The sequence below is a fragment of the Carcharodon carcharias genome, chromosome 1, assembly GCF_017639515.1.
Source record: "Carcharodon carcharias isolate sCarCar2 chromosome 1, sCarCar2.pri, whole genome shotgun sequence".
NCBI classification, from domain to species: domain Eukaryota; kingdom Metazoa; phylum Chordata; class Chondrichthyes; order Lamniformes; family Lamnidae; genus Carcharodon; species Carcharodon carcharias.
Genome location: NC_054467.1, coordinates 1,898,783 through 2,042,961, shown reverse-complemented (window position 1 = coordinate 2,042,961; position 144,179 = coordinate 1,898,783). Strand labels below are relative to the sequence as shown.

Sequence of the window (144,179 nt, the reverse complement as noted above, 5' to 3'; positions counted from 1 at the left end):
TGGTTGGTCCAGTTCAGTTTCTGATCAATAGTAACCTCCAGGATGTTGATCATGAGGGATTCAGTGATGATGTCTTTGAACATCAAGGGATGATGGTTGGATTGTCTCTTGTTGCTTAGACCCCTACAATAGAAGTTTACCCTTTCTTTTAAGCAGATTCAATGCAGCTTCCTCCTCGAATTCTGCCACATCTTTCAGATAAGACCTGAAACTGAGACCACATCTCTCATCTCAGGTGGCATAAACGATCCCATGGTCATTATTCTGAAGAGCAGGGGAGTTACTCCCCCCCACCCCCATCCATAGTTTCACCACTCCCTATCTCTGTAACCTCCTCCAGCCTCACAACCCTCCAAGATTACTGCACTCCTCTAATTCTGGCCTCTTGCCAGATCCCCAATTTTCACTCCACTATTGGCGGCTATGCCAGTGCCCTAAGCTCTCAAATTCCCTCTGTAAGCTCCTCCATCTCTCTCTCTCCTCCTTTCAGAGGGTCCCCAATACCTACCTCTTTGACCATAATGTCTTTATGTGGCTCGGCCCCAATTTCTGATTTATAGCACTCTTGTGAAGCACTTTGCGGCATTTACTATGTTAAAGTTGCTATATAAATACTTGTTGTCGTTGTTGTCCTGAGGACAATATTTATCCCTCAACCAACATCACAAAAACAGATTATTTGACCATTTATCACACTGCTGTTTGTGGGATCTTGCTGTGCGCAAATTGGCTTCTGCATTTCCTACATTACAACAGTGACTACACATCAAAAGAAGTACTCCATTTGCTGTGTAGCACTTTGGGATGTCCTGAGATTGTGAAAAGTGCTACAATCAGTTTCTGATCAATAGTAACCTCTATTATGGAGAAATTTTTCCACATGATCTGTTGATTAATTCCATTTCTTTCTCAGTAACTACACTTTACAAATTGAAGATGAATGGAACTATCTTGTAACCTTTATTTTTCTTTTTGTTTTCTGTAGGTTTGCAGCCAGTGTTCATGTTTTTACTTCCAAAGCATAAAGATTTGGGATTTTAGCCAGCAATACTTTTCAATCTGCGTCATTTAATTAAAGCTTCAGAAGATTATGATCACAGTAACACTTAGCGTGAAGATACAAAATGATAATCAACCATAGGCCTGAACTATAAGAGGTATAATTTATTAGGATACTGTTCCATTATAGATATCATTGGCTTATTCTACAACATACTTCGCAGACAACAAAACAGCCACCCTGGGTAATAAATGAGCTTGCAGCGTTTTACCAGCTCACGTTCAAATCATCAGCCTGGTCGAATAAGGATTGACATCAGCAGAAAAAACCAACAGAAATATTGTTAATATTTCTTTCTTCCACAAGACAACCAGTCTCTGGAAATGGTGATCTTATCAATTCAGAATTTAAGATTTGTAAACTCTGCAACTCCCAAGGATAGACATTGCACTGAAGTTTTATTTTAATTTCTTCACTGAACAGCTGTTAATCGTGCTTCTTGCTGATCACATGGGTTTTTTAAATGATTATTTTTTAGTGGCGATCTTTGTCTTTTCATTATTCTGACTTTGTGAAACATTCATAATGAATAAATACATTGGTTGGAAGTATTTCTCTAGCAGTAAGTATGAAATCCAAATTTTGAAAGCGAAATCTGTACAAATGGTCAGGAGGGAAGTGACACTTTCTCAAACCCTATAACGGGTTAAATTGCCAGGAAATGTCTACCACTACCAGATTGCACATGGAAACGTCATGAGTTACCGGGGGAACAATAAAGTGACTAAATTAAATGCAAAATGAACAACAGTGAAGTAAAATGGGGATACAATGCAACTAGTGTGTCGGGGCTAGTACCCTGGCCTCTGAGTCAGTAGGTTCCAGAGACTTAAATATATAAGCCAGGCTGGTCAGTACTGAGGAAGCACCGCACTGTCAGAGGGTCAATATTGAGGGAGCACTGCTCTGTCCTCTTTAGTGCCCTGAGGCTGATATTTATCTCTCAAACAGAATCACTAAAACAGATAATCTGGACATTTATCACATTGCTGTTTGTAAAGTATTTTGGGAGTTCCCGAGTTTTTGAAAGGTGCTATAAAAATGCAAATCTTTCTTTATAATTGAGTTCATTATGCTGTTGATCTCCTTAGTTTGTTCGATTCTGTATAATCCAATGTCATAAATACCATTAGCAGATTGCACATGGAAATGTTTGTTGTAATATTGGAAATAAGATAGCCAATTTTGGTACAACAAACTCCAGTAAACAGCAATGTAACAGTGATTAGATAATCTGTCTTCGTGATGTTATTTGAGGGATAAATATTGGCGAGGACACTGGGGAGAATTACAAACATACGAAATAGGAGCAGAAGTAGGCCATTCAGCCACTTAATGGCTGTGGGGTGGGTCAGTGTGGAGTGCGGGGTTGTGCCATCCGCCCCCACCCTCTCCCGTTTTATTCAGCCTCAGATAGTCAGGCAGTGAAGGATAGAACTGGAGGCAATCTTAACACACTTTTAATCTTTTATTTACAGAGACATTACAAACATGCATCTCCAAACCCAACAGCCATAGTTTGTCTTTTCCCACATCATCTTTTGAGTAAACCAAAGAGAACCAATTAAAGGACAAATTAAAGGGGTCAGTCCCTTAAAGGGGCACTGCAACTGTAAACAAAATCGCAAAAGAAACTTACAAGCTTTAAATCAAAATGTGGTTCTGGGGGTGGGGGGGGGGCGGCGGGCATCTGTACCCATACATAGGCGCACAAGTGAATCCCCAGTTAATGCCTATTCCCCTGAGTCTAATTAAACACCCAACACGTGCCTTAGATACTGGCAGGAACTACACTTCAAAAGTAATTCAGTGATGTGAAGCATTTTGCAATGATCAAGTGCAATTTAATCCATAGAATCATACAGAATGAAGCCATTCAACCATCGTCCCTGTGCTAGCTCTTTGGTGGAGCTAATCAATTGAATCATCCAAGACCATTTCTTAAAACTGAAAAATGGCGATCATTTTCTCAGCAGTGTCGACTGATTGTTTCTTTGAGTTTCTGCAGCTTATTTTTGGTTTCCTCTGTCTTGCATTTCCTGATTCTGTCTTGTAGAAGCTCCTGTAGCTCTTTACACCATTGTGACATCCATGTGAAGGTCTGGTTTTGGAGAAATTTGTTAAAGATTTTAATGAGAAAATGGACTAGCTTCTCATTGTCACACAGTTGGCATCTCTGAAGAACCCAGTCACACCAACCCTTCCACTGGCCATGGTCATTGCTGAACCCTGTGATGAGAAAACCAGAATTGGAAGGTTTCAGGCTCTGTGACAGTTTCACCAAATCCTCCTCTTGAAGGCAATGTCCAACTAACCTGCAAAATATTAGTCACAACATTGACAAAGTTGGAAAGGTCAGAACTAGTTCTGCAGAACATGCACTTTCATCATTTGGACTCCATTGACAGAATTCTCTCATACAACCAGTAATCATACAGCACAGGAGGCCATTCAACCCCTAGTTTCTATGCTGGCTCTTTAAAAGAGCTATTATTCATGAAGGGTGCTCTTTCCCTAAAAATCTGCAATTTTTTTCCCTTCAAGTATTTATCCAATTCCTTTTTGAAAGTTCCTATTGAATCTGCTTCCTCCTCCCTTTCAAGCAGCACCTTCCAGATCGCAACAACTCATTGTGTAAAAAACATTCTCATCTCCAATCTGGCTCTTTTTCCAATTCTCTCCAATCTGTGCCCCTCTGGTTACCGATCCTCCTGGCAATGGAAACAGTTCCTCCCCATTTTCTCTATCCAAACCTTTTTTGAACACCTCAAGTAAATCTCCTTAGAAAGTTCAGAGAAAATGGTTCCAGCTTCTCTCGTCTCTCTGTATAACTGAAGATCCTCTTCCTCCTCTTGGCCAGATGCCAAATCCTGACTCAGTTATGAATAGATGTCAGAGGCACTCTGTTAAACCAAGGCCCCAACCGCCTGTTCAGCTGGATGGATGGGTCGGAGAGTGGGAATGCAGAATAGGATTCTCAGCAATTTTACTACTAAAAACAATTTGGACAAGAAAAGACCTGATACAGCTTCCAGGGAAATCACTACCAACCCTGTTCTTGCACCTGTGATTAAAAGTTCTAGGAAGAATGGTATCAATTTATGAGAAACTTCTGGGCATTTAGCTCAAGGTTCTGACCAGGCAGGGTTACTGACAGATGCACCCACACAAGGGAGGTTCATGCGAGGGGGTGTAGTTGAGGTGTTTTCCACTGCTGCTACATACAATAAAATGATTATCGCTTAGACACATTTAATATTTCACCAGAAATCACTGAAGCTTTCCTCTGGTGTTCACATCAAATATCCAACACGACAGGTCAGGATTTTTTCTACGCATTCAAATGTTGCCTATCAAAACGTTTCTCCTGGTATCTCGTGTCTTCTGTCCTGTATTCTAAACTGTGTTTAAACTTTGTTGTTCTGAGCAGCTAACCAGTGGGAGTGGGAAAGCAGTCAACATGAATACCCCCAACCATTCACCATGGCACAAAGTACCACATTCTCACCACTCCCTGGGTAAAGAAGTTTCTCCTGAATTCCGAATTGGATTTGTTAGTGACTATAACACATTTATGGCCCCTAGTTCTGGTCTCCTCCACAAGTCTTCTACATGTTTACCTGCTCAAATCCCTTCATAACTTCAAAGACCTCTATCAGATAACCCCTCAGCTTTCTCTTTTCTAAAGAGTCCCAGCCTGCTCAATCTTTCCCAGCAGTTGTATATATTATATACAAATACAAAGAATATTTGACACTTAAACATTTACAAATATTCACAAAGCTAATACAATGATATTTTACATCAGCACAGTTATATTCCTACTACTTACACCACTTTCTTTAATGTTGTATTAGTGGAAGGGATTGCAGTAAATCCAGATATTCCATCATAATCAGCATTATTGCCTTCAACCCTGAAAAAGGATCCATGAGTTTGTCATTCGAAAACTGGCCAGACAGACATAGCAACCCGATCGACGGAGCAACCTGACAGACAGAAAATCCAGACACAGACAGGACAACCAGACAGACAGGAAGCCAGGCGGACAGGCAGAACATCCAGACACAGACAGAACAACCAGATGAGGCAACCAGACAGACGGACAGGAAGCCAAATGGAGAGATGGACAGGAAGCCAAATGGACAGACAGACAATCAAACAGACAGGGAAGTAGGCAGGTGGACAACCAGACAGACAGAGAACAAAACAGCCAGACAATTAGACAGATAGATAGACAATCAGACAGACAGACAGATAAATAGCCCAATGTCTATCAAGGTACCACAGTTCCTGAAGTGTTTTGTTGTCCTTTAGTGCATCACAAAGCTCCCTCAGCTCATTGTTCCCAATGTCTGTCCAGCCCAGGCTGTTTGAGAAAAGGAGTATTTGAGTTAAGCACTTACCAACATTACACATTTACCTCATTGGTCTTCCTAGGAGTCTGTGCAGTTTGCCACTCAAGTGTTGTCAATGCATTCAAACCACACAAAGCACTGCTGTTAGTGAGTTCATTCACTTTTAACAAGATTAAACACCAATAGTCATGGCCTTGATGTTCTATTGCATTTTGTTCAATATTCCCTCAAATCTGTTCCCAGTTTACTAGGTGGTGCTATTTTAATCAGACGTATTACCAGATAGGCAACTCATTCAGAAAAAGTAAAGGGAGGAATATTTCCACATGCATCACTGATCACTAAAACAATTCCCAAACAGAGATAAATAATGAATTAATATAGTGATATCCCAGGGTGTGAGTCAGAGACGGGGGGGGGTTATAGGAACATTTTGTTCCAATGGGGAAAAATAGTTTGAAGGGATAACAGTTTATATCCACAGTGGTGATGTTGGGTCTTAAGTTTCACAGTATAAAGGATCACCCAATGTATTACTCAATTAGAACAGAACTGGAAATAGTCCGTTGTACAGACATTTAAATATTAATAGTTATCCATAACCAATAGTGAGAACCATATATATATAACTATATATGAACCATATATAACCAAACTGTAATAACCAAAGTTCCAAACATTAATAAGAATTCTCCAAATGAATCTTCTGAAAGCCCTAACCACAGTGTAGCCATAATTCCAATGCTGCCATTCCACTGATGACCCTCACCACTATCAATATTGGGATCACAGGCACAATGAGATGGGGGATGATCATGGATCCTTCAGTATTCCCACCCTGACCAAACCTTAGAGAGGCAGAGGCTCCCGAGGGCTGGTCTGGGTCCCAGGGCTATTGACAATATAAACGTATCAGAGACGATTTCCAGTATGTTCAATGAAAAGTTTGGTTGCATTACCCCAGCAGCTTCAGTTTGTAGTCTGGAGATTTCAGCAGCTCACACAGGAATTTAATTGCTTCAAAATCCAATTTATTTTCTCCACACCTAGTAAGTTAAAAATAGAAGTGAGAGGTTTTTGATGCCTTACCATGTCTGTTTGGTTTTACATTTTAAAAATCCTCAACCAGTGAAAGCTCCGTATCCACAAGTGTCACTTCCATTACTCTAACAATTTGTCCTGTCGATTGGTTTGGTTTGAGGACCACAATCTCTAGAGTCAGTCATTATGAAATGCTCTGCACCCATTGACAGCGCTACTATTAAAATCGAGGAGCAAATAACCAAACAAATGACCCTTGGAATCATAGAATCCTACAGCCCAGCAGGCCACCATTTGGCCCATCGGTCCTGTGCCAGCTCTCTGAATGACCTAGCCAATTAGTCACACTCCCTCCTGAGCTTTCCCCATAGATCTGCCAATTTTTTACTTTTTAAGTATTTATCCAATTCCCTTCTGAAAGTTACTATTGAATCTGTTTCCACCACCCTTTCAGGCAGCACATGCCCGATCAGAATTTCTCACTGTGTAAAACCAAATGTCTTCAATGACTAGACCAGTAACTAGCAATAAACTAAATCAAATGGTTCTTTTATTTCTGATCTACTTAAGCAGCCATGTTTTCTTAGCACAGGAAATGATATAACACCCAAAAAGATTAAGTACTTTATAAAAAACTCTCTGCCCATCAAACTGTGAGAGAAATCAGTTCCCTCTCAGAGGCTGACGATGCTGCAGGCTCCTGGAGTTGAGATTGACTCTTTATCTGAACTATGCTTTGTTCCCCAGACTTTTTCTCCCAGAATTTTTCAGGCTTTGTCACATGTAATGAGAATATGAGTGGAAGGTGTCAGCCTTGGATTAGGAGGTCACTCTCCCGCCTAGGGGTCAGCAAGTTCTAGGCACAGGTCCCAATCCAGACACCTGAGCACAAAATCCTCAGTGACACAGCCAATGCAATACTGAAGGAGTGCTGCACTGTCAGAGGGTCAGTACTGAAGGAGTGCTGCACTGTCAGAGGGTCAGTACTGAGGGAGTGCTGCACTGTCGGAGGGTCAGTACTGAGGGAGCGCTACACTGTCAGAGGGTCAGTACTGAGGGAGCGCTGCACTGTCAGAGGGTCAGTACTGAGGGAGCGCTGCACTGTCAGAGGGTCAGTACTGAGGGAATGCTGCACTGTCAGAGGGTCAGTACTGAGGGAGCACTGCACTGTCAGAGGGTCAGTACTGAGGGAGCGCTGCACTGTCAGAGGGTCAGTACTGAGGGAGCGCTGCACTGTCAGAGGGTCAGTACTGAGGGAGCGCTGCACTGTCAGAGGGTCAGTACTGAGGGAGTGCTGCACTGTCAGAGGATCGGTACTGAGGGAGTGCTGCACTGTCCGAGGGTCAGTACTGAGGGAATGCTGCACTGTCAGAGGGTAAGTACTGAGGGAATGCTGCACTGTCAGAGGGTCAGTACTGAGGGAGCACTGCACTGTCAGAGGGTCAGTACTGAGGGTCTTCCGCACTATCAAAGGGTCAGTTCTGCGGCAGCACCACACTGACTGAAGGTCAGTGCTGAGGGAGCACTGCACTGTCTGAGGGTCAGTATTGAGGGAGTGCTGCACTGTCAGAGGGTCGGTACTGAGGGAGTGCTGCACTGTCAGAGGGTCGGTACTGAGGGAGTGCTGCACTATCAGAGGGTCGGTACTGAGGGAGTGCTGCACTGTCAGAGGGTCGGTACTGAGGGAGTGCTGCACTGTCAGAGGGTCAATACTGAGGGAATGCTGCACTGTCAGAGGGTCAGTACTGAGGGAATGCTGCACTGTCAGAGGGTCAGTACTGAGGGAATGCTGCACTGTCAGAGGGTCAGTACTGAGGGAATGCTGCACTGTCAGAGGGTCAGTACTGGGGGAGCACTGCACTGTCAGAGGGTCAGTGCTGAGGGAGCACTGCACTGTCTGAGGGTCAGTATTGAGGGAGTGCTGCACTGTCAGAGGGTTGGTACTGAGGGAGTGCTGCACTGTCAGAGGGTCGGTACTGAGGGAGTGCTGCACTGTCAGAGAGTCAATACTGAGGGAATGCTGCACTGTCAGAGGGTCAGTACTGAGGGAATGCTGCACTGTCAGAGGGTCAGTACTGAGGGAATGTTGCACTGTCAGAGGGTCAGTACTGAGGGAGTGCTGCACTGTCAGAGGGTCGGTACTGAGGGAATGCTGCACTGTCAGAGGGTGTACTGAGGGAACGCTGCACTGTCCGAGGGTCAGTACTGAGGGAACACTGCACTGTCAGAGGGTCAGTACTGAGGGAATGCTGCACTGTCAGAGGGTCAGTACTGGGGGAGTGCTGCACTGTCAGAGCGTTAGTACTGGGGGAGTGCTGCACTGTCAGAGGGTCAGTACTGAGGGAATGCTGCACTGTCAGAGGGTCAGTACTGAGGGAATGCTGCACTGTCAGAGGGTCAGTACTGAGGGAGTGCTGCACTGTCAGAGGGTCAGTACTGAGGGAGTGCTGCACTGTCAGAGGGTCAGTACTGAGGGAGTGCTGCACTGTCAGAGGGTCAGTACTGAGGGAGTGCTGCACTGTCAGAGGGTCAGTACTGAGGGAGTGTTGCATTGTTGGAGGATCAGTACTGAGGGAGTGCTGCACTGTCAGGAGGGTCAGTATTGAGAGAGTGCTGAACTGTTGGAGAGTCAGTACTGAGGGAGCGCCGCACTGTCAGAGGGTCAGTATTGAGGGAGCACTGCACTGTCGTAGTAGAGAAATAAAATACCAGGGAGAATGACAATGAATGAAAATCAGTAACATACCCAGAGGGAATGGAAGGGAAAAAGCATGAGAGTGAAATATAAACTTGGAGAAATGGGTGAAAGGAATAAGAAATATCCATTAGTTAAAGGAATAACAGGAATAACTGTGCCACAGTAACAGAGTGTGACTGGGAGTTTGGTGCAGTGATGAACTAAGTCCATTTTGGGTGATGTGTATAACAGATGGACAATGTGATACCATCCATTTCACCACACTGCCCAAAGCAAATTTCCACCCCATGATTATAAATCACATCATGGTAAATTATGAAATCTAATACCAGCTCGTTAATTTGCATGAGAAACGAGACCCTAAAAGCTGCTGTTCTACTGTATAAACTCAGTCCCCGAAACATGCTACATCACTGAATCTTTACACTCTGAGGGTAATTAGTGAGGAATAAACATGGCCTTGTCCATATCACCCACACCTCAAGAAAGATATAAGAGGTGCTTACCACAATCTCTCACATTGGTGTAAATATGGCTGCAGGTTCTTCAGTGCTGCACTATTTATGTTGGTTGCTGTGAGATCTAATTCTTCCAGATCTCCAATCTTCATGTCTAGAAAGTACTTCAGCACACTGAAATCCATTGGGCAAAGCAGATTGTCCCCAACATGAATGCGTAGGTTTTTGGGTTTTACTCTTTCTGCTAATGAGTCATTTTGCTGTTCAAACAGACAATGGAGAAGGTTCAAGATACTTGTACCATTTTCACAATTCTCTTTGATCCCTTCCAACAACCAGTAACAGTAGGACTTGGATTTCATGGCTTTGTCCAATTTCATGTGCTTAGAGAGCAGGGCCTGGTTCCTGTCAGACAGCAAACCCGATAGGAACCGCTGGAATATATCCAAGAAACCTGAGGACATCTTATATTCATTCATCGTGTCCTCGTTCATCAGGTCTGGGAAAGGCTCAGGTTCCAGCACGTAATGCAAAGCTGCAAAAAACTCCTGGATGGTGAAGTGTGTGAAGGAAAAGACACTCACCACACATTCTGGCTCCTGGACAGTGGTTTTGTCCAGAAAACTATCCACAAAAGTGTTGAGTTCAATGTGATGGGCCTCCAAATCGTGTTGGTAGAACAGGGTGTCGTGCTGAAGTAGTTTGCTGTAGGCTAAGGTGGTCAGGTTTCGCAGAGTTTGTGTGAGTTGCTGCTCTCCTGATGACTGGGCTCGGGAGTGGTGTTTCAGCAGCACGCTGAGGTAGCGGCTGTAAATATCTGCCATTGTTTTGGCCTGCTTCTGACCCTCCCCTTCCTTCTCTTTCAAAACGCTGCAGACAATATAACAAAAGGCGGGCACAAAGCACAGGGTGAAGAGGAAATCGTTTCCTTTCACTTGCTGAAACATTCGACAGCCCAGTTCTCCATCGCGGTAATATCTCAGGAAGAAATTTCTGATTTCCCTTTCAGAAAACCCAGTGATGATGACAAATCGGTCGACGGTTTCCACTGGGATGTGGTGAATGGCTGTGGGCCGGCTGGTTAGAAGGACCGAAGCCCCAATGAGGAGTTCCCCTCGGAGGAGACTGTGGATGATATCCACCAAATTCCCCTCCTCGTCGGGGTCAGTGATGTAACAATCCCCGTCCAAACAACTACCAGACTTAAACTCGTCAAAACCATCCAGAATTATCAGCAACTTCTCTGCAGTTTGGAAAATAGAATCCAGCGCTTTCGACAAGTGACCATTTTTCTTCAAAATCAGATTCCTGAAACTCATCGGTTTATTAATTAAATTAAGATCCCTGAAGGTGAACTGTAGAATAAACTCAAAGTTATCAAAACACTGATTATTTGCCCAATCATAAACAAGTTTCTGCAGCAGGACGGTTTTCCCTATTCCCGCCACTCCGGACACCAGGGTAATTTTGGGAGCTTGTTTATCATTGACTTGCAGAAATAACTGGCCTGGTTGGATGTCCATCTGCTGGCTGCTCCTGTCCTGTAAGTGAATTCGATGCTGCCCGAACGACAGCAACTCGTGCCTTTTGAATTCGAGGCTGTGATGTCCTTTCACCAGCAGCAAGTTGGTGAACTGGTCGGAAAGGTGAATTTTCTCTCCGGGCCGTGTGTTGTAATACATCATCACCTCGTTCCTCCGGCCAAGGACTTGTTTGTGTTTCTTTATCAAAGTCGAGTGTTCTACAGAGACACAAAGCTACATTTCAAACATTGAAGTCATGTAGTGTTTAAGGGCAAGCTAGAATAGAAGAATCTACTGCTGAAGAGGGGTGTGAGGAGGCTCATTTGGAGAATAAACATCATCATGGACCTGTTGGGCTGAATGGTCTGTTTCTGTGCTGGAAACTCTCTGTAATAATCACTGTAGAATCGGGTTACGATGATGGCTTTGGCCAATCAGTATAACCAAGTGATGGACTGCTCATTCGCTCTAGTGTCCAGCACTAACCAGCATGTCTTTATTTAAACAGCTCTGTTATCAGCTGCTTACTCTTCCCTCTCCAGCTTTCACCTTCAAATCAGGATTTCCAGAGCAGTCTTGATATTCCATGTATTCTCACTGGAGGCTGACATGCAACTTAAACAGCTGATTAGCCAACTACAAAATTGTACAAACCTCAACTTAATAAACATTCTAGAGAATTTTCCTGGGGGCTAATATTTATCCCTCGACCAACATCATTAAAACTGATGATCTAGTAGGTGCCTCATTGCAGTTTGTGGGAGCTTTCTGTGCACAAATTGGCTGTCATGTTTCCTCCATTACAACAGTGACTACACAAAAAGTACTTTGTTGGCTGTAAAGCACTTTGGAATGTCCTGAAGCCATGAAAGGTGCTACAGAAATGTGAGTCTTTCAGATTGATTTGATTTATATTCTACCCATCAGTTGCTCAAATACCCAACAATACTGCTGACTATTATTGTTGGTCATAATGAAAGATTTGTATCTATATAATGCCTTTCACAACCTCAGGACACTGCAAAGCATTTCTGTTTTAATGTCGTCCAAGCCCATTTCTCTGATCCACACTTTCATCCTGAGAATGTCAGCTCCTACAAATTATTCCTTATCTTGACAGTCGCATTGACAGTCAGCCCAGAGAAAATCTCACTTGAATGTATTTGAGGATGTGTTCACACTATAATTCTGACATTGTTATCAATCAGTTTTGTCTAGCGCGAGTTACATGGTAAATACAGCCTTAGGCCAGTCAAGGCCAGCATGACACTATTTCACTCCAGAGTGATGTTTGGACTTTCACACCAATTTACACAAGTTTGGTATCTCAGTCTGGCTAAAACTGTTTCACACTCACACTCAGCTGGAGCATGAAGGCAGCCAAAACTGGAACTAAATATCCCAAGCTGAGCTCACAATTCCTTTGTACATTTACATCAGCCTTTATAGTAAAAGGTCAGGGTCTTAATCAATGGGCAGCCTACTTACCCTTGGACACAGTCTCCTTTTCAGACACATCTTTGCTTTTGTCAAAGAGTGAACAGAATTGATCAGCCACCACTTCCCCACGACAATCAATAATATCCAGCAGAGCTCGAACTTTCCTCCTGGGTCCAGGGTTGTACTTCACATCTTCATAATCATCCTCTGAAATGATCTGAATTTGCAAAGCATGATCTAGAATCCAGTTGATTCTGTCTCCAAGTTCATCAACGAGCTTCACTCGGTTCCTCCGGAGCAGCTGAAGTGATGAGATCCTGCAAACACAGAAGAAAACTTTTCTCACCAACTAAATGGCAGCGAATTTTATTCTGGAGTTTTACTGCCATTGCGATCCAAGTGTAAAACTTTATTCAGCACTAATATTGTTAGCTACTGACACACGCTGGATTATCAAAACAGGAGGAGACCATTCAGCCCCTCCAGCCTGTCCTACCATCCTATAAGATCTTGGTGGATCTATCAGTTAAAAGGGAAACCAACTTAGCATCAACCATGGTATCAAAATATTAAGCATAATCTCCTGGTTTTAGAATATTCTCAGGTATCAGAACAATGGCCAGGTCTGACCTCGATGGTACCTTTCAGCTGCCAACCTGTGCACTCTGACTGTGTCTCACGCTGGCTCACCAGCCAACAGGCGAGAGCCCCGACACCACAACAAGATTCCACCCATTGTGTCAGATTCCCACATTTCAACGGGTGGGAAAATCGCAGGGAAATGCACGAACAAATTTGCAACATAAACACTTGGTGGGTGCTCTGGAAATCCACTTTAATATCATATGGTCATGAGATTGCAAATATGATAAAGGACCTTTCGGTGTCTGTTTTTACAAAACCAAACGCCATGGGTTACCTTACAGTTCCCCGATTAATGGCTTTCCTGCAATGTCAGCTGGAAACTGCATTTCCAACCCTGCTATTGTCTTCCTCAGCCCTGAACACTCTACAGCAGTTATTCTAACTTTCACTGATGATGCAGAATATCAGTAGGGATCTTCCCCAATATTCCTTCCCAATTCTTACATTGTTGAGGTTATATTCATCCTTCTAACTTCACCCATTATTAAGCATTTGATAAGGTGCCACATCAAAGGTTATTGTGGAAGATAAAAGCTCGGTGTGTAGGCAGCAACATATTAGCAAGGATAGAAAATTGGATGGCTGAGTCATAGAGGTCTACAGCACAGAAAAAGGCCCTTCGGCCCATCGAGTCTGTGTCAGTCAAACAAGTACCTTATTATTCTAATCCCATTTTCCAGCACTAGACCCATAGCCTTGTATGCCAAGGCATCACAAGTGCACATCCAAATACTTCTTAAATGTTATGAAGGTTTCTGCCTCTACCACCGTTTCAGGCAGTGAGTTCCAGATTCCTACCACCCTTTGGGTGAAAAATTTCTTCCTCACATCCCCTCTACACCTCCTGCCCATTACCTTAAATCTATGCCTCCTGGTTATTGATCCCTCCACTAAAGAGAAACATTCCTTCCTGTCTATCCTATCTATGCCCTTCATAGTTTTATACATCTCAATCATGTCCCCCCTCAATCTTCTCTGCTCCCGGGAAAATAACCCCAGTCTATCCAATCTCTCCTCATAATTAAAACTCTCCACCCAGGCAACATCCTGGTAGATCTCCTTTGCACTCTCTCTAGTGCAATCACATACTTCCTATAATGCGGATTACAGAACTGCATGCAATACTCTAGCTGTGGCCTAACCAATGTTTTATGTAGTTCCAGCATAACCTCCCTGCTCTTATATTCTATGCCTCGGCTGGCAGAAAACATAAATGGATCTTTGATTAGCAGGATGTAACGAGTGGAGTCCCACAGGGGTCTGTACTGGGGCCTCAACTTTTTACAATTTACATCAATGACTTAGATGAGGGGAGTGAAGCATGGTAGCTAAATTTGCAGATGACACAAAGATAGGTAGGAAAGTATGTTGTGTAGAGGACATAAGGAAGTTGCAGATAGGCTGACTCAGTGGGCAAAAATCTGACAGGTGGCGTATAATGTGACAAAATGTGAAGTTGTTCACTTTGGCAGGAAGAATAAAAAAGCAGAGAATTACTTAAGTGGAGAATGGCTGCAGAATTCCAAGCTACAGAGGAATCTAGGTGTTCTAGTGCATGAGTCACCAAAAGTTAGTATGCAGGTACAGCAAGTAATTAAGAAGGCTAAAGGAATGCTATCCTTTATTACGAGAGGAATTGAACATAAAAGTAAGGATGTTATGCTTCAGTTATACAGGGCGTTGATGAGACCACTTCTCAAATAATGTGTGCAGTTTTGGTCTCCTTATTTAAGGAAGGATATAAATGTATTGGAGACGGTTCAGAGGAGGTTTACTAGATTGATACCTGGAATGAGTGGGTTGTCTTATGAGGAAAGGTTGGACAGGCTGGGCTTGTCTCCACTGGAGTTTAGAAGAGTGAGGGGTGACTTGATTGAAGTATACAAGATCCTGAACACTCTTGACAAGGTGAATGTGGAAAGGATGTTTCCTCTTGTGGGTGAGTCTAGAACAAGGGGGCACTGTTTTAAAATTAGGGGTCACCCTTTTAGGACAGAGATGAGGAGAATTTTTTTCTCTCAGAGAGTTGTTTGACTTTGGAATTCTCTGCCTCAGAAGGTGGTGGAGGTGGGGTCATTGAATAGATAGTAGATAGATTCTTGTTAGGCAAGAGAATCAAAGGTTATTGGGGTAGATGGGAATGTGGAAATTGAAACACAAACAGATCAACAATGGTCTTATTGAATGGCACCAGGCTTGAAGGGCCAAATGGCCTGCTTCTTCTCCTAGTTCGTATTTTTGTATGTTCGTTCTAGCTGAAAAGCTTTCACAAGCCAACACCATAGCAAAGTGGAGGAGACAGGCGCACATCACATGGGATGTAAATTTAAGTATGGGTCAAACCCAATTTAGAAACTGCACTTTGGAGACCTCCCTGCTATTGATAGAGATTCCCACCAAACCACACACCTGATATTTTGAGGCAAAGTACAAAAGCAAAGGACTTATGATAAATTAGTTAACCCACAGTTGGAGCAGTCAGTGCAGGTTTGATAATCCTATGATAGAAATTACATTAAAGAAAGACCTGTATTTTCACAACCTCAATCTCAAAGTCTTTACAGCCAGTAGGAGCAGTCAGTGTTGTCATGTAGGCAACATGGCTGTCAATTTACACACAGCAAGATCCCACAAACAGCAATGTGACAATGACCAGCTGATCTCTTTTGGAATTTATATTCTTAGTTAGAAGGTTGTGGGACTTGAATTCAAAGAAGTGAGTATGCTCTGACTGAGAACTTAAAAAGATAAAGCTATAGAGGGAACAGAATAGCAAGAATAATGATGATGGTATAAAGTAACGAGGAGAAACTACATTAATATTTATCTCAGTCGCACTGCAGAAGTAAGAACAAAGTTGCTGGGAGAGAAATTCTCTCAAACTCTCGCAAACCACAGGTTAGTGAGAAAAACACCCTTAAAGTACGGTTCCTTTGGGCAAAAAACTTTTAAACTTAAGTTTAAAAGAGTATGAATTAACTTATACAATCTCGTAAACAATCTTAGTTCTTTTAAAAAAAAACAAATGTTACTTTTGCCTTTTGAGAATTTGTCTAACAATGAACTTGTCCAATCTCACCAACCTCCAGCCCCCAGTTCCCACTCTCCCAGTGCCCGAGCCCGGGACCCTCTCTCCTGCCCGGCGCACTCACCTCTCTCCTCCCGGGACAGCCGCCTCCAGCCGGCTTTCTCCTGCCACTTCCCGTCCCGGGCTCCCCATGCCCGGGCTCCAGTCGCACTCAGTCCGGCCCGGGTGAGATGATGTATTTCTGAGCGTGTTCTCAGCTGCGGTCTTGCTGCCCTTTCCCTCTCTCCATCCCTGCGGCTTCACCAAACTCTCATCATCCGCAAACTTCAGACCACCAGAGAGCAGTGGACCTCTCTCAGAGGAGACTGCACATTGCAGGGTGTCTCTCTCTCTCTCTCTGACCCTTAAGGACCCGCGACTCCCCTGGACAGCTGCCCACACACTCGCTGCTTAACATTTCCCTTCAGAGTCTCTCAGTTCACTGATCTGTCCAGTTTGATTGCTTCCTGTTCCTGGTGTCAGCGTCAGAAAGCCCTGCATTCAACTCCCACGCCAAAGACTTCAAAACAAGTTCCAGACTGACACTCTCAGCCTGTTACTGAGGGAGAGCTGCACTGCCAGAGGGTCAGTACTGAGGGAGTGCTGCACTGTCAGAGGGTCAGTACTGAGGGAGTGCTGCACTGTCAGAGGGTCAGTACTGAGGGAGTGCTGCACTGTCAGAGGGTCAGTACTGAGGGAGTGCTGCACTGTCAGAGGGTCAGTACTGAGGGAGTGCTGCACTGTTAGAGGGTCAGTACTGAGGGAGTGCTGCACTGTCAGAGGGTCAGTACTGAGGGAGTGCTGCACTGTCAGAGGGTCAGTACTGAGGTAGTGCTGCACTGTCAGAGGGTCAGTACTGAGGGGGGTGCTGCGCTGTCAGAGGGTCAGTACTAAGGGAGTGCTGCACTGTCAGAGGGCCAGTGCTGAGGGAGAGCTGCACTGTCAGAGGGTCAGTACTGAGGGAGTGCTGCACTGTCGGAGGTTCTGTCTTTCATGTGATACTTTAAACCCAGGCCCTGTCTGCCATTTCAGGTGAACGTTAAAAAATCCCATGGCCACTATTTCGAAGGAAAGCAGGTGAGTTCTTCCTTGTGTCCTAACCAGTTTAAACAGTTTTTACAAAAAGCTCTGGGGAAGAGTCATATCAGAGTCGAAATGTTAACTCTGTTTCTCTCTCCACAGATGCTGCCTGACCTGCTGAGCTTTTCCAGCATTTTCTGATTTTATTTTAATTTAGCTTTCACAAAAGCATGACTGAAAAGCCTTTATTGCTTGGATAAATAAATGCAGATGAATGTTTAATAATTTTATATTTATATTATTTCCTTTGTGACGGTGACACTAATGCTCAGACATTTTTGGGTGAGTTACATTTTTTGAGTGTAAATGCTTTAACAGTCTCTAGTTTTGGATTGACACTGCTTCTGAAACATTTAGCAATGCTTCCCCTGTCTATTTAGATAATGTTTACACTCGTATCACAGGAAAGGGCAGGTAATATCTGACACAATTGGGTTTATGTTTGACATGCTGTGAAATCCCTTGTTGTAGTGCAGGGGGGGAGTTTGCAGTTTCAATCCAAACAGCTGGAACGAGGATGGGAGAGTCCCTGAGTGACTGGAGCAAAGAATAAAAACCCAAGACAAGATTTAAATAGAAGAACTCGTTGTCTGTGACTTTCCTAATTTAACTTTTCCTTTTTTAAATCTTTCAATGACAAATGCTCCAATCACACAAAACCACCTAACCCAGTTTCACCACTCAATACTCACATTATTGAGAAATAAAGTCTGCCTCACTCACACACTCTCACCCACTACTGATACACAAACTCACTCACTACTGATACACACACTCTCACTCACCACTGATACACTCACTCACTACTGATACACAGACTCACTCACTACTGATTCACACACTCACACTCTCTCACTCACCACTGATACACACACTGTCGCTCACTACTGATACACACACTCACTCACTACTGATACACACTCACACTCACTACTGATACACACACTCACACCCACTCACTACTGAGACACATACTCTCACTACTGATACACACACTCTCACTCACCACTGATACACACACTCTCACTCATTACTGATACACACACTCTCGCTCACTACTGATACTCACTCTCACTACTGATACACTCTCATTCACTACTGATACACAAACTCACTCACTACTGATAGACACACACACTCACTACTGATACACACACTCACTCAATACTGAGACACACACTCACTCACTACTGATACACACACTCACTCACCACTGATACACACACACTCACTCAGTACTGATACATATGCTCGCTTACTACTGATACACACTTACACACTCTCACTCACTACTGATACCCATCCTCACTCACTACTGATACACACACGCACTCACAATCTCACTACTGAGACATACTCATATACTCTCACTCATTACTGAGACACACTCACTCACTACTGATACACACACTCTCACTTACTACTGATACACACACTCACTCACTACTAATACACACACACACACTCACTCACTACTGAGACACACACTCGCTAGCTACTGATACACACACTCTCACTTACCACTGATACACACACTCTCACTACTGATACACACTCTCACTACTGATACACACTCTCACTACTGATACACATTCTCACTCACTACTGATACACACTCTCACTCACTACTGATACACTCTCACTCACTACTGATACACAAACTCACTCACTACTGATAGACACACGCACTCACTACTGATACACACACTCACTCACTACTGAGACACACACTCTCACTCACCACTGATACACACAATCTCACTCAACACTGATACACATGCTCACTTACTACTGAGACACACAGTCACAAACTCTCACTCACTACTGATACACACACTCACAAACTCTCACTTACCACTGATACACACACTCACAAATTCTCACTTACTACTGATACACACACACACTCTCACTCACTACTGATACACACACACACTCTCACTCACTACTGATACACACACACACACACACATACACAAACTCTCATTCACTACTGAGACAAACACTCATACACACTACTGAGACACACTCACTCACTACTGATACACACTCACACATACAGTCACAAACACACACCCACACATATTCAAACACTACTGATATGAACACATTCACTAATAATGTGAACACCGAGTTAAAGGTTATGGTAGAAAGTTAAGGAAACGCCTTCCTAAGCCATGCGTGCATCTGACACTGTATCAATTTTTAAAATTACTTTAATTATGTAAACCAAACCTTCTTTCCAAGCTTATCTGGTCACATAGAAACTGGAGTTCTGCTGCTCCCTAAGTCCTCTCTGAGTGAGAATAAAGATGGAGGTATTGAACGATGAGAGAGTACTGACTATGCAGTATCTGCCAACACCAAATCATCCTCTATCACTTCCTTTTCAAGATCCTGCAAGGCTAAATTGGGAGATTACAGACACCCTGAGACAATCCTGCTGAATCAGAATCTTGTCTGGGTCATTAGGATGTCTAGTAACCTGTATGAGGGCAAGTGAGCATGAATTGACCCTCTATTTAACATCTTCAATGTATTTAACATTGCCAACAGTGACAAAGATTCCACTCTTTCACCACCTTCCTATAACAGTATCTCTCAGGAGTGAGTTATAGTTGCTTTCACATCTACCATCAGTGTAAAATAGGAACAGAGGAGCAGGAATAGGCCATTCAGCCCTTCGAACCTGCTCCACCATTCAATATGATCCTGCTGATCATTCACTTCAATGCCTTTTTCCCAGATTATTCCCATATCCCTTTATTTTGAAATTGTGTCCCCTGGTTCTAGACTCCCCAGTCAGGGGAAACATTTTACCTGCATCTACCCTGTCTATTCCTTTAAGTATTTTGTAGGTTTCAATGAGATCACCTCTCATTCTTTGAAACTCAAGAGGATACAGGCCCAGTTTCCCCAATCTCTCTTCATAAGACAATCCCACCATCCCTGGAACAAGTCTGGTGAACCTTTGCTGCACTCCCTCTATGGTAAGGGGACCAAAACTACACACAGTACTCCAGGTGTGGTCTAACCAAGCTTCTATACAATTGAAGCAAGACTTCACTACTCCTGTACTCAAATCCTCTTGTGATAAAGACTAACATTCCTTTAGCCTTCCTAATGGCTTGCTGCACCTGCATGTTAGCCTTCAGTAACTTACGGGCAAGGACACCCAGGTCCCTTTGTACATCTACACTTTCTAACCTCTTACCATTTAGGAAATACTCTGCACATCTGTTCCTTCTACCAAAGTGGATAACGTCACATTTTTCTACATTATATTCCATCTTCCATATTCTTGCTCACTCACTAAGTCTGTCCAAATCCTCCCATAGCCGCTTTACATCTTCCTCACAACACATTCCTGCCTAGCTTTGTATCATCCGCAAACTTGGAAATATTACATTTGGTCCCCACATCCAAATCATTGATATATATTGTGAGCAGCTGGGGCCCAGAAACTGACCCTTGGGGTATCCCACTAGTCACAGCCTGCCAACGCGAGAATGACCCGTTTATTCCTACTGTCTGTTAGCCAATTCTTAATCTATGCCAGTATATTGCTTCTTATCCCATGTGATTTTATTTTGCTAATCAACCTCTTGTGGGGAACTTTATCAAAAGCCTTCTGAAAATCCACCAACTCTCCTTTATCAAAGTTATTAGTAACATCCTCAAAAAACTCCAAGTTTGTCAAACATGATTTTCTATTTGCAAACTATGCTGACTATGTCCAGCCAGATCATTATTATCCAAGTATCTATTTGTCACATCCTTTGTAATTGATTCCAGCACTTTCCCTACTACTGATGTAAGGCTAAGAGGTCTGTAGTTCCCTGTTTTCTCTCTCCCTCCCTTCTTAAATAATGGGGTGACATTTGCTACCTTCCAATCATCAGGAACCATTCCAGAATCTATCAAGTTTTGGAAAATGATCACCAATGCATCCACTATCTCTATAGCTACCTCTTTTAACACTCTGGGATGCAGAATATCAGGTCCTGGGGACTTATCAACTTTCAGTCCTATTAATGTCTCCAGTACAGTCTTCTTACTGATACTAATTTCCTTCAATTCCTCATTCTCCCTAGTCCCTTGGATTTCTAATTCTAGGAGATTTCCTGTATCTTCCTCATTGAAGAGACTCACAAAGGCCAGGATTTTTAGGATGGAAGGGCTTCCCTTCCTGTTTTCTGAAGAGTTGGTGGGCAACACATCCCTGCCAACAATGCCAGCCCTGCAGCCATTTCACGCTCCAACAAGCATTAAATGGCTGGAGGCGGGATTCCCACCCCCTCAATCGGGACGAAGTCGCACCTCAGAGAGCTGCCAGCCAGCTGGCCAATCAGATTGGCTGTGCAGTGCCAGAAGCTGCAGTGGGCAGGGCTGGAACTGCAAGCAGTCCTGGGATTTCAATAACAGGGAAGTTTTGTGGTGGTCTCAGGGTCGGGGGGAGAGGGGGCTGGGCAGGGAAGGATTGGGATGTCGGTGGAGAGGCTGGGTGGGGAGGGAGGCCCTGTGGTTGCCGGACATCTAAGGGGCTGTTAATGAAGACCCCCGTCCATTCCACTCAAAGCCTGAATCTGATTTATTTTCAGGCTTCCCCCATATCCCGGAAATCCTTTTGCCAACCTGAAAATTGAGACTGGGTGGGAAACAGCCCTTAAATGGTTAATAATTGGCCACTTACGGCCTCAACTGGGGCAAGGGCAGGCAGGGCAGCCAAGGCCTCGCACAGCCCAGCGTAACACTGCAGAGAGGTTTGGTCAGCAGAAACCCAGCAGGAAACTCCTCCATCTCTCCACCTACAAACCTGCCAGCGAGGGGAGCATAAAATTCTGCCCAAAGTAATCATTTAGCTTCTTTGCCATTTCTCTCTTCCCCCATTATAAATTCTCCCGACTCTGCCTGTAATGGACCCACATTTGTCTTAGCCAAACGTTTCCTTTTTACATACCTGTAGAAGCTTTTACAGTCCGTTTTTATGTTTTTTGCTAGTTTACATTCATATTCTATTCTCCCTTTCTTTCTCAGTTTCTTGGTCCTCCTTTGCTGTATTCTAAAAACCTCCCAATCCTCAGGTTTACTACTATCTCTGGTTACTTTATAGGCCTTTTCTTTTAATCTTATACAATCCTTAACTTCCTTTGTTAGCCAGGGTTGACTGACTTTTCTTTTTGGGATTTTGTACCTTAAAGGAATGTATAATTGCTGTAAACCATGTAATAATTCTTTAAAGACTATTCATTGCCTATTTGCAGTCATACCTTGTAATGTATTTTCCCAATCCACCTCAGCCAATTTGCCCCTCATACCTTCATAATTTTCTTGGTTCAAATTTAACACCAAATAGTAATGGTAATGTGGGGGATGGTATTAATCAGGAGATGAGAGAAGCATGTAGCATGGGCAATACAGTAATCATGGGTGACTTCAATCTGCATATAGACTGGGTAAACCAATTGCGAATTAATGCTGTGGAAGATGAGTTTCTGGAGTGTGTTAGGGATGGTTTTCTAGAGCAGTATGTTGAGGAATCAAAACAGATTCCACATTTTGTTCTTCTGATCTGAGATCTTCCCTTACTAATGTACCGATTCCATCCCTTATTCTCAGTTCAACTCCTCCTCCTTTTCCTTCTTGTTTGTCCTTCCCAAATGTCGAATATCCTTGAATATTCAGCTCTCAGTCTTGGTCACCATTTGGCCTTGTTTCCGTGATGGTAATTATACCATACCCATTTACCTCTATTTGTGCCTTTAAACTATCTCCCTTGCTGTGAACACTGTGTGCATTCAGGTAGAGTGCCCTGAACTTTGCCTTTTTGACATTATTTCACATTCTAAACCTAGTTGATGCTCGCCTTTGTTTCACCTGCCTTCTAATTTCACTCGCTACTTTTCTACTTCCTGGTGCCAACTTTACTTCCTTCCAATTTGGGCCACCCCTCAGGTTCCCATCCCCCTGACAAGCTAGTTCAAACCCACCTCAACAGTACAAGCAAATCTCCCTGTGAGGATATTAGACCTGGTCTTGTTAAGGTGTAACACGTCCATCCATCTTGTACAGGTCCCACTTGCTCCAGTGCCTCAGGAACCTGATGCCCTCCCTCCTACATCAATTCTCCAGCCAAATGAAAAGATGGTAAATTTCATTCTTAATGGCAAGACCCAGCCAATTTTGGACTCCAAGCTAATCATCAATCAGGCTTATCTCGCTGTACAGGACATTTAATTAAATAATTATAATATAATTAAATATAATATAATTAAATGAAGGAGAGGAACTTGTCTCATTAACTCAAAAAGACCGAGCACAAGGTCTTGGTTCCACTGCAATGGAAACAGGTGGTGGGTAAGTGCTGCTCCAATCTTAGTGTTTGCTCAAGATCAGGACTGGGAGGTACAGCACACCCTGCCTGCCCCACAGCCCAATATCTTCCAAAATTGACTGGAAATTGCCCAGGTCACAGGTTTCCCAGGCCTGTCTCTCAGAATGCAAGATCCGTTTCCCCAGCTGTGCTGCTGCTCTTCATCATCTTCATCCACTTTCAATATGCTCCTCTTCCAGTGGGCAGATTATACATTGAGGTACAAACAGGTGGAGCTGCAAGACTGAAACAAGAAAGAGTTGAACTTTTTTTTATTTGTTCATGGGATGGATGGGGGTGGTGACTGTTCCATGAAATTCTAAGTAAAACAGTCCACCACATCTATATTTTTAAAATCCCAACAGGTAGTGCCGGGGAACTCATTTGGTTGTGTTTAGCAGCGTTGTGTGTTTATCAAACAAAGCCAATTACCACAGATCTTCCCATCGACTGTAACACACGGGGGTTTTCTCCTCTCCTGATAGAAGTCAGGAGTTGACCTATACCCTTGAGTGATAATTGAACAGAGATCTGGTGCCTTTCACAAACTCTGGCAGCTACGAATGATGTCTCATTAACATTTTCTCCCTGTGCACTATTGATTTCTTCAGATGCTTTGGTGGGTGCTTTGCACTTTACCGAAGCTAAGAAGATGTATCATTTCATCATTTTACAGATGTGAGCAACAAGTTGCTGCTTGAGGGACTTTCCCGGCACTTTCTTTTAACCACTAAAACTTTTGATAAAGCTTTTAAACCCAGTTCAGCTTGTGTAATGCCTATGATTTACTGAGCGTCATTCCTCTGCAGTATTAATGAAGACTCAGACCTCCAGTGAACCTCACATCATTCACTGTTCTGAGCTGCTAATTGGATCTTTCTCTCCCTTTATCTTCCTGCAATTTTTGATGTCCCTGATCTGCCACTTAATGTTTACACAAAGACTCACAGGCAACAACCACTCTCCCGAGACCCAATAATACTGGAATGTGAGGAAAGCATAGGCAAAGGGCTATTCATTTTAAGTAGGTAACAGAGACTTGAACATTACATAGTACCATGTAAATACTGTGCTACATAGATAAGGACCGTGATACATGTACAAAGTTAATACGATACACAAAGTGATGCCTAATGATACATCGCATTCCTCTTGAAGGGACTCCAGCATTCGGAGCCTGTCTCTCAGTATCATTATATTGTCTCTATAGTGTCAATGCACAATGTTTGCTGAGGCACATGGTCATCAACATCATTCAGAAGGCGATCAGACTCCCGAGCTAATTGAAGTCAAAGTATAAGAGCTTCTTTCATGCGCAGTCTCACATCATCTGGGCTTCAAAAATTGTGTTTAGTAAATGCAACCCAATGCACAACCTTAAAAAGGGTCTTTAACAATATAACAAATCACCTGGACTCTTCCTAATCATATCCCTCAAGAGCTTCAGCTGTGACTCAGTTGGTCACATTCGCCTCTGGGACAGAAGGTTGTAGGTTCATGACCCGCTCTATAGATTTGAGCACAAAATCTAAGTGGCACTCGTAGGGAAATAGAGAAGATTTTCAATTAAATAGTGGGGACAAGGGATTAAATTTGGGAAGATGTGCTAAATCAAAGAGCAGAGACAATGCAAGAGAGAAAGGTACTAATAGGGGAAATGATAAACAGACCATGAAAGGAAGGGATGGAGATACAAATCTAAGAGTAAATCAGCAGATAAGGCAAGAGGGTTACAAAAATAATAGAAGAACAAAACTAAAGGCTCTGTATCTAAATGCACTTGGCATTCAAAACAAAAAAAGATGAACTCATAGCTCAACTAGAAATAAATAAGTACAATCTGATAGCCATTACAGAGACATGGTTAGAGGATGACATAGGTTGGGACCTGAATATTGAAGGATATATGACATTTGGGAAGGACAGGAAGCTAGGAAAATGTGGAGGGGTGCCTCTGTTAATTAATGATGGTATTAGCACAATAGGATGACCTAAGTTCAGAAAACTGGGATGTAGAAGTGGTTTGGGTGGAGATGAGAAATGATAAAGGCAAGAAGTCATTTATGGAAGTGGTGTACTGGCTCCCTAACAGTAACCACATGGTAAGACGGAGTATAAAGGAAGAAATAATGGGAGCTTGTCAGAAAGCTATGTCAATAATCATGGGGTATTTTAATCTACACGTAGACTGGAAAAATCAGATGGGCAAAGGCAGCTTGGATGAGGAGTTCATAGAATGTTTCCGGGATAGTTTCTTAGAACAGCACATTCTGGAGCCAACCAGAGAGCAGGATATACTAGACCTGTTATTGTGCAACAAGACAGGAATAATTAATGACCTCATAGTGAAGGTGCCCCTAAGTACCAGTGATCATTATATGATTGAATTTTACACTCAGTTTGAGGGAGAGAAGAGTGGGTGTTATGGCACAGCAGATGGTAAATGCCAAGCTGCTCAAATCACAGGGGGAATCTTGAAACAGCTGCCACAACTGTTTTGCAATTTGTATTTTATTTCAAGATGCCTGTAGTAAATTCAATAGTAAATAAGTCCACTAAGATGCAGAGGTTTTTTATAAAACTAAGTTAAACAATTGTTAATAAAAGAAAAGATTTTAAGCACATACATGGGTCTATAAATTACTACTATAATAACTCCTAAATCCCCTAATTACATCCAAGTAAGAATGGAAATATATTGTTGTTCCTTCACTGTCGTTGGATCAAAATCTTGGAACAGCACTGTGGGTGTACCTACACCACATGGACTGCAGCGGTTCAAGAAGGCAGCTCACCACCACCTTCTCAAGGGCAACTAGGGATGGGCAATAAATGCTGGCCCAGCCAGCAAAGTCCACATCCCATGAATGGGAAAAAATATGAATTAGGAGTAGGGGTAGGCCACTCAGCCCCTCAAGCCTGCTCCGCCATCCAATAAGATCATATGTGTGTATGTAAGAGCAGACTCACTGCAATTGTGTAACCACATTCTCACATCTCAGGATACGGCTCACTAAGAGGGAGCACAAATACAAACTGTATTCATGTGTTGTAGGTCAGACCCAATTCTCCAACCAGGTCACTGGGGAAGAAGTAATTATTTCTTCTTTTCACACAAAAAGGGTGTTCATGACTCTTTCACAGCTGATGACACAGGCACCAAAATCAGTCCAGTTACATAATGGTTAAGCCACATGTGTAGTGTTGTGTACATATCTAGGTGGACTGTGAAAGAAAGGACATTAGGGCCATGTGAAGATTATAATAAATCTTTGGAGAGGGTATGGAGTGGATTTACTAGAATGGGACCAGAGATGTGGGAATTCAGTTAATATGAAGGTACTGGAAAAGCTGGGATTGTTCTCCTTAGAGCAGAGAAGGTTAAGAGGAAATTTAATAGAGATGTTCAAAATTATGAGAAGATTTTGACAGGCTAAATAAGTAGAAAGCCTTTCCAGTGTCAGAAGGGTTAATGACAAGGGAACACAAATGTAAGGTAATTGGTAAAAGAACGGGAGGGGTAATAAGGAGAATTTCTTCGTGCAGTGAGCTGTTGTCATCTGGAACACACTGCCTGAAAGGGCGGTGGAAGCAGATTCAATAATAGCTTTCAAAGAGGAATTAGATAAATACTTGAATGCAGGAAAATTGCAGGGATATAAGGAAAGATCAGGAAAGTGGGACTAATTGGATAACTCTACCAAAGAACCAGTACAGATGCGATGGGCTGAATGGCTTCCTTCAGTTTGATTTGATGATAAATGTTCAGTAGAATGATACCAGGAATGAGAGATTCTAATTATGAAGAAATCTCAAAAAATTGGGGGCAGCATTTTCCCATCGGCGAGTGGGGGGAGGGGCCTGCTCACCGAGGCGTAAAGTGATGCGCGGTTATTGTCGGGCGTGTGTCCCGATGTCACCACGCGTCATTTAGATTGTCAATTCGGCTGGCGCACAGCCACTGAGCTGTCAAAGGCCTGTTAAAAACTAATTAAAACAATTAAATGAGCTACCTGTCCAACCTTAAGGTCAGCGGGGGGCAGGCCAAGAGCCCGGGCGGCCTTCAGAAAAAGCATGAACCCTCATCCACGGGTGGGATGAGACTTCATGAGGGACTTAAAATGTGTATAAAACTTTTACATAAAAGTAATTGACACATCCCTGCTCATGTGACAGTTTCACATGAGGTGACCTGTTGGGGATATTTCTTTCTCTCTTTGATAAAGTTTTCAAACTTGAGCCAATCTCCCTGAGGCAGCACTTAGCCTCAAGGAGGTGAGTGCACACTTACCTGCGTATGCGCGAAAGAGCACACTCCCAGCTCAGGGAATTACCGCCCCCCCACCCCCGCACAGGGAGCGCACAATGCTTCCAGGCAGACAACACACTGGGCGGGCCTTAATTGGCCCATCTATGTAAAACAGCGGCACACCCCCAACTGGAGGGGGTGCCGATCGGGAATCCCACGCCTGCCCCTGCACAACCCACCCCCCACTCACCGACGGGGAGGGAAATGCTGCCCTGGAGTCTTTTGCTGAAGCAGAAAAGGTTAGGGAGAAATCTAAATTGTTTTTCAAGACTTTGAAAGTCTTTTCAAAGGGCCACTTCCAAAAGAAATTGTTTACTCTGGACTGTTAATAATTAACAAGCAAACAATAACTAAAGAATATCACTGGGGGAACAAACAGGAAATGAATGTATTTTTCTCACCACAGCTCATTCGAGCTTTAGTGATTATTGAGGCATCACTGAAAAGGCAGCTGGGTAAGCAGGGTAAGGAAGAATTATAAAAGTTATACAGAGGACTTAGGAAAATGGATTTAAAGTAAATGGGTTCCATTAAAGGGCTTGCACAAGCTGTAAACTGACTGGAAGAATGGCCTCCTTCTATGTTGTCATATCCATGGTTCCATTTAGCCATTAACTTGGAATATGTAACACTTTCCCTTTGACTAAAACTATTTAGGATTGGAGGAAATTCCCCAAGGTCCCTCATGGCAGTGTCTGACACACATTCTCATTGCTTTCAGTTCCTCTGGCTGCTGATGACATGAAACATGTGATTTTCAACATGACTGAAATGCAGTGATTGAGGTGACTGTGGGGCTGAGCAGCTCTTGGCCTGAGACTGAGCTCTGCCCAAATGGAGCTGAGATTGGAAAATCTGGAGATGTAAACCTGATTTACACTGTGTCCGGTTTTCCAGTGTTTTATTGCCTCAGATTTTGAGCCAAATTGCTCCTGCAGAAAGTTATGTAATAATAACAAGATAGTTTGTTTTTAGTGATGTCAGTTGAGGGACAAGATGCTGACCAGGAGAGCAGGGAGAACTCCCAGCTATTCCAGGGAATCTTTTATGTTGGCACAAGAGAGCAGATCTGGCCTCAGATTAAGACCATGTCACTTACGAACCAGCATTGTGTCCATTACTTGGTGCAATATCGAGTTAGTGCAGCCCAGGTCTCACCATCTGATCACTACAATGCATGCCTGGCAGAACATTTTGGACATTCAGATGGGTAAGTGTGTGAGTGCAGGCTGAGGGAGGAGGACAATGTGGCTGGCTGAATAAAACATTACTGGTATGATTAGGATAATTCAACAGACTCTCCTTCAAAGTGGATACCACTCATGAATGATGAGGAACTGATAGTGGAACAAAGCTGGGAGACGTGGGCACGAATTGAAGAGGTAGTTGAAAAACAGATGGGCATAAAGCTGTTAACGTGTTGAAGATGAGAAAAGGAGGTTCCAAGTGAAGCAATAGGGAAAAGGAGTGGGGGTTATTATAAAAAGGAATTATTGATGTTAGTTTTTAAAGGCGAGGAACAGTGCCTATGGCAAGAGAAGCAGTTCCAGTGTCAGTTACTATAAGGAGGAGAACTGGACTAGGCCTGGAGTGAGGCAATCCGGTGATGAATGTGATAGAAGAGATGAGTATGTGGAGACAGGGAAAAATGCAGAAAGCTGAAAGATCAGTGCTGGAGTGAGTGAGGAGCTGAGCAGGGGAGGGGTAGGATTGGAGGGATTAAACAGCAGAGGCAACTACTTGTATAGTCTCCGTGTCGGAAACATGGATCTTTGAAGGTGGCAGGATATATTGTGAGTGGTGAACAAGACCTCTGGGATCTTGGGCTTCAGAAAAAGGGCATTGAGTACAAAAGCTGAACCTTTATAAAGCTGTGGTTAAAGAACTACATCCACTTCTGGTTGCACTTTAGGGCATTGACGGCAGAGATGAGAGTATAGTTTAACAAGCCGACTGCTACAGAACTGTGACACTGAATTACAGTGAATTCAGAGCCCAGAAACAGGTCATTCAGTCCAACTGGTCCATGCTGTTGTTTATGCTCTACACAAGCATCCTCCCAGCCTATCAGCATATCCTTCTACTCCTTTCTCCCTCGTGTTTATCCAGCTTCCCCTTAAATATTTCTCTGCTATTCACCTCAACTACTTGCTGACATTATCCCCACTCTCTGTGTATATAAGTTTCTCCTGAATTTTCTCCTGGATTTTTGAGTGGCTATCTTGTGTTTATGGTCCCTAGTTTTGGAGCACCCACAAGAGGAAACATCTTCTCTACGTCTACTCTCCCAAACACCTTCATCATTTTAAAGATCTCAATCTGATTATCTCTCATTCTAGAGAAGGGAGTTTCTCTTCATTCTTTCCTGTTAGTTAGAACCTCCTCATAAATCTCTGGTGCCTCTAAATCAATATAGAGACCAAAACCACACGACTGTGGTCTCTATCTCAAGTTGACACAATTTCTCTGCTTTTCAATTCTCTTCCTCTAGAAATAAATTCCAGGGCTTTAATTCCAATTTTAATGGCCTTATTTTGTACCTCCAGATCCAGCTGCTCCTCTATCCTATTTACATTTCTTATACGAACAGTATGTGATTTCACACAAAATGTACAATCTCATACTTACTTATATTGAAATTAATTTGCCAATTACAGGCTCATTCTGCAAGTATGATGCTGTGATGGGTGGCGGGCCTGAGAAGGGTGAGTTAGGGCTTTGAAAATGAGTCTGTGAGGGAGTTAGGAGAGAGTTTGTCCCCACTGGATGGTGTGCAGTGAGTTTGAGGGAAGGGGTGTGGGGGCTGTAAAGTGGTAAGAAAGATGAGGAAGTAATTAATAGATAGTCTCACTGGTGCTTTAAAAGCCTAGGAACAGACAAATGAGGTTGAGAAGGTGATCTTGGGTAGAAATGAGGTAGGGATGGGTGGGGTAGGGGGAGAGTTATCGTCAAGGGAGAAACAGAGTGAAGATAAGAGGTTTAAGTGGAGAACACACCATAGAATGAGCTGACCACAAATTCAGGTGGGAACAGGGAGGACGATGCTTCTGAAACAGGCGTTTCATTCAGTTGGCAATTAAGAGCAGAGAGAAAATGCTTTAGCAGAATAGTTTAATTGAAGCTGAAGCAGATAAAAATTAAAACCAAACTATAACATAACGAACATTTACAGGAAGTAGTGCAAAACAGGAAGGGAGGGTGATGTGTGATTCATGTGGCAGCAGGATGTTAACTTAAGTAGGAAATGCCTCCAACTGAACAGAAACTGGAGTTTCAATATCAAAGTCGAGCAGAAATATAATAAAATGATTGTTCTAGGAAATATTCATTTCCTGTTCATGGGACAGGGAGTAAATGGAAAATAGGTAATAGAGTTTCTAAAACATATACAAGACTCCTTCTCAGCTTGTGTTCCCTTGAGATTATTTGAGTGAGAGGTGATCTAACTGAACTGTTCAGAACAATGCAAGTGCTTGATAGGGTAGATCATGAGAAACAATTTCTCCTGCTGTGGGATCATTCAGGCCTGAAATTAGGAAGCACTTTTCCACACAAAGAGCAGTGGCAATCTGGATCACACTCCACAACAGAGGCTGTGGATGCTGCTGGAGGTCACGTCAAATGTTCAAGGACTGAATATTGTGACAGCTGGGTGGGGGGGGTGAATGGAGTTGAGGTGCAGATCAGTTATGATTAAATAGTGGAACAGGCTTGAGGGGCCGAATGGCCTCATCCTGTTCCTACAAATTTAAGAAGAATATTGAGAAATGGTGACAAATGGGTAGAATGGAAAAGCTTCTCAACTATCATAAAAAGATCATTCTCGGTGCCTTCGTTTAACAAACTATGTGGAGATTATTGTGTCTTTACCTTGTTTTTAAACACCCAGATTGGGTGGGGGGAGGAAAGGTACAGGACTCACCAGGGGTTCACTCCAAGCCCTGAGGAAATTGGCAGATTCTGGGTTGGTTTCTGTTTGTCTGCTGATGTCTCTGGGTCAGTGTGCTCTGCTGGAATTGCTTCAATGCTTAGGGACTTGCAGAGGAATATCACATTATTCTTCCTGATCTGGAGCAGGATTATTTTCCTTCTCTTCCCCAGTCTTGGCACTGGAGTTAGTGCTACTGTGGCTGGGGAGAATGAGTTATGAGGATTCACCATCGAATGCACCGAGTGAACCTGACGGTCTTTCCTGGGAAAAATCCAGTGACAACCCTGAATCTCCAACCACTCAAGGCAGCTTCATTAACAGTGCACTGATCCCACAGTAACTCTGCGGAGTAAAAATGTTCCTGTTGACAGGTACTGAGAGTTTGAAATCAGGACTGGAGAATGACAGTGACTAGGGAAACTCCCTAGTTTCATCATTGGTCCCTATTCCAACCACACTTCTCCCCAAGGCCAATTGGAAAGGGAACAAAATTCTTTGTTCTTGCTGAAAAGAGAGACATGTTGCCAAACGTTTTCATATTGCTCTCTTCAGGACAAACACAAGAATGCCAAATTTCAAATGATCACAACAATTTCTACTACAAGAGAAAAGGGTGCTGATTGATTGGCAAGTTGATTCTCATTGGCCGAGGCATTGCCATGGAGAAAGCAGCAGGTAACTAAAGGCTCCCCATGCTCTTGAGTCATTCGAAAAAGACACAAGGCTTAAACATATGCAGGTTTCTGCAAACAAAAGGAATATGAATGTTAGTTGCTTATAAATGAGCCACCTTAGGAGCTCAGCTGATTCTCTTAAATTGGTTGTTAGTGTAGCTATTTGTGCACTCAGGGTTGTTCAGCAAGTGCTGTCCAATCGCAGAATCACATCTAACAGTAGGCATTTTGTTTTGGGTTTTTCCAAAAGGAATATGAGCAAGCCTCATGCCTTTTTTGAATTGCCTGGAAGCATTGGGAAACAATATTCATATTCTATGTTACCAAATTGGATTAATGTTGTGAAACAGTCCTTTATCTCCCATTTGCAATATTTTTATCATTGATAAATGTAAGTGTTGGAAAAAAATCAATAAAAACACTACTCTGTTAAATGCTCCTATGATTTTCTTCCTGTGTTGCTCCCAGCCATATCTAGAAGATTAATCTTCAATTCCTGGAGTATCTGGGCTGATCTTGAAGGGTAGGCAACATTAGGCCACACTGTATAGGTGTGCACGGTGTCTGCAAAGTGTAAAGATCAATATGCAAGATCATTTCAGATTGATGGCTATATCCCTAATCACACCGACCATAAGTGGCAACTAATTGTGAGTTTTGACCTGTGACAGGCAAGATAAGCTCTGCTTCTACCATGTGTTAATGATTAGTCTCTTGGTCATGTGTAGTGTTATCAATCCTCCAGATCATTAACTACCCTGCCTCAGCTCATCTGCTATTGAAATCCTCATCCATGTTGTGGTTACTTCTAGACTTGACTATTTCAATGATTTCCTGGCCAGCCTCCCATCTTCCATTCTCTGCAAACGAGGAGATCTGAAACTCTGTTTCCCATGCCCTGACCCAACAACAACTTGCATTTATATGGCACCTTCAAGGAAATAAAATATCCAGCTTGCACCAAGTCCTGTTCTCCTATCATCCCCTGCTCACTGAAAATGGGAATTTATAAAGGAAATCTAAAAATAAAGACCAAATGAATGGCATTAAAATGAAGACCTAATTATGTCTAATCACCTTGAGTCCAGTTATCACAGGGTCTCTGAACACTCCTTCACTTGTAGATTGGCGGTTTTGAGAAGTCCATTGAATATCTGATAGTAATTTACCTACAGGAATTGAACACAATGAATATTCAGCCAGCACCCAATGTAACTCCATATGGTTAAATGGTAGATACACTTCAATAATGATAGGATAATTATTTTGTATTTTCTGAAAATGTTCCTCATAAATCATCAACAGTTACATCAGGAAATGGTTGGCTGAAGCTCGATCTAGGGAAATCCCTAGGCATCTCCTGACAGTAGATAAAGCTGTTTCTTGGATGTATTTGCCACCAATAAGCAGGTTTGTTGAGTTATACCTGTGTTGTAACAATATTTGTACCGCTTCCATTTGCGCCAGTTGGACTCTCCATGGTGCCGTTGTCAGGGTTACAGGCTTCGTTTTGCTTGATTACCATTGAGGTGCTACCAGCTTTCTCATGGACAGGCTGCTGCTCAAGCCCAGAATGTCTGTGATTCCATATGAAGAAAGACCAGAGAAGCACATTTACAAGATAATATCACTCGCAGTAACAGCTGTAAATGACTTTTTGGATGAATGAGAAATAGAGAAGGGTGTTATTGTTCACTGTCAAATTTATTTCATTCATTTATCAGGGGCTTAAAGCCAATAGTCTAAATGGACCTGCAATTGATCAGTTCACATTCATCTGAAACATTTCAAAGTAGATCTGAAACTTTGGTTTTAGTCCCTCTAAAAATATAACAAGACAATGCAAAGAGGGAGGAAGTTTCCTTCTCAGAAATAGGTGAACTTATTAGAAACAATTGCAACACAATGTTTCCCATTTGAACATTACAAAATGATCATTGGTCAGTTTAGCCGAGCCGGAGGATTTCAGTACATTCAGTTATTTGGAGCGTTATCAGATTCACTGTTGATACTTTGGTGAAAATTTGGTGGAAACCACGATTATGTGCATGAGCTGGGTTTCCACAAACAGCATGGAGTGAGGGAAGCCTTGAAGACAGCTCCCAAAATCGAGGTTGAACCTGAAAGGATGCAGCATTATTCAAACAATTTATAAAGGAAATCAAAAACTAAAAGCAGAAGGTATAACATTAAAATGGAGAAGTAGTTATGCCTACTGATCTTAAGTTCAGTTCTCACAAGGTCTGTAAACATTCTTTCACCTGGAGACTGTCAGTGTTAAGAAGTCCATCTGAATGTTTGATAACAATTTACCAACAGGAATTGAACAAAAAAATAACTGAATAATAAAGTTAACTTGTCTGCCTTTTCAAGCAGATATGAAACCATCCTGTGGCACTATTTGAAAAAGGTCAGAGAATTCTGGTTCATATTCCTCCCTGAGCCAATAGCAGTTTTGTATGCTGCACGTGGCACCATGATGCCTACAAATTAGTTGCTGCATTTTCATAACCCAGCAACAGTGAAGGAACGGCGATATATTTCCAAGTCAGAATGGTGAGTGACTTGGAGGGGAACTTCCAGGGGGTGGTGTTCCCATCTATCTGCTGCCCTTGTCCTTCTAGATGGTAGTGATTGTGAGTTTGGAAGGTGCTGTTGAAGGATCCTTGGTGAATTCCTGCAGTGCATCTTGTAGATGGTACACACTGTTGCTACCTGTGTGTCGGTGGTGGAGGGAGTGAATGTTTATGGTGTACCTGCATGTCAAAACATACCCCCCACCCCCACACTCAACCCCCGCCCCCCCACCTCCCCCCACCCCCCCGAACCCCCCCATACCCACTCCCCTGCCTCCCCCAATCCCCCACACCCCCATCCTGACAGTCACACCCCCACCATTTTGAAAATCTTTATTCAAGAACCTGATAGTTGCTTTTGTTTATCAAAATTCATCAGTTATCAGTGACAGCAGGTGGCATTAAACTGATATGATCTACACACATTATAAAGGTTTAGTCCAGAACTATCTCAAAGAGAATGTAACAGGGGACTTGTGGTTTGATGAAATTTGACCACAGAATATAACTCATGTTTGGAGAGCGCACTCAGGAAAAGTGAATGTGCAGCAACAGCGTTCCGTGGTCAGTTTTAGTTTATTCCCATAATTTATAATAATGACATTGAATTTCCAGCACAGGAACAGGCTGTTCAGTCTGCTCCAGGCCAGTGTTGATGCTCCAAATGGACCTCCACTCAACCCTTCCTCACCTCACCCTGTCAACATTATCCTTCTACCCTTTTCTCCCTCTTGTGTTTACCCAACTGCCCCTGATGTATCTATACTATTCACCTCAACCACTCCCTGTGGTAGCAACTTCCACATTCTCATCACTCCCTGGGGTGAAGAGGTTTACCCTGAACTCCAGTTTGGATTTATTATTATTTATTATTATTATTTATACTGATGGTCTCTATTTTTAGACTCTCTCACAAATAGAAACATCAAATGCAATAGTTTATAATGCACCTTTCCTGGCCTCAGATTATCACAAAGCATTTTGGTGACCGTGGGCTTCCACTGGATGGGTCCACGATGATGCTTGCTAAAGTATTATAGCGGTTTGTTGCTGAGCAGGAAACTCTCCTGCTTTTCCCACCTGTCATCAGGCACATTGGGAGGATTTACAAGTTGATAATCGACTTGTTTGTTTGGCTGCGTGTGAATATGTCTTGCTTGGCCATCAAGTCCTGGATTGGGACTTAACCCGGAGTTTCTAGCTCAGAGGTAGGGACACGGGTCTTTGGAGACCGGATGTTCCCCCAAGATACGTGATGGGACTCCATGGAAGTCCCAATGCACTGACTCCATGGGAATTGCCCGGGAAGTTTGAACATCTGATGGTCAATTCCCTCGCTATCCAAGGACCCTCTGCAAAACTCTCCATCTCTGAGTTAGAGTTGGAGCCTCGGACAATTCAGACTATCTTACCTGGATGGTTACCCAGGAAAAGTTAGACAGAAAAATTCTAGTACAACTCCTGAGTAACTATACAACTGACACCCCCAATCACTCACACTGACACTCTGACTCCCCCACCCCCCCACAACTCCCTGACTACACTCCTGACCCCCCAACGCACCCACTTAGCCCCCGACTACACTCCTGACTCCCCGACATGCCCCCAAACCCTGACTAACCCCCCCCAACACCTCAACTCCCCCGACCTGACCTGATTAATCCCCACCAACTGACACCCCATGATCCCCCCACAACAGCCCCAATCCTCCCTGATCCCTCACTCCCCCTGAACTGACAACCCCTCCAGACCCGACCCAACTACCCTCCCCCAACCTAAATATCCATTCATTCACCTATACCAATCTCACCCAGCCACCACCCTAACCACTTATAAGCCCACTCACTCACCCACTCACTCACCCACTCGCTCACCCACTCGCTCACCCACTCGCTCACCCACTCGCTCACCCACTCGCTCACCCATTCGTTCACCCATTCGTTCACCCACTCGCTCACCCACTCACTCACCCACTCGCTCACCCACTCGCTCACCCACTCGCTCACCCACTCGCTCACCCGCTCGCTCACCCGCTCGCTCACTCACTCACTCACCCGCTCGCTCACCCACTCGCTCACCCGCTCGCTCACCCACTCGCTCACCCACTCGCTCACCCACTCGCTCACACACTCGCTCACCCACTCGCTCACCCACTTGCTCACCCACTCACTCACCCATTCGTTCACCCACTCGCTCACCCATTCGTTCACCCACTCGCTCACCCACTCGCTCACCCACTCGCTCACCCATTCGTTCACCCATTCGTTCACCCACTCACTCACCCACTCACTCACCCATTCACTCGCCCATTCACTCACCCACTCACTCACCTATTCACTCACCCACTTGCTCACCCACTCGCTCACCCATTCGCTCACCCACTCGCTCACCCACTCGCTCACCCACTCGCTCACCCACTCACTCGCCCATTCACTCGCCCATTCACTCACCCACTCACTCACCTATTTACTCACCCACTCGCTCACCCACTCGCTCACCCACTCGCTCACCCATTCGCTCACTCACTCGCTCACCCATTCGCTCACCCACTCGCTCACCCACTCACTCACCCACTCACTCACCCATTCGTTCACCCACTCGCTCACCCACTCACTCACCCATTCACTCACTAACACACTGTAAAACTGTTCAAATGTCCCAAGGCTTTTCAGTGCATTTGTGAACACTCACCAGAATATGGCTAGTGCCATAAAAAAGAGGCTTGGTTTGTCTTCCCCCCAGTGGCCCATCGCTACGAGGAAGCAGTTCGATTGAAGACTATTTCACATTTCTGAAGAAGCCGGGATCAGAAGACCCAGCCAAGAATGCGGAGCTCTGTCCTGTGCAGTAAAGTAGGAACAGAGTGGCAGTCCGACAGTGGGTGCCGCTCCTCAGAAGATTCAGGCCATCCTGTTCAGCAGCTCTGACAGCATCTGGAAAAAAAGAAACAGAGTTAATATTTCAGCTCAATGACCTTTCATTAGAATTGGGAAATGTTCAAGATGGAACATTAAGAAATACAGGGACTGGCAAAGGCATGGGACGGGAGGGGAGGGGAGGGGGTGGTGGAAGGGCTGTGATTGGGGGGTGGGGTGGTGCAGGAGAGATTAAATGACAAAAGAGGTGATTATTGTTGTAGTACAACCTATTGTTACTTAGTCATAAACATAACAGACAATTTGCTTTTACAAACAGCACGAGGTAAAGGAGTTGTTACTAAATTTAAACTTTAAACTTAAGCTATGATATTTAAATTTCTCGTCCTCTTTTGTAGATCTCTCCTTGGCCTTTCTCTCCCTATCTCTCTAATCTCCTCCAATTTTGGCCACTTCAACATCCTCCATATTTTAATCATTCCACTATTGACAGCTGTGCCTTCAGCTACCTGGGCCCTGAGCTCTGGAATTCACTCCCTAAAACTCTTTGTCTCTCTACCTCTCTTAAGATGCTCCTTAAAATCCCCCTCTTTGACCAAGACTTTACTCACCTATACTAAAATCTCCCTACGTGGTTCAGTGTCAAATTTCATCTGATTTACTTTCCTGCAAAGTGTCTTGGGAATGTTTTGCTACTTTAAAGGTGCTATATAAATGTAAGTTGTTGTTATTACCTTGTCCACTGTTTTTTGAGCTCAGTGTTAGGGAACCAGTGCTGGACCTTGTACAGTTTGAAGATACATTGACGAGAGGCATGTCAGGATTAGTACAAACTGACTGTCTATTTTGACTTGTCCAATGTGCAGATGGCATTAACAGCAGACAACTGCAGGTTTCTCTGTTCTTGTGGTTCCCTTTTTGAATAATTATAGCCACATTGTCATAAATTACAGAGCAGAGATAATCAGTGCTCACAATTTTATTCATGATTCATTGATCTTGCATTATTATTTTATTAGAAATACCAAGGTAAACTCTCACCCTTCTTGTCCTTACATTTAATTAAAGAAGAAAACTTAATAAATCACGAACAATTCAGCAAGTGTAAGTAGGGAAAGCAATTAATCATAAAATTATAGAATGTTTACAGCACAGAGGCAGCCCATTCAGCCCATCACAACTATGCCAGATCACTGTAAGAGCAACTTTGCTAGTCCCACTCCCCCACCCGATCGCCATAATCCTACAATTCTCCTCTCTTCAGGTCCATTATCCAAATCCTTTTGAAAGCCTCAGTTGAATCTGTCTCCACCACACTGTCAGGCAGCACATTCCATATCCTAACCACTCAATTGACCATGTCTCCACCACACTCTCAGGTGGGACATTCCATATCCTAACCACTCAATTGACCATGTCTCCACCACACTCTCAGGTGGGACATTCCAGATCCTAACCACTCGATTTACCCTGTCTCCACCACACTGTCAGACAGCGCATTCCAGATCCTAACCGCTCGATTGACCCTGTCTCCACCACACTGTCAGGCAGCGCATTCCAGATCCTAACCACTCACTGTGTAAAAAAGTATTTCCTCATTTCACCTTTGGTTCTTTTGCCAATTACCTTAATTCTCGATCCTTCCACCAATGGGAACAGTTTCTCTCTATCTACTCTGTCCAGGCCTCTCATGATTTTGAATACCTTTATCAAAATTCCGCTCGAACTTCTTTTCCTAAGGAGAACAGCCCCAGTTTTCCCAATCTATCCACCTAACTGAAATCCCTTATCACTGGAACTATTTCTCATAAATCTATTCTGTACCCTCAGGGCAGAGCTGCACCATTTGTCTGGCCCTCTTTGACTGCCTAGTGGTCTGCATACCCTTCAGCTGCAGAGTGACTACATGCAGAAACCCTCAACCTCGTGGATAGACCACAGTGACACCAGCTGCAACTCAAGCTCCAGAACCTGGAGTGTGAGCTCCTTCACCTGCAAATACTTGCTGCACCTGGTTGTCTGGGACACAAGAAGCCTCCTGGAGTTCCCACATGGAACAGAATGTGCACCACATGGGACCGAGGGGCCCTGTCAGGCCTCTATTTATTAGACATTGAACTGATTTAACAGAAATAAACCTAATTGAGAGAGAGAGTGTGTCATGTAGCATCTAGAGAAAGGAATAGAGACAGATTGAGAATGAGACAGAGAGAGTGAGAGAGATATGTGGATAGAGAGAATGTAATTGAGAGACAGACTGACAATGAATAAATTAGATGTAGATAAAGGGAGAGGTCTGAGCTATTTTGATCCAAAGACAATGTTAGGATGCCTACCCAATTCACATTGACCGAAACATCTGCTGAAAGTTCTTAGATCCTGAAGAAACCATTACTCCTAATTTGAGATCTAAGTGTTGTTAGTTATTGAAATTTTAAAGCCTTTTAATCCAATCTTCAGCTAATTTTGCATGGACGTGGATTCAAAACCAGCGGAAAGTATATCTTTCAACCATTAAAGCTTGATTGACACAACATTCTCACTGTGTTGTCTTAGTCTGAGATAACAATGTGTTCAATGATAACAGCTGAGTTTTATCATTTGTGCTCTGTTAATGGTGGGAGAATAGATCCACCTGAAGGTAGTTTCACTGGGGTCTGTACTGTCTGCAGCCTCCAGGCTGCATTAAGCTTGGCCTAAATAGCCAAGTGGTTATGGTACTGGGTTTGTAACCCTAAGATCAAGAGTTCAAATCTCACAATGGCAAACTATGAAACAATATAACTGTATATGGTGTGCTTTGGTTGTTCTGAATTTGATTCACAGCTGGAAAGTGGAGATGGCAGGCTGAATGAGTATTACAAGGATTTCACAATTTATAACTCCAGGCTGCATTATACCTTTGAAGCAGTGGAGGGCATTGCAGACTCAGTCAGCACAGAATCACTCCGGGAGGAGAGGGGATTGTCTGTAAGTGAGGTCTTCCAGCCAAATTTAACCACAGGGCATCTTATACATTTTGCAACAGGTTTCCTGTCTGACAGTCAAATTGTTAGCTCTGTCAGTGGAGCAGATGGGCAGCTAAGGTTGACACTAGGGGAGGGTGGGGTGGAAGCTGACATTGGGGGTGGGGTTAGGCATTCGGGGCTTCAGCCATTGCTGAGGGATAGGGGAGATTAGACATCACAGGAGTCAGGCATCATCAGGGTAGTGGGGGAGGGATCAAAAATGACTAGGGTCCAATCAGCTGGAGGTAAGCTTGTTGGTCCATCGGGGGGCGGGGGGGAACACTGCTCCTCCCAGCCCTCCAGCAGTGCCAAAAAGGCACTCACTGCATCTCTGCAGCTGTTGGGGATCTTGGCCTCAAGCATTTAAAATAACAATTCAGTGACAATGGAGATCGCAGACACCTTAAGATAATTTACTCATCGACCCACAACCTGGTAAGGAATTGGTCGTCCTTCCACTCTGTCCGCCTTCTTTAAAACCAGAGGTAAAAACAAAAAACTGCGGATGCTGGAAATCCAGAACAGAAATAGAAATACCTGGAAAAACTCAGCAGGTCTGGCAGCATCGGCGGAGAAGAACAAAGTTGACGTTTCGAGTCCTCATGACCCTTCAACAGAACTAAGTAGAACTAGGAGAGGGGTGAAATATAAGCTGGTTTAAGGGGGGGGGGGGGCGGGGGTGAGTGGAAGATGGGGGGTGTGTTGTTGGGACAAGCAAGCAGTAATAGGTGGAGATAACCAAAAGATGTCACAGACAAAAGAACAAAGAGGTGTTGAAGGTGGTGATATTATCTAAAAGAATGTGCTAATTAAGAGTGGAGAGCAGGATAAGCAAGGTAGCTCTAGTGGGGGTGGGGTGAAATAAACCATGGGTGGAATACATTTAAAAATAACGGAAATAGGTGGGAAAAGAAAATTCTATATAAATTATTGGAAAAAACAAAAGGGAGGGGGAAGAAACGGAAAGGGGGTGGGGATGGAGGAGGGAGTACAAGATCTAAAGTTATTGAATTCAATATTCAGTCTGGAAGGCTGTAAAGTCCCTAGTCGGAAGATGAGGAGCTGTTCCTCCAGTTTGCGTTGGGCTTCACTGGAACAATGCAGCAGGCCAAGGACAGACATGTGGGCAAGAGAGCAGGGTGGAGTGTTAAAATGGCAAGTGACAGGGAGGTTTGGGTCATTCTTACGGACAGACCACAGGTGTTCTACAAAGCGGTCACCCAATCTGCGTTTGGTCTCTCCAATGTAGAGGAAACTGCATTGGGAGCAACAAGTGCAGTAGATTAAGTTGGGGGAAATGCAAGTGAAATGTTGCTTCACTTGAAAGGAGTGTTTGGGCCCTTGGACGGCGAGGAGAGAGGAAGTAAAGGGGCAGATGTTGCACCTTAAGGAGAAAACTGTTTCCAGTGTCAGGAGGGTCAGTACCTCTGATCTACTTAAATGGCACTGGTGGAAACAAATACAATCTGGAGAAAGCTGGTGAGTTGCCCCAGGGAATTGCAGTTTAGGGAAGCACCGTCAGAAATTTCCTGGTTGTGCACGTTGGAGTCAGCAGCTTCTCAGACTGCCACCAGGGGGAGCTGATGGGTGGGGGTGCAGTTCCACACATTACCACTGGAGGGAGCTGGCAAGTGGTATGCAGTTCCACAACTACATACATAGGGTTACATAGAATTTACAGCACAGAAACAGGCCATTCCAGGTCAAGCAGTCCATGCTGGTGTTTATACGCCACTCGAGCCTCTTCCCATTTTATCCAATCTAAATCCAACATCATGACCCTCTATTCTCTTCTCCCTCATCTCTTTGTCTAGCTTCCCCTTAACTGTATCTACACCATTCATTTCAGCCGCTCCCTGTGGTAGCGAGTTCCACATTCTCGCCTCTCTCTGGGTAAAGAAGTTTCTTCTGAAATCCCCATTGGATTTCTTGGGGACTATCTTATATTGACGGCCTCGAGTTCTGCTCTTCCCCACAAGAGGAAACATTCTCTCTGTATCCACTCGATTAAAACCTTTCAGAATTTTAAAGACCATGTAGAAACATGTTCTGCAAGGCTGCTTAGTCAAACAAAACAAACTTTATTTACACAAGAGCTTCCCTGGTTGTTTGTGTCCAGCCTGCCCCTCAGACAGCCATTTATTTCCCACCCACCGTGCTAGCCACACATTGGTTGAACAAATCACATGACCCCTACTCAGTTGAACTGATCTTAAAGTGACAGTCACCACAGACCTCGATTAAGTCACCCCTCAACTTTCTTTTTTCAAGAGAAAAGAGCCCCAGCCTGTGATTCCTTTCCTGATATGTAAACCCACACATTTCTGGACTAGTAACTCATCTCTGCACCCTCTCCAGTATCTCTATATCTATATATGGACCAGAACTGCACACAGTGCTCTCAGTGTGGCCTGACCAAGATGCGATGCTGGTTTAACATAACCAGTATCAATTCTATTTCTATCTCTCTTTTCAATTCCATCTCTCTAGAAGTAAAACCCAGTGCTTGGTTTGATTTTTTTTTATTGCTTTGCTAACCTGCAGAGTAACTTTTAGTGATAGTTGTGTTTGTTCTCTGAGATCTCTTTGTTCCTCCACCCCATCCAGACTCACACCTTCCAAGTAATAAGTCAGCTCCCTATTATTCCGACCAAAGTGTACTACCTCACCGTACTACCTGTGTTGAACTTCATTTACCAATTATTTATCCATTCTCCAAGTTTATTAATGTCCTCCTGTAATTTGTTGCAGTTCTCCTCAGTATTGAATATTCTCCCCAATTTGGATTCATCCATGAATTTAGAAAGTGTTTTTGATTCCAAAGTTTAAATTGTTAATGTAAATTGTGAACAGCAATGGTCCCAGCACTGACCCTTGTGGAACATCACTGTCCACTTTCTGCCACTGAATGACTATCCTTTACTCCCACTGTCTGCTTTCTGTCTTGAATCCTTTTAGCAATCCATTCTGTCATTCTACCAGGGTGGTAGATGGGGGCAAGGCGTCAGGGGAATGAGGTGCAGTTTCCCCGGTTTCCCCCCGGCAGAGTCAGTGGTGCAGTTTCCACCCATTGCCCCCAGGTGGAGCCAGTGGGGTTCAGTTCCCTCCATTGCCCCCAGGGGGAGTCAATGGGAGTGCAATACTCCCCGTTGCCCCAGGGGGAGTCAGTGGGGTGCAGTCATTGCGGTCCATAGCAGAGAAAAAGGCCCTTCAGCCCATTGAGTCTGTGCCAGTCAAACAAGTACCTAACTATTCTAATCCCATTTTCCAGCACCAGGCCCATAGCCCTGTATGCCAAGGCATCGCAAGTGCACATCCAAATACTTCTTAAATGTTATGAGGGTTTCTGCCTCTACCACCCTTTCAGGCAGTGAGTTCCAGATTCCCACCACCCTCTGGGTGAAAAAATTCTTCCTCACATCCCCTCTAAACATCCTGCCCTCACCTTAAATCTATGCCCCCTGGTTATTGATCCCTCCACCAAGGGGAAAAGTTCCTTCCTGTCTACCCTCTCTATGCCCCTCATAATTTTATACACCTCAATCATGTCCCCCCTCAATCTCCTCTGCTCCAGGGAAAATAACCCCAGCCTATCCAATCTCTCCTCATAACTAAAACTCTCCACCCAGGCAACATCCTGGTAAATCTCCTCTGCACCCTCTCTAGTGCAAACACATCCTTCTTATAATGCAGATTCCAGAATTGCACACAATACTCTAGCTGTGGCCTAACCAGCATTTTATACAGTTCCAGCATAACCTCCCTGCTCTTATATTCTATGCCTCAGTTAATAAAGGCAAGTATCCTACATGCCTTCTTAACCACTTATCTACCTGTCGCATTCGTTGCTCCCAATGTGGTTTCCTCTACATTGGAGACACCAAACGTAAACTAGGCGACCGCTTTGCAGAACACCTGCGGTCTGTCTGCAAGAATGACCCAAACCTCCCTGTCGCTTGCCATTTTAACACTCCACCCTGCTCTCTTGCCCACATGTCTGTCCTTGGCTTGCTGCATTGTTCCAGTGATGCCCAACGCAAACTGGAGGAACAACACCTCATCTTCTGACTAGGCACTTTACAGCCTTCTGGACTGAATATTGAATTCAACAACTTTAGGTCTTGAGCTCCCTACCCCATCCCCACCCCCTTTCTGTTTCCCCCTTCCTTTTGTTTTTTCCAATAAATTATATAGATTTTTCTTTTCCCACCTATTTCCATTATTTTTAAATATTTTTAAATCTTTTATGCTCCCCCCACCCTCACTAGAGCTATACCTTGAGTGCCCTACCATCCATTCTTAATTAGCACATTCGTTTAGATAATATCACCAACCTCAACACCTCTGTGTTCTTTTGTTCTGTTGTCTGTGACATCTTTTGATGATCTGCTCCTATCACTGCTTGTTTGTCCCGACAACCACACCCCCCCCCTCCACTTCTCTCCCCCCACCCAACCCGCCACCCCCCTCCACTTCTCTCCGCCCCCCACCCAACCCCCACCACCCTCCGCTTCTCTCTCCCCACCCAACCCACCCCCCTCCACTTCTCTCCGCCCCCCACCCAACCCCCACCACCCTCCGCTTCTCTCCCCCCACCCAACCCACCACCCCCTCCACTTCTCTCCCCCCACCCAACCCCCACCACCCTCCGCTTCTCTCCCCCCACCCAACCCACCACCCCCTCCACTTCTCTCCGCCCCCCACCCAACCCCCACCACCCTCCGCTTCTCTCCCCCCACCCAACCCACCACCCCCTCCACTTCTCTCCGCCCCCCACCCAACCCCCACCACCCTCCGCTTCTCTCCCCCCACCCCCCCACGCCCCCCACCCTAAACCAGCTTATATTTCACCCCTCGCCTAATATTCACTCAGTTCTGTCGAAGGGTCATGAGGACTCGAAACGTCAACTCTTTTCTTCTCCGCCGATGCTGCCAGACCTGCTGAGTTTTTCCAGGTAATTCTGTTTTTGTTTTGGATTTCCAGCATCCGCAGTTTTTTTGTTTTTATCTATCTGTCCCGCTATGTTAAGGGACCGGTGGGCACACACACCAAGGTCCCTCTGATCCCCGGTACTTCCCAGGGTCCTACCATTCATTGTGTAGTCCCGTGCCTTGTTTGTCCTGCCCAAGTGCATCACCTCACACTTATCCAGATTAAATTCCATTTGCCACTGATCAGCCCATCTGACCAGCCCGTCTATCCTCCTGTAATCTAAGGCTATCCTCCTCACTCTTTACCACCCCACCAATTTTCGTGTCATCCGTGAACTTACTGATCAACCCTCCTACATTCAAGTCTAAATCGTTTATATATACCACAAACAGCGAGGGACCCAACACCGATCCCTGGGGAACCCCACTGGACACAGGCATCCAGTCACAAAAACACCCCTCGACCATCACCCTCCGCTTCCTGCCACTCCTGCAGTGGGGTCCAGTTCCCCTGCGTTGCCCCCAGGGGGAGTCAGTGAGTGTAGTTCCCCTCACTGCCCCCAGGGGGAGACAGTGGGTGTGTAGTTTCCCCACTGCCCCCAGGGGGAGACAGTGGGTGTGTAGCTCCCTCCACTGCCCCCAGGGGGAGTCAGTGAGGGTGTAGCTCCCTCCACTGCCCCCAGGGGGAGTCAGTGAGTGTAGTTCCCCTCACTGCCCCCAGGAGGAGTCAGTGGGGGTGTAATTTCCCCACTGCCCCCAGGGGGAGTCAGTGGGTGTGTAGCTCCCTCCACTGCCCCCAGGGGGAGTCAGTGAGGGTGTAGCTCCCTCCACTGCCCCCAGGAGGAGTCAGTGAGTGTAGTTCCCCTCACTGCCCCCAGGAGGAGTCAGTGGGGGTGTAATTTCCCCACTGCCCCCAGGGGGAGTCAGTGGGTGTGTAGCTCCCTCCACTGCCCCCAGGGGGAGTCAGTGAGGGTGTAGCTCCCTCCACTGCCCCCAGGAGGAGTCAGTGAGTGTAGTTCCCCTCACTGCCCCCAGGAGGAGTCAGTGGGGGTGTAATTTCCCCACTGCCCCCAGGGGGAGTCAGTGGGTGTGTAGCTCCCTCCACTGCCCCCAGGGGGAGTCAGTGAGGGTGTAGCTCCCTCCACTGCCCCCAGGAGGAGTCAGTGAGTGTAGTTCCCCTCACTGCCCCCAGGAGGAGTCAGTGGGGGTGTAGTTTCCCCACTGCCCCCAGGGGGAGTCAGTGGGTGTGTAGCTCCCTCCACTGCCCCCAGGGGGAGTCAGTGGGGGTGTAGTTCCCCCCACTGCCCCCAGGAGGAGTCAGTGAGTGTAGTTCCCCTCACTGCCCCCAGGAGGAGTCAGTGGGGGTGTAGTTCCCCTCACTGCCCCCAGGCGGAGCTGGCGGTCCCGGTCTGACTGGCGGGCGGGGAATTTCCAGCCGGGGGGCGGGAGGGGGGAGCACTCGGTACCGGGAAGCGGAGAGAGTCCGGCGGGCGCATGGAGCGGTGAGCGCAGAGCCGGCGGATTGAGAGTCCGGGAGGAGCGGCTCACATTGTAACTTGAGGCGGATAGTTTGTTGCTGGAGTTTGTTAATTTGTTGCCGCTGGAGTATCCGCTGTGACAGTGAGTACAACTCGCAGAGAAGTTCCCATCTCCCTCCCGCTGCTCACACTGACAGCGCCGCATTCAATCCGCAGCTTCTCTCCGCTGCCAATCATTGCGGATCGGCCGCAAAATACAGCGCAAAGGCCCGAGCTTCCGCCTCAGTCCCTCACCCTCCCTCTGACCCTCACTCTCCCTCTGACCCTCACCCTCCCTCAGTCCCTCACCCTCCCTCAGTCCCTCACCCTCCCTCAGTCCCTCACCCTCCCTCTGACCCTCACTCTCCCTCTGACCCTCCCTCAGTCCCTCACCCTCCCTCTGACCCTCACCCTCCCTCAGTCCCTCACCCTCAGTCCCTCACCCTCCCTCTGACCCTCACTCTCCCTCTGACCCTCACTCTCCCTCAGTCCCTCACCCTCCCTCAGTCCCTCACCCTCCCTCAGTCCCTCACCCTCCCTCTGACCCTCACTCTCCCTCAGTCCCTCACTCTCCCTCTGACCCTCACCCTCCCTCTGACCCTCCCTCAGTCCCTCACTCTCCCTCAGTCCCTCACCCTCCCTCAGTCCCTCACCCTCCCTCTGACCCTCCCTCAGTCCCTCACTCTCCCTCTGACCCTCACCCTCCCTCAGTCCCTCACCCTCCCTCTGACCCTCACCCTCCCTCTGACCCTCACCCTCCCTCTGACCCTCACCCTCCCTCAGTCCCTCACCCTCCCTCAGTCCCTCACCCTCCCTCAGTCCCTCACCCTCCCTCAGTCCCTCACCCTCCCTCTGACCCTCACTCTCCCTCTGACCCTCACTCTCCCTCTGACCCTCACCCTCCCTCTGACCCTCACCCTCCCTCAGTCCCTCACCCTCCCTCTGACCCTCACTCCCTCTGACCCTCACCCTCCCTCAGTCCCTCACCCTGACCCTCACTGTCACTCCAATCTCTCTTAACCTCGCACTCTCCCTCAAAACCCTCAATCCTGCCAACCTCCTTCTGTCTGTTTTATTTTAATCTCCCTCCACAATCCTCAGTTCCTGAAACTCCTTCAGTCTCCCAGCTCCCTCAGTCTCAGTTCCTGAAAGTACCTCATTCTCCTTCAGTCCCTCGCTCCCTGTCTGTCTCTGGGTTTAGGCCCTGAGTTTCCTTTAGGATTGTCCACATTTTACACCAGCTGAGGCTGAATCTTTCTCCAGATGTGTCTCTGGGCTGTATGTGTCACTGCTTCCTCACTCTAATCCCCATTTTCCAAGTGTTTCATGTGCTAGTTTCCTCTTTTTGCTGTCCTTCAACCAGGGCCTCAGCCTTTCTAATGTGTTTACGGGAGAGAGATTTCATGTGTTGGTGATGTGCAGTGTTATATTTATGTCCACTACTGATAAAAGGTGTAAACTGTTGAAAAAATAGTGATCTAATAGATGACTGGTGAAACTTGCAGTTCTCTTAGCCCTGGACTGAATTTGAATGTTGTCCAGTTGTGGGGTCAGGGTGCTGTGCAGAGGGATGATTCTGAAAGATGTGTGTTCAAGTTATAATGCTGTTGGGTGCTTTAGTTTCTAGTTGTGATGTTTAGTTGTCTCATTCACCTCAGCCCATGTGAAGTAAAGGAAGTGAAGGTGAGTGATGCCATTAGCTGTGGGTGCTTTTGTTAATGGCAAGATGGGGAATTGATGACATTTCTAAATGGCTTGGTTCTAATTGTGTAATTTTTATCAATTCATTCCAACTGTTAATGACTTGAAAATGATATCAGCTTCTCAAGGGCAATTAGGGATGGGCAATAAATACTGGCCTAGCCAGCGATCCCACATCCCATAAATGAAAAAATAATATATTGAAGTTTATAGAATAATCTAATCCACAAATAAGCCACCTGTACCTCAAAGCAAAATAGCTGCCGTTAAGATGCACATTGAGCTGCAGCTGTAACGGTGATGTGTGTAGCTGGGTGATGTGTGTGTGTGTGTAGCTGGGTGATGTGTGTGTGTGTAGCTGGGTGATGTGTGTGTGTGTGTAGCTGGGTGATGTGTGTGTGTGTAGCTGGGTGATGTGTGTGTGTGTAGCTGGGTGATGTGTGTGTGTGTGTGTGTGTAGCTGGGTGATGTGTGTGTGTGTGTAGCTGGGTGATGTGTGTGTGTGTGTAGCTGGGTGATGTGTGTGTGTGTGTAGCTGGGTGATGTGTGTGTGTGTGTGTAGCTGGGTGATGTGTGTGTGTGTAGCTGGGTGATGTGTGTGTGTGTGTGTAGCTGGGTGATGTGTGTGTGTGTGTGTAGCTGGGTGATGTGTGTGTGTGTGTGTAGCTGGGTGGTGTGTGTGTGTGTGTGTAGCTGGGTGATGTGTGTGTGTGTGTGTAGCTGGGTGGTGTGTGTGTGTGTAGCTGGGTGATGTGTGTGTGTGTGTGTGTAGCTGGGTGATGTGTGTGTGTGTGTGTAGCTGGGTGATGTGTGTGTGTGTGTGTGTGTGTAGCTGGGTGATGTGTGTGTGTGTGTGTGTGTGTAGCTGGGTGATGTGTGTGTGTGTGTGTGTAGCTGGGTGATGTGTGTGTGTGTATAGCTGGGTGATGTGTGTGTGTGTATAGCTGGGTGATGTGTGTGTGTGTGTGTGTGTGTGTGTGTGTGTGTGTGTGTGTGTAGCTGGGTGATGTGTGTGTGTAGCTGGGTGATGTGTGTGTGTGTGTGTGTGTGTAGCTGGGTGATGTGTGTGTGTGTGTGTGTATAGCTTGATGATGTGTGTGTGTGTGTGTGTGTAGCTGGGGGATGTGTGTGTGTGTAGCTGGGGGATGTGTGTGTGTGTAGCTGGGGGATGTGTGTATGTGTAGCTGGGGGATGTGTGTATGTGTAGCTGGGGGATGTGTGTGTGTGTAGCTGGGGGATGTGTGTGTGTGTAGCTGGGGGATGTGTGTGTGTGTGTAGCTGGGGGATGTGTGTGTGTGTGTAGCTGGGGGATGTGTGTGTGTGTGTAGCTGGGTGATGTGTGTGTGTGTGTAGCTGGGTGATGTGTGTGTGTGTGTAGCTGGGTGATGTGTGTGTAGCTGGGTGATGTGTGTGTGTGTGTGTAGCTGAGTGATGTGTGTGTGTATGTAACTGGGTGGTGTGCCTGTCAGCTACTTGGTTAGATAGTTACTTGGTTAGATGTTCAGGGGCAATTGTCAGAAAACATTTCTTCATACAAGGATCATGAAAATCGAGAACTCTCTCCCCAAAAAATCTGTTAAGACCAACGGCCAATTGAAAATTTCAAAACTGAGATTAATAGATTTTTGTTGGGTAAGGCTTTTAACGATTACTAAAACAATGACAACTTGTTTTATGTAGCACCTTTAAAATAATGAAATGTCCCAAACTGCTTCACAGGAGCATTATAAAACAAAATATGACATTGAAACACATAAGGAGATATTAGGTCAGGCGACCAAAAGCTTGGTTAAAGAGATAAGTTTTAAGGAGTGTCTTAAAGGAGGAGAGTGAGGTAGAGAGGCAGATAAGTCTAGGGAGGCTATTCCAGAGCTTGAGCCCCAGGCAGCTGAAGGCATGGCTGCCAATGGTAGAGTGATTGTACAAGAGGGCAGAATTGGAGAAGTGCAGATATCTCAGAGGGCTGTAGGGCAGCAGAATATCACAGAGACAGGGAGGGGCAAGACACATGGAGGGGTTTGAAAACAAGAATGAGAATTTTAACATCAAGATGTTGTTTGACTGGGAGCCAGTGTAAGTCAGCGAGCACAGGGGTGATAGGGGAATGGGACTTACTGCAAGTTAAAACAGGGGCACCAATTGGATGATCTTAAGTTTATGGGGGGTGGAATGAGGGAGATCAGCCAAGAGTGTGTTAGAATAACCAAGTCCAGAGGTAACAAATGTGTGTAAGAGGGTTTCAGCAGCAGATGAGCTGAGACGAGCGGAGTTGGGTGATGTAACAGAGGTAAGGAAAAGTAGCCTTGGTGATGGCATGAATATGAGGTGGGAAGCGTTTCTCAGGATCACATAACACCAAGGCTGCAAACAGACTGGCTTTAATCTCATACTGTTGTCGGGGAGTGGGCTGGAGTTGGTAGCTAGGGAATAGGAGTTTGGAGTAGTGACCAAAACCAGTGGCTTTGGTCTTCCTAGTATTTAAATGGAGGAAATTTCTACTCATCCAGTACTGGGTGTGGGATAAGTATTCTGATAATTTAGCAACAGTGGAGGAGTTGAGTGAGGTGGTGGTGAGATAGAGTTGGGAGTCATCAGCGTGCATGTGAAAACTAACACTGTGCCTTCACATGATGTTACCAAGAGTTAACAAGGGGGTAGGACCAAGTCATTTAGAAATGTCATCAATTCCCCATCTTGCCAATGTAGATAAAAAATAGGGGGTGGCCAAGGATAGATCCAAGGTGGGTTAACGTAGTTCAAATCTAGATCAGTTATGATCTAACTGAATTGCAGGACAGGCTCGAGGGGCTGAATGGCCTCCTCCTGTTCCTAATAGGTAATCTGTTGCTGACAGGATGCCATGTTTTATAATAGTGTATTAGAGCACACGGCACCCAATGGAATCTGCTGCACTGGTTTTGCCTGCTAGTTTTACCTGTCTTTGTACATTCAGTAACACTAATAAACACAGGCTGAAATAGTTGAGTGTAATTGTTTGCTGTGGGAACTTTTACAGCTATGTTTCTATGTTGTCAGTTTTAGGTTCACAGATCAAAAAGAGATCAACACTTTAAGTGCAATTTCTGTGGAAACTGAGAAACCAATTTCAATAAATCATTAGATTTTTCAAATCAGACTTTAAACCTAGACTCTGTCTGCCCTCAGATAGTAAAGATCTCAGGGCACTGTTTAGAAAAAGAGTAGGAGGGTTATTCCCTGGGTGGTATTTATCCCTCAACCAGTGTAACTGAAGAAAATTATCTGTTCGTTATCATGTTGCTACTTGTGGGATCTTGCTGTATTGGCTACTGCATTTTCTACATTACAGCAGTGACTACACTTTGAAAATACTTCATTGGCTGTAAAGTGTTTTATTCATTCATGGGATGTGGGCCGTCGCTGGCAAGGCCAGCATTTATTGCCCATCCCTAATTGCCCTTCAGAGGGCATTTAAGAGTCAACCACATTGCTGTGGGTCTGGAGTCACATGTAGGCCAGACCAGGTAAGGACAGCAGATTTCCTTCCCTAAAGGACATTACTGAACCAGATGGGCCTTTGTGACAATTGGCAATGGTTTCATGGTCATCATCAGACTTTGCAGATTCTTATTGAATTTAAATTTCACCATCTGTCGTGGTGGGATTTAAACCCAGGTCCCCAGAGCATTACCATGAGTCTCAGGATTACTAGTCAGTGACTCTGCCACCACCTGCCCAAGTGCTCTGGGGCATCCTGAGTTGGTTAAAGGTGCTGTACAAATTGCAAGCCTTGTTAAATCTTTGCAGCAGTGATGAATGTGGTGGGTTATTTGTGACAATCCTCCCCTAGCTAGAAGAATGAATGAAGCCCAAAAGCACATTTTTTCCTTGTCATACTCAAAGCCAGTTACAAGTTTTTGTTTTCTGTTAAACTAATATTTCTTTACATGAGGACGTATATAACTTGGGCCACATTTCAGAATGACGTGCTCAGGAATCATTTGGTCTGTGGTGTGTGAGAGGATGCTATTCAGTGAGGATTGCTAGCTGAAGTGGATCTTGATTTTAAGAAAGCGTCAGAAATAGCGCTTGCAATGGAAAAAGCTGTAATGGATTCACAAGTGATTCAAAATGTGCAAAATGGCGCTGCTTTCCTAGTTGGACAGGAACGGTCAGCCAAAAGTGGTGTGAAAAGCCAGGACTTCGACATGAAGCGGGAAACAGCCCCTGCTAACTGAAAATTGAGAGGAAACAGCTTAGCGTTAGTTTTGTCACAGAAGTGGGCACATGTTGAAACATTGCAAAGTGAGATTAAAACAGGCTTCCAGGCAACTAACTAAGTCCAATGAATAAACAGTGTAGAGGAGCCAGAAACAACCAATTCTGACATTTATTCCTTATTCAACATGAAAGTTGGGAAGACAGAGCCAATTACTGTCACACTGCAAGTGAATGGTAAATCCTAAAAAATGGAAGTAGATACTGGTGCTTCTACCACTGTAGTAGGAGAAGACACTTCCAGATATTTAAATAAAGGTGCTCAATAATTAAATTTGGAACAAGCTTTTGCCAAGTTGAAAATGTACACAGGAGAAGAAATCCAGGTAAAGGGTATCTTAGAGTACCTGTTTATTTTGGGCACCAAACAGCATAACTACCGGTGATGGTGGTAGAAGGTGAAGGACCAAGCCTTCTAGGTTGTGATTGGTTGATTAAATTAAACTGGTCCGAAATCTTCCAGTTGCGAGCAGGAGGACTGCCAGAGCTGCTTAAAAAAATGATACTGTCTTCAAGGGTGAACTGGGAAGAATCAAAGACCAAGATTTACATGGACCCAGAAGCAACTCCCTCACTTCTTGAAAGCAAGACCAGTGCCATACACCCTGAGAGAGAAGCTGAACCGGTTAGAGAGGCTGGGCATCATAAAAGCAGTTCAGTTCTCAAACTGGGCAGCATCTATAGTCCCTGTCCTTAAACCAGACCAGACTGTCCAGATCTGTGGGGATTATAAATTAACAGTCAACAAAGCAGTCAAACTGGACAGGTACCCTATTCGCAAGATTGAAGACCTCTATGCCAAACTAGCAGGAGGGACACTGTATACAAGGCTTGATATGAGTCACACACATCAGCAGCTGGAGCTGGATGATGCCTCTTGGGAATTTCTGACCATAAATACCCACAAAGGGTTATATCAACACACACACCTGCCCTTCAGTGTTTCCTTGGTCTGTGCCATTTTCCAGAGGACGATGGAGAGCTTACTACAAGAACCACCTCAGGTTGTGGTCTACCTGGACGATGTACTGATAACTAGATTCACAGAAAAGGAACACTTGGCTAATCTAGAGGAAGACCTTGAATGATTTTTAGAAGTAGGAGTGCACCCAAAGATGGAAAAATGCACTTTTCAGACAAATGAAGTCATTTATTTGGGCCACTGGGTAGATGCCCAAGGGTTACACCCGGTTGAAGAGAAGATTAAAGTAATCAGAGAGGCATCTGCACCCAAGAACACCTCTGAGCCTAAATCATTTTTAGGGATGGTAAATTATTATGACTGATTTCTACCAAATTTATCAATGGTTCTAGCCCCTCTACACTCACTGCTAAAGATAAAACAGTTGGGTTTTGGGAGTCACCCCAAGAAGAAGCCTCCATGAAAGTAAAACAGCTCTTGCACTCTTCGAATTTGTTAGCGCACTACAACCCGACAAAGGAATTGGTGCTAACCTGCGATGCGCCCCCTGTGGGGTGGGAGCGGCACTATCTCACAAGATGGGTGCCGGCACAGAGAGGCCACTAGGCTATGCATCCAGGACATTTGCCACAGCTGAAAGAGGATATTCTCAGCTTGAAAAGGAAGGTCTGTTGATTATTTTTGGTGTTTAAAAAAAAATTCCACCAATACGTGCATGGGCGACATTTCATGATAGTATCAGACCACAAACCACTTCTGGGTCTGTTTAGCGAGGAAGAGGCTATACCTGCCATAGCTTCTGCAAGTATACAAAGATGGGCCCTAATTTTGGCAGCATATGAATCCACCTTTGTGTGTAGGCCAGGGATTCATACAGCAAATGCTGATGCCCTAAGCCGCCTTCCTTTGCAAGAGAACAATGACCATGTCCCAATTCCCCAAGAGCTTGTACTAGTGATGAATTTCCTGGATTCCTCACCGGTCTGTGCCAGGCAGATAAGAAACTGGACGAATTGTGATCCAGTCCTGTCTCGAGTGAGAGACCAGGTGTCACATGGATGGTCCCAGGAACCAGTTCCTGACGAATTGAAGCCACTTTTCAACCGAAGACATGAAATAAACAGTCAAGATGTTATTCTACAATGGGGAGCTGAGTAGCAGCTCCTTCACAAGGACGGGAATCACTCTTAGTAGAGTTACACAGTGCCCATCCGGGAATCTCAAGAATGAAGACAATAGCGCGGAGTTATCTTTGGTGGCCGGGAATGGACAGCGATATTGAGAAGGTGGTAAAACACAATGTGCAATGCCAACAGCTACAAATGTTGCCGGCGGCAGCCCCATTACACCCATGGGAGTGGCTTGGTAGGCCCTGGGTGAGATTGCACATAGGTTATGTCAGTCCTTTCCTTGGAACCATGTTTCTATTGATTATAGATGCTCATTCCAAGTGGTTAGACGTTTATGAGGTAAAGTCGCCAATGTCAGGTGCTACTATAGAAAAACTACACCAAAGCTTTTCTATCCATGGATTGACAGAAGTAATCGCCTCAGATAATGGTGCTGAATTTCAAAGATCTGTCAGCCTAAATAGTATCAACCATGTGAAGACAACACCATACCATCCGTTATCTAACAGACTGGCAGAAAGAGCGGTACAAACTTTAAAGGCAGGAATGAAAAAGTTAACAGGTGAATCATTGGAACCTGAACTAGCTCGTTTCCTATTTCACTACAGAACAACCCCCCCCCCACCGCCCCCACTATGGCAGGAGCAACACCTACAGAATTACTGATGAGACACCATCTTCAAATAAGACTAAGCCTGATACTTCCCAATTTGGAGGGGAAGGTGGAGAAAAGTCAAGGGAACCAAAAAGCGATTCATGATTTGCATAGTCGTGGGTGACAATTTACTGTTGGAGAAGCAGTTTCTGTAAGGAATTTCAGTGGAGGACCGAAGTGGTTACCTGGTAAAGTAAGCTCTGTGACCGGACTATTGTCGTACCACGTGGAAGTGGAGGGCCGGATCACCCATAAGCATGTGGATCATTTAAGAAAAGGGAGATACTCCGACAAAATGATGTTCCACCTGTAACCATTGCTGAACCTGTAGTTCCTGTTGAAGTTGTTCAATCAAGGACAGACATGCCCGATGTCCCTGTCGGAGTGGACGACACTGAACTGCTTGTGCCTAATGAGGTACCTGATAATGCAGTTCCAAAGAATGTGGTTCCTGTCAAAGAATCAGAAGTTGTGGAGCTCCGACGTTCCACGCAGTTTATGAAACCACTTGAAAGACTGAACTTGTAATTTTGTGACCTGTGTAAATATTGTAATGTCATGAGATAAATATACTTGTAAATACAAAATGTACAGGAAAGTTAAAGGGGGAGGAATGTAGTAATAGTTTTGACAAATGTAGGACTGTAGCTTTAAGAATAATACAGTTGTAAGATCACATGTAAACCAATGAGTTAGCTGTGCGTGGAACCTCTAGGCAAGTGTTCTTCTTTGGTTATGGAGTTTGATGCACACATGTAGCTGCTGCCACTACCTTGTAAATAAAGTTCAATGTTTCCACCAAGAAAAGTTGTTTGGAAACTCAACTCTATAACAGAAATATGTTGCCGTTCCTTCACTGTTGCTGAGTCAAAGTCCTGGAACTCCCTCCCTAACAGCACTGTGGGTGTACCTACACCACTTGGACTGCAGTGGTTCAAGAAGGCAGCTCACCACCAGCTTCTCAAGGGCAATTAGGGATGGGCAATAAATGCTGGCCCAGCCAGCGACACCCACATCCCAGGAGTGAATTTAAAAAACAAAGGAGTATAGACTGGTGAAGTGAATGGGCAAAGATCGGGCAAATGGAGTATAATGTGGGAAAATGTGAAATTGTCCATTTTGGCAGGAAGAATAAAAAAAGAAGCATATTATCTAAATGGTGAGAGATTGCAGAGGGATCTGGGTGTCCTAGTGTATGAATCACAAAAGGTTTGTATGCAGGTACAGCAAGTAATTAGGAAAGCTAATAGAATGTTGTTATAATTTATTGTGAGGTGGAATTTAAATTCAATTAATAAATCTGGAATGTAAAGCCAATCTTAGTAATGGTGACCATGAAACTATCGTCGATTGTTGTAAAAACCCATCTGGTTCACTAATGTCCTTCAGGGAAGGAAACCTGCTGTCCTTACCTGGTCTGGCCTACATGAGATTCCAGATCCACAGCGATGTGGTTAACTCTTAACTGCCCACTGAAATGGCCTAGCAAACCACTCAGTTCAAGAGCAAATAGAGATGGGCAACAAATGCTGACCTCGCCAGTGATGTTCACATCCCATGAAAGAATAAAGACCAATGAAGAAGTCCTACGGCGGACTGGTCAGAGACTCCTGCGGGACATTGTGATGGAGAGACGACTGAGACTGACCAGACGCGTATTTTGCCTCTCGGACGTATGACCTGCCAGAGTGGCAGTAGAATGGACGCCACCAGATGGAAGAAGAAGACAGGGCCAGTCAGAGAAGATCTGGTGAAGTACATTTAAGGATGACCTTCAAGAGTGGTACATTGCCTGGGCTGGAGTGAGAGAGGTTATGGTGGACCAGGAGTTAGTGGATGGACCGGGAGTTAGTGGAGTCTTGCTACTTGCAGTCCCTGTGGCTCCACCTGGGACATATTCTAAGTGTAAGTCTAGACAGAGTAGATAGACCGTTAAAACCATGAGGGGTCTGGGCAGAGAGCGTACAGAGGTTTTCCCATTGTGAAGGAGGATATGTTGAATTTATATAAGTCACTAGTTCGGCCTCAGCTGGAGTGTTGTGTCCAGTTCCAGTTTAGGGAGGATGTGAAGGCATTGGAGAGAGAGCGGAAAAGATTCACGAGAATGGTTCCAGGGATGAGAAACTTCAGTTATGAAGATAAATTGGAGAAGTGGGGACTGTTTTCCTTGGAGAAGAGAAGTTTGAGAGGAGATTTAATCAAGGTGTTCAAAATTGAGAGGCCTGGACAGAAGAGATAGGAAGAAACTGTTCCCACTCATGAAAGGATCACAAACAAAAGGGCACAGATTTTTAAAAATTAGTAAAGGAAGGAATGGCAACATGAGAAAAAACTTTTTCCTGAAGCGAGTGTTTCGGATCTGGAATGCACTGTCTGAGAGTGTGGTGGAGACAGGGTAAATCGAGTGGTTCGGATCTGGAATGCACTGCCTGAGAGTGTGGTGGAGACAGGGTAAATCGAGTGGTTAGGATCTGGAATGCACTGTCTGAGAGTGTGGTGGAGACAGGGTAAATCGAGTGGTTAGGATCTGGAATGCACTGTCTGAGAGTGTGGTGGAGACAGGGTAAATCGAGTGGTTCGGATCTGGAATGCACTGCCTGAGAGTGTGGTGGAGGCAGCTTCAATGGAGGTATTCAAAAGGGAAAGGTGCTCTTATCTGAAAAGGAAGAATGTGCAGGGTTATGGGGAGAAGGCAGGTGGGTGGCACCAGGTGGAATGCTCGTTCAGAGAGCAGGAGCAGGCACGATGTGCTGAATGGCCTCTTGCACTATAAAAATTCTATGATGGGAGGATTGAGAACAGAGGGAACCAATTTAAAGTAATTGACAAAAGAAATAATAGTGACATGAGAAACCTTTTCTTCTCTCCTCAAGGGAGGCAATAGCATCGTGGTATTGTCACTGGGCTAGTAATCCAGTGAGCCTGGGTAATACTAAATGGGGAATGTCCAAATCCTACCACAGCAAATGGTGGAATTTGAATTCAATAAAATCTGGAATTAAAAGTCTAATGATGACCATGAAACTATTGTCGATTGTTGTAAAAACCCATCGGGTTCACTAATGTCCTTTAGGGAAGGAAATCTGCTGTCCTTACCTGGTCTGGCCTACATGTGACTCCAGACCCACAGCAATGTGGTTGACTCTGAAATGGCCGAGCCAGACACTCAGTTGTAACAAACCGCTACAAAGTCACAAAAAAGGAATGAAACTGGATGGACCACCCAGCATCAACCTAGGCACTGAAAACAACAACAGCAAACTCAGCCCTGTCGACCCTGCAAACTCCTCCTTACTAACATCTGGGGGCTAGTGCCAAAATTGGGAGAGATGTCTCACAGACTAGTCAAGCAACAGCCTGGCATAGTCATCCTCTCAGTATCATACCTTACAGATAGTGTTCCAGACACCACCATCACCACCCCTGGGTATGTCCTGTCCCACCGGCAGGACAGGCCCATCAGAGGTGGAGGCACAGTGGTATACAGTCGGGAAGGAGTTGCCCTGGGAGTCCTCAACATCAACTCCAGACCCCATGAAACCTCATGGCGTCAGGTCAAACATAGGCAAGGAAGCCCATGTATCATGTACAATTACCAAGTACTGCCCTCCCTCAGCTGATGAATCAGTGCTCCTCCATGTTGAACATCGCTTGGAGGAAGCACTGAGAGTGGTAAGGGCATAGGATGTATTCTAGTTGGGGTACTTCAATGTCCATCACCAAGTGTGGCTCACTAGCACCACTACTGACCGAGCTGGCCAAGTCCTAAAGGACATAGCTGCTAGACTGGGTCTGTGTCAGGTGGTGAGGGAACCAAAAAGAGGGAAAAATATACTTGACCTCATCCTCACCAACCTGCCTGCCGCAGATACATCTGTCCATAACAGTATCGGTAGGAGTGCCCACTGCACAGTCATTGTGGAGACAAAGTCCCACCTTCACATTGAGGACACCATCCATCGTGTTGTGTGGCACTACCACCGTGCTAAATTGGATAGATTTCAAACACATCTAGCAACTCAAGACTGGGCATCCATGAGGCGCTGTGGGCCATCAGCAGCAGCAGAATTGTACTCGAACACAATCTGTAACCTCATGGCCCAGCATATCCCCCACTCTACCATTACCATCAAGCCAGGGGATCAACCCTGATTCAATGAAGAGTGCAGGAGGGCATGTCAGGAGCAGCACCAGGCATACCTAAAAATGAGCTATCAACCTGGTGAAACTGTACCACAAAACTACTTGCATACCAAACAGCATAAACAGTAAGCGATCCCAGAACCAACGGATCAGATCTCAGCTCTGCAGTCCTGCCACATGCAGTCATGAATGGTGGTGGATAATTAAACAACTCACTGGAGGAGGAGCCTCCACAAATATCCCCATCCTCAATGATGGGGGAGCCCAGCACATCAGTGCAAAAAATTAGCATTGCAACAATCATCAGCCAGAAGTGCCGAGTGGATGATCCATCTCTGCTTCCTCCAGAGGTCCCTAGCATCACAGATGCCAGTCTTCAGCCAATTCCATTCACTCCATGTGATATCAAGAAAAGGCTGAAGGTTCTAGATAGTGCAGAGGCTATGGTCCCTGACAATACTCCGGCAATAGTACTGGAGACTGTGCTCCAGAACTTGCTGCGCCCCTAGCCAAGCTGTTCCAGTACAGCTACAGCACTGGCATCTACCCGGCAATGTGAAAAATTGCCCAGGTATGTCCTGTACACAAAAAGCAGCATAAATCCAACCCGGCCAATTACCGGACCATCAGTAAAGTAGTGGAAGGGGTCATCAACAGTGCTATCAAGCGGCACATGCTCAGCAATAACCTACTCACTGACACTCAGTTTGGGTTCCGCCAGGGTCACTCAGCTCCTGACCTCATTACAGCCTTGGTTCAAACATGGACAAGAGAGCTGAACTCCCAAGGTGAGGTGAGAGTGACCGCCCGTGACATCAAGGCTGCATTTGACAGAGTGTGACATCAAGGAGCCCTAGCAAAACTGGAGTCAATGGGAATCGGGGGAAATCTCTCTGCTGGTTGGAGTCATACCCAGCACAAAGGAAGATGGCTGTGGTTGTTGGAGGTCAGTCATCTCAACTCCAGGACATCACTGCAGGAGTTTGTCAGGGTAGTGTCTTCAGCCCAACCATCTTCAGCTGCTTCATCAATGACCTTCCTTCCATTCATCATGAGGTCAGGTGCGGGGATGTTCGCTGGAATGTTCGCTGATGATTGCACAATGTTGAGCACCATTCGCGACTCCTCAGATACTCAAGCAGTCCATGTCCAAATGCAGCAAGACCTGGACAATGTACAGGCTTGGGCTGACAAGTGGCAAGTAACATTTGTACCACACAAGTGCCAGCCAATGACCATCTCCAACAAGAGAGAATCTAACCATTACCCCATGACATTACCATCACTGAATCCCCCACTATCAACATCCTGGGGGTTACCATTGACCAGAAACTGAACTGGACTAGCCATATAAATACTGTGGCTACAAGAGCAGGTCAGAGGCTAGGAATCCTGCAACAAGTAACTCACCTCCTGACTCCCCAAAGCCCGTCCACCATCTACAAGACATGAGTCAGGAGTGTGATGGAATACTTCCCACTTGTCTGGATGAGTGCAACTCCCAGAACACTCAAGAAGCTTGACACAGTCCAGGACAAAACAACCCACTTGGTTGGCTCCACATCCACAAACATTCACTCCCTCCATCACCGACACACAGTAGTAGCAGTGTGCACTGTCTACAAGATGCACTGCAGGAATTCACCAAGCCTCCTTCGACAGCACCTTCCAAGCGCACAACCGCTACCATCTAGAAGGACAAGGGCAGCAGAGACATGGGAACACCACCACCTGGAAGTTTCCCCTCCAAGTCACACACCATCCTGACTTGGAAACATATCGGCCGTTCCTTCACTGTCGCTGGGTCAAAATCCTGGAGCTCGCTCCCTAACAGCACTGTGGGTGTACCTACACCACATGGACTGCAGCGGTTCAAGAAGGCAGCTCACCCCCCACCTTCTCGAGGGTAATTAGGGATGGGCAATAAATGCTGGCTCAGCCAGCGATGCCCACATTCCGTGAATGAATTAAAAAAAACACAGCGAATAGTTAGGCTTTTGAATGCGGTGCCTGAGAGTGTGGTGGAGGCAAGTTCGATTGAGGCTTTCAAAAGGGAATTAGATAATTATCTAAAGAGAAAGTTTTCAGGGTTTTGTGGAGAGGGCATGGGAGTGGGACCAGGTTAATTGCTCTCGCAGAGAGGTAGCACAGACACGACCGGCTGAATGTCTGTGCTGCAATCATCCTATGATTGTATGTAAATGTACGATGCTGTTGGGGCATCTCAGTTTTGTTCAATCCTGTCTTTACTCAATATCCACACATTTGCATTTCGCAACAGGGAATCAATCAATAATGATCAACATTGGAATTCTCATTTCCCCAATCTCCCCAGTCATGGCTGCTGCTTCCACAACCCCCACCCCCCCTCCCCACCAACGGTCACGTTTCCCCCCCACTGCCTGTTCTCCCCCCACTCTCACTGCCTCTGGCCCCACTCTCCCAACCCGCATTCCCACACAATTGTAGTTAAGGCTAGTTTCTGCCTGAGAGTGGCTGACCCAGCACGGTTGAGTCGTTTATAGCAGGTTGTGACCTTTTTTTGCTTATTAGAAGCTACGTCAATGGCCAGAAAAACAAGAGCTGCTTTGACCTGTGTGACATGTTCTCTGCAGCAATATAATTTGCATCATCTCTGGGTGGTTTTTAATGCTTCATCATTATTTTACAACCCTGCTACTGTCAGGAGAATGACTGTAGAGTAAATGAGGTAGTAGCTCAGTACATGAGAGCAGTAGCAATAAATCAAGGGATTTGAGAAAGGAAAATCAAAATGTATTCTGTGAAATGTAAATAATCAAACGTATAGCTCCTTGAGGACATTACTGGATAAAAGAGATGCCTAGCTACCAGAGAGTCCACATGGACAGGTCACCATCCCACCAGAAAAAATCAAAATTAAACATTTATCTATTTCCAGCATTGAGCATGATAACCCCAGCAGGAGAGAGAAAGTTGCACAGAATTTCTTTGGTCACCTTTATCACAAATGAATGTTTGTAATGCAGATTGCCCTGTTATCTGGGTTTGTGCTCATGCCTTTACATTGATGAGATTTGGATTCAGAATTGATAATAAGCACCTGCCCAACCCTAGACCCACAATTGTTGAATTCCTGAAGAATCTATTTCCGGTATATTCAAAAGCAATTTAGAATCTGTGTGAAATATCTTCACCTACACATGCTGGATGAACTGGTGTGCTGTAAATCGTTAATGAAAGAATTGTGTTTATATAGAGTCTTCTACAAACTCAGGATTTCCCGAAATGTTTTACAGCCAATTAATTATTTTGGAAGTATAGTCACTGTTATAATGCAGGAACTGACAGAGTCAATTTGTACACAGCAAGATTCCACCAATAGCAATATGATGGTGAGTATATTGCTCACACCTTGTTTTTTAGTGATGCTGGTTTGGGATAAATGTTGGCCTGGATACTGGGGAGAACTCCCCCATGCTCTCCTTTCAGCAGTGCCACAAAAGCTTTTACATCCAACTGTGAGGGCAGATAGGGCCCTGGTTGAAACTCTCATCTGAAATCTCTCTGGTCCAAGTCTGTACTGACACTGAAGTGGAGTGAGACTCTTCACTCTGGAGTGTAGTTGGATCAGAATCCCAGATTCAAGGTAAATTTACACCAGAAATTCATTGACAGGGTCGGGGGAAAGAGCAGAGGAGTGGATAGCTTGACCCATATGATGGGTTGAATGGCCTCCTTCTATCCTGTATGATTCTAACTACAGTGTGGATGCAAAATAGAGTCAGTTTACACTGATGCTGTTGTTATTGTGTAAACCCAACCTAGGATTTACATGCACTGGGAAAATATTTAATAGACTAGAAGTTATTTACAACTTGGTATTTGATAAGATTGCCAATCCAGTTGAAGCTGTATTTCTGATCTCACAACTAATAAAACTAGCTAGCCATTTGTTTACAACCACGAATGTGTATTCTTGATATGAATAATTCACTTTTCTCAAAGGTTCAGAATTTCCCCAGAGGTTAAATATCAAAACGGTTTTAAATTACTTGGATACTTTGGAATTGGAATTGACACAGATTTTGAGAGGTGAAGAATTGAATGATTGTTTTCAGCCTTGGGCTTATCACCAGGAGGTGGAAGTGGAAAGTCAGGAGAAATATAGAGGCTTGTTGGAACATGGGATGTTTAACTCCAAGTACCTTACAAAGCAAAGTCTATAACATCATTTAAAAGCATTATCTGAAAAAGGAAGAAGGCAAAAGGATTTGACAAGGTGCCACACCAAAGGTTACTCGACAAAGAGCTCATGGTGTAAGGGGAAACATATTGGTAATAGATAGAGGATTGGTTAGTTGACTGGAACCAGAGAGCAGGAATAAATGGGCCTTTTTCTGGTTGGCAAGCTGTTATTAGTGGAGTGCCACAGGGATCAGTGCTGAGGCCTCAACTACTTATAACCTATATCAATAAATTGGATGAAGGGACCAAATGTCTGGTTGCTCAATTTGCTGATGACACAAAGATAGGTAGAAAAGTAAATTGTGAAGGGAACATAAGGGGTCTGCATAGAGACATGGGTAGGTTAAGTGAGTGGGCAAAAATTGGCAAACGGAGTATAATGTGGGAAAAAGTGAACTTGGCCACTTTGGCAGGAAGAATAGAAAAGCAACATTTTATCTAAATGGAGAGAGATTGCAGAATTTTGAGGTACAGAGGGATCTGGGTGTCCTGGTCCATGAATCACAAAAAGTTAGAATGCAGGTACGGCAAGTGATTGTTTATTGCAAGGGGGATGGAAGAGAAAAGTAGGGATGTTTTGCTACCGTTGTACAGGGCGTTGGTGAAACCACATCTAGGGTACAGTGTACAGTTTTGGTCTCATTTAAGGAGGAGTATAATTGCATTAGAAGCAGTGCAGAGAAGGTTCACTTGTCTGATGAATCACAGAATTGTTACAGCGCAGAAGGAGGCCATTCGGCCCATTGTGTCTGCACTGGCTCTCTGAATGAGCATCCTCTTCAAAGGCCTCACATCATTCAGTTACCCAATCATATACCTGCCTCCACAGGAATATTTACTTCTTGTTCTCTAATTGGCCCCTTTCTTCCTCTGCCTATGTTTATATAAAAACAGCCACTGGGTTTTTAGTTAACTACTGACCAATTCTGATATTCTCTTTATCACTTCCTTTTCCATTTTTTTGATTCCCTCTGTATTTATAATAAATCGTATGATGAAGGTTTCTCTTATGTGGGAAGGTTGAGCAGGTTGGGCCTGTATCCATTGGAGTTTAGAAGAATGGGAGATGATCTAATTGAAATGTATAAGATTCTTGAGGGGTCTTGACAGGTTGGATACTGAAAGGATGTTTCCTTTTGTGGGAGAGACTAGAACTAGGGGACATAGCTTACACATAAGGGGTCTCCTCTTTAAGATGGAGATGAGGGGAATTTTTTCTCTCCAAGTCTTGTTAGTCTGTGGACTTCTCTTCCCCAGAGAGCAGTGAAGGCTGGGTCATTGAGTGTTTTTAAGGCTGAGTTAGGTGGATTCTTGATAAGCAAGGGCATCAAAAGGTATTGGTGGTAGGCAGGAAAGTGGAGTGGAGGCTTCAATCGGATCAGCCATGACCTTATCAAATGGTGGAACAGGCCTGAGGGGCCAAATGGCCTCCTCCTGCTCCAAATTCATCTGTACATATGTGGGGTCCAGAATGAGTGGATAAGAAGGGCTACTTCCCCTTGATTGAGGCACCCATAACCAGGGAGCAAAAATCTGGGTAAGAGGTAGGAGCTTTGGAGGGAGTTTGAGGGAAAATTTTTCACCCAGAGGATGCTGAGGGTCTGGAGCTCACTGCTGGAAAGAGAGGTAGAGGCAGAAACATTCAACGTTTAAAGTTGATTTTGAATGGATTTGCGCATGAAGTGCCATAACCTACAGAGCAAGAGCTGGAAAGTGGGATTATGCTGGAGAGCTCTTTGTTAGTCAGCTCAGACTCAATGAGTCAAATGACCTCCTCCCTTGCTGTAAGTTTTAATGATTTTATGAAATGATTCTCAGACAGGGAAGCATGGTGTTATAATGTGTATTATATAACGTATTGTAATGCACTATTGTGTGTATTATATTGTGTATTATAGTACATTATAGGGTGTATTCCACAACTAAAACATTGTCATTTGATAAGGTGCCACATCAAAGATTATTGTGGAAAATAAAAGCTCATAGTATAGGGAGTAATGTATTAGCAGGGATAGAAGATTGGCTAACTAACAGGAAGCAGAGAGTAGGTATAAATGGGTCTTTTTCTGGTTGACAGGATGTGACGAGTGGAGTGCCACAGGGATCAGTGCTGGGGCCTCAACTTTTTACAATTTATATAAATGACTTGGATAAAGGAACTGAAGGTGTGGTTGCTAAATTTAAAGATGACGCAAAGGTAGGAAAGTTAGTTGTGTAGAGGATGTAAGGAGGCTGCGTATGGATAAAGATAGGTTCCGTGAATGGGCAAAGATCTGGAAAATGGAGTATAATGTGGGAAAATGTGAAATTGTCCATTTACACAGGAAGACTAAAAAAGAAATTTATTATCTAAATGGTGAGAGATTGCAGAGCTCTGAGATTCAGAAGGATCTGGGTGTCCTGGGGCATGAATCGCAAAAGGTTAGTGTGCAGGTACAGCAGGTAATTAGGAAAGCTAATAGAATGTTACCATTCATTGTGAGGGAAATTGAATATAAAAGTAGGAAGATTATGCTTCAGTTATAAGGGCATTGGTGAGACCACATCTGGAGTACAGTACTGGTCGTCTTATTTAAGGGAGGATGTACGTGCATTGGAAGCAATTCAGAGAAGGTTTACTAGACCAGGAATGGGTGGGTTGTCTTATGAGGAAAGGTTGGACCGGTTAGGCTTGTATCCGCTGGAGTTTAGAAGAGTAAGAGGTGACTTGATTGAAACATGCAGGATCCTGAGGGGTCTTAACAGGGTGGATGTAGAGAAGATGTTTCCTCTTGTGGGAGAATCTAGGGGTCACTGTTTAAAAATAAGGGGTCGCTCATGAGCCATGTCCACATCTATTCTAGATGCTTTCAGGAGCACATTCTATGCACCAAATTATAAAGAAAGAACTTATATGTTTCTTAATATGTCTCTTTGAAATGTCCCAACACATGTACGTACATTACTTTCAAGTTTAGTCACGGTCGTGTAGGTAAATATGGTAATCAGCCTGGGCACACCAATGAGGAAGCTCAACAAATAGACTAATTAATGTTGATTGCAGGATAAATTTGGTCAGAGCCCCAGAACAACTCCCCTGTATTTCAAAATGGTGCTCATGGGTCCAGCTGTGCTCAGCTGTCGTGTACTCATTCTGCCAACCACCCATCCTACAACTGGACCAAAGCTTTAAATGCACAATGACATTGTCGAAGAAGTTGCCTCCTTCATGAATCCTGCTGCCTTTGAGGTCCAGCCAATCTGATGGTCCCCCAACATCCCTGAGTGTGCCCTGGAGCTCACTGGCACAAGATTGCACATACTGAGGCCTTACTCACCCTGGCCCCCCTCATGAGGTCATTGAGCCTTTTCTGGCATTCTGACCAGCCCAACACTGCTGACCTCCTCAGTCACCTCCTCCCAGGCTGCAGGTGTCTGACTCGGTTTCCTCCTCTTTCCAGGGGTCGGCACTAGTTGCCCGCATCAGTCAGAGACTGCACTTAGGAAGGCTCTGAGTGAGGCCTTATCGAATCTGGGGACTGGCTTGGCCTTTCTCCCTTGCCTCTCTGCTCGCTCCAATGGTGCAGACATCTCTGGAGGGAAACATGCAACAACTGGACAACTCCTTCAGGCAAAGACGTGGTTACCTTATTCGGGTTAAAAAAGAATGCTACCTCTGATCAGTACCATGGTTTGGAGCAGAACTCAAAATAAGATGCACTCACTATAGAAGCTGCAACGTGCCCAATGACAAACTATCCTGCAAGGTTTGAAGCGATCCTGCAGTTGCTGGGTCCTCTGACATTGTCTTGTGACAGGGAGCCCTTTAAACTACTGGCCCTGACCTCATTCCGGGGGCATGGTCAATGACCTCGGAGGCCGGACAACCCACCCTCCAGCTTGGATTGGGCAGGAGCACGGCCTCAAACCCGTCCTAATCCCCAATTGACGTTTTATCGGGCGCATTCCAAAGGCAGGTCCGGAGAAGTCTAAAGGCCGCCGACTTCTGGCTGCGGATCCTACCCTCAGCGCCCAGCGTATTATTCAGCGCAGCTTTTGTTTGCTGTAGAACGGACACGCTGTGAGCGTCTTCCACCTCCCACTGGCTAGTATTGGTGTTAATAATCTCACGGTGAACCTTCCCCATGACACCTCAATCGGTGGAACTCGGGAGATCCCATCTAATCTTTTGTTCACCATTATTCAGTGCTGACGAGTTGTGTTTGACAGATGATCTCCCTCATTATTTCCCTTGCGGAGAATTCCTGTTTCCAAGTGGCAAGTGAACATTTCTCTGAGAGTGGAGTAGTTGGCCTGCATGGTGTCTAGTCTACTCGGCAGTCCTGGTAGCTCCATGGAGGGTTTGAGGAACTGCCTCTGTGATTGTATTTGGAACCTTCAGTCCTGTTTTTCACCAAGTATTTGTTTGGACCTTTTCAAGTATTAACTTTTGCTGGCAATAATATCTTCATGATGTCATGAGTGAAAATGATCATTTCAATCTACCCCATTTTCTCTCTCATTTCTGATGGCAGTAAGAGCATTTCATTTGGAATTGTAGGCTATTCTTGCAGCTGGTGTGAATGAGAGTGACTTTTCCAGTCATAGTGTCATCACAGTTAAACCAATTCTGCTCACCCTCCCAGTGTTCTGTTCTCTGGGTAGGGGACATTGCAAGTTAAAACACTCTTTCCGCTATACAGCACCTGTAACATTAAAGGCCATCCCAGCAGAGGGGTGCCTGCGTAAACAGTCCTGATCCAGGAAGGGAGAGTTTAAGAAAATCTTGGTCATAGGGTTAGTCCTGGCAAAGGTTTTGAAAGGAGGGCAACGAGACGGTGGAGCTTAGGGAAGATGGTACAAGTGGTGGACAAGGGCGAGTCATAGATATTGAATGCAGGGACTTGAACACATGATTCAGACGGATGCTTCCAGAGCAGCACTGAGGGAGCACTGCACTGTCAGAAGTGCCGTCTTTCAGATGAGATGTTAAACCCGTGCCTGCTCAGGTGGATCCCATGGCACTGTTTTGAAAGAAGGGCAGGTGAGTTTTCCCCACCATCCTGCCCAATATTTACCCCTCAACAACACTTGAAAGCAGATTATCTGGTCATTATTGCTTTTTGTGGGAGCTTGCTGTGCATGAATCATCTGAAATGTTTCCTACATTACAACAGTGACAATGCTTCAGAAATATTTCATTGGCTGTAAAGCGCTTTGGGATGTCCTGAGTTGGTGAAAGGTGCTATAGAAATGCAAGCTCTTTTCCAGTGAGTTAATATTGTTTGCTAAAAACAAAAAAACTGCGGATGCTGGAAATCCAAAACAAAAACAGAATTACCTGGAAAAACTCAGCAGGTCTGGCAGCGTCGGCGGAGAAGAAAAGAGTTGACGTTTCGAGTCCTCATGAGTCATTGAGGACTCGAAACGTCAACTCTTTTCTTCTCCACCGACGCTGCCAGACCTGCTGAGTTTTTCCAGGTAATTCTGTTTTTGTTTTTAATATTGTTTGCTGTTAGGTTGCATTAATGTTTGTAAAGGATTGATCTTCGAATCTTAACCTGATGTTTAAAGTGACCACAATACAGTGCCTGAAATGTTAAATGTTTTTTTTGTATTATATGTTTTTTTTTGCTTCCCTACCTTAGACTGATGATGGCTGATGAGGATACATATCGTCTTGGAGTCTCTGGTGTAAGTGGCTGAGGTTTCTACCTTGTGACATCTTCCTTCTATTAAAACGTTTAGATTGTAAATACAGTCCAGTTCTTTTGAGCAGTGCAGTCTGATTAATTCCATGTCTCTGGTGTGTATCCCATTCAGTCCTGATGAATGTAATATTTATTACTGTTAAGAAAAGATGTTCTGAATTATGAAAGGTTTGCTGGAGTAAATAAGAAGAAACTGTTTCCTGGGTCGGGAACCAGAGGGGCACAGATTGAAGATAATTGGCAAAAGTACCAGAGGGAGAGAAGGGGGAGAAATGCTTGGACACAGTGAGTTGTTGTGATCTGGAAGGTGCTGCCTGAAAGGGCGGAGGAAAAAGAATTGGATAAATACTTGAAAGGGAAAACAATTGCAGGTTTATGGGGAAAGAGCAGAAGAGTTGGCCTAATTGGATAGGTCTTTCATAAAGCAAACACAAGCATGATAGGCCAAATGGCCTCCTCCTGTGTTATAAGATTCTAAACTCTGTCAGCCATCAGAATCTAGAAACAAGAGAATCTAGGATCAGAAATGGTGCAATTCTGAATAATTTGAAAGATAGTGAGTAAAGATGAACTGAATGTTGTCATGGTTTAGAACCTCCCCTTTCACCTCAGTACAGAATCAGCACAGGCTTAACGCACTTAAAACCTCTCATGCTGCCTGTGATACCCCTGTATGAAATGACTTCTTAGAGTTTGAATACAGCTCCTAGAGAATACAGAATATAACCCAAACTGGTAGAAATTCATTAGAAATTAACAATCTTACCCATTAATAGCTAGTGTAGAAAATCAAACTGAGATTGAGACTAAAGCTCCTTCTACCAAATGCTCCAATCTGTGTTAGACCTCTCGTGGGATTGTTTCTGGTTCTCTAGGTGCGTGAAATGTAAAGAATTTCATCTCCTCAATCATTCCCATCGCTCACTTTGAGCAGTACAAAATCCAACAAGATATCGAGGACCTTAAATTGTGAACATTTAATATTTCTACTCTGCTGTTGCGGTAAATGTGGTTAAGAAACTGTCAGCACAGTGCACGCAGGTTAAGAAATAGAAGCTTACAATAAACAAACATCACTGAGATATTGTCACAGATATTTTAAACGTGATGGTAGTTGTATGGTTACTAATAAATATCTGTAGATCATCCTAACCATTGAATTTTTAAAAAATAACTATTTTTGTAGAAGCAGCAACAACTTAGCATTTATGCTATTCCTTTAACATGGTAAAATGTACCAAGGTGCTTCATAAGAGCTTCAACAGATAGAATTTGACATTGAACTCCATAAACTGATACAGGACGGATGAGGTGGGAGGTTTTAAGGAGTATTTTAAAAGAGGAGAGAGGTAGAGAGGTTTAGGGAGGAAATTCCAGTGTCTACAGCCCAGGCAGTCGGAAGCATGGTTGCTAATAGTGAGGCAAACACATGATGTCAGAATGGGAGGAAAGCAGAAATCTTGGAGGGCTGACAGAGGTTAAGGAGATGTATTGATCGATGATGGGGTGTGAAGCAGTCTGTATCTATAAGCAGCAAGACCTAGACAATATCCAGGCTTGAGCTGATAAGTGGCAAGTAACATTCGCACACAAAAGCCAGGCAATGACCATCCCCAACAAGAGAGAATCTACCATCTCTCCTTGACATTCAATGGCATTACCATCACTGAATCCCCCACTATCGACATCCTGGGGGTTACCATTGACCAGAAACTAAACTAGACCAGCCATATAAATACTGCGGCTACAACAGCAGGTCAGAGGCTAGGAATCCTGCGGTGGGTAACTCACCTCCTGACTCCCCAAAGCCTGTCCACCATCTACAAGGCTCAAGTCAGGAGTGTGATGGAATACTCTCCACTTGCCTGGATGAGTGCAGCTCCAACAACACTCAAGAAGCTTGACACCATCCAGGACAAAGCAGTCACCTTGACTGGTACCCCATCCGCCACCTTCAAAATTCACTCCCTCCACCACCGACGCACAGTAGCAGCAGTGTGTATCATCTACAAGATGCACTGCAGGAATTCACCAAGGCTCCTTCGACAGCACCTTCCAAACCTGCGACTTCTACCACCTAGTTGGACAAGGGCAGCAGATAGATGGGAACACCACCACCTGCAAGTTCCCCTCCAAGTCACTCACCATCCTGACTTGGAAATATATCGCAGTTCCTTCACTGTCGCTGGGTCAAAATCCTGGAACTCCCTCCCTAACAGCACTGTGGGTGTACCTACACCACATGGACTGCAGCGGCTCAAGAAGGCAGCTCACCACCATCTTCTCAAGGGCAATTAGGGATGGGCAATAAATGCTGGCCTAGCCAGCGACACCCACATCCCATGAAAGAGTGAAATAATCTGATAGGACAGTGAGTGATACATTGATAATTCCCTGTGGCGTTATGGAAACTGAAAGGCAGAGGTGGCTTTGGGCTGTGTGCACAAATCCCAGCAGATACTTTGGTGACCAGTGAGTGCCTGGGCCTGGAGTTAAGGTGCTCAGTTACCTGCCTGTTTGATTGCAGCTGGTGAGCGGACCATGAAGATGGAAACTGAGGGTTTATTCAAAATGAGAAGCTGAGCTGGTCTCATTGATGCCTATGAAATGCACACAGGGAGTGGGTGCAATCAGCCTCCTGGGTGAAATGGGCTTTGCCTTCAAGTCGATGAAAAATTGTGCAGGGATAAAAACAAAGTAAAATAAAGGATTAAATCAGACGTGAGAAAATCCTTGAAGGAAGGTTTTAAACAGCTTTTAGAAAGGTATCGGATGAATAAAAACTGAAACTAGAGAGTGACTATGGCTGAAAGGAAACCTGAAACAGAAAGGGCAGAAATGGAGAAAACTGACCTGATCAGTGCTGAAACCCAGCTGGAGTCTGGAGCTTGTTGAAAGGAACCATCTGATTTGTAGCTTCTTTGTTTCAAGCTGTGCTTTCTTAAGAAGTCAGATTTGGGTGGTTAGGAGCCTGTCCTTTCCATGGGGAGCCTGTCACTCAGAGTGTGGGTAATGGGAAACAGGTAATTGAGGAGAATGTGTCAGGAATCTTTTATGGAAGCTGCGGGCTATAGCTGTAGTAACATTTACTGTGCCTCGGATGGAGCCTGTCTGATTGGGTGGCGTAAACGAGAGCAAATCCCCATTCAGAGGGAAGACGGGATTTGTCTTTTCTGACAAATCACCGGCTGCTGCTGCAAGGTCATCAACAGGACACCAGCTGTAAACGTGGAATGAGTCAGAATGTTCATTACAATTGGTTGCTTTTGATTATTGTTTTTCCCCCAAAGTTTCCTGCCCTCTCCTCCCACCTCTCAGCTAACACCAGTGTCTGAGGCAGCGCGGTTGCATCACTGCTGACCACGTTCCACTGCCCAATCCAAACATCTGCTCCTCCCTGTTTGATTGTGAATGGCTGACAGACTATTTGTGTAAGTGAGGTGTAAATCACTCCTCTCCTCGCCTCACCTCTCAAATGAGCAGTTTTTCCAGGGATTGAATCCGAATTGGAGCATTGTGCTCATTACAAAACCAGGCAGCATTTATTAAAATCTTGGTTTACAACAGAATTCCATTCAGTTTATTATATTTATGTTTCTATTGAATGTCATTCTATCCTTCCCAAAAACCAGTAACTGGGATATGGTTCCACTGGCATACTGAGCTTTGATTCTGTGGATATCTTGAGGTATGATTTCATGGTTATGTTGGGGTTTAATTCCTCCACAAACTTGACGTTGTCCAAATCGTTGCTGCCCATATCCAACTCTCATCAAATCCCATTTCCCCATCACCCCTGTTCTCATTGACTCAATTTGGCTCCTGGGGAAGCAATGCCTCAGTTGTTAAATTCTCATCCTTATTTTTTCAAATCCCTCACTGACTCCCTATCTCTGTAACCTTTGCCAGCCCCACAACCCTCTGAGGTCTCCGTGCTCCTCTAAGCCTGGCCTCCTGAGCATCCCTGATTTCCATTGTTCCACCATTGGTGGTCACGCCCAGACCCCAAGCTCTGGAATTCTCTCCCTAACTCTCCATGTCTCCTTCCCTTTCCTCCTTAAGATGCTCCTTAAAAGTTATCTCTTTGACCAAGATTTTATTTACCTGCCCTAACATCTCCTTATGTGACTCAGTGTCAAATTTTGCTTTGTAACTCTCCTTTGAGCTGCCTTTGGGCCTTTTATTACATTAAAGGTGCCAAATAAACGTAATTTGTTGTCAGTAAGTTGGGTATGTTGGAACATAGGAGTAAGAGGAGGCCATTCAGCCCTTCCGACCTGTCTGACCATTTAATAAGACCATATCCCATAATATCTGTGGCTTGAAAAGCTCTATTAATCTCAGACTTAAAATTATTAATCGAGCTCATGTCTGCTGCTTTTTGTGAGAGTTCCACACTTTTACCACCCTTTGTGTGAAAAAGTGCTTCCTCACTTCTCCTCTGGAAGGTCTGGGTACATTTCTTCTCAGCAGTGCCAAGTGTCGGGAACGGTGTTCCTTAGCTCCACTCCGAGTTTTACCTTTACCGTTCTGTGCTGATTGGATATGCTTGAGCTGGGAAAGGTTGATGTTGGTTGAATAAACTGAATAGCAGCCAGCAGCAAATATTGTATCCATCAGTTTGGACCACACCTCATCTGCAAGTCATTCATCTGTATCCCTTTCACCCAAACAACCATTTTTACTAATCCTTGTCCAAAGAGGAATGCTCACTAAGGATGGCTACCCACTTGATTTTCATCAAATACCATCAATGGTAACTTTAATACCTGACATAGAACAATAAGTAGTGTTTGTTTTCTGTGTAATTTACAAATGAACTCTGATATTGACTCTTTCTTCCTTCTCATTATCTCGCCCCATTTAGATTTATGGCATAGATGAGTATAACGCTTTGGACATACCTGCTACCATGTTTAACTCACCAATGGGTCCCACAGACTCTCCACTACAGACAAGTGAGTATCATTGATGATGGATGTTTTACTGGCAACACCAGGTCCTGAATTAAATAAATTGGACTTTAATATTCTTTACAATTTTTGAAATTTCTTGTGTCAGATTTTAAGCATTTTCCACCACAAAATAATCATAAAGAGATGTACCATCGTTCAGACAGTGTTATTCAAATGAATGGTGCATCATACATGTCTTGTACTACTTAACTCTTGAACAGAGATTAGAACTGAGAGACTTTACCTATTGCAAAAGATTGAACAGGCTGAAAGAGAGGGCTGAGGGGTGATGATAGGGGTCATTAAAAATATGGCGTTTGAGAGAATGTTTCCACATATGGAGGAGCCCAGAACTAGAAGCTATGAATATAAGCTAGTCACTAATAACTCCAATAGGGGATTCGGGAGAAATTTCTTTACCCAGAGAGTGGGGAGAATGTGGATCTCAGTACCACAGGGAGTAGTTTGATGTATTTAAGGGGGAAGCTGGATAAACATATGAAGGAGAAAGGGATAGAAGGATAATGTTGATGGGATTATATGGAAAGAGGTGGGAGGAGGTATTACCTTATCCTTTGTATAGTGAAAGCTGAAGAAATGATCTTTTCCAACATCAAGGTGTCATCATTTGTAAACTCTGCTTGCTAGATTGATTCCTGCAATTAGAGGGTTGTCCAATGAGGAAAGAAGTTGTTTTTATTCATTCACTTGGTGACGATGTCTCTGGTGAGGTCAGCATTTATTATCCATTCCCAATTGCTCTTAGTAGCTTGCTAGGCCATTTCAGGAGGCAGTTAAGAGGCAGTCACATCACTGGATCTGGAGAGAAGAGCCCATGGTGTTGGGGGTAGTAAATTAGCGTGGATAGAGTGTTGGATAACTAATAGAAGAGTTGGGATGTAACTAGTGGAGTGCCACAGGGATCAGTGCTGGGGCCACAATTATTTACAATATATGTTAATGACAGGATGAGGGAAGTGAATGTACTATCGCCAAGTTTGTGGATGACACAAAAATAGGTGGAAAGGCAAGTGGTGAGGATGACACAAGGAGTCTACAGAGGGATATAGACAGGTTAAGTGAGTGGGCAAAAACTTGGCAGATAGAATATAATGTGGGAAAAAGTGAGGTTATGCACTTTGGCAGGAAGAATAGAGGAGCTGAATATTATTTAAATGGAGAAAGACTGCAGAAAGCTGCAGCACAGAGGGATTTAGGGGTCGTCATGCATGAAACATTGAAACTAGGCACAGGAGTAGGTAATTTGGCCCTTCGAGCCTGCTCCACCATTCAATATGATCATGGCTGATCCTCTATCTCAACATCATATTCCCGCTTTCTCTCCATACCCCTTGATGACCCTAATATGCAAAAAAGATCAATTTCTTTCTTGAATATACTCAGTGACCCGGCCCCCACAGCCTCTGTGGTGGAGAATTCCACAGGTTGACCACCCTCTGAGTGAAGAAATATTTCCTCATCTCAGTCCTAAATGGCCTGCCCCGTATCCTGAGACTGTGGCCCCTGGTTCCAGACTCCCTAACCAGGGGAAATATCCTCCCTGCAACCAGTCTGTCTAGCCCTGTTAGAATTTTATGCGTTTCAATCAGATCCCCTCTCATTTTTCTAAACTCTAGTGAATACAGGCCCAGTCAAACCAATCTCTCCTCATACGACAGTCCTGCCATCCCCAGTATCAGCCTAGTGAACCTTCGCTACGCACCCTCTATGGCAAGTATATCCTTTCTTAGGTAGGGAGACCAAAACTGCACACAATACTCCAGGTGTGGTCTGACCAAGGCCTTGTATAACTGCAGTAAGACATGCCTGCTTCTGGCCTCAGAACCTCTTGTAATAAAGGCCAGACCAGATAAGGATGGCAGATTTCCGTCCCTAAAGAACATTAGTGACCAAATGATTCTGGTTTCATGGTCACCATTACTGAGACTAGCTTTACATTCCAGATTAATTTCATTAACTGAATTTAAATTCCTCCAGCTGCCACAATGGGATTTGAGCTCTTGTTTGTATCCAGGTCTCTGCTTTGCTAGCCCAGTAATGTAGCCACTATGCTACTGTCCGGTTTTAGATTGAGTAGAATGGGTCTGTATTCTCTGGACTTTAGAAGAAAGAGAAATCTCATTGAAATGTATAAAATGCTTAGAGAGCTTGACAGGGCAGACAGATGGAGAGTGTTTCTCCTGACTGGAGAGCCTAGAACATGGGGTCACAGTCTCAGAATAAAGAATGGGCCCTTTTGGACTGAGATGAGGAGACATTTCTTCACTCGGAGGGCTGTGAATCTCTGTAATCCTCTACCCTTGAGGGTTGTCAATGTGACCATCATTGAACACATTCAAGGCTGAGGTTGGTAGATTTTTGGGCACCAAGGGAATTGAAATTTATGAAGATGGTGTAGGAAAGTGATGAGACAGAGGAGCAGCGTGAATGCTGGAATCGGTCTATGGGGCTGTGTGGCCAACTTCTACCCCTATTTCTTAAGCTCACGTGTCCTTACATAGGTCATTGCCTCAGATCAGTGCTAGATGGTGGCCTTCAAGATACGCGATTTTTCTTGGCTCTTATAGTCGTGACCAGCCAGCGCTTCACTGAACTCGTTCCTTTTTGTGTGTCCTTTTTTTGTATAAAGTGGCTGCAGCGTTTGACCTGCTGCGCTGCGACTTCAAAAATAATGTTATTGAAACTCTTTCAGACATCTTGAAGATATAATAAACTGGAATTTCTCTTTTTGTTCCTTTTCCTCTGTCCTTCACTCACTCTGACCTGCACACACTTGCTTTCTCTTATCCTTTTCTCCCTCCCTCACTTTCTCTCACTCCCCCGGCAGATCTCCCTCCTCCCCCTTCCCCTCTCCCCCCCAGCGGTTTCCCCCACCCCCAACCCCTCCACCCCCCCTCCCCCTCCCCTCCTCACCCGGTGGTTTCCCCCTCCCCCGGCGGTTTCCCCCTCCCCCTCTCCCTCCGGTGGTTTCCCTCCTCCCCCCCCCTCCCCACATCCCCCTCTCCCCCTCCCTCTCTCCCCCTCCCTCTCTCTGTCTGTCTATCGGTCTAATTTCTGAAAGATTTTAATTTCTTGTTTTGTATGAACAATACTGAATTTGTTTAGTACGTTTGCTTCTCATTTACTCCATCAGACAAGAATTGAAACAAAACAGTGATTAGTCCAATTTTGAAATGCTTTCTGTTTAAGGCTTCACAAAAATTTCACTAAATATTTCCACTGTGGAAAAATAGATTGAGAGTTAGAAAGTGGTGACTCAATCTCAGTGCTCCTGAACACACTCGATACAGTTTGTCATTTTCTGCATTGTATGAGGAAAAGGCTGTTATCACAAGTCTTGTTGGCTCTGTCACACTGTCTGTCACATATTCTCCCTGTCTGGTTTTGTGCATTAATTCATTAACGGCCTGAATGTTTTCTCCATTGCACATAACGTCCTTATAAAATTGCTGTGTAGTTCCTTTTCTAGGAATGAAATTAATGGATTTAAACTTCTTATAGTTGACAATGAAGTTTTGCTTTAATACAGTAACAGGAGGAGGCCATTCAGCCCCTCTGCCACTGAGTTATACGACGGCTGACTGCATGCTCTATGGGATACCGGGGTTTCCAAAGAGAATTGTGTTTGGAGGGCAGCAGGTCAGGCTTAAATAATGGAGATCCAAACGTGGATTTTTCACTATGAGGAGTAAAGAAGTATTAATGTGGAACTTTTCTGCAGGAATTGGAAAGAGGTGTGTCCATGAGTCCACTTTAGGAAGGATGAGAAGGCTTTAGGGAGGGTGCAGAGGTGATTTACAGGAATGGTTCTAGGGACGAAGATAGATTGGAGAAGCTGGGGTTGTGCACCTGAGAGAAGAGGAGATTTGATAGAGGTGTTCAAAATCATGAGGGGTCTGAACAGAGTAGTTAGAGAGAAACTGTTCCCATTGGTGGAAAGATCCAGAACCAGAAGGCACTGATTTAAGGTGATTGGTGAAAGAAGCAACGGTGACATGAAGTAAAATTTCGTTACGCAGTGAGTGGTTAGGATCTGGAATGCTCTGCCTGGGAGTGTGTTAGAAGCAGATTCAATCATGGATTTCAAAAGGAAATTGGATAAGCAACTGAGGAGAGAACATTTGCAGGGATCCAGGAAGTGAGACTAGCTGAGCGAATCTTGCAAAGAGTCAGTACAGGCGCATTGGGCTAAATGACCACCTCCTGTGCTGTAACCAATCTATGATTGTTCATGTCCTGTGGAAGGGCTGAACTGATGAGCTAAAATCCTAGCCTGGCTGGCTTCTCATCCTACATCCTTTGTAAAGTTCAGCTCATCCAAAATGCTGCTGTGCTGTATGCTAATTCGCACCAAGTCCTGTTCACCTATCATTCCCTGCGCTCAGTGACCCACACTGACCCCTTATCTAGAAAAGCCACTATGTTAAAAATCTCACCCTTGTGTTTCAATCTCTCCATGACCTTGCGTCTCTTTCTCTCCTCCAACCCACAAATCTCCAAGATCTCTGCACTCCTCCAATTCTGGCTTCTTCTGCGTTGTTGATTTCCATCAGTGCACCATTGACAGCCTCAGCTGACTGGGCTTCTGAAATTCCAAAGATCTTCTCTGAGAGAAGAAATTCCTCCCCATCTCTGTCGTAAATGAGAGACCCCTTATTTTCAAACTTCTCCCATCCTCTCAATATCTATCCTGTCAGAATCGTATGTGTTTCAATAAGATCACTTTTCCTTTTTCTAAACTCTAATGAGTATAGGCCCGTCCCCCTCAACCTTTCCTAATTACATAATTAATAGAGACAATGCATGAGAGAACGTGCATTAAGTACAAGAAATGGGGATGTAAATCATATTTTATGCTGTGCTCTTATTTTTAATGAAGTGACATGAATGACCTGATATCCTTTTGGGAAAACATTCATCATTTACTGATTTGAAGTTTGACCTGTTTTTCTGTCAGGTATAATTGGGATCAGGTTAACAAGTATATGAAGCAGATTGAGGTGATGCTCAATCTCAGTATTTTGCGGGAGAATTGTTTTTTTCCGATTGGTGGGCAAGGGGATTTCCAGCCAAAGATCTTCACCCAAATTAGACTGCAACTTGCTTATGAAATGTATTTTCTGTAAGTACTACTTCTACAGTTGTAATAATTACTGTAACTTTTCTTCCCAGCTGATGGACCATATTTGCAGATTGTAGAGCAACCCAAACAGGTAAGAGAGAGACATCAGCATGTGTACCGTCCCCCACTACCCCCATATCAAAGCTGCATTGCTTGTGTTAACGTTGTCTTCTACATCATTAGTCATGTTCCTTCATTTTGTTGAATTTGATAGCACAGGCATGATGGGCCTAATGGCGGTCTGTTGTGTCAGGTCTTTAAAAGAGCTATCCAATCAGCCGTGCCACCCCACTACCCCCTTCCCCACCCCCCCACCCCCACCCTGGTGTTCCCCCATAGCTTTGCAAATTTCTGCTTTACTAGTATTATCCAATTCCCTTTTGAAAGCTTTGATCGAATCTACTTCCACTGCCCAGATCACAACAACTCACTTCATGAAAAAAATTCTGATTTTCCCTCTGGATTTTTTGACGATTATCTTTAATCTGTGTCCCCTGGTGATTGACACTCTCACAGTAGAAATATTCCTCCCTATCTACTCTGTGAAAAGCCCATATAATTTTCAACACCTCTACTAAATCTTCCCTTAACCTCCTCTGCTCTAAGGAGAACAAACCCAGCTTCTCCAATCTCTCCACTTTAACTGAAGTCCCTCATTCCTGGTAAATCTCCTCCTCTTCCTGTCCAAGGCCTTGACATCCTAAAGTGCCCAGCATTGGACGCAGTACTCTAGCTGGGATCTGTCCACAGTAAGATGGAATTGAGTTCTGATTTTAAAATCTGTGCACTCAGCTTAGGCAATCGAAAACTAGCTGAGGAAAGCTGGGGTTGAGTGTATGTTTGGACACAGATTTGACAATTGATTTTAACAAACCTTGTACCCTGTTAGACAACTTGTTACACTGATGGATCGATTCCATTGGTTAGTGGGACAGTAGTAAGGGGGAAGACATTTAAGATGATCACAGGGAATTAAAGGGGAGCTTAGAAATAAAATGGCAGCTGTTGATCAGCATGTGAATCGTAATAGAGTGGAAGATGGAAAATTTTATTTTTTACATGGCAAGTTGTTATGATCTGGAGTACGTTGTCTGAAAGGGTGATGGAAGCAGATTCAATGGTGACTTTCAAAAGGGAATTGGATAAATTCTTGAAGGGAAAAAAGTTTTCAAAACTATGGGGAAAGAGCAGGGGGAATGGGAATAATTGGGTAGCTCTTTCAAAAAGACAGCACAGACACAATGGGCCAAATGGCCTCCTGTACTATCTGGTTCTATTCTGTGGAGTCCATAAACTTTTATTTTCAAGGGTTAATAGGTCATTACTAGGAAGGAAGCAAAGAAAGTGGATTTAGACTTCTATGCCAAATCATAGCTCACTTAATGAGTAATGTTTCCAATGCTATTCTCACTGCCAAACTGTGAGCAGTGGCTGAGGATGTATGCCTGTGGATAGCCTGGGACCTAGAGGGCAGTTGTTGGATTTAGTTGCTAGGCTGGATGTGACGTTTAACCTTAGCTGTCAGATATCTGTTGAGAGGAATTTCTGTAGATAAGTGGCAGCTTATAAATGCCTAGATTGTACTTTCGGGATAGGCCAGGATATCAGGATTGGAAATATCAGCAGGAAATGACCACTTTCCTAATACTTTAAAAAAAAAAATAGTTGTATATTTTTGGCGCTTTCCACCAGGCAGAGAATGTCTTTCTTAGCTTATTTTGGACTGTACATATAGCTGCCATTGTAGATTCTTGTTGCATTAGATTGATCACTTAGCAGATTGTATATTGGGTATAACCTGTGTTCAGCTTAGTGCTGGGGCAATTGTAGCTGTTTCACTGTCACTTCTGAAGCTTTAAGATTGGTGATGTTGTTTCCTGTGTGCCATTGACTTGTTATTTCATTTTTTCTGCACCATGTGTTTGTCAGATTGGTGAAAGTGCTGATCTTTCAGGGATTCTGAAGAAAAGGCATTGATAAAGGAAACAGATTGTTATTCATAAACTTTTTAAAAACAATTTATTTTCTTCTTTAAACTTATTCATATGATTTAAAGGCAAGCCAGGCCTGTTTGAACAGTAACAACCACAAGATAAACCACAAGTCCTTGATATTAACTTAGCAATGTCAGTAAATGACAGAGTTTTCTAGACATTGGTTTTATAATTCTGGCAAATATTCACAATAGGAAGGAAGTCAACATACGAAATAGATGTCAGCATTGAACTGTGTACGTATGCATCCACAAATGATGATTATCTCAGTCCATTTAAGCTTCCTCTTCATCGTATTACATAGAATTTGCAACACAGGGAGCACAGCTTTCAGCCCAATGATTCACACTGGAATTGATACGAATCCTTCACACCTAACTTCATCTCCCACATCCACATATTAGACCATAAGACATAGGAGCAGAAATTAGGCCATTCGGCCCATCAAGTCTGTTCCGCCATTCATTCAAGGCTGATAAGTTTCTCAACCCCATTCTCTCGCCTTCTCCCCGTAACCTTTGATCCCCTTACCAATCAAGAACCTATCTATCTCAGTCTTAAATACACTCAATGACCTGGCCTCCACAGCCTTCTGTGGCAATGAATTCCATAGATTCACCACTCTCTTGGCTAAAGAAGTTTCTCCTCATCTCTGTTCTAAAAGGTCTTCCCTTTACTCTGAGGCTGTGCCCTCGGGTCCTAGTGTCTCCTACTAATGGAAACATCTTCCCCACGTCCACTCTATCCAGGCTTTTCAGTATTCTGTAAGTTTCAATCAGATCCCCCCTCATCCTTCTAAACTCCATCGAGTAAAGACCCAGAGTCCTCAGATGTTCCTCATATGTTAAGCCTTTCAAGCCTGGGATCATTCTCGTGAACCCTCTCCAGGGCCAGCGCATCCTTCTTGAGATACGGGGCCCAAAATTGCTCACAGTATTCTAAATATGGTCTGACCAGAGCCTTATAAAGCCTCAGCAGCACATCCCTGCTTTTATATTCTAGTCCTCTCAAAGTAAATGCCAACATTGCATTTGCCTTCCTAACTACCGACTCAACCTGCAAGTTAACCGTAAGAGAATCCTGGACGAGGACTCCCAAGTCCCTTTGCACTCCAGATTTCTGAATTCGCTCCCCATTTAGAAAATAGCCTATGCCTCTATTCTTCCTATCAAAGTGCATGACCTCACACTTCCCCACGTTATATTCCATCTGTCTCTTCTTTGCCCATTCTCCTAACCTGTCCAAATCCTTCTGCAGCCTCCCCGCCTTCTCAATACTACCTGTCCCTCCACCTATCTTTGTACCATCTGCAAACTTAGCCAGAATGCCCTCAGTTTCTTCATCCAGATCATTAATGTATAAAGTGAAAAGTTGTGGTCCCAACACTGACCCCTGCCGAACTCCACTAGTCACCGGCCGCCATCCTGAGAAGGACCCCCTTATCCCCACTCTCTGCCTCCTGCCAGACAGCCAATCTTCTATCCATGCTAGTACCTTGCCTCTAACACCATGGGCTCTTATCTTACTGAGCGGCCTTCTGGAAGTCCAAGTAGATAACATCCATTGGCTCTCCTTTGTCTAACCTACTCGTTACCTCCTGAAAGAATTCTAACAGATTTGTCAGGCATGACCTCCTCTTGATGAAACCATGCTGACTTTGCCCTATTTTACCATGCACTTCCCAGTATTCTAAATTTCATCCTTAATAATGGACTCTAAAATCTTACCAACGACCGAGGTCAGGCTAATTGGTATGTGATTCCCCATCTTTTGCCTCACTCCCTTCTTAAACAGGGGGGGTTACATTAGCGATTTTCCAGTCCTCTGGGACCCTCACTGACTCAAGTGATTCCTGAAAGATCACCACTAACACCTCCAGTATCTCTTCAGCTATCTCCTTCAGAACTCTGGGGTGTAATCCATCTGGTCCAGGTGAGGTATCCACCTTCAGACCTTTCAGTTTTTCTAGCACCTTCTCCTTGGTAATGGCCACCATACTCACCTCTGCCCCCCCAACTCTCTTGAACTTTGGGGATGTCACTCGTGTCTTCCACTGTGAAGACCTATTCAGTTCCTCCGCCATTTCTTTGTTCCCCACTACTACTTCTCCAGCGCCATTTTCCAGCGGCCCAATGTCCACTTTTACCTTTTATATATCTAAAAAAAACTCTTGCAATCTTCTTTTATATTACTGGCTAGTTTACCCTCATATTTAATCTTCTCCCTCCTTATTTCTTATATATTTCTTATTTCTTGCAAATATGCTGAGTAAGTGGGGTTCCCCATTGTTAAATAACAAATTGAATTTGTAATTATGATTAAATCATAAACCTAATGTTTGCAGCAAGAAATACCCAGCTAACACAGCTCTTTCCCAGCTCGAGTGAGACAAATGTTACTGCGGGAAAGTAATGTTTGTTGAGGGTAAATTGAGGGTAAATGTGAATTGGTCAATGTGTTGCTTTATAAGATCAAATGTACTTTACAGTGTGCCAAAGCTTGTTCACCTTTGAGAGTTAATTTTTATTTTGTAATGTTGAGTCAACTCACTTATTGGGAATTTTCTCCCTGCCTTTGGATTTAAACTGACTCTAAATGCGCCAGGGACTGACTGGGAAACCAGCAGCTGCTGCAGCCTGGTATTTTCAATAAACTCCCTGCCAGTACAGAGCACCGTTCTCGTGGTAACAGGGAGGGTGGTGGGACAAGGTGATGAGGCTCTTTAAAATAAAAATGGGCTTCTGAGCTTTATAAATGCAGCATTTGAGTACAAAAGCAAGGAAATTATTCTAAACCTTTCTTCAACATTGGTTAGGCCTCAGCTGGAGTTGTGTGTCCACTTTAGGAAGGTGTTAGGTCCTTGGAGAGGGTGTAGAGGAGATTTGTCAGAATGGTACCAGGGACGAGAGACTTCGGCTATGTAAGAAACTGGAGAAGCTGGATTGTACTCCTAGGAGCAGAGAAGGTTAAAGGATATTCAGAATCGTGAAGGGTTTTGATAAAGTAAGGAGAAACTGTTTCCAGCGGCAGGAGGTTCAGTAACCAGGGGGCTCAAGTTTAAGGTAATTGGCAAAGTTCCAGGGGGAAATTTAGTTTCTTTTAATGTGGCGAGTTCTGATCCAGAATGCACTGCCTGAAACCTGGAAGCAGATTCAATAGTAATTTTTAAAAGCGAATTGGATAAATACTTGAAAAGAGGAAATTTGGAGGGCTGTGGAGAAAGAGCAGGAGGAGGGTGTGGGGCTAATTACAAGCTCCTCTAAAGAGCCAGCATGTACTTTGTAGAATCATAGAATGGTTACAGCACAGAAAGAGGCCATTTGGCCCATCCTGTTCATGCTGGCCCTCTGCAGGAGCAACCCACCTATTCCCACCTCCCTACCCTTTCCCCAAAAGGCCGGCAATTTTTTTCCTTCAGGTGTTTATCGAATTCGCTTTCAAAGGCCTCACTTGGATCTGCCTCCAACGTTCCCTCAGGTGGAGTGTTCCAGACTCTGACCACTTGCTGCATATAAGAATATTTTTCCTCATGTTGGTTCTTTTGCCAATCACCTTAAAATGGTCTCCTCTGGTTCTTGCTTCTTCCACCATCGGGAACAATTTCTCCCTATCTATTCTGCCTAGGCTCCTCATGATTGTGAGCACTTCTATCAAACCGCCTCTCAATCTTCTCTCCTTCGAGGGAGAACAGTGCCACCTTCTCTAATCTATCCACATAACTGAAGCCCCTCACCCCCGGACCCATTTTGTAAATCTTTTCTGCAACCTTTTTCTAAATTCTGAATGTTTCTGTTTGAATTGAACTGTTCTTGTACACACCTGTGCTCCCAATCCAATCTGATTTTTCTTTGCAGAGGGGTTTCCGTTTCCGATATGGATGCGAGGGTCCATCACATGGAGGGTTACCCGGTGCTTCGAGTGAGAAAAACAAGAAAAGCTACCCAACTGTTAAGGTCATTATTTCAATATTAAAACTGCTTTATTTCTCCACTAAATGAGTGTGCACATGACTCTTAAGTATCTTGTTAAACGAGCCAGATCAGTTCCACTTGCACTGGAGCCTCAGTGTAAAGTGTTTTAAAAAAAAAAACAGGACTTTCACATTTTCGGAATTTGCAGAGATAAAGAACTAAAACAAAGCATCACCAGTTAATATTTTCAAATGTGTCTCGGCATTCAAAGAAATTTTCAGGGTATTTCTGTGGATATTTGTTAGGTCAGCAAATGAGTTGGCAGATGGTGGGTGGAATTCTGACTGTAGAATTTATATTTACAACATATTCAAATATGTACTTGATTAGATATTTGTGTGGGCTTAGGGCATTGGCGTATAAACTCTAAGCAGGAAATAACTTGGTGCTTAATACTGTAATCACAACTTTTACATCAGTCATAATGCTAATATTTTAGCTTTGAGACCTGTGGTGGAAGATGATGTTAAAAATATACAGATTTTTATTTGCTGTAGAATTTTGTCTGCAAGGAACTTCCTTGAACTTTATTTGTTATCGAGGGGTAAGCATTCTGTACCCCTCCCTTCCACAGTTTGTACTGAGGCGATCAAACCCTTGCTGAAAAGGATGTCGAGATCACTTAGTCCACCTTAAATCACTGAACAAAATGAGTGTTTCTTCAGTTTAAAGTGTGTAGCTCAAGTCAGTTCAGCCCCTGGCATCTGTTGTTTAATCAAATGTAGAGCTGAAAATGGGAAGCTAAAATGGGAACAAAACTAGTGCTGAAATTTAAATGCTAAAATATCAATGTCAGAGGAAACAGAAATCCCAAGAGGGAACTGTAGTCTTTGTACGGTTCCTCTAACCTGTTCTGTTCTGTGCCTCATCTCAAAGGCTGAATCAGCTGTCAGTGATTTATAGCGACAAGCAGTTTGCATTTACATCTTCAGTGTAGTAATACCGTGCCTGAAGTCAAATCATTTTATATGCCTGAAGGTTCTCAGCTGTTCCAGATCTCTTGTCTCACCTCTGAATATTTCCTGGTACTTTTCGAGGCTCTGCTTTTGGGAGTCTCGGTCACTATGAGTCACTCCTACAATGGAGCTCAGAAGCCATTGTGCTCAATACAAGGCAATTACCTAATTCCAATCATTGACCTCTGACACCCAAAAATGCACTTCATCGAGAACAGAGAAGACTGATGGGTGACCTGATCGAAGTCTTTAGAATTATGAAGGGGTCTAGTGGGATAAACATAGAGAAGAAATTTCCACTTGCAGGAGGGCGGGGGTGGGGGTGGATGGGTGGGGGCAGGGGGGTGCCAGAAATAGAAGTTATGAATACAAAATAGTCACAAATAAATCCAACAGGGAATTCAGGAGAAGCTCCTTTATCCAAAGAATGGTGAGATTGTGGAATTCGCTACCATAGTGTTTGAGATGAATAGTTTAGATGCATTTAAGGGAAAGCTAAACACAGGGAGAAAAGAAGGATCTGCTGATAGGTGATTGGATGAAATAAGGTGGGTGAGATGTTAATTCTGTACAGGTGATGGGCGTTAACAGGAATTCCCTTCTGCCTATAAATAGGAACAGACTGAAACTGGTTGTTGGCTTAGGAGGAGTATGTTTGTTAGTAAAATCTTGTAACAGTGTGTAAAGGGTCTACCCTTCAACAGGGTATTCCTGTCTGGAATATAACAGGCGGCTATGGGGAGATAGACCCGCTGGGGTCCATGACTTGTTTGTGATGTAAAATTCTATGAAGTCTGCAGTTTGTATCAAGTGAGTTCAAAATATTGATTTCCTTGAAACTAGTTGTATGTATCACATTTTGTGACTTCATTCCTGTGACTCAGAGGGATTGAATTTCCATTGTGGTTGAAGATATAAATCTCTCCCTTAACGGATTGTATTGGTCTTTGTTTGTTTGAACTTTGTTTTTCTGAGTGAGTTGGAGATGGAGAATGGGGTAGTGTGATTCTACCCATTTGATTTCTAAGATTTGTGCCTCACCTATTTATGATCTGCTGCTGACCACAGCCCCCAACAGTCACCAAGATCCCATGGCTGCATTTTCTCAAACCTCCAATGAGACCCAGTCAAAGAGGGTTCAACTATGAGGGCAGGTTTCATACATTAGGCTTTGTATTACCTCAGTTACCAAAGATTAAGAGGTGATCGAATTGAGGCGTTTTAAAATAATTAGAGGATTCGATAGGGTCAAAAGAAAGAAACTATTTCCACTGGTCAGAGTGGGAGTGCAGAACAAGGGGGTGAAAATCTTAAAATTCGAGCCAGACCATTCAGGGATGATGTCAGGAAGCACTTCTTCACACAAAGGGGAGTGGAAATCTGGAGCTCTCTCCCCCAAAAATCTGTTGAAGCTGAGGGTCAATTGAAAATGTCAAGACTGAGATGATTTTTTGTTTGGTTAGGGTATTAAGGTGTACAGATGGATTAAAGTACAGATCAGGTGTATGATTAAATGGTGGAGCAGGCTCAAGGGGCTGACTGGCCTTGTTCTATGTTCCTACAGAATCATTTCCCATTTCTCCCATTGTTCTTTTTACTCACGGACCACAAAGTCTTTTGTCATTTTGAACATCTCTGTTGTTGAAACATGAAAGAGAGGGTTTGTATGTTTAAAAAGTGCAGCTCTGTGTTCCAAAAATGCTGTGATCTCATCTTGAGCCTGCATGCTATGCTGATGGTTATATAACTTTCTAATCATGCCAATATTTATATGGGTGAATAAGCGATATGACATCCCAGAAGGAAATGACACTCACGTGGAGTGTCTTTAGGGCTGCAGAGAGAAATGTCTGTCCGCGTGCTTGCTATTTCACAGGATGTGCTTCCCACCAGTGCTGCTTCTCAATAAGATAGAGGAATCATTCGCTTCTTGAATGCTTCCTCCTCCCAAACTTTAATTAAAACATCTTGGTAAGGGGACTAACTAAAACAAGGCTATGGGGAAGAAGCTAGTGTGTGGAATTAAATTAGACAGGTCATTCAAAGAGCTGACAAAGGCATAGTGGGTTGAATGGCCTCTTGTACCGTAAGCTTCTATAATTATAAGAGACTGACTTTAGTTGGTGTTGTTGCTGTATTTGAAAGCATTGTCCGAATTGAATCGGATATACAAGGAGGAATAATTGGACGTTTAGATTAATTTTGCCAACAATCCATTGATATTTCCATCTTTTGTAATAATTGGAAGGAAATTGTAATAAATGTAAAATTGTAAGTGGTCTCTATTTTTAAAACATCTTGATAAATGCCAGACCTGCTGAGTTTTTCCAGGTAATTCTGTTTTTGTTTTTGATAAATGCTAGTCTTGGTATTGTGCTCTGAATATTTAATTTGATAATCTGTGGTTTACTGGCTTCTGTATGAACTTTTACACTGAAGATTGATTGTGAAGGGGATATCTTAAAAAATGGAATATCTTCCATGTTTAAATAGACCTGTACAGTAATCCAGAGTGTTGCTGTGTTTTGCCAAGTAAGATGATGGGATAATCAAGTATAAATTGTGAGCAGTAAATCATTTTTAGTGGCAATGCTGCCAAGTTATATTAATATGGAACCTGTGCTAACCAGCCTTCATCTTTTTCACTCCCTTCTGTACTTCACCAGAAAAAATAATTATTTTTCTCTATTAATTTTCTCAATGACAATATTGTCAAATCAATCGTACTTTGATTTTGATGCTATTTTAAAAATTAATTGAAAGAAAAAGATTTTAAATGTCTTAGTGTCCAAAATGTCTGTTGTTTTGTTCTCATTATATAAGTAATGTGTGTGTGAATATATATTGGGCAAGATTTTAACTTGCTCAAAACCCATTCATTTAGGGTTAAAATCACCCATTATCCAGATATAAATTTTAAAAAGTACTTTTATTTTCAAGAAGTACCATTGATTTGATAATATTGTCATCGAGAAAATTAATAACAAAAAATAGATATCTTCTTTGGTAAAGTATGGAAGGGAGTGAAAAAGATGAAGCGGGCTGATCTTTAGGGCGATACTGCAGGAACAAAGTCAAACCCTGAACCCTTCAACGCAAAGGTGTTTGTTTTGTTTGAATGGTTGGAAAATTGGTAATAAAGGGGCAATAACTTAGTATTAGCCCTAGAAGAGAAATGGGGAATTTTGAAGAACCTATTTAATGTGGAGCATCATGGTAAGTGGAATGCGTTGCTTCAAGTGGCTGTTGAATTAGAGACTATAACAGGATTTGCAAGTGAATTGGGTTCTTATTGTTAAAGGATGCAGGGAAATGGATTTCATGTAAATGACTTAAATTGAAGAGCTAACATTGGCACAGGTATAGAGGGTTGAATGGCCTTTTGTGCTGTAATTTCTCTGATATGACAGAATTCCAGTAAACGTGCTGTGGGGCTTTTCAATTTCTGTCATATTCTCACAACCGCTTCAGCAACTATTTCCATGTTTTTGTCTGGTTTAAGGTAGCAGAAAAGAAATACACAAAGGTAGAGTTGATTTCTGAGCTATTCTAAGAGCATGTGCTGCTGTTAATGTGGGGGAAATCCCTGGTATTTCCGAGATTCATAATACAGCCATGTGGCTGAAGGCAGCCAGTGTATATTTGGTTCCTCTTCAGGGAACTACATGTGACTCAGTAGCTGTAACTCATTCACAGTCAGGAATATTCTGCCAAAGCCATGTGGTTCTTGGTGTTGAAAATTGGGAAGTTCCCCTTGTGTCATAAGTGGAGCCCCACTCAACATGTTTTGAAATTGCAATAATTGATTAAATATATCTGAATGGGTGATATTGATTCTGTTTTTGGTATCGTAAACAGTTTTAAATTACCCTACCATGAACTTGAATTGGGACAAAAAAGACAATTATTCAGCATTTCATGAGCAGTACTGGGCCATACAAATTTAAAGACTTTGGAACTCTCTTCCTCACAAGGCAGTGGAAGCACAGTCTTTGAATATTTTTAAGGCAGAGGTGGATAGATTCTTGATAAGCAAGAGGGTGATAGGTTATTGGGGTAGGCGGGTGCAGATTTGAGGTTACTATCAGATCAGGCATGACCCAATTAAATGGCAGAGCAGGCTCGAGGGGCTGAATGGCCTCCTCCTGCTCCTCGTTCGTATGTTCGTAAGACCTTTCTTCCTCCTTTTTGGATGGGACATTAAACCAAGTCCCCAGCTCACCTCATCAGATGAAGGTAAAAAACCCAATTGCAGAATTTGAGGCTCAGAGTACCCCTGGTGTCCTGGTCAATATCCACCAGCCTCCCTAGGTGGCTACACTTCAAATGGTAATTCATTTCTGAAGTGATTTGAGATATTTTGAAGATGTGCTAAGATGTTTATTAGAGCTGCAATTCCATCCCTAGGTTTCCTGAAGGTAAAAATTCCACTCATGGAGATCACTGTTTGAACATTTCCAGTGCATTGAGCAAAGTATCCCCTGGAGGTGACTGTAGAAATAGTCACTGATGGATGTAATTTCATTAGGCTTTTCCCCAAGCGTGGACAGGATACAGCCACAGAAAACCAGCAGAACATCCATTGTCTGGTTCTAACACTCCAGCTCATGACAGATTGTGCAATAGCAAGTTGCACCCATCAATACGAGACTATCACATCTTCCTGCCAAATAGTTCCTAAAACCTTCACCTACTGAATATTACAGTTTTTTCAAAAGGGAAAAGCATTTAAGGTTTTCATGCAGTCAGTGATGTTCCCGAATCTAACTATGCAAATAAGCTAAAATATCAGAACTGAGATTGATTAATCAAATAGTAATTTCGTTCCTTCAGTCTAGTGGGACACTTGCACATTATTTGCCCCTCTATGCTTTTTTTTTGCAAAAATATACTTTATTCATAAATCTTCAAAAACATTTCGAACCATTTCAATATCGCCATTACAAAAATACAATCAGGTTCAACTTTTACAACATGAATCACAAGGTGTATCAGTACAAACAATGAATATTACAATCATTGGCAGACATTCATTTTAATCTGTACAGCCTGAGGGGCTCTTTACAGTTCCCAACCCCCCCAGTGCACTGTGGCAGAAAGGTCTTAGACAGCGACCCTTCCCCATTGCGCCTTTGCGGCGGCTGCCCCAAGCTTAACTGTGTCCCTCAGCACGTAGTCCTGGACCTTGGAATGTGCCAGTCTGCAACACTCGGTCGGGGACAACTCTTTGCGCTGGAAAACCAACAAGTTTCGGGCAGACCAAAGAGCGTCTTTCACCGAGTTGATGATCCTCCAGCTGCAGTTGATGTTTGTCTCGGTGTGTGTCCCTGGGAACAGCCCGTAGAGCACAGAGTCCTGTGTCACAGAACTGCTCGGGATGAACCTCGACAGAAACCACTGCATCTCTCTCCAGACCTTCTTCGCAAAGATACAATCTACAAGGAGGTGAACAACAGTCTCTTCCCCACCACAGCCACCTCGAGGGCAACGTGCAGAGGGGGTGAGACTCCTGGCATGTAGGAAGGATCTTACAGGGAGGGCCTTTCTCACCACCAGCCAAGCTACATCTTGGTGCTTGTTGGAAAGTTCTGGCGATGAGGCATTCTGCCAAATGACTGACAGTCTGCTCAGGGAACCATCCCACAGGATCCACCCTCTCCTTTTCCCTCAGGGCCTTTAAGACGTTACGTGCCAACCACTGCCTGACGGACTTGTGGTCAAAGGTGTTTCTCTGCATAAATTTTCCCACGAGGGACAGGTGGTACGGCACGGTCCAACTACTTGGAGCGTTCCGCGGCATCGTGGCCAGACCCATCCTTCGTAACACTGGGGACAGGTAGAACCTCAGCATGTAGTGACACTTGGTGTTTGCTTACTGAGGGTCTACGCACAGCTTGATGCAGCCGCACACAGAAGTGGCCATCAGTATGAGGGCGACGTTGGGCACGTTTCTTCCCCCTTTATCTAGAGGCTTGTACATCATGTCCCTGCAGACACGATCCATTTTCGACCTCCAGATAAAGCGGAAGATGGCTTGGGTGATCGCCACCACACAGGAGTGTGGAATGGGCTAGACCTGCGCCACGTACAGCAACAGCGAGAGTGCCTCACACCTGATGACCAGGTTCTTACCCGCAATGGAGAGGGAGCGTTGCTCCCACAGCCCAGTTTCGTTTTCACCATAGACACTCGCTCCTTCCAGTTTCTAACGCGTGCCCTGGTCCCTCCGAACCATATCCCCAGCACCTTCAGGCCGTCAGCCCTGACAGTGAAGGGGTCAAAGGATCGATCAGCCCAGTTCCCAAAGAACATGGCCTCGCTCTTCCCACGATTTACCTTGGCTCCCGAGGCCAGTTCGAACGGGTCGCAGATGTGGATAAGTCTGCGCACCAACAGCCGATCCGAGCAGAAGACGGCGACATCGTCCATGTACAGGGAGACTTTGACCTGAGTGCCTCCACTACCTGGGATCGTCACTCCTCTTATGCCCAGATCCTTCCTGATGGACTCAGCAAAGGGTTCTATGCAACACACGAAAAGAACAGGCGAGAGAGGGCAGCCCTGCCTGACTCCAGATTTAATGGGAAAGCTATCTGATTCCCACCCATTGATAGAGACTGTACTACTGATGTTAGTGTAGAGCAGTTGGATCCAATTGTGAATTCCCTCCCCAAACCCCATTTTGGAGAGCACATCCACCATGTAGGTGTGTGATATTCTGTCAAAAGCCTTCTCCTGATCCAGGCTGATGAGGCAGGTATCCACACCCCTGTCCTGTACATAGGCAATCGTATCCCTGAGCAGCACGAGGCTGTCAGAGATCTTCCTGCCCGGCACAGTGCAGGTCTGGTCAGGGTGGATCACCAATTCCAGAGCGGATTTGACCCGATTGGCGATGACCTTGGACAGAATCTTATAGTCCACATTCAACAGTGAAATGGGTCGCCAATTTCTAATTTCCTCCCTTTCCCCCTTGTGCTTGTAGGTGAGGGTGATGATGCCTTTCCTCATGGATTCTGACATACTGCCGGCCAGGAGCATACTCTCGTACACTTCTAGCAGGTCTGGGCCGATCCAGTCCCACAGAGCCGAATAGAACTCCGCCAGCAAGCCGTCGCTTCTGGGAGTTTTACTCTTCTCGAAGGACTCAAGGGCCTCAGTCAGTTCGTCAGGAGTTAGCGCTTTGTCCAGGCTCTCCTGTGTACTGTCGTCTAAGACCTCCGTGATAGAGGACAGGAAGGACTGGGAGGCCGTGCCTGTGGGCTTCACGTCATATAATCCGGCATAGAAGGATTTGCTAATCCTCAAAATGTCAGATTGCAATGACTTAACTGAGCCGTCTTCTTCCTTCAGGCTGCTGATCACAGAGCCCTCTCTGTGTACCTTTTGGAAGAAGAAACGTGAGCACATCTCGTCCTGCTCCACGGAGCGGACTCTGGAACGGAAGATGATCTTGGCGGCCTCCGAGGCAAAGAGTGAGGCTTGCTGGCTCTTCACCTCTTGGAGTTCCTCCTTGACATCGACCCCCATCGACTGCAGCCAGAGCAGATTCTGCATGTTTTTCTGGAGTCGGGACATTTCCCTCTGTTCCTTTCTAGCTTTCTGGGTGCCTTTGAGGATGAAAAACTTCTTGATGTTTCCCTTGTTCACTTCCCACCAGTGTGTCAGTGACTCAAAGTGGGGTTTCATGGTTCTCCAACCTTTGTAATCCCTCTTGAGCTCCTCAATGTTCTCTGGGGTCAGCAGTTTCACGTTTAACTTCCATGCCCCCCTGCCAGTTGGGGGGTCATTGTTAGAGGTGCTATATAAATGCAGGTTTCCTTTAGTGACCCTTGTAAGGTCATCCTGGTTATCTTGAAGGTTAGCGAATGATGGTCAGAAACCAGGGTTTGCAAACGGTGTGAGTTGCCTTGGTTGAGTTTTCACTGAACATTGATCAGAACAAAATTAACCAACTTGTTAACTGGTTGTGAAATTGACCACCATTCAATTCACGCATCATCAGACAAGCTGCTGAGTCATTGGGCGCCCTTTCGTAACCTAGAAAAGATGGTCCACTATTTTGTAACTGCTTTTCGTGTCCATTAAGATAATGGAAGTAGAAAATGGGCAACGATTTCTGCACTTTGAGTGTCAGAGTTTTGAACAGCAACCTTACACTCTGATCTCACTGCACCAGGGCTGCTGTTCCCATCCCTGCAGGAATCCTGCCCTTGGGAAGTTAGACTGTTAATTTAGTGAGACTTGTGGAGTTGCAGCTAATTTCCAAGTGCATTAGGAATTTGGATGAGAACAGCCAAATTTCCCACATAAACACTGCCCAAAAAAATGGAAGTCTTGCATTTCCATAGCCCCTTTCATGACTGCGTGACGTCCCAAAGTGCTTTACAACCAATGAAGGACTGCTTCAAGTGTAGTTACTGTTGAAATGTAGGAAACGCAGCAGCCAATATCTGCACAGCAAGCTCCCATAAGCAGCAATGTGATAATAAGATAATGTTTCTTTAATGACATGTGATAAGTATTTGCCCAGGACACCAGGAATAATTTCCCTGCACTTTGGAATAGTGCCATGGGATCTTTTACATACACTTGAGAGAACAGATATGACCTTTGTTTATTGTCTTATCTGAAGGGTTGCCCCTCCAACAGTGCATGACTCCATCGCTACTGACCCTCTGACAGTGCGGCGCTCCCTCAGTGCTGACCCTCTGACAGTGCGGCGCTCCCTCAGTGCTGACCCTCTGACAGTGCGGCGCTCCCTCAGTGCTGACCCTCTGACAGTGCGGCGCTCCCTCAGTGCTGACCCTCTGACAGTGCGGCGCTCCCTCAGTGCTGATCCTCTGACAGTGCGGCGCTCCCTCAGTGCTGACCCTCTGACAGTGCGGCGCTTCCTCAGTGCTGACCCTCTGACAGTGCGGCGCTCCCTCAGTAGCACACTGGTGGTGTCAACCTAGATTATGTGTTCAAGTCTCTAGAGTGAAAATTTTCATTGCACTGAACTGTGGCCTAGATTTGAAACCAGATCTCCGATTTGAAAACAAAACTGCTCAAAATCCATAATGACCAAAAAATTAGCACAGAATTCTCATCAGACACCCACAATGCCATATGTGACGCTCTACAGCAAGAGGGCCAAGTTGTAAAGTTTATTGTTGAAGAATAATTAAAGTATTTCATTCCCCCAAAGCATTCTTGGGGAGCTCAGTGGTAATGGTGATCAGATAAGATGTTTATCATGACATAAAATTTAGCTATAGTTTTTCATTAAAAAAAAAATCCAATGATATACGAAACAAAATTAATACTCGATCTTGGAGATATGTCTGATGCAAGTCAGGAGCAAGTGTTCACCATCATCCCCGCATACATTCTTCATCTCATGGCTTGAGAGAGGGAGATCTCCTTCTTGATTTAATGGATTCCTGAGAGATTTTGCTATCAGGCCAAGAGAGCATGGACTGAGGATTGTGAAGAATCAATTTGGGGAAATATTGCTGGAATGGAATACGGGTACAGTGTCTCAAAACCAGCAACCACCGGGAGGCTGTGCCCAATTTTGGGTTGGGTGGTTTGGGCCAAGCCAGATTGGGTGGGGTTAAGGGTTGCTCAGCACAGGAATAGATCTGCACACAAGCAGTGAAGGGGTTAACTAGTCCAATGCCACCATCGTGCCAATGCAGCGCCTAGCTGAATTGTCCGGGTAAGTCATTTTTTAAATTTTACTCAAGTTGATGCATGGCACATTGGGAAAAAGTCCAGTTTTCGGACATCTCTGGTTTTTGGACAATCGGGTTTGAGACACTACCTAGGCAATTAAAAAGCTTTCAAGGGCATTTATTTATGAACTAAGTGGGAGCGGGTTAAGTTAATGTTCCAGAAGGGATGATATTAGACGGACCTCATATTGTGCGGAGATGTTTTAGTTTATCAATAATGTTGTTGTCTATTCTGTTTAGATATGCAACTACGTTGGACAGGCAAAGATCGTTGTTCAGCTGGTGACCTTTGGCAGAGATACTGTACATCTCCATGCCCACAGTCTTGTCGGTAAACAGTGTGAGAAAGGAATATGCTTAGTTCAAGTGGGGCCAAAGGAAATGGTTTCAACGTAAGTTAGAGCCTCTCCTTCAGAATGCTTTTTAAAGTTAATCTGACTCTTAGAACCATCTCTTTCAATGAATGTCATCATGTTACTAGACTTTGAAAGCTTTTTCGTTACATTAACTAGTTTGACTTGCCAAGTTTTTATCATCAGGCCATCAATGCTCGCTGAGTGTGTTAGGCAGCTGCTTCATATACCAGCTCCCCAAATCCCCAGGGTAAGGCAAGAAATCCACATCTAATCATAAGGTGGAACTGGGAGAAGTTCCTGCTCGACTCTGAGATAATTGAGTGAGCATTGAGCTTGTTTATCCATCACATGTCACTAAGGCAGTACAAGACTGGAAAAGGCCATCGGTCTGCTCTCAGTGACCATATACTCTATCTCACTTTACCTCCTATGCATTCTAGAGGCCTGTGTGTACACACAAATGCCACTCTTTGAAATTTATAGCACCATACAAAGACAAACAAAGGCTGTTCAGAGGGGCATGGACTCTCTGGGGAACTTGAACTTGGGATTCTCAGAATTGATGCTGGGCTTGGGGCATGTGCCAGGAATCTGTAAACTAAACAATCTTGTTACATAGACATACATTGCTCGTCAATTATGACGTTTGTTGTTTCTCCAGATTTCCAAACCTTGGTATCCTTCACGTAACGAAGAAAAATGTTGCCAGCACACTCGAGCAGAGAATGACTCAGGCTTATGTGATGGGTTATAATAATGGGGTTGTAATTCACCCAGAATTAAACCATCGACACAGTGAGAGTTATGGTCAAAGGGAACTCACAGGTCAGTTTCATACTATTTACAATTAACGTGCAATTTCCCATTTACTTTAATATTTTGATAAAGATTCTCTTGGAGACAGTAGGAAAATGGTCTAACAAGGACTGTTAGTCCTTGAAGATAAATGTAAAAATTGAAAATATTGTACAAGATTTTTAAGGTAATTGACAAAAAAAACCAGTGAGATAAGATGAGAATTATCTTCACACAGCGAGTTGTTGTGATCTGGGACATGCTGCTTAAAAGGAAGATGGAAACCGATTCAATAATAGCTTTCAAAAGAAAATTGGATAAATACATGAAAAGGGAAAGTTTTCAGGTCTTTGGGGAAAGAGCAGGTGGAGTGAAATTAATTGGAAAGATTTTTCAAAGAGCTGGCATGGCCACAATAACCTCCATATCTCATCCCCTCCCTACCTCTGGAATCTCCTCCAATCTCATAACCCTCAGATTTCTGCGCTCCTCCAGTTCTGGCCTTGGTGCATCACTTATTGGTGGTCATGTCTTCAGCTGCTCTGGACCCTACGCTCTGGAATTCCCTCCCTAAACCTCTCCTCCTGTCTACTTTTAAAGACAGTCCTTAAAACCTACATCCTGGGCCAAGCATTTGGACACCTGCCCGATATTGCCCTATGTGGCTCAGTGTCAGATTTTGATTGAAGTATGTGTGATGCCTTGGAAACATTTTGCTAAGTTAAAGGAGCTATATAAATATCAGTTGCTGCTGTTGTTAATTTGCTTTGTGTCTCTTACATGAGAATGGTAATGATGCAGGATTGTGATACCTGTTTGCAGAGCACGAAAAGGATTTAATCCACCAGGCGTCAATACAACAGGCAAAAGAAATGGACCTCAGTGTTGTGCGCCTCATGTTTACAGCACTTCTTCCAGACAGCAGCTGTCAATTTACACGGAAACTGGAACCTGTTATTTCCGACCCAATCTACGACAGCAGTAAGCAGACTTTGTAAATCCCCATGTTGGCAGTAAACCAGAATGTTGTAAAAGTTTCACCTGTTTGATCATCCTTTTATTTTAAGTCTGTTTTCTTTGTCTTTCATATCACAGAGTATTTGGTTTTTGTTCGGTAAATTGACATTTTAACAAGGGTCTAAATTAGGGAAGCGAATGATATATTAGCCTTTATTACGAAGGAGTTGGAGTATAAGAGCAAAGAAGTGATATAACAGTGACATAGGGTCTTGGTGAGACCACGTCTGGAGTACCGTGTATAGCTTTGGCCCCCTTACCTATGGAGGGGATATACGTGCCATAGAGGAGTTGTAACAAAGGTTCATGAGGCTGGTTCCTGGGATGAGGACATTGTCCTATGAGGAGAGATTCAGGGACCAGGTCTATGTTTGTGGAATTTCAAAGAATGAGAAGTAATCTAATTGAAATATAAAAAATTCTTAAGAGGCTTGACAGGGTAGATGCTGGGAGGATGTTTCCTATGGAATCTAGAATATGGGACCATAGTCTTGGTAGAATATGAGCCCGGTCATTTTGATCTGAGATGAAGAGAAATTTCTTTACTCAAAGGATTGGGAATGTTTGGAATTCTCTCCCCCGGAGAAGTGTGCCTGTTCCATTGTTGTCTCAAATCTTTTTAACAATCTATAGGTTTTTGGATGCTAAAGAAATTAAGGGTATGGGGATGGCCTGTGAAGGTAAAGTTGATGTAGGTAAAGCATGAAGTTATTGAATGGCAGAACAAGCTTGAAGGGCTGAATGGCCTCCTCCTGCTCCTGTTCCTTATGTTTTTATGCTGTAACTTGATAGCCATGTTGCTGCAGTGCTCTCTGGGTGTGAATGATGTGGTAAGGCCAGCATTTATTATGCATTCACAGTTGCCCTGAGAAGGTGGTGGGGAGTCCTGCCCTTAAGTCACTGCAGTCTGTGTAGCGATGGTGCTCCCGTAGTGCTGTTAGGGAGGGAATTGCAGGATTTTGACCCAGTGACGATGAAGGAACAATGGTTTTCATTCAAGTCATCACCGGAAGTGATGGTGGTAATGTTTGTAGAACTGTAAGCTTGGCAAATTGGTGCAGTCCAGCCTGTAAATCTGACTACAGGGCCTGAACAACCACAAGAAAATGGGCAACCTTTGCTTGATTCTGACCAAACCACTATACGTATTTTGAATGGAAGTGCTTGCATAAACAATAATACTGACCATAAATTAATTTCAGAAAAATAAAGATGGTGTTCTTTCCCAAAACAATGCGTTTTATAATGAAACAGACTTTATAGAATAATTTATACGTGTCTCATACAGTGTGAATGTCTCGAAATCGGGTGAAATGCATTCCACTTCATAATTAGAGTTTCGAGGTGATCTCATTGAAATTTACATAATTCTTACAGGGCGAGACAGGGTGGATGTGGATAGGATGTTTCCCCTGGCTAGTGAGTCTAGAACCAGGGGATACAGTCTTAAATGGCCTGCCCCTTATTCTGAGACTGAGGTGAGAAGGACTTTCTTCACTGAACGTGGTGAATCTTTGGAATTCTCTACCCCAGAGGGTTGTGGAAACTCAGTCACTGAGTATGTTTAAGACAGAAACTGATAGATTTCTGGATACTAATGGCATAAAGGGATATGGGGATAGTGGGGAAAAAAAATGGCATCAAGATAGATGATCAGCCATGATCTGAATGGTGGAGCAGGCTCGATGGGCCAAATGGCCTATTCCTGATCTATTGACTCTCTCCATTGACTTCCATTGGAGCGTGGGATGTGAAACTAATAGCATTCCCGATCTCGTCAGTTTCCTGATGGGCCAGTTTCATTAAAACTTTTCCCATCTATATTTCCCATTTGCCATCAGAGACCCAAATGTTAATGTTAAGTAAACACCTTTTTAACGGAGAAGAATGTGTGTTAAATGTGCTTGATCTGAATGTGCTATTTTGAAGGAGGGGAGAGTGGAACAGAATAAAGTCCAAACAATAGCAAATGCAGATTGAATGCATCTGTTCGAAAAATTGGAGAGAGCCTTTGATAAATGAGAATTTCAAATTTATGTCTGTTCAAAGTTGAAGGGTCAGTAACTCAAACTCACATTGAGTTCATCAAAACCAAAAACCACAGCAAGTTGAATTCTCACATTTTGATGATGATGGTCGGAAATTTACTGCACGTTGCTGACCTTCCCAAAGCCTTCCTCAACTTAAGTTATCGTTAGAGAGTTTACAGAGACCATTTAGGAGGAAGAGTAATTATCTGTAAATCTACCCGATTTGAGAGCGAGGAGCAGTGTGAGAGAGACGGGGTGAAAGGGAACATGAATGAGAAAGGAAATGCCGAGGGATACTGAAGAGAGGGAAATTGAGAGAATAAAGGAATGAAATGAGTGAATGAGGAAGGGAAGGATAATAGAGAAAGCATGGCAATTCCAAATCAACTCTGGAAAGTCAGTTAACAACGGCGATATCCATGAGTGAAATGAACCAAGTCAACAATATTGTTGCGCTGAGCAACTGCTCCATCTGTTGTCTTCTGCAGGGAGAGAGAGAGAGAGTTCTAACCATTCAATAATTCAATTCTATGACATGCTGACTGCTGGACAGAAACTCACCCTCAGGCTGGGCATGCTGTACACTCCAGTATCAATATTGGGGTCTCTCCCAGTCCTTTAAATTGTCACCTCAGTGAGATCAGCCATGGCACAGTGGGTAGGATGCTCACCTCTTGAGGCAGGAGGTGGTTGGTTCAAACTCCATTTCAGAGATTTGAATACAAAATCTAGGCTGTCCCTCCAGTGGGGGAGTGAGGGAGCATAGCACTGCCAGAGGTATCGTCTTTCAGATGAGGCAATACACCGAGGCCCTGTCTGCTTCTCCAGTGGAATAAAAGATCTCACATAACTCATTCTCCTGGCCAATATTTAATCCTCAGCAAATGTCACTAAAGCAGATGATCTGGTCATTATCACATTGCTGTTTGTGGGATCTTGCTGTGTATAAATTGACTGCTGCATTTCCTACATTACAACAGCAACGACAGTTCAAGAAGTTCTACTTTGGCTGTAAAGTACCTTGTGATGTCCTGAGGATGTGACGGGTGCTATAAAATTAGAGTCTGTCCTGTTTGAAATTGCATTAGTCGACAGCACAGAGTGACTCAGTGATGACGAGAGATGTATTTTAAAGAGCCAGCAGCATTTGATCCATCTTCACAACAGCAACAAAAAGTGTGAATTTTGTCTTTTGCATTCTCTTTCCGTTATCACAAGGGGCGCTGAACTTTTATTTTCAATGTTACAGAGGCACCAAATGCATCAAATTTGAGGATTGTCAGAATGGATAAGACTGCTGGATGTGTGATTGGAGGAGATGAAGTTTACTTGCTCTGTGATAAAGTCCAGAAAGGTAATATTATTCAGGAAGTGCTACAGTTATATCTCAATGTAAAATATCCAATGTTTGCTCATGATGCTCACTGCTTATTGAGCCAGGCTTTGATCCTGTTATAATTACTGACTTTGTGTCTGTGCGTGTGTCCGTCTCTCTCCACCTGCCTGTGTCTGCCCGTCCGTGTGTCTCTGCCCGTGTGTCTCTGCCTGTATGCACCTGTGTCTGTGTGTGTGGATATACCCCAATTCTCTGCCATATGACCTTATGAAACTTTCAATAACTCCATTATGAATAGGTATTTCCACAGTCTAGCTGTCTTCCTTAATGTAGAGTTCAAATGACTTGTATCGGTTTAAAATAAAGGTATGCATGATTAAACCCTGATTTTAATACTCCAGGATAAACTGACCTTCACTTCTAATGAGCGGCTTTTTGGGGCAATTCCAACTCTCTCCTGCTGAGCCTCCCATCCTCCACCCTCTGTAAACTTCAGCTCATCCAAAGTTCTGCTTCCCATATCCTTACTCACACCAAGTCCTATTCCCTTTGTGCTCACTGACATACGCTGGCTTCTGGTCCAGCAACGCCTCAGTTTTAAAATTCACATCCTTATTTTCAGATCCCTCCATAGCCTCACTGCTCTCTCTCTCATATCTTCATGTAACCCCTCAAATGTCTGAGATCTCTGCGCTCCTCCAATTCCGGTATCTTGAGCATCCCTGCTTTAATCGCTCCAACATTGGAGAGTGTGCCTTGAACTGCCTTGGCCCTAAGTCCTGGAATTCCTTCCTAAATCTCTCCACCCCTTTCTCCTTTCAGGTATTCCTTAAAACCTGCCTCTTTATCCAAGTTTGGGTTACCTGTTTAAATAACACCCTATGTGGCTTAGTGTCAAATTTTATCTACTACCCATGTGAAGGTGCTATACAAATGCAATTCTTTTAATATTTATTCTTTCACTGGCTAGACCAGCATTTCTTGTCCATCCCTAATTACCCTTGAGAAAGTGGTGGTGAGCTGCCTTCTTGAATTGATGCAGTCCATGTGGTGTAGGTACACCCACAGTGCTGTTAGGGAGGGAGTTCCAGGATTTTGACCCAGCGACAGTGAAGGAACAGCCGATATATTTCCAAGTCAGGATGGTGAGTGACTTGGAGGTGAACTTCCAGGTGGCGGTGTTCCCATCTATCTGCTGCCCTTGTCCTTCTATATGGCAGTGGTCGTGGGATTGGAAGGTGCTGTCTCAGGAGGCTTGGTGAGGTGCTGCAGTGCATCTTGTAGATGGTACACACGCTGCTACTGTGCGTTGGTGGTGGAGGGAGTGAATGTTTTAAGAGCTGGGTGTGGTGCCAATCGAATGGGCTGCTTTGTCCTGGATTATGTCAAGCTTCTTGAGTGTTGTGGGAGCTGCACTCACCCAGGCAAGTAGAGAGTATTTCATCACACTCCTGACTTGTGCCTTGTAGGTGGTGCACAGACTTTGGGGAGTCAGGAGGTGAGTTACTCATCATATGATTCCTAGCCTCTGACCTGCTCTTGTAGCCACAGTATTTATATGGCTAGTCCAGTTCAGTTTCTGGTCAATGGTAACCTTCAGGATGTTGATAGTGGGGGATTCAGTGATGTTAATGCCATTGAATATCAAGCGGTGATGGCTAGATTCTCTCTTGTTGGAGATGATCATTGCCTGACACTTGCGTGGCGCAAATGTTACTTGCCACTTGTCAGCCCAAGCCTGGATATTGTCCAGGGCTTGGTGCATTTGGACATGCACTGCTTCGGTATCTGAGGACTTGTGAACGGTGCAGAACATTGTGCAATCATCAGTGAACATCCTCACTTCTGACCTTATGATGGAAAGAAGGTCATTGATGAAGCAGCTGAAGATGGTTGGGCAGAGGACACTACCCTGAGGAACTCCTGCAGTGATGTCCTGGAGCTGAGATGACTGACCTCCAACAATCACAACCATTTTCCTTTGTGCTAGGTATGACTCCAACCAGCGGAGCGTTTTTGCCCTGATTTCCATTGACTCCAGGTTTGCTAGAGCTCCTTGATGCCACACTTGGTCAAATGCGGCCTTGAAGTCAAAGGCAGTCACTCTCAACTCATCTCAGGAGTTCAGCTCTTTTATCCATGTTTGAACCTGAGGTCAGGAGCTGAGTGGCCCTAGCAGAACCCAAACTGGGTGTCAGTAAGTAGGTTATTGCTAAGCAAGTGCTGCTTGATAGCACTATTGATGGCCCCTTCCATCACTTTACTGATGATTGAGAGTAGACTGATGGGGCAGTAATTGGCCAGGTTGGATTTGTCCTGCTTTTTGTGCACAGGACATACCTGGGCAATTTTCCAAATAGCCTCCCCACATCCAGCCTGTCAAGATCCCTCAGGGTCTTATATGTTCAATTAAGTCGCTTCTTCTCTATTGCTAATGATTGGTTAGTGTGAGAGAGGCTGGAAGGTTTGAGGAAGTGTTTGTAAGTGATTACTGTCAGGATTTCCCCCAGTGGCAACATCAGGGGAATTTGACAAGCTACAATAACTGCATCTTGTCCGACATTTGCAAATGTTATATTTTTGTGTACGGTTTTACCTGTACCAGTACAAATCTTGGGAAGATGTTACTTCTATTACAAAGAAATAGTGTGAAGTTAAATGTATATTGTTGATACTTGGAAAAAAAAATGATGAAACAAATTTGGGATTGTTAGTGGTGTAAATGTGATTGAATTGACAGTAGAGATCAGTCACAATATGGAGTGAACACTTTCACTGCCACTAATATTACTGACATAAACATTGGCCATTTTTGTTTTTGAGACCAGTATCTTCAGTTTGCAGCTGATGTTCCTTTTCAGTGTGATTGAAAGGAGTAATTCCACCTAAACATCATAGAACCATGGAAACTGACAGCACAGGGAGGACATTTGGTCCATTGTGCCTGTGCTGGCTCTTTAAAGAGCTGTCATGCTTAGTCCCACAACACCACTTTTTGTCCGTAACCATGTAAGGTCCTCAACCTTACATACTTCTCCAACTCCCTTTGAAAATGATCTGTGGAATCAGCTCCCAGTGTCTTTTCGGGTTGAGTGTTCCAGATCCCAACAAGTCTGGGTGAAAACAATTCTCCTCATCTCCCCCTAAATCTTTTTCCCAATAATTTTGAATCCGTGACTCCCAGTCATTGACCCACTCTCCAGAGGAAAACATTTATCTTGGTCCAGTCGATCAAAACATCTCAACATCTTGAAAATCTCTACTTGGTCACCTCTTAACCTTCTCTGTTCCAAGAGAGTGGTCTGAACCTTTCCACCCCCTCCCCAGAATTGAAGTCTCTCATTCCTGCTAAACCTCCCCAGAATTGTCCACAATTTTCCAGCTGAGACCAACTAGTGATTTGCAAAGTTCTAGCATGATTCTATGCCTTAATTTAAAGACCCAGCTTTGCCTGATAGTTGACACTTATTCTCCAAAGCCAAGCGCCTTTGGTCTGCACCCTTCAGTCCCATTTCAGACTTTATACTACACTTTGAATGATGGATGCTCTTTGTTTGAGCTTGTTTGAGCTCCATTTACACTGAGTTACTTATCTTAAACAGAGGCCCATATTGAGCAAACCGAGACTCCATCCTCCCACTCAGGCCCTGATACTGATTTTACACAGCAACAACAGAACTGGGATGACACACTTTCAGAGAGAGATAAGATTTGGAATAAATATTATTGGTACTTGTCAAAACTTTTGCTTTAAGACTAAATTTGTACATAGCATGGCCTCCGTTTGCTGTATCCAGAATTTTAAAAATGAGCTGTTTTTATGTCATACTCTTAGGTCTAAAAATGTTTAGCAACCAATATCGTTACATTTGAAATGTCGCCCATTTTATTGTGATGATTGATTTGGTGGATGATTTGGACACGTTTTAACAACATTCTATATTTCTAAACAGAATTATTAGCCATTCTGAAAACTGATACCACACCTCTCCATCCTTCTTAAAACTTTGATAAGGTGTAAGCTTGGTAGTTTGCCTTTCCACCATGTGGTTCATGTTGCACTATAAGATGAGCATTCTTTCTTTGTCAGATGACATCCAGGTTCGATTCTATGAAGAGGATGAAAATGGTGGAATCTGGGAAGCGTTCGGGGACTTTGGTCCAACAGATGTCCATCGGCAGGTTGGTGGCAGAATAATCTCTTTGCTCTTTGTGTTGCTTTCTCTTTACTCCTGATGACGTTCTACTTTTTAAAATTCTTTTACATGGGCGTCACTGGCCAGGCCAGAATTTATTGTCCATCCCTAATTGCCCTAGAGAAGGTGGTGCCTTGAGCCTCTGCAGTCCATGTGGTGTAGGTACACCCACAGTGCTGTTAGGGAGAGAGTTCCAGGATTTTGACCCAGCAACAGTGAAGGAACGGCGATATATTTCCAAGCCAGGATGCTGAGTGACTTGGAGAGGAACTTCCAGGTGGTGGTGTTCCCATCTATCTGCTGCCCTTGACCTTCTAGGGGAGTAGAAGTCATGGGTTTGGAAGGTGCTGTCGAAGGAGCCTTGTTGAATTGCTGCAGCATATCTTTTAGATGGTGCACGCTGTGCATCGGTTGTGGAGAGAGTGAATGTTTAAGATGGTGAATGAGGTGCCGATCAAGCGGGCTGCTTTGTCCTGGATGATGTTGAGATTTTTGAGTGTTGTTGGAAGGGAGTTTCTCGCTGCAGAATTCCCAGCCTCTGACCTGCTCTTGTAGCCACAGTATTTATATGGCTCGTCCAGTTCAGTTTCTGGTCAATGATAACCCCCCAGGATGTTGTAAGTGGGGGATCCAGTGATGGTAATGCCATTGAATGTCACGGGGAGATGGTTAGATTCTCTATTGCTGGGAATGATCATTTTCTCGTCTAGTGCGAATGTTCCTTTTTAAACCACTCTGGCAATGTTTAGATGCTCAATTATATCAAAAGCCAGGTATGCAGAGTCTGTGAGCTAGCTCCAGGCAATTACACTCCAAAACTGGTTCAATTAATCTAGATTTTGACCTGCAGGAAGCTGGGTCTACAGTTCTGCTACTGAGACAAGGATGTGGGAATCAGCAGTTCCAGTGCCTGTTGGAGTCTGACCTAAAGTGTATTTGTAGTTAATGCTGCATTGATGCTGCGGACCTGGATGCTGCATTGGTGCCGCGGGCCTGGGTGCTGCATTGGTGCCGCGGGCCTGGGTGCTGCATTGGTGCTGCATCAATGTCGATCTGTGCTGTTCCTGACCTGGATGCTGCATTGGGGCTGATTTGTGCTATATTGGGCACTGGGTCTCTGCTGCATTTAGGCTGTCTTGAACTGCTGAATGTTGTTGAATCCTGTACTTCATGTAGAGAAAATCAGCCTTCATTAAATTGGACGTTACACGTTCTTCATTCATTAAACGCAGCTGGTCCTTAAACTCAATATGTACAGAGTGAGAATCATCAGTTGAAGTCTGCCTGAAGCTGAGTAAATGCTGAGGTCAGAGTGATAATGGAAGGGCTCGAGACAGGGCTCCTTGTACATTTCTGGGGACGTTGGGACTGTATTTTCTAGAGTTTCGAAGAATGAGAGGTGATCTCATTGAAACCTAAAAAATACTTAAAGGGATAAACAGGGTAGATGCAGGTAAGATGTTTCCCCTGGTTGGGGAGTCGAGAACCAGGGGACACAATTTCAAAATAAGCAGGAATCCACTTAGGACCGAGATGAGGAGAAATTTCTTTACTCTGTGGGTTGAGAATCTTTGGAATTCTCTACCCCAGAGGGTTTTGGAAGTTCAGTCATTGAGTATGTTCAAAACAGAAGTTGACAGGTTCCTAAATACCAATGACGTAAAGGGATAGGAGGATAGTGTGGGGAAAAAGAACATTGAAGTGGATGATCAGCCATGATCGTATTGAATGGTAAAGCAGGCTTGATGGGCTGAATGGCCTACTCCTGCATCCCTGTCAACACTAAAACGAAATTATTAATTTGGATTTAACACTTTTTCTGCAGAAAAAGCAAAATATATTGCTCATTCTAGAAATCTGAAATAAAAACAGAAAATGCTGGAAATATTCAGCAGGTCAGGCAGCATCTGTGGAGAGAGAAACTGAGTTAATGTTTCAGGTCACTGACCTTTCACCAGAATTGGACAAGCTAAGGATGCAACAGGTTTTAAGCAAATACAGAGACTGAGAAAGGATGGGAAGAACCAAAGGGAAGATATGTGTTAGGAGCAGAGATTAAATGATAAAAGGAATGCTAAGGTAAGGCCAAAGGGAATGTTAATGGGACCAGGAAGGAAACAAATGACCAGTGGAGAGGAGGTGGACCTGCTGTCTGGGGGGAAAAATCAGAAACAGTGGTAATTTTCTGAAATTGTTGAACTCAGTGTTCGAGTGCAGAAGGATATAAAATCCTGACCAGAAAATGAGATGCTGCTTCTCGAGTTTATGAAAAGAAATACAACACCTGCCTGTCAAATGAATAGTCATGTCCTGGGCAGGATGATGCTGGTAACGAGACATTTTGGGGATGACTGTCTTCAATCGAGCGATGGTCAGTCACAGCAGTGAGTGAGGAGCTTTCACTGCCTGCTCGCAATAAGTAATTTAATAATGGAATGATACTATTTCATGTCTGATCATCAATAAATGTCACAAATTTGAAAGGACAACTTAATAACACAGTCTTCCCCCTCAGTTTGCTATTGTGTTTAGAACGCCAAAATACCGGGACGTGGACATTTCCAAACCTGCGTCTGTCTTTGTGCAGCTTCGTAGAAAATCTGATAATGAAACAAGTGAACCAAAGCCGTTCACATACTACCCACTGATTAAAGGTAATGAAAAATCTTTTGCATCAATTTATAGTCAACTCTCCTCATTAAGAAGATAAGAAATGGGAGTTGAGAGAGGCTGTTTTGTCCTCTTAACCTTTCCTCCATTCAATGAGATCATGGCTGATTTTCAACCTCAACTCCACCTTTCTGCACTATCCCCATATCCCTTAGTGCCTACAAATTTAATCTACCTCGGCCTTGAATTTACACTGAGCATCCGCAGCTCCCTGGAATCGAGAATTCCAAACCTTCACAAACCTTTCAGAGATGAGATTTCTCCTAAATTTAGTCCTAAATAACCAGCCTCTTATCCTGAGACTCTGACCTCATGTTCTAGATTTCCCTTTTCTTGTGTCAATTTTGTTCAAAGTCATAGATTTAGTTTGAATTATTGTCATCATTTTTGAGAAAGAAAAGGTCAAAAAGAGAATGCTTCACTTTGGCAGACTGGTAGCTGATTCTTTCTTTTTTAATCCCCTCCATGATCTCACCAACACCACCCGCCCCCCCCTTTCCATCTTTATAATCTCCCCCAGCCCCAAAACCTTCCGAGATCTCTGCACTTTTCCAATTCTGACGTCTTGAACACCTCTGATTTTAATCATTAGCGGCCGTGTCTTCAGCTGCCTGGATTCTGAGCTCTGGAATTCTCTCTCTAAATCCCTCTGCCTCTCTCTTCCTTTAAGACATTCCTTTAAAACCTGTCTCCTTCATCAAGCTTTTATTCACATGTACTCATATCTCCTTATGTAGCTCAGTGTCAAATGTTGTTTCATAGTCGCTCCCGTGAAGCACCTTGGCATGTTTAATTGCACTAATGACACTTTGTAAATGCTAGTTGTTCTATGTATTAAGAGACGATGCAAGTGTTAACCCAGTCAGAAGCCATTGTCCAGAACTTGGTTTTGTCATGTTCCAGACGTGCAACAAAACTCTTCCACAACATATATAATCTTAAAACTTTCAATCATCATTGTATTTCAGGTTGAAATCCAGTCAATATTGGGCGTCTTAATATCCGACGTTTCTATCTGATGTGTTTATTCCCTGCTCTCCCCAGATAAAGAGGAAGTACAAAGGAAGCGACTGAAACTTTTGCCGAATTTCTCTGACCATTTTGGAGGTGGAGCAGGTTCAGGCGGAGGTGGAGTTTATGGAGGAGGGAATGGTGCAGGCGGGTGTGAGTATAATGCAATTTACCAGAGGAAAGTGCACTTTTATTACAGCCCTGCCTGACTGTTGCAGCAGTAAATTGTGCCTCAGAGTTTAGCATGAATTGGGGTTTCACCGTCTTGTATTAATCTCTGGTAAGCAGTTTCTGGGGTTAGTGGCTTCTGGAAGCACATTTTGGGATTTCAGGTGTCCAGTGCCCATGAGTTGCAATCTATCCATTGTAATGATCTGAAATACATGGGTCTGTCCAGCCAGATTCCTGTAGAATAATGCTTCGGACTAGGAATGAAATGTCATAAATTCCTCCTATTTAATATTTTATTAATTGTGGCTCATAGGATTACATAGGATATACAGCACAAAAACAGACCATTCGGCCCAACCAGTCCATGCTGGAGTTTATGCTCCATTCGAGCCTCCTCCCATCTTTACTCATCTAAATAGAAACAAAAGATAAGAGCAGGAGCAGGTCATTCGCCCATTTTGAGCCTGCCCCACCATTCATTATGATCATGGCTGATCATCTATCTCAACGACATACTCCAGTGCACTCCCCAGACCGCTTGATGCCTTTGGCATCTAGAAATCTATTTCCTTCTTGAATATATTCAGTGACTTGGCCGCCACAGCCTCTGTGGTAGAGAATTCCACAGGTTCACCAACCTATCAGTGAAGAAGTTTCTCCTCATCTCAGTCCTAAATGGTCTACCCCGCATCCTGAGATTGTGACCCCTTGTTCTAGACCCTCCCAGCCAGAGGAAACATCATCCCTGCATCCAGTCTGTCCAGCCCTGTCAAAATTTTTTATGTTTCAATGAGATCCCCTCTCATTCTTCTAAACTCCAGTGAATACAGGCCTAGTTGGCCCAATCTCTCCCCGCACAACAATCCTGCCATCCCAGGAATCGGTCTGGTAAACCTTCGCTGCACTCCCTCTATGGCAAGTATATCCATTCTTCACACAATACTCTAGGTGTGGTCTCACTAAGACCCTGTACAGCTACAGTAAGACATCCTTGCTCCTGTACTCAAGTCCTCTCGCAATGAAGGCTGACGTACCATTTGCCGCACTAACTGCTTGCTGCACCTGCATGCTTGCTTTCAGTTATCTGTGTACGAGGACACCCAGATCCCTTTGTACATCAATGTTTAAATAATACTCTGCCATTCTGTTTTTCCTATCAAAGTGGATAGCGTCACACTTATCCATGTAATACTGCATCTGTCATGTATTTACCCACTCACTTGTCTATATCGTCTTAAAGTCTCTTAACACGCTCCTCACCACTCAAGTTCCCACCTAGTTTTATGTCGGCAACAAACTTGGAAATATTACATTTGGCTCCCTCAGCCAAATCATCGATATATTTTGTGAATAGCCAGGGTACAAGCACTGATTCCTGCGGTACCCGACTAGTCACCACCTGCCACTCTGAAAAAGACCCATTTATTCCCACTCTGTTTCCTGTCTGCTAACCAATTCTCAATCCTTGCCAATATATTACCCCCAATCCCATGTGCTTTAATTTTGGACACTAACCTCTTATGTGGGACCTTATTAAAAGCGTTCTGAAAATCCAAATACACCACATCCACTGGTTCTCCCTTATCTATTCTGCTAGTTACGTCCACAAAAAACTTCAGGTTTGTCAAACATGATTTCCCTTTCATAAATCCATGCTGACTTTGTCTAATCCATCGATATTTTCTAAATGTCCTGTTATCACATCCTTTATAATAGACTCTAGTATTTTCCATACCACTGATGTTAGGCTAACCTGCCTGTAATTCACTGTTTTCTCCCTCCCTCCCTCTATTAAATTGGACGGTGGCAAATGTAACCCCACTATCTGCTGGGAATGTTCCAGAATTCATCGAATTTTGGAAGATGACTGCCAACACATCGACTATTTCCATGGCCACCTCCTTTAGTACCCTGGGATATAGATTATCGGGCCCTGGGGATTTATCGGCTTTCAGTCCCACTTAATTCTCCAGCACTATTGTTTTATTAATACTAATTTCCTTCAATTCCTCCTCACTAGACCCTTGGTTCCCTAGTATTTCTAGGAAATGTACCATCGTGACCCTGTATTCCCTTCTCCCTCATATTCTTGTCTGGTCTCCTGTTAAATGTATCGATACTATTCACCTCAACTACTCCCTGTGGTAGCGAGTTCCACATTCTCTCCTCTTTCTGGGTAAAGAAGTTTCTTCTGAATCCCCAATCGGATTTCTTGGGGACTATCTTATATTGACGGCCCCTAGTTCTGCTCTTCCCCTCAAGAGGAAACATTCTCTCTGTATCCACTCGATCAAAACCTTTCAGAATTTTAAAGACCTCGATTAGGTTACCCCTCAGCCTTTTTACAAGAGGAAAGAGCTCCAGCCTGTCACTCCTTTCCTGATATGTAAACCTATGTCATTCTGATATCGTCCTTGTAAATCTTTTTTGCACGCTCTCTATTCCCTCTCTCTCCTTTTTATAATGTGGTTTGTGATGATTGCTGTCCCAGTAATTTCGATCAATGGGTAACTGTTGGTAAAGAATCCAGGTGTCTGAAGTAGTAGGACTGTGTCCTTCCAGTTGAACCAAGTGAAGAGAAGCTAAATAAATTTCAAGTCACTGTTTTCTGGATATTTCTCCCCCTTTTCCTGCTATTACAGTTTGACAAAAGATTGAAATAGCTGGTGTTGTGTAGATTAAAGTTGGAGGTTGCTGCAAAGGCCCTGATTTTGTTGTCTCACAGTAATACAGGACTGTCTTTATACTCTCAATGTAACTGGTTGCACTTGTGAATGTTTACTCTGTGTTTGAGGCTTATTGTTTTCTGTTTCTTCCAGGTTCCAATTACTTTGGATATCAAGGATTTTCCAACTACGGAAGTTACGCATACACCCCAGGAACTACAAACTCCAGTGCTGGAATGAAACATGGTAAAACTGCAGCACTGAATTCAGTAATAAACAAACGAGGCATTTTAGAGTTTCTGGTTAATATTCAGCGAGCAGTATGGGGTTATGAATTGGGGAGTTATGTGCTCCATCAACCCCTGCCCCCAAATTGCCTAATTCTGGCCAAGTGTCTAATGGGCTTGACAACACTTACACTGTTTGGGAGATCTGCAAATGTGAAAATTTGGTTTACTGGTTACCCTGATTACCCACTGTGGGATTGACCCACTTACCCAAGTTCAGGAGCTCAGGCATTGATTGGCTGAGAAAGCTTTGCAGACTCATCCAAATGTGTGCAGGGACAGAGGTATTGTTGGTGTTTAGCCAACCAAACTGAACGAATAGATGCACTTCTAAATAGGTGCAAGTACAGAGAAATCTGGAAGGTGGCAGGTCAGGTTGAGAAGCCTGATAAAGCCAAGAGTCCCAAATGGATTTTTATTAACAGAGGCAGTGCATAAGAGCTATGGTAAAGGGGTTATGGTAAATCTTTATAAATCACCGGTTCACCCTCAGCTGGAGTCTTGTGTCCAATTCTGGGCACCACACTTAAGGATATCAAGGCCTTGGAGAGGGATATAGGAGATTCAGTTACGTGGAGAAACTGAGATTGTTCCCTTTAGAGCAGAGAAGGTTAAGGAGAGTTATTAACAGGGGTCTTCACGTCTACATGGAGCTTGAATATAACAAATAAGGCGAAATTGTTTATAGTGGCAGGTGGGTCAGAAATCAGGGAGAACAGACTTAAGGTGATTGACAGAAAAATCAAAGGATGAGGTGAAGAGACTTTTTTAGGCAGTGAGTTTTTATGATCTGGAAGGCGCTGCCTAGAAGGGCGATGGAAGCAGATTCAATAATAACTTTCAAAAGGAAATTGGATGAATACTTGAAAAGGAAACATTTGCAAGACTAAGGGAGAAGGGCAGTGCGAGCGGGACTAATTGGATAGCTCTTTCAAAGAGCTGGCACAGGCATGATGGGTTGAATGGCCTCTTTTGTGCTGTATAACTTGAAATCCATGGCTCCATCTTCCCGCTGTGTCCACTGGGTCAATCCAACCCATAATCGTTGCAGAGTTACCTGGACAGGAATTCTAATCCCCAAAGAAAACTATTTGGTTTTCTTTCTGATGTTGAGGGACTGAAGAATTCCGTGGGTTGCAGACTTTCTCTTAACTCTTCGTGTTCCCGCAAACAAAATCTTGTTTCTGTTCTTCAGAACTGCAGCAATCGGTGGGTTAACTCCACTAAGGAATACTTTGGTTCTGTTGCAGCTGCCAGTTACCCGAATGAGCATCACGATGGTAATATGGTAACTGCTGGGAATTCTATATCCAGTAACCAGTCAAATTCCCAGCCCACACCTGAATCCACAGAGTTCCTAAATAACTCAGATGCTGCAGATCCAGCAGAAATAGGTGAAGAACTTCAAGAAGCAAGTAAGTTAATTGTGTTTTAGTGACTGTAATGAAAAGAGCTGCTTTTTCATCAAATGTTTTTGGTTGGAGTAGCTTGTTCCGTAAGATTGAATTTAGCTGAAGAAGTGAGAGGGAATCTAACCATCTCCCCTTGACATTCAACAGCATTACCATTGCTGAATCCCCCACCATCAACATCATGGGGGTAACCATTGACCAGAAATTGAACTGGACACTGCTTTATCAGCTGAGTATTTCCAGCATTTTCTGTTTTTATTTCGGATTTCCAGCAGCTGCAGTATTTTATTTTTATAAAAGCGCAATGCTAGAGTGCCACTTTTCCTCTGTTTAGAGTTTGTTTTTGTTGTTGTATTTTAACTGGAAGCCTTCCTGGTTAATGACTCCCCTACCGAGGGAGAGAAACTCAAAACCACAATGTTGAGTGTAAAATATTTGCACATTGCAACAATTCACTGATACTGAAAGTAACAGAGTGACTGATTTGTGCGGTGACTGTTTTTAGACCGATATTTCCTGGAGAAAGCCCTGTCCCTTGCTGAGAGACACGCGAATGCCCTCCTGGACTATTCAACAACTGGTGATGCCAAGATGCTTCTGGCTGTTCAATGCCACCTTACTGCAGTTCAAGACCAGAATGGAGATACGTAAGTTGTTCAAAAGTGTCATTGTATCTTAGCGATGTAGCTCAATGTAGGTGGAGGGCATTTGAAGTCCATCTGGTTGGTTCCAGTTATCACATAGGATTTTACAGCACTGATGCAGGCCATTTGGTTCAACCGGTCGATACTAGTATTTACGCTTCACACGGGCACAATTTGCAAACTCAAGACATCTCCAAGCACTCTACAGCCAACGAGATATTTTCTAAGTGTAGTCACTGTTGTAATGTAGGAAACACGGCAGCCAATTTGCACAAAGCAAGATCCCACATAAAGTAATGAGGTAATGATCAGGTAATCAGTTTTTGTTGAGGGAAAAATCTCAGCAGGACACTAGGAAAAGCTAATCTTCAAAATAGTGCCACAGGATCTTTATGGCCACCTGAGAGGTCAAGTTGGCCCTTGGTTTCACGTTTCACCTGAAAGACGTCACCTCTGACAGGGCAGCACTCCATTAATACTGGCACTGAAAGTGTCAGCCTTGCTTCTGGGCTCAAGTGTCCATAGCAGAACTTGAACCCGCCCAGACCACATGTTAACCCCCAAAACCCACAGTGGGGAATGAAGGGGAGCTGGGTCAGGGTTAAAATTACACTTATATTAGTTTCCTTCACTTAAGCAAGTTCTCAAGTAGTTACAAATATAAACCTTGTAGTAAAACACCTCAAATATTACATCATTAGACCATTTCCAAAGCCAGTTTTTTCCACGAGTTAGTTTTATTAACTCCATCTCCCGTAGGAATGATAAGTGAAGTAAAATTTGAGAAAGGTGCAGATTTCCTGCATCACAGGATATCACACTTAACCCTTTTTCCATGGGCAACCTTGGTGTTCAAATCTCCCTTCAGTGACCAGATGATTCATAGGACAGTTGTCTTTGAAATCTGGGTGAAGCTTGGTGAGAAAACAGAGGCTCTTGGCCACAATAGCAACTGTTAGTGTGTCAGCAAGTGGCCTGAACCAGGAAACACTGTGGAAAGTGAAAGAGGGTTTATTAAAGTTGCAAAGTGCAAGGCTTCAATGGTGAGGCAAGGAGAGGGGACACAATGTTAACAGAATAGGGACACCTCATAATACAGTAAAACAATCAAGCCAGAGGGAGTACAGCTGCAATAAGCTTCAAGGGAGTAAGGCAAGGCTGGATGGCCTCTACTTTAATGCCAGGAGTATTACAGGTAAAACGGATGAGTTAAGGGTGACGATTGACATGTGGAATTGTGATATAGTAGCCATCACTGAGACGTGGATGAGGGAGGGGCAGGATTGGCAGCTCAACATTCCGGGATATAGAATCTTCAGGCGAGACAGAGGAGGAGGTAAAAGAGGAGGCGTTGCATTATTAGTTAAGGAGTCCGTTACTGCAGTAAGGAGAGATGATATCTTGGAGGGGGCATCAAATGAAGCTTTGTGGGTAGAGCTTAGGAATAAAAAAGGGGCAGCCACGTTGTTAGGTGTTTATTATAAACCCCAGATAGTCAGCGGGAAATTGAGGAGCAAATATGTGCACAATTTGCGGATGTGTGTAAAAACAATTACAATAGGGTAATTATATTAGGTGATTTCAACTTTCCCAACATTAATTGGGATAGACATAGTGTTAAGGACTTGGATGGAGTGGATTTCTTGAAATGTGTACAGGAGAACTTTTTAGGTCAATATGTAGAGGATTCAACAAGGGATGGTGCATTGCTAGACCTAATTCTGGGGAATGAAGCCGGACAGGTGGCTGAGGTGGTGGTGGGTGAGCATTTTAACGATAGCGAACACAACATGGTACAGTTTAAGTTTGTTATTGCCAAAGAAATAGACAAGCTGCAAAAAAATGTTTTGGATTGGGGGAGAGTGGATTTTAGTAAAATAAGGCAGGATCTGGCCAAGGTAGACTGGGAACAGTTACTTGTGGGGAACTCTACAGAGGAGCAGTGGGGGACATTCAAAATGGAAATGGGGAGGGTACAGACTCGGCACGTTCCCTCTAGGGTGATAGGAAGGAGTAACAAGCCCAGAGAACCATGGATGACCAGAGATATTCAGGGTATGATGAGAAGGAAAAAAGAGGCTTTTAGCAGATACAAGGGAAGCAAATCAGCAGAGGCATTAGTGGAGTACAGACAGTGCAGGGTGGAGCTTAAGAAAGCAATTAGGAGAGCAAAGAGGGGATATGAGAAAGCTCTGACTGGTAAAAGTAGGGAAAATCCCAATATATTTTATATCAATGGGAAGAGGATAACCAGGGAAAGAGTAGGGTCCATAAGGGACCAAGGGGTCAATCTATGGGTGGAGCCAGAGGACATCGCTAGAGTGTTGAATGAATTCTTCACGTCCATCTTCACCCAAGAGAATGAGGATGAAGGTATCAAACTCGGGCAGAGAGATAGCGAGATTCTTAAGCAAATTGATATGGGGTATTGGAGGTGTTGGCAGGCTTAGAAGTGGACAAATCTCCAGGTCCAGATGATTTGTGTCCTAGACTGCTGAGGGAGGAGATCGCAGGGGTTCTGACCCAAATTTTTAATTCCTCTCTGGCCACGGGGGAGGTGCCAGAGGACTGGAGAACAGCTAATGTGGTTCTGCTATTTAAGAAGGGTTGTAGAGATAAGCCAGGGAACTACAGGCCAGTGAGTCTCACGCCAGTGGTATGGAAACTATTGGAGAAAATTCTGAAGGAGAGAATCTATCTCCACTTGGAGAGGCAAGGTTTGATCAGGGATAGTCAGCATGGCTTTGTCAGAGGGAGGTCATGCCTAACAAATGTGATTGAATGTTTTGAGGGGGTGACCAGGTGTGTAGATGAGGGTAGTGCAGTTGATGTAGTTTATATGGATTTCAGCAAAGCCTTTGACAAGGTCCCACATGGGAGACTTATAAAGAAGGCAAATGCACATGGGATACAGGGTAATTTGATAAGGTGGATTCTAAATTGGTTTAGTTGTAGGAGACAGAGGGTGATGACAGAAGGATGCTTTAGTGACTGGAAGCCAGTGTCCAGTGGCGTACCACAGGGATCTGTGCTGGGTCCCCTATCATTTGCCATTTATATAAACGACATAGATGACTATGTGGGGGTAGGATTAGTAAATTTGCAGATAACAAAGATTGGCTGGGTGGTTAACAGTGAGGTTGAGTGTCTTGGGCTACAGGAAGATATAGACGGGATGGTCAAACGGGCAGATAAGTGGCAGATGGAATTTAACCCTGAAAAGTGTGAGGTGATGCACTTTGGAAGGAGTAATTTGACAAGGACGTATTCAATGAATGGCATGGCACTAAGAAGTTCTGAGGAACAAAGGGACCTTGGCTTGTGTGTCCATAGATCTCTGAAGGTGGAGGGGCATGTTAGTGGGGTGGTGAAAAAGGCATATGGGACACTTGCCTTTATCAATCAAGGCATAGATTACAAAAGTAGGGAGGTCATGTTGGAGTTGTATAGAACCTTGGTGAGGCCACAGCTGGAGTACTGTGTGCAGTTCTGGTCGCCATATTATAGGAAGGATGTGATTGCACTGGAGGGGGTGCAGAGGAGGTTCACCAGGATGTTGCCTGGGATGAAAGATTTAAGTTATGAAGAGAGGTTGGATAGACTTGGGTTGTTTTCGTTGGAGCAGAGAAGACTGAGGGGCGACCTGATTGAGGTGTACAAGACTATGAGGGGCACGGACAGGGTGGATAGGGAGCAGCTGTGCCCCTTAGTTGAAGGGTCAGTCACGAGGGGACACAAGTTCAAGGTGAGGGGCAGGATGTTTAGGGGGGATGTGAGGAAAAGTGTTTTTACCCAGAGGGTGGTGAGGGTCTGGAATGCGCTGCCTGGGAGGGTGGTGGAGGTGGGTTGCCTCACATCCTTTAAAAAGTACCTGGATGAGCACTTGGCACGTCATAACATTCAAGGCTATGGGCCAAGTGCTGGTAAATGGGATTAGGTAGGTAGTCAAGTGTTTCTCATGTGTCGGTGCAGACTCGATGGGCCAAAGGGCCCCTCGTCTGCACTGTGATTCTGTGAATAATGTTATGTGGTTTTACTCATTAAATCTGTCTGAAACATTCTCTGGTACTGAAGGCCAGATTTGAATGGCGGAAACATTGGGCACTGGTGATGGAAAACTGACTAATTCCACGTGAGGGATAGCTGGATAAAATCAAATAGCAAAGGAATAGAAGGAGAAAAGATCATAAGAAATAGGAGTGGGAGTAGACCATTCGGCCCATCAAGCCTGCTCCACCATTCAATAAGATCATGGCTGATCTTACTCCTCAATTCTACTTTCCTACCTGCTTCCCGTTTCCCTGAACTCTCTGAGAAACCAAACACCTGTCTATCCCAGTCTTAAATATATTTAACAATGGAGCATCCACAAACCTCTGGGATAGAGAATTCCAAAGATTCACAAGCCTCTGAGTGAAAACTTTTCTCCTTCTGTGTTGTAAAATTCAAGACCACATTTTTAACATCAATATCGTTCAATCAAATCAAAAAGAGATTGAGAAAAGACAAGTAGAACTGAGGCTTAAAACTGAGTTGCCCAAAGAGTTAAATTCTTTGCCTGCACAACCTAGGAATACTGACGTAGCAACCAGAACGTTCAAAATACGAAAAGCACCACACTGACTGATTTTGCTCTGCCTTTTTGTTCTGAATTACAGGGCTTTACATCTTGCAATTATTCATCTCCAACCTGTGGTAGCTCAACATCTTTTACAAGTTATCATTAGTCTTCCCGGACAAGACATCATCAACATGAGGAATGATCTTTATCAGGTACATTTTATTCATTGTAGAGCAGGAGAGCACCACTGGCTAATGATCTGCATAACACGCGTGTTTTTGATTCGAGTAGATATTGCACTTCAGGGAATCCAATTTGAAACAACTGACTAATTTGAGGCTTGAAATGTCAGTTGCAGACACAACTGAATGTGATTGTGTGGCATCTTTCTATCTAGTTAATATCACTGTTGAAATAGCAATCATTATTTATATATTGTATCCCTTTGAAAATATAAATGGCTGTAATATTTCTATTCAATCATATGTTCTGTACAATGTGTATAGTTTCCCACCAGTGGAACCCAGAGCATTGGTGGAATGAGCAAAGTTTACAATACAGAGCAGCACATTTAGACACATTAGTCTGTGCATGATTTTTGTTCAAGTAATTCCAAACTACTCCCACTGCCCCGCGCTCTCCCCATAGCCCAGTATCAATCCCCAAATTACTCCCACTGCCCAGTTCTCACCCATAGCCCTGTGTCAATTCCAAACTACTCCCACTGCTCCGTTCTCTCCCCATAGCCCTGTGTCAATCCCCAAACTACTCCCACTGCCCCGCTCTCTCCCCACAGCCCTGTGTCAATTCCAAACTACTCCCATTGCCCCGCTCTCTCCCCATAGCCGTGTCAATTCCAAACTACTCCCACTGCCCCGCGCTCTCCCCACAGCCCTGTATCAATTCCAAACTACTCCCATTGCCCTGCGCTCTCCCCATAGCCCTGTCAATTCCAAACTACTCCCACTGTCCCCGCTCTCTCCCCATAGCCCTGTATCAATTCCAAACTACTCCCACTCTCTCCCCATAGCCGTGTCAATTCCAAACTACTCCCATTGCCTCGCTCTCTCCCCATAGCCGTGTCAATTCCAAACTACTCCCACTGTCCCCGCTCTCTCCCCATAGCCCTGTGTCAATTCCAAACTACTCCCACTCTCTCCCCATAGCCGTGTCAATTCCAAACTACTCCCATTGCCCCGCGCTCTCCCCATAGCCCTGTATCAATTCCAAACTACTCCCACTGCCCCGCGCTCTCCCCATAGCCCTGTGTCAATTCCAAACTACTCCCACTGTCCCCGCTCTCTCCCCATAGCCCTGTGTCAATTCCAAACTACTCCCACTCTCTCCCCATAGCCGTGTCAATTCCAAACTACTCCCACTGCCCTGCGCTCTCCCCACAGCCCTGTATCAATTCCAAACTACTCCCATTGCCCCGCGCTCTCCCCACAGCCCTGTATCAATTCCAAACTACTCCCATTGCCTCGCTCTCTCCCCATAGCCCTGTCAATTCCAAACTACTCCCACTGCCCCACGCTCTCTCCGTAGCCCAGTATCAATCCCCAAACTACTCCCACTGCTCCGTTCTCTCCCCATAGCCCTGTGTCAGTTCCAAACTACTCCCACTGCTCCGTTCTCTCCCCATAGCTGTGTCAATTCCAAACTACTCCCACTGCCCCACTCTCTCCCCATAGCCCTGTGTCAATTCCAAACTACTCCCACTGCTCTGTTCTCTCCCCATAGCTGTGTCAATTCCAAACTACTCCCACTGTCCCCGCTCACTCCCCAGAGCCCTGTGTCAATTCCAAACTACTCCCATTGCCCCGCTCTCTCCCCATAGCCCTGAATCAATTCCAAACTACTCCCACTGTCCCTGCTCTCTCCCCATAGCCCTGTATCAATTCCAAACTAATCCCACTGACCCCGCACTCTCCCCATAGCCCACTATTAATCCTCAAACTACTTCCACTGCCCAGCTCTCTCCATAGCCCTGTGTCAATAACCAAACTAATCCCACTGCCCAGCTCTCTCTCCATAGCCCTGTGTCAATACCCAAACTAATCCCACTGCCCAGCTCTCTCTCCATAGCCCTGTGTCAATACCCAAACTAATCCCACTGCCCCGCTCTCTCCCCATAGCCCTGTGTCAATTCCAAACTACTCCCACTGCCCCGTTCTCTCCCCATAGTCCTGTGTCAATCCCAAACTAATCCCGCTGCCCCATTCTCTCCCCACAGCCCTGTGTCAATTCCAAACTACTCCCGCTCTCTCCCCATAGCCGTGTCAATTCCAAACTACTCCCACTGCCCCGCGCTCTCCCCACACCCCTGTATCAATTCCAAACTACTCCCATTGCCCCGCTCTCTCCCCATAGCCCTGTCAATTCCAAATTACTCCCACTGCACTGCTCTCTCCCCATAGCCCTGTCAATTCCAAACTACTCCCACTGTCCCGCTCTCTCCCCATAGCCCTGTGTCAATCCCCAAACTAATCCCACTGTCCCCGCTCTCTCCCCATAGCCCTGTATCAATTACAAACTAATCCCACTGCCCCATTCTCTCCCCATAGCCCTGTCAATTCCAAACTATTCCCGCTACCCTGCACTCTCCCCATAGCCCAGTATCAATCCTCAAACTACTCCCACTGCCCAGCTCTCTCTCCATAACCGTGTCAATACCCAAACTAATCCCATTGCCCTGCTCTCTCCCCATCGCCCTGTGTCAATTCCAAACTACTCCCACTGCCCCGCTCTCTCCCCATAGTCCTGTGTCAATCCCAAACTAATCCCACTGCCCCATTCTCTCCCCACAGCCCTGTGTCAATTCCAAACTACTCCCGCTCTCTCCCCATAACCGTGTCAGTTCCAAACTACTCCCACTGCCCCGCGCTCTCCCCATAGCCCTGTGTCAATTCGAAACTACTCCCACTGCCCCGCTCTATCCCCATAGCCCAGTATCAATCCTCAAACTACTCCCACTGCCCCGCGCTCTCCCCATAGCCCTGTGTCAATTCGAAACTACTCCCACTGCCCCGCTCTATCCCCATAGCCCTGTGTCAATTCGAAACTACTCCCACTGCCCCACTCTCTCCCCATAGCCCTGTGTCAATCCCCAAACTACTCCCACTGCCCCACTCCCTCCCAATAGTCTCTGTTCCAAATATTAATTTAAATTTTCTTTAGAAGATGCCGTGGTCTCTCCCTCAGTTGCTCCCTGTGTTAAAATATTTCATGCTGCATTGTCTCTGACTTTCCGAAAGACAAGTTTCACCTATAACTTTCCATCACTGGCATCATCCATGCTTAGAGGTTTGTGGATGTCGCTGACTAGGCCAGCATTTATTACCCAGTTCAGAGGGTATTTAAGAGTCAACCACATTGCTGTGGGTCTGGAGTCACATGTAGGCCAGACCAGGTAAGGACAGCAGATTTCCTTCCCTAAAGGATATTAGTGAACCAGATGGGTTTTTACAACAATCGGCAATGGTTTCATGGTCATCTTTAGACTTTTAATTCCAGGTTTTTATTGGTGATGGGATTTGAACCCAGGCCCCAGAGCATTACCCAGGCTGTCTCGATTACTAGTCCAGTGACAATACCACTACACCATCGCCTCCCCGTCCCTGTAGTTTTAAAGTCCTTCATGTGGTCAGGTGCTGTACCTTTTAATAAAACAATGTTTTATACAAAGTTCTGATTGCTTCGTTACTCTAATGCTCTTTATAAAACCCAGAATGCAGTTGGAATCTTAAAAGATTTTATCTAACCTAAACATTCCTATTCAGGAATCTTTGGAGTTTATTTGCTCTTGCGATAAGATGGGCAACAAACACTGACACTTTAGTTCTCTAAGTGCATTGTGTGGGGCAGATAGTTTTAACCAGGCTGAGTAAGGTGACCACTCACACCCTGAATTTGAAAGAATGCAGGGGCTTTAATGGGTGTATCCCCTGGTGCTAACCACAAGTTACTCAATTTATTGAATTCACTGTTGAGATTTGAACTCCTGACCTCTGAATTGTTGGTCCACTTCTACTTATTGTGTCCAGGATTTGAACCTTCAGCTCTCATGCTTCATCTACTCTTATAGTGTATTTCAATGGAGTTCCCAAAACGGATTGTGACCCACTGCTCCACTATAATCACACCTGCCCCCAGTCTGACTGTTTTCCTCATTGCATAGCATCATAGAGGCCATAAGGTGTAGGAGCAGAAGTAGGCCATTTGGCCCATCGAGTCTGCTCAGCCATTCAATAAGATTATGGCCGATCTGATATTCCTCAACTCCACTTTCCTGTCTTTTCCCCATAACCCTTGATTCCCTGACTGATTAAAAACCTGTCTATCTCAGCCTTGAATATACTTAATGACCCAGCCTCTACAGCCCTCTGCGGTAAAGAATTCCACAGATTCACTGCCCTCTGAGAGAAGAAATTCCTCCTCATCTCTGTCTTAAATGGGCGACCTCTCACTCTGAGATTATGCCCTCTGGTCCTAGATTCTCCCACAAGGGGAAACAACCCTTGTGCCATGTGGCCCATTGTGCCTGTGCTGGCTCTCTGAAAGATCAGTCGTGTTTAGTCCCACAGCCTAGTTTTTTGTCTGTAACCCTGTAAAATCCTCATCCTCACATACCTGTCCAACTTTTTTTAAAATTTGTTTGCAGAATCATCTTTTCAGGTTGACCATTCCAGATCCCAACAACTGTCAATGAAATCTGTCTATAACTTCCTGAGTCCTCACATCTTTTACAATCCTTCTCACTGTTCGTCAAGCCTCCTTTGGTGTCATCAGCTAGTTTCAAGATTGCTTATTGTACCCAACACAAATTGTCTATTTTATTTATTTATTCATGGAGTTTGGGCATCATTTGCTAGGCCAGCATTTTTATTGTCCATGTCTAATTGCCCTTGAGAAGGTGGTGGTGAGCTGCCTTCTTGAGCTGCTGCAGTCCATGTGGTGTAGGTACACCCACAGTGCTGTTAGGGAGGGAGTTCCAGGATTTTGACCCAGTGACAGTGAAGGAACGGCCGATATATTTCCAAGTCAGGCTGGTGTGTGGATTGGAGGGGAACTTGCAGGTGGTGGTGTTTCCATTTATCTGCTGTTCTTGTCCTTCTAGATGGTGGTAGTTGTGTGTTTGGAAGGTGCTGTCAAAGGAGCCTTGGAGAGTTGCTGCAGTGCATCTTGTAGATGGTACACACTGCTGCTACTGTGCTTCAGTGGTGGAGGGAGTGAATGTTTGTGGATGTGGTGCCAATCAAGCAGGCTGCTTTGTCCTGGATGGTGTCAAGCTTCTTGAGTGTTATTGGAGCTACACTCAACTGGGCAAGTGGAGGGTATTCCATCACATCCTAATGATGATGATGCCTTTGAATGTCAAGGGGAGATGATCAGATTCTCTGCTGTTGGAGATGGTCAATGCCTGGAATTTTGCAAATGTTACTTGCCACTTATCAGCCTGAGTCTAAATATTATCCTGGCTTTGCGGCATTTGGGCAAGGACTGCTTCAGTAAAGAAGAGTCATGAATGGTGCTGAACATTGTGCAATCATCAGTGAACAACCCCACTTCTGACCTTATGATGGAAGGTCATTGATGAAGCAGCTGAAGATGGTTGGACTGAGGTGATTGACCCCCAACAACCACAACCACCTTTCTTTGTGCTAGGTATGACGCCAACCAGTGGAACACAAGAAAAAGAAGCAGGAGTAGGCCAAATGACCTGTTGAGTCTCCTCTGCATTCAATATGATCATGGCTGACATTGGTTTCAACTCCACTTTCCTGTCCACTCCTCATATCCCTTGATTTCCTGAGAGATCAAATATCTATCTATCCCAGCCTTGAATGTATTTAACGATGCAGCATCCACAACGTAAGAACATAAGAATTAGGAACAGGAGGAGGCCATTCAGCCCTTCGAGCCCGCTCCACCATTCAATGAGATCATAGCTGACCTTCTACTACAACCCCATTATCCTGCACTATCCCTGTATCCCTTGATGTTTTTAATATGTAGAAATCTATCGATCTCAGTCTTGAACATAGTCAATGACTAAGCCTCCACAGCCCTCTGGGGTAGAGAATTCCAAAGATTCACCACCCTCTGAGCAAAGAAATTCCTCCTCATCTCAGTCCTAAATGGCCTGCCCCTTATTCTGAGACTAGACCCTCCAGCCAGGGGAAACATCCTTCCTGATCCTACCCTGTCGAGCTCAGTAAGAATTTTGTATGTTTTGAATGAGATCACTTCTCATTATTCTAAACTCCAAAGAATAAAGGCCCTGTCTATTTAATCGTTCCTCATTGGACAATCCCTCCATCCCAGGAATTGAGTGAACCTTCCCTGTACTCCCTCTATGGCAAGCACAACTTTCCTTAGATAAGGACATCAAAACTCTATATAATTGCGACAAGGCATCTTTACTCCTATACTCAAATCTCTTGTAATAAAGGTTAATGTACCATTTGCCTTCTTAATTGCTTGCTGTATCTGCATGTTAGCTTTCAGTGACTCATGAACAAGGACACCCAAGTCCCTTTGAAGTTCAACACTCCCCAGCCTCTCTCTATTTCTGAAATACTCTGTATTTCAGTTTTTCCTACCAAAGTGGATAACCTCTCAATTTTCCACATTGTATTCTATCTGCCAAATTTTTACCCACTCACTTAGCCTCTCCAAATCCCCTTGAAGCATCTTTGCATCCTCCTCACAACTCACTTGTCCATCTAGTCTTGTGTCATCTGCAAACTTGGAAATATTAGATTTAATCCCCACATCCAAATCATTGAAATAGATTGTGAATAGCTGGGGCCCACGTACTGATCCTTGCAGTAGCCCATTAGTCACAACCTGCCAACCTGAATATCACTCGTTTATTCCTACTCTCTGTTTTCTGTCCATTAACTGGTTCTGAATCCATGCCAGTATATTCCTCCCAAACCTATGTGCTTTAATTTTGTTTACTAACCTCATGTGTGGGACCTTATCAAAAGCTTTCTGAAAATCCAAATATACCACATCCATTAGTTTCCCCTTATCTGTTCCGCTGGTTACATCCTCAAAAAAACTCCAGCAGATTTCCCTTTAATAAATCCATGTTGACTCTGCCAATCCTACCAGTTTTTTCTAAGTGTCCTGTTATCACATCCTTTATAATAGATTCCAGCATTTTCCCTACTACTGATGTCAGACTAACAGGTCTGTAGTCCCCAGTTTTCTCTCTCCGTCCTTTCTTAAACAGCGGGGTTACATTTGCCACCTTCCAATCTGCAGGAACCATTCCAGAGTCTATAGAATTTGGAAAGATGAACACTAATGCATCTACTGTCCCTACAGCCACCTCTTTCAACACTCTGGGATGTAGATCATCAGGTCCAGGGGATTTATCTACTTTCAGTCCCATTAATTTCTCCAATACTTTGTTATTTTACTAATATTAATATCTTGCAGTTCCTCATTTACACTAGTCCCTATTCCCCATTATTTCTGGGAGGTTTTTAATATTTTGCTCTGTGAAGACAAACATGAAGTATTTGTTTAATTTCTCCGCCATTTCTTTATCCCCCATTATAAATTCTCCTGGCTCCGCTTGTAATGGACCCACATTTGTCTTTGCTAATCTTTTTATTTACCTATAGAAACTATTACAGTCAGTTTTTCTATTTCTAGTTAGTTTACTCTCATATTCTATTTTACCTTTCTTAATATTTTTCTTAGTCCTCCTTTGCAGTTTCTAACATGCTCCCAATTCTCATGCTTACCATTTTTTTGGCAACTTTATACACCTCTTCCTTTGATCCCTCTAGGGTAGAGAATTCCAAAGATTCACAACCCTTTGAGTAAAATGATTTCTCCTCATCTCAGTCCTAAATGATCAGCTCCTTATCCTGAGACTGTGCCCCTGTCTTTTAGACTCCCCGACCAGCGGAAACAATCTCTCAGCGTCCACCCTGTCAAACCCCTTCAGAATTTTGTAGGTTTCAGTGACATCACCTCTCATTCTTCTAAACTCCAGATAATAAAGGACCAATTTACTCAGCCTTTCATCATAGGATAGCCTCCTCGAACCAATCTAGTGAAACTCCGGCTGTACCACCTCCAATGCGAGTATATCCTTTCTTAAATGTGGAGACCAAAACTACACACAGTATTCCAGATGTGGTCTTACCAAAACAACTGTAGCAAGACTTCTTTATTCTTGTACTCCAATTCCCTTGTAATAAAGGCCAACATGCCATTTGCCTTCCTAATTTCTTGCTGCACCTGCATTCATTGTACCAGCACACCCAAGTCTCTTTGCATGTCAATTTGTAAGAATATTCTGCTTTTCTATTCTTACAACCAAAGTGAATAACTTCACAAAGATAAAAGCAAAATACTGCGGATGCTGGAAATCTGAAACAAAAACAGAAATAGCTGGAAAAACTCAGCAGATCTGACAACATCTGTGGAGATAAAGACAGAGTTAATGTTTCGAGTCCATATGACTCCTCTTCAGAACTAAAGAGAAGTAGAAATGTGAAATATATACTGTTTAAATGGGGGGGGTGGAGAGACAGGTGAAGCTGGATAGAGGGCCAGTGATAGGTGGAGGCAAAAGAGAGATTGCCAAAGATGTCATAGACAGAAGGTCGAAGGGGTGTTGATGTGGTGATACTGGCTAAAGGAGGTGCTGATGGTGACATTAAGAGTAGAAAGCAGGATGAGCAAGTGGTAGATGGACCTGGTGGGGGTGGGGGGGGGTGGTGGTGGTGGGGGGTGGGAGGAACACACGTTGTGGGGAAAAGAGATCGAAATGGGCTAAAAAGTGGGGATAAAACAATGAATGGAAATAAATTTTTAAAATAATAATAGAAGCAGGTGGGGAAAAATATATATAAATAAAAATTTTAAAATAAATATTTGAGAAAAGGGGTGAGGATGGAGGAGAGAGTTCATGGTCTGAAGTTGTTGAACTCGATATTAAGTCCGGGAGGCTGTAAAGTGCCTAATCGGAAGATGAGGTGCTGTTCCTCCAGTTTGCATTAAGCTTCAATGGAACAATGCAGCAGGCCAAGGACGGACATGTAGGTAAGAGAGCAGGGTGGAGTGTTGAAATGGCAAGCGACAAGGAGGTCTGGGTCATGCTTGTGGACAGACTGAAGGTGTTCCACAAAGCGGTCACCCAGTCTGCGTTTGGCCTCTCCAATGTAGAGGAGACCACATTGGGAGCAGCGAATACAGTAGACTAAATTGAGGGAAGTGCAGGAATGTTTGCGCCCTTGGATGGTGAGGAGGGGGGAAGTAAAGGGATAGGTGTTGCACCTTCTACGATTGCATAGGAAGGTAACGTGGGAGGGTGTTGAGGTGTAGGGGATGATGGAGGAGTGGACCAGGGTGTCCCGGAGGGAACAGTCCCCACGGAATGCCAACGAGGGGGGGGAGGGGGTGTGACTCCAGCATTATGCCACCACCAAACACATTTTCCCTTCACCCCCTGAATTTTCCCAGCAATTTTTGTTTTTTGTTTTGAATAACTTCACACTTCCCTGCATTATACTCCATCTGCCATCTTGTTGCCCACTCGCTTAACCTGCCAAAACCCTTTGCAGCCTCTGTGTCCTCCCCACAGCTTCCCTTCCCACCTAGCTTAGTATCATCAGCAAACTTAGATCCGTTACTCTCTGTCTCTTCATCTAAGTCATTAATATAGATTGTAAATAGCGGAGGCCCCAGCACTATTCACTGCCTGCCAACTTGAAAATGCTCCATTTATACCCACTCTTTGTTTCCTGTCTGTAAACCAATTCCCGATCCATGCTAATATATTACCCCCAACTCTATGAGCCCTTATCTTGCCCATTAGCCTTCTGCGTGGCACCTTATCGAATGCCTTTTGGAAATCCAGGTATACTACATCTACTGGTTCCCCTTTATCTACCCTATCCTTAAGAAACACTAGTAAGTTTGTGAAACAGGATTTCCCTTTAGTAAAACCGTGTTGCCTTGTTCTAATCATACTATGCTTTTCTAAGTGCCTTAAGATTTCCTTAATGATAGGTCGCAGCATTTTACCAATGACTGATGTTAGGCTAACTGGCCTATAGTTCATTGATTTCTCTCTCCCTCCTTCCTTGAAAAGCCATGTAACATTTGCCAATTTCCAATCTGATGGGACCATACCCAAATCTAAGGAATTTTGGAAAGTGGGGATTTTTCACCCTGATCCCCATTGACTTCAATTTTAATAGGATACCTTGTATGCAAGAAAATATAAGTTGACCACTGGGGTGCACGATTTCCATCCCTGCTCCAATCCAAAGAAACTGTTCTTACCATAACTCTTTATTTGTTCTAATATTGACTAATGGGTCCATCTGAACTGTGCACAAATATGGGTACATTTTTTTTCAGACTCCATTGCATCTGGCAGTTATCACAAGGCAGGTAGAGGTGGTGGAATTACTACTCCAGGCTGGAGCTGATGTGGGTCTCCTGGATTGCCACAGTAACTCCGTTCTACACCTGGCTGCGGAACAGGGAGACGTGAAGATGCTCAGTGTCCTGCTAAGCAAAAGGAACAAGGCTGTCCTGGACCTCCTCCATCTGCCAAATAATGCAGGTGTGTAGATCAAGGATTGAGAGTCAGCCCTAGAGCAGGGTGTTGAGATGGGCCACTCTGATTTGCGCAGTGCAGATTTGTTGAATCTCATCAGTGAACAGTGGGTAAATAAAATTTTACACTGAAAAGGATGAATATTTGGGATCCCTATTCCTCATGAAGGTTTTATTAGAATTAGCAGAATTCCTTCAAAATGTTTTGACTTTTATGGTGATGCTTATTTTTACATTTTACACCATTGAGAATGATGGTCTTTTGTGTGTTAATTCTGATGCACAGTTCCTTTTGCAGAGTTGTGAGGTTTTGGTTTTGTATTGAAGCAGTGGAATTAACCTCTCTAACCCACCGTATCTCAACCCCAAGCTCAGAAAAGCAAACCTTATTGAGTCAATGTAACATTCTCCATCTCCTACACCAATCGCTGATGCCAAATTAGAAGCATTGTTGCTCTTTGGACACAACAGACAATGGCCTGAATGTTAAAGGATGTGAGCAAATAGCCAAAGAGCGAGGATAGACTAGGTGGCTGTTGTAGGGTGTTGGATACCGTTCTGTAGGTCTTAATGAAGTCCTTGTAGTCTTAAGTAGGTTAACTGTATGTATTTATCAATCACAAGAACTATGTACATTTATACAGTAAAAGGTATGGGCTAGAAGCTGTGTCCATGCTTGTGCATAGGGCTCTATCCAACACTAGACTGACCCCAAGGTGCGGGTCAGTATTCTCTTACGTGATTGTGTGGACAGTACTGTACGCAGTTCCAAGTTAACCCAACATTTGCCAGACTGTTAAACTGCAGTGGCTCATGTGGAAAATGCACCAAGACAGACTTGATAGGTCAAATGACTTGTTTCTGTGCCGGAATATTCTATGATTCTTTTAACGTTAAACAGTAAAAAATTGCAACTGAACAATTTTCTGATTTTGAGAATTTGGCCATTCCCAGTTGAAGAGTCATAGATTGAAGAATAGCTGCTAAAATTGAGACACATAATGTACCATAATGAGAAGGAATATTCTTGCTGACACCTGACAAATGTCCAGCTTTTTCTTGAATAGGAGCTATTGGGATCTTTCATGTTCATGGGAACAAGATCCTTGGGCATTGTTTCACCTGAAAAATGGTCCCTTCAACAGCATGGCACTCCATCATTACTATATTTCCAACAGTGCAACGCTCCCTCCGATATTGGTGCTGCCTCTCCCTCAGCACCAATCCTCTGCCAGTGCGACATTCCCTCGCTCAGCATCGACCCTCCGATATGGCCCCCTCTCCCTCAGCACCAATCCTCCGCCAGTGCAACACTCCCTCCCTCAGCACCAATCCTCCGATAGTGCGGCCCTGTCCCTCTCCCTCAACACTAACAGTGCGACACTCCCTCCCTCAGCACAGACCCTCTGACAGTGCGACACCCCCTCCCTCCGATAGTGCGACGCACTGTCCCTCTGACAGACCGGTGCTCCCTTCCTCAGCACCAAGAGAATGGATTAGTTAGGATGCGGCTGACTCTACATCCAGGCACAATGAACTAGAAAACAAACAGCAATGATTTACTCAGCTTCAGTTAAGCTGATGGACTGTTGACACAATCTTGCTGAAAGGGGAGAGATTTTCTCTCATGATTTTAGTCAGGCTGCCCAAATTAAAGTGAGCTCTTAAACTCGCTTTAGTCTTTAACTTTGAAATTGCTATCAATGCAATAGAATAATTGGTTCTCATGCTTTTGATATAATTGACTGAGCATTTTAAATGGTGCGGCTGGTGTGGGAGGGAGCGCTGCACTGTGGGAGGATTTGTGCTGAGGGAGAGAGCAGTGGACTGTCTGAATTCCTTGACAGCAGGTTTCCCATTCCCCCATTCTAAACTAGGTATTTCCAATGTGGTGCCAGATTAATCACTGCCCAGATAATGGATCATTCACTTGATTATGTTAACAATGCTTTTTGTTACTTTCCATAATTGTTAAGATAAAAGCAAAGAACTGCAGATGCTGGAAATCCAAAACAAAAACAAAAATACCTGGAAAAACTCAGCAGGTCTGACAGCATCTGCGGAGAAGAATGCAGTTAACGTTTTGAGTCCGTATGACTCTTCAACTCTTCTGTTGAAGAGTCATACGGACTTGAAACATTAACTGTGTTCCTCTCCGCAGATGCTGTCAGACCTGCTGAGTTTTTCCAGCTATTTTTGTTTTTGTGTTGAAAAAGAATTATTAGTTTGGCAAATAAATTAACACTTGGTGAGATAAGCACTAATCCTGCGCCGTCTTATTTTCAGGTTTCAATGCTATTCACCTGGCTGTGTTAGCAAACAGTCTCTCCTCCTTAAGGCAGCTAATTGTAGCGGGAGCTGAGGTGGATGCTCCAGAGCAGCGCTCAGGTCGAACTGCACTCCACCTTGCAGTCGAGCAGCAAAACATCTCTTTAGCTGGTAGCCTTCTCTTGGAGGTGAGTTTGCTGCAGTCAAAGAAAGAACTTGCATTTATCTAACACCTTTCACAATCTCAGGACATCTCAAAGTGCATTACAACCAATGAGGGCACTTTTGGAATGTAGTTAATGCTGTAACTTTGGAAACTCAGCAGTCAGTTGTGGACAGCAAGCTCCCACAAATAGAGATAATGACCCAGATAATTTGCTTTAATGTTGGTTGAGGGATAAGTATCAGCCCCAAGATAGGGAGATACCCCCTCCCTCCCCATCTCTTCCTACAGTAGTGATCATGGATTGCATTAGCCTGAGATGGAAGAAGGATCCTCGATTTAACATCTCATCTTCTGACAGTGTGGCGCTCCCTCAGTACTGACCCTCCTGTTTTCTATGACTGAGTGGGTTCTCGACCCAGGGACCCTCCTTGGCTCAATGGCAGCGCTCCCTCAGTACTGACCCTCTGTCAGTGCAGCACTCCCTCAGTACTGACCCTCTGTCAGTGCAGCACTCCCTCAGTACTGACCCTCTGTCAGTGCAGCACTCCCTCAGTACTGACCCTCTGACAGTGCGGCACTCCCTCAGTACTGACCCTCTGACAGTGCGGCACTCCCTCAGTACTGACCCTCTGACAGTGCGGCACTCCCTCAGTCCTGACCCTCCGATGGTGCGGCGCTCCGTCAGTACTGACCCTCTGTCAGTGCAGCACTCCCTCAGTACTGACCCTCTGACAGTGCAGCACTCCCTCAGTCCTGACACTCCGACGGTGCGGCGCTCCGTCAGTACTGACCCTCTGACAGTGCGGCACTCCCTCAGTACTGGCCCCATTGACGGTGCAGCACTCCCTCAGTACTGACCCTCTGACAGTGCGGCACTCCCTCAGTACTGGCCCCATTGACGGTGCAGCACTCCCTCAGTACTGACCCTCTGACAGTGCGGCGCTCCCTCAATACTGACCCTATTGACGGTGCGGCACTCCCTTGGTACTGGGTGTGTTAGCCTAGTATTTACACCCAAATAAAGGCAAAATACCGTGGATTTTGGAAATCTGAAATAAAAACAGAAAATGCTGGGAAAACTCAGCAGGTCTGGCAGCATCTGTGGAGAGAGAAAACAGGATTAACGTTTTGAGGCCGTATGACTTCTGATTCTGTCTCCAAGGCGAGTGAGTTACCTACTGAGCCACCACTGACACAGTTGGAAATGATCTTGATGCAATTCTACAATGAGTAATTTAAAGCAGTTAAAAGGGCACGGAATTTTTGGCAAATTGCAAATTGACACTGTCATTTTTGTGTAAGTGAACTGGGGGGGGGGATCTGGTCAATGCTGCGGTGGTAATTTTCTGGAAACATTTAGTGTTTATCATCAGATACAGCGCCTGAAAGGTTTTCATCGCAGGAACTTCCAATGATTTATATGTTTTTGATGCTGTTTGTTACCCTTTGCTGCTGGGATTGTTAATAAAACCCAGCTCCCCCCAGTGGTGGAATTGAGCTGTAGTGAGGCTGCTCTTTGAGATTTGGGGGTGATACCTTCTCTTTATCTCTGCCCCACGCTTGTATCGAGTGTGACCCAATACCAGCAGCAAAACCTCACAGAATCAACCCTTTGTGAGTTTAGGCTAAGTATGAAACCCTAGAATCCTGTGGCAGTGCTATTTTTAATTCTCACAATGTAACCTGTTGAAATTGGAATTTTTGCCTTAGACCTTTCCAGTAATATGGCTGAAAATGAGAAGGTTGTCTACTCCTCATAGCTGCTACAAAAATTCAGACATACTCCTGTGCGCTGGGTTTGTAATGGATAGAGACACAAAAAAAGACTTGTGTTTAAATCGCACTTTTCAGAGCTTCAGGATGTCCCAAAGAGGTTTACAGTCACTGAAACACTTTTTGAACTGCAGTTAGTTATAATGTAGGAAACACAGCAGCCAATTTGCACACAGCAAATTCCCATAAACAGCAATGTTGGAATAAGCAGATAATCCGTTGTCAGTGATGTTGGTTGAGGAATATTATTGTAGCAAAGCTGTCCAGTGATGTTACCGTGTGATGTGTTTGGATCCTCAGGGCAATGCGGAAGTTGATGCCACCACATTTGATGGATCTACAGCACTTCACATAGCAGCAGGAAGAGGCTGTACCAAACTTTGTGCCCTACTAATGGCAGCGGGTATGTAGTTGGGTGTTTTTGTGTAAGGGAAGCTTCAATGGACAGTTGTGGTCCTGCAAAGGCTCATGTTAAAAGCTTTAACCAGAATAATGCTGTGGGAGGTCTCAGATTTTGCACAGAAGACACCAGCCTGTTGGCCTGGGAAAGAAGCGAGTATACATGGGAAAATGTACCCTGGAGCCTTGGATTTGATGGAATCATTAACAGAAAATAATTCCACCTGTTCTGTCACCCTCTAGCATCTGGGGCACAGGGCACTGGGCAGAGGCTTGTTACCGTGAGCACTGGGGAGTTGTTTTAAATCACAGCTGAGCCCGAGCACATCCTCACACAACATCCACACTCCACTCTCTCATACAAACACAACTACTCTGTGTGTGAATGCTCACACCCACACCACCTGCGCACACACAAAGCACTACATAGAATCATATAGCATTAAAGGAGGCCATTCAGCCCATCTTTGAAAGAGTTATCCAATTAGCCCCACACCCCTTGGTCTTTGCCCATAGCCCTGTAGTGTTTTGCTTTTCAAGTATTCATCAAATTCTCTTTTGAAGGGATCACAGCAACCCGCTGCATTGATTTTATCCCTTCATCTTCTTTAACTGATTATTTTAAAACTGTCTCCTCTGGTGACCGACTATTGCCACTGGGAACAGCTTCCCCTTACTTACACTATCAAAAACCTTCCGTAATCTGCATTGTGTGACTCAGTTACTTGTTGTTCAGCCTGTTCTTTGATCTATTTGAAATTATACGTTAGTTTTAAATTTTTTTCATTTGAAATACAATCTTAAAATTAATTTTCACAGTTGACTTTATTATGGTCAGAGAGCGATAGGTTTGGTCACTTGCTAATCTGGTGCCGTTTTCTGGAATCTAATTTTCCCAGGTGCAGATCCACAGATTGAGAATCATGAACCTTTGGATGACAAATCTGATGAGTCTGTTGATGATGATGATGAAGGGATTTTTCATGGGACCACACCCTTGGACATGGCAGCCTCAGAAGAGGTAAGGATGCCAATGACAGGTTGAAACCAAGCGGTGCTTGGGAGACTCACTAATCTAATATTTGAAGGAAAGAAAGGCTTTGATTTCGGAAGTGCTTTTCACAATCCCAGGATACTCTAAAGTTCTTTACAACTAGTTAGTGCCACTCCCTCTGCTCTTTCCTCATAGTCTGGAAAATCTCTTTTCCAAGTTTTTATCCAATTCCCTTTGAAAAGTTACTATTGAATCTGCTTCCACCACCCTTTCAGGCAGTGGATTGCAGATCATAACTCAGTGTCAAAACAAATGCTCCTCATCTCTCCTTGCTTTACTTAGCAATTATCTTCAATTTTTTAATTAGTGAATTTAGGGTTTCTGAGAATGGGGGTAATATATTAGCATGGACTGAGGATTGGTTAACGGACAGGAAAGCGGGCAGGAATAAACAGGCTGCAACTTAGGGTGCTGCAGGGATCAGTACCGGGACCTCAGCTATTTACAATCTATATTAATGACTTAGATGAGCAGACTGAGGGTAACGTATCCAAGTTTGCCCACAGTACAAAGTTTGCTGGGAAAATAAGCTGCAAAGAAGACACAAAAGGCAGCAAAGGAATATATGAACAGGTTGAGTGAGTGGGAAAGGACATGGTAGATGGAATAAAATGTGGCAAGGTATGAGGTTATCCATTTTGGTAAGAAAAATGGTTGCCATTGAATCACATGAAGCTAACGCAGGTAAAAACAAGGAATTATGAAAACAAATGGTTTACTATCCTTTATAACAAAGCAATTGGTGTATGAGAATGAAGGTGTCTTACTGCAAGGTATAGGCCCTTGGTGAGACCACACCTAGAGTTCTGTGTACGCTTTTGATTTCCTTACCTATAGGAATATTAATACTTTAGAGAGAGTGCAGCAAAAATTCTGAAGATTCATACGGGCTCGAAACGTTAACTGTCTCGCTCCACGGATGCTGCTAGACCTGCTGAGTTTTTCCAGCATTTTATGTTTTTATTTTACTAGATTGGGATGAGGGAATTGTCCTGTGAGGAGATATTGAGTAGACCAGGCCTATATTCCGACAGTTTATCAAAATAAGAGGTGATCTGACTGAAAGGTGTAGGGGTCACAGTCTCAAGATCAGGGGTTGAGATGAGAAGTTCTTTATTCAGAAGGTTGTGAATCTCTGGAATTCTCTACCCCAAAGATCTGTGGATGCTCCATCAATGAGTATATTCAAGGCAGAGATTGATAGATTTTTAGGTACTAAGAGAGTGGAGGGATATGGGGATCAGCTGGGAAGCTGAAGTTGATGTAGAAGGTTCAGCCATGATGTTATTAAATTGAAAAATAATTTCCACTGATCCGAGAGCAACAATGTCATAAATTTACTACCACTAAGAAGAAGGAAGAGATTATGAGGAAATGTTTTACAGTTTGCTTGTTTTGACAAGGGATACCGTACGAGAAACAGCAGTGAAAACAAATAATCACAATTTTTAAAAGGAATTGGATACAAATTTTAAAAAGGCGACAAAAAATGCTTGAACTGACGAATGGCCTATCCCATGCTCTTACTACTTGTGCTCTAGTTCTAGATATTAAAATGTTCTGCTGTCTCATTAATTGTGAGCAATTTGACTTATCAATTGTCATTTCTTTTTCAGGTATATGATATCCTAAATGGTAAACCCTACCAACCAAAACCAGCATCTGTTGCTCCTTTTCCACAAGGTAATAACTAGTTACTCCTTCAGTGAAGCAAGTCATTAATCTTTATGACCCCTTCAAATTAACCATTTCCAAAACTATTCTGTTCCACAAGGTTCATGTGGTGATGTGATGAATCTCAGCCCTTCGACTTCACAGCTACTGAATTCTATAATCTGCTGCCTCCCATTCAGAATTTGATTATGCTAAATGTGATATTGAGAGATTATTTAATATCTGACACTTCTATTTTATATGTAATTAAATAAGCTTTAATAGGGACCAGCGATGCTGTTAAAAGATTTGCAGAAGAATTTAGATCAATTATGAAACTGAGCAGGAAAATACCAAATGAAATGTTACACTGTGAAATGCAATGGGTGAAAAAATAATGTAAGTATTCATAGCGGGAACAGAAATAGAAAAGCGAGACTTAGAAAGTGACAAGTGACTTCCAAGTCACTTTCCACATATTAGAATATATAAAGAAAGAACTTGCATTTCTATAGCGCCTTTCACATGCTCAGGATGTCCCAAAGTATTTCACAGTCAATGAAGTACAGTCACTGTTATCACATAGGAAATGTGCCAGCCAATTATATAGCTAGAATGGTGGAGTCTATGTCTAGTGAAGTTTTACTGGTCGGATCACACTATCTTCAATCCTGACCACCGCACTATAACATGGTTGGCCTGCATTGGATAGGATCCAGAGAATGGCAACATGATAATTGATCCTAAATGAAAAAGGATGTACTGTGAGAAACACTTGTGTACGGTTTATAGCTAAAGCTACCAATTCTTTCCCTCCATGTGAGGCACTGTTGTGTTCCACTGGAGCTTGAGAAACCCAATTAAAGTAGAAATATTTAATCATCTTTCTGGAATACTCTACCAGGCAGTGTAATGTTGATTCTATGCTCACTGGTGATCTGTTTGTTTACTAGGTGATTTAGGACAACTGGATGTAGAAGCAAGGCTGGAGCTGTGTAAACTGTTGGAGGTGCCTGAACCCAGTCTGAACTGGATGACTCTCGCACAGAAATTGGGTCTTGGGATTCTAATCAACGCCTTTAAACTTAGCCATTCACCAGCAAAAACTCTGCTAGATAACTATGAGGTGAGCTGAATATGTCCTCTCTTATACAAATGTCATTGTATAAAAGAGCTGGATATCCAGCACTTAGTTTTGGTTTGACACTGAATGGTTACGCAATGTCCTCCTCCCCTTCCTCGCCCCATTCATGGAAAGACACCCAGATTCACTGCTTTCAATAATGGACTGGCTGCCTGTTGACATAGTTGGGGAAGGAGTGTATAACAGCAGCCAATGTGCGGCTGCCAGTTTTCCAGCACTGCCGCAAGTGAAGGCATCCCCCAGCGTTTTGATCGGGATTTGGGTGGGGTACTGAATGCAAGTTTATACCACCCTCATCAGCAGAGCAAAGCTGAAATCGCTTTACACCAACATAACTTGCAGTGCTGCTTAGAATATTCATGACTCTCAGTTGCTTTTTCAGTTTTGATTTCTCCTTTGTACTGTACTAACCCTTTCTATTCTGGTTTATTGAAGGTATCTGGTGGTACAGTCACGGAGATTCTGGAAACACTGAAGTCTATGGGCTACAGTAAAGCAATTGCCGTGCTTCAAAAAGCAATGGCTAACTCAGCAAACACACAACCAGATGATGTACACAACTCACCAACACCCATTGAACAGCACAACAGTAAGAGCAAATGATTTCTATTACTTAGGCTTTGGGGTTACAGAAATATTTGTTAATGTTGCCAATCTAACACTCGATTATAACAATTTCCCCAAATGTAACAATTTGTTGCTACGCACACAAAATTATTCTTAAAATATTAGCGATTCTGCAAAGATGACATTTAAGATGAAAAGTGTTCAGCATCTTCAGTTCATTCTAGTCTTTAACATTTTACCATCAATCCAGTTGCCATTGAGTTTTTACTATTAGCTTTTCTACACTTCCAAGTTATCCTGTATACAATAAAACACTTATCCACTAATGATCCACCAGATGCACCATGAATGACAACTATGACCTAAAGCCAATTATTATCATCCATACATTGCAAAGTTCATTCCATTCCTATCTCTGTAACTTCCTCTACTGCTCCGGGATCTCTCCACTCCTCCAATTTTGGCCTCCTGAGCATTCCTAATTTTCGCTGCTCCACCACTGACTGCTGTGCCCTCAGTTGCCTACGTCCTAATGATGAATTCCCCATCCCCCTCATAAACCTCTTTACCTATCTCCTCCTTCAAGATGCTTCTTATAATCCTACCTCTTTAACTAAGCTTTTGTCACTGGTTCTAATGTAGAGATGTATATTCACAGGCTTTGATGGAGAGTAAACCTTTACCCCTTAAATTGTAGCCATGTAGAAGTGCTCCTTCTCACACCATTTCCAATGGTCTCACCTGTCATTCACCATGATCTTTTTAAATGAAGAGGTCTTTGAGGCTTGGGTTGAAACTCTTTTCACAAGGGACATCGCACTAAAGCCTAGAGGAAGGATTTCTAATTTCTCAGGGTGGATGTGTCTCAGTGCTATTTTTACAGATATCATTTTGTTAAAATTCTGTTTCTGGTTATCAACTCTCTGTTTATATTTTTACTTTATAAAAGATGTCAGCCATACACAAGGGGATTTTGTAAAGGTGTTTCCCTTGCTAAGTAAATGGGCATTAACCCATAGATGAAATGTTATATTGTATAACATTGAAGCTAAGTGTTCTACAGAATCTTCCATCTCTTAAGAATTTCTTAGTGATTAGTTCCTTGTGCCTAACACTTTTCATCTTCATATCACCACTGCAAAATTTCATGTGTAGGAATTAAAATAGCAATAACATTTTTTTTTTGGGTAAATAAGGAAATTGTGATAATTGAAAACTTTAGATTAACAGCTTTAACAAATATTCAATTGTGTAGTCCATCTCTTTATATTAATATAGATTTTAATCACATTCTACCAACTCTATTTATTGACTTTGACCGTTCTTTTATGGGGAAAACAGAATGAAGAAGTGCGTTAGCTTCTAAATCACGTTTGACAAACCTACTGGAGATTTTTGAGTTTTTAACTAGCAGAATAGATTAGTATTTAGATTTTCAGAAAGCTTTTGAGAAAGTCCCACATAAGAAGTTAGTGTGTAAAATTAAAGCACATGGGATTGGGGGTAATATATTGGCACGGATTGAGAATTGGTTAGCAGACAGGAAACAGTAGGAATAAATTGGTCATTTTCAGAACAGCAGGTGGTGACTCAGGCATCAGTGCTTGGGCCTCAACTATTCAGGATGTATATCAATGATTTGAATGAGGGAAACTAAATGTAATACTTCCAAGTTTACTGATAACATATTCTCACCTAGTTTTGTGTCGAGGAGGATGTTAAGAGGCTTCAAGGTGAATTAGACAAGTTGAGTGAGTGGGCAAATACATGGCAGATGCAGTATAACATGGATAAGTGTGAAGTTATCCACTTTGGTAGGAAAAACAGAATGGCTAAGTCTTATTTAAATGGTGATAGATTGGGAAATGTTGATATACAAAGGGACCTGGGTGTCCTTATATACCAATCACTGAAAGCAAGCATGCAGGTGCAGCAAACAGTTAAGAAAGCAAATGGTATGTTGGTCTTCATTGCAAGAGGATTTGAATACAGGAGCAAGGATGTTTTACTGCAGCTAAACAGGGCCTTGGTGAGACCACATCTGGAATATTGTGTGCAGCTTTGGTCCTTACCGAAGTAAGGATATACTTGCCATAGAGGGAGTGCAGCAAAGGTTCACCCAGACTGTTTCTTGGGATGGCAGGATTATCATATGAGGAGAGATTGGGCTGACTTGGCCTGTATTCACTGGAGTTTAAAAGAGATCTCATTGAAACATATAAAAATTCTGACAGGGCTGGACAGATAGGATGCAGGGATGATGTTTCCTCTGGCTGGGAGATCTAGAACAAGGGGTCACTGTCTCAGGACTGAGATAAGGAGAAACTTCTTCAGAGGGTGGTGAACCTGTGGAGGCCAAGTCACTGAATTTATTAAAGAAGGAAATAGATTTCTAGACTCTAAAGGGGTATGGGGAGAGAGTGGGAGTACGGTGTTGAGAGAGGATCAGCCATGATCATATCGAATGGCAGAGCAGGCTATTCCCACTCCTACATTTTATGTTTCTTTCACTATCATTAATGATAAAGAATTTAAACCCCTCATTCTTTTCAAACAGATGTTCAGATTGACCCAAAATCCCAGCAGTGTGACAGCGTGTGTGACAGTGGAGTGGAGACATCATTTAGGAGATTAAGCCACATGTCATCAGAATCTTTCAGCAACAACCAGGCTTCGTTCGAACTGTGACATTTGCAGCAAGAATCTCAGTAAAGAGTTGATTAATCAAGACCAACTGAAGCGAGTACAGTTAATAAATGTCAACCTGGTTGGAATCTGTGAAACATTTAGCCTCACCTGTATAATCTCAGCTTTGATTACTGCCATAAGGCATAACTATTTTAAATATTAAACAGGTCAGTGCTTGGAATTAAACATCACTTAGCTCCCCATAGGTTTATTTCAGCTATTTAAAAAAAAATACATGGATCAAAGATTATGAACGAAGATGCCAATAGTCTTGTGTTCAAGCTTCACTCCAGAAACTTGAGCACAAAAATGGTGCACTGTGCTGTTGGAGCTGTCGTCTGCCCTTTCAGGTGCACATAATGATGGGGAATTCTCTCCAATGCCCTGGCCACAATTTATCCCGTAATCAGATTCTGTGGGATCTTGCTGTGCACAAATCAGCTGCATTCTGACAGTGCAAGCAGTACTTCATTGGCTGTAAACGCTTTAGGATATCCTGAGGTTCAGCAAGTCTTTCTTTCTTAGTACTCATAAGTATTAACAAAGAAAAGCTTCACCGAAGGTTTGTTTGCAATCTTTACTTATGGCTGTTTATTTTTGCAAATGCAGGAAATGAATGTGAGGGTTTTGCTCGATTATGTCGATGAGTTTATACTGTGTTTTGAGTTGTACATTTATCACAGATTATCTCATCAATCTTTTACTCATTCTCAAATAGATATTTGTAAATAGTCTCAGCAGCCTCTGTTGCCTCAATTTGTCAGATTTTTTATTTTTGCTTAATGTAGTTTAAAATTTAGCTTTTTTAATAAACAATAAAAAAGGACCAATCGCACTGGCTGTGATAGTTTTGTTCCCCAACTTGAATCATTGATTTCATCATCAGTTAGGAACTTCACTCTCAAACACTTTTTGATGCTGCTAAATCACTCTTCTTTCACTGGTGGACACATTATCAGTTTCAGTTTTGTAGTCATTAAATTTAATACTGGATGTGTGGCATGCACAGAATTGGCTGTCTTTAACTCTTGTCTGCCAGATGCCCCTGTGTTATAATAAAGCTAGGAAAAACTTTTTGAAAACTGATTTGGCTGAGTACTGGGAGAAGTGACATTTACACTAGATCGGTGTTATTGGAAAGCACTTAAGGGCATAACATCAGGTCCAAATTTGGATATGTAGCAAATGGAAAGAGAATGCAAACAGATAAAAATATAATTTAGCACAAATAAACATTGTAATTTCGGGAGGGTAGTGAATGATAAACTGCTCAATCACTAAAAGCACACATTTTGTTATTGGATTTACATCCCCACTAGAGGGAAGCATTTCAGGCAGATCTGCTGTGTTTGCACAAGTATTGCCCTGTACTGTACTATACTGACCAGAACAGTGAAGATTTCTCAGCCATAGGGACACTGATCTTTAGAAGCAGCTTTATAGAGAGAAAGAAAAACAAAAGCAAAGGGAATTTCTAGGTTTTTTCATATAAATGCAAGAAGATGGAGGATCTGTACAAAACATCAGTTGGGCCACAATCAGAGTAATGTTTCCCCTTTTGGTGCAATGGAAACTGACTAGTGACAAGAATGGGAGGGAGGGAATGAATGCTAACATTTTAAAGGATTAAAATACATTATTAACACACATTAGGGCTGTTAATCTTTCTGTTTACGTAGCACCTCAACTGTAA

The 144,179-nt window shown here is 44.0% G+C and overlaps 3 protein-coding genes across 11 annotated transcripts in view; 2 read left to right on the top strand and 1 right to left on the bottom strand.

Moving 5' to 3' along the window:
* LOC121284387 (B-cell scaffold protein with ankyrin repeats-like) overlaps positions 1-1,611 on the top strand; it is a 252,263-nt gene extending 250,652 nt beyond the window's left edge. For 4 of the 6 annotated variants that reach the window (XM_041199838.1, XM_041199859.1, XM_041199822.1 and 1 more), the window contains one exon: positions 986-1,611. The gene's annotated coding sequence lies outside the window, so the exon portion shown is untranslated. The remainder of the gene's footprint in view (positions 1-985) is intronic. The other 2 variants (XM_041199831.1, XM_041199851.1) reach the window with 1 other exon arrangement.
* Positions 1,612-2,509: 898 nt separating this feature from the next.
* LOC121284374 (NACHT, LRR and PYD domains-containing protein 3-like) lies at positions 2,510-16,728 on the bottom strand. 2 transcript variants are annotated; one of them, XM_041199802.1, is made up of 7 exons: positions 16,376-16,728; positions 12,627-12,895; positions 9,664-11,356; positions 6,378-6,464; positions 5,346-5,429; positions 4,893-4,976; positions 2,510-3,375 (listed from the first exon to the last, which is right to left on the bottom strand). In XM_041199802.1, the coding sequence occupies exons 1-7, from the start codon at positions 16,441-16,443 to the stop codon at positions 3,030-3,032; spliced, it is 2,631 nt and encodes an 876-aa protein (XP_041055736.1). In that variant the 5' UTR covers positions 16,444-16,728; the 3' UTR covers positions 2,510-3,029. The 2 variants fall into 2 exon arrangements, with proteins under 2 accessions (XP_041055736.1, XP_041055743.1); XM_041199809.1 differs by having other exon boundaries at positions 2,510-3,161.
* Positions 16,729-47,504: 30,776 nt separating this feature from the next.
* Positions 47,505-143,316, top strand: LOC121278966 (nuclear factor NF-kappa-B p105 subunit-like). 3 transcript variants are annotated; one of them, XM_041189598.1, is made up of 24 exons: positions 47,505-47,551; positions 70,229-70,274; positions 75,159-75,249; positions 80,440-80,480; positions 86,238-86,336; positions 97,270-97,421; positions 98,047-98,210; positions 99,003-99,161; positions 102,477-102,581; positions 106,654-106,745; positions 109,275-109,413; positions 110,474-110,593; positions 113,431-113,523; positions 114,815-114,979; positions 115,482-115,623; positions 120,279-120,393; positions 130,574-130,781; positions 133,061-133,230; positions 135,282-135,384; positions 136,280-136,401; positions 138,051-138,117; positions 139,041-139,213; positions 139,667-139,820; positions 142,356-143,316. In XM_041189598.1, the coding sequence occupies exons 1-24, from the start codon at positions 47,544-47,546 to the stop codon at positions 142,484-142,486; spliced, it is 2,859 nt and encodes a 952-aa protein (XP_041045532.1). In that variant the 5' UTR covers positions 47,505-47,543; the 3' UTR covers positions 142,487-143,316. The 3 variants fall into 3 exon arrangements, with proteins under 3 accessions (XP_041045532.1, XP_041045541.1, XP_041045551.1); XM_041189607.1 differs by having other exon boundaries at positions 47,506-47,669; XM_041189617.1 differs by lacking the exon at positions 47,505-47,551 and adding an exon at positions 69,578-69,624.
* The last annotated feature ends 863 nt before the right edge of the window (positions 143,317-144,179 follow it).

Excerpts from the sequence above, each read along its gene's own strand:
- LOC121284374 (XM_041199802.1), bottom strand. The coding sequence starts at position 16,443 with ATGGGGAGCCCGGGACGGGAAGTGGCAGGAGAAAGCCGGCTGGAGGCG. Across the intron at positions 12,896-16,375 it reads GCTGTCCCGGGAGGAGAGAG|GATCTCATCACTTCAGCTGC; the intron begins GTGAGTGCGCCG and ends CTGTGTTTGCAG. Across the intron at positions 3,376-4,892 it reads ACAACATTAAAGAAAGTGGT|GTTAGTTGGACATTGCCTTC; the intron begins GTAAGTAGTAGG and ends AATATTTTGCAG.
- LOC121278966 (XM_041189598.1), top strand. Across the intron at positions 97,422-98,046 it reads CCAAAGGAAATGGTTTCAAC|ATTTCCAAACCTTGGTATCC; the intron begins GTAAGTTAGAGC and ends TTGTTTCTCCAG. Across the intron at positions 109,414-110,473 it reads ATACTACCCACTGATTAAAG|ATAAAGAGGAAGTACAAAGG; the intron begins GTAATGAAAAAT and ends TGCTCTCCCCAG.